The 112,688-nt window shown below is 31.3% G+C and overlaps 8 protein-coding genes and 2 non-coding genes across 21 annotated transcripts; 6 read left to right on the plus strand and 4 right to left on the minus strand.

Moving 5' to 3' along the window:
* The first annotated feature begins 5,077 nt into the window (after positions 1–5,077).
* On the plus strand, positions 5,078–7,747 carry LOC114190643 (calmodulin-binding protein 60 G-like). The gene is made up of 8 exons (XM_028079603.1): positions 5,078–5,394; positions 5,475–5,541; positions 5,713–5,759; positions 5,845–6,344; positions 6,433–6,593; positions 6,699–6,902; positions 6,989–7,139; positions 7,228–7,747. The coding sequence occupies exons 1-8, from the start codon at positions 5,126–5,128 to the stop codon at positions 7,443–7,445; spliced, it is 1,617 nt and encodes a 538-aa protein (XP_027935404.1). The 5' UTR covers positions 5,078–5,125; the 3' UTR covers positions 7,446–7,747.
* Positions 7,748–11,878: 4,131 nt separating this feature from the next.
* Positions 11,879–16,895, plus strand: LOC114191614 (importin subunit alpha-2-like). Of its 2 annotated transcripts, none has more exons than XM_028080903.1 (11): positions 11,879–12,268; positions 12,422–12,518; positions 12,601–12,692; positions 12,780–12,911; positions 13,269–13,454; positions 14,503–14,666; positions 14,749–14,827; positions 15,381–15,509; positions 15,605–15,732; positions 15,832–16,229; positions 16,358–16,895. In XM_028080903.1, the coding sequence occupies exons 1-10, from the start codon at positions 12,053–12,055 to the stop codon at positions 16,205–16,207; spliced, it is 1,599 nt and encodes a 532-aa protein (XP_027936704.1). In that variant the 5' UTR covers positions 11,879–12,052; the 3' UTR covers positions 16,208–16,229; positions 16,358–16,895. The 2 variants fall into 2 exon arrangements, with proteins under 2 accessions (XP_027936704.1, XP_027936703.1); XM_028080902.1 differs by having other exon boundaries at positions 16,375–16,875.
* Positions 16,896–22,146: 5,251 nt separating this feature from the next.
* Positions 22,147–23,593, plus strand: LOC114191333 (exonuclease DPD1, chloroplastic/mitochondrial-like). Its single transcript, XM_028080502.1, has 3 exons — positions 22,147–22,721; positions 22,944–23,146; positions 23,223–23,593. Exons 1-3 carry the CDS (start codon positions 22,147–22,149, stop codon positions 23,441–23,443), a joined length of 999 nt encoding a protein of 332 aa, XP_027936303.1. The 3' UTR covers positions 23,444–23,593.
* A 1,117-nt stretch (positions 23,594–24,710) lies between these two features.
* On the minus strand, positions 24,711–24,784 carry TRNAT-AGU. Its single transcript has one exon. It is a non-coding gene; the product is annotated as a tRNA-Thr (tRNA).
* A 1,004-nt stretch (positions 24,785–25,788) lies between these two features.
* On the minus strand, positions 25,789–31,078 carry LOC114189767 (syntaxin-43-like). The gene is made up of 8 exons (XM_028078448.1): positions 30,762–31,078; positions 30,009–30,291; positions 28,149–28,238; positions 26,972–27,049; positions 26,679–26,756; positions 26,528–26,593; positions 26,366–26,446; positions 25,789–26,273 (listed from the first exon to the last, which is right to left on the minus strand). The coding sequence occupies exons 1-8, from the start codon at positions 30,962–30,964 to the stop codon at positions 26,166–26,168; spliced, it is 987 nt and encodes a 328-aa protein (XP_027934249.1). The 5' UTR covers positions 30,965–31,078; the 3' UTR covers positions 25,789–26,165.
* A 4,405-nt stretch (positions 31,079–35,483) lies between these two features.
* On the plus strand, positions 35,484–65,220 carry LOC114191663 (methylmalonate-semialdehyde dehydrogenase [acylating], mitochondrial-like). 9 transcript variants are annotated; one of them, XM_028080990.1, is made up of 21 exons: positions 35,484–35,841; positions 36,082–36,155; positions 37,221–37,776; positions 38,267–38,361; positions 38,483–38,557; positions 38,650–38,811; positions 38,890–38,968; positions 39,058–39,212; positions 47,361–47,424; positions 48,128–48,207; positions 50,476–50,541; positions 50,830–50,874; positions 50,997–51,136; positions 63,068–63,158; positions 63,308–63,388; positions 63,509–63,586; positions 63,687–63,722; positions 63,809–63,852; positions 64,077–64,155; positions 64,345–64,408; positions 64,504–65,220. In XM_028080990.1, exons 3-21 carry the CDS (start codon positions 37,242–37,244, stop codon positions 65,130–65,132), a joined length of 2,598 nt encoding a protein of 865 aa, XP_027936791.1. In that variant the 5' UTR covers positions 35,484–35,841; positions 36,082–36,155; positions 37,221–37,241; the 3' UTR covers positions 65,133–65,220. The 9 variants fall into 9 exon arrangements, with proteins under 9 accessions (XP_027936791.1, XP_027936789.1, XP_027936790.1 ...); XM_028080988.1 differs by having other exon boundaries at positions 35,485–35,841; positions 39,061–39,212; positions 64,345–64,423; XM_028080989.1 differs by having other exon boundaries at positions 35,485–35,841; positions 38,890–38,962; positions 64,345–64,423.
* Positions 54,243–55,653, minus strand: LOC114191665. Its single transcript, XM_028080997.1, has 2 exons — positions 54,676–55,653; positions 54,243–54,439 (listed from the first exon to the last, which is right to left on the minus strand). The coding sequence occupies exons 1-2, from the start codon at positions 55,283–55,285 to the stop codon at positions 54,402–54,404; spliced, it is 648 nt and encodes a 215-aa protein (XP_027936798.1). The 5' UTR covers positions 55,286–55,653; the 3' UTR covers positions 54,243–54,401.
* Positions 65,221–73,412: 8,192 nt separating the features above from the next.
* Positions 73,413–76,094, plus strand: LOC114191998 (protein DEHYDRATION-INDUCED 19 homolog 3-like). The gene is made up of 5 exons (XM_028081495.1): positions 73,413–73,683; positions 74,257–74,399; positions 74,656–74,733; positions 74,978–75,231; positions 75,751–76,094. Exons 1-5 carry the CDS (start codon positions 73,605–73,607, stop codon positions 75,857–75,859), a joined length of 663 nt encoding a protein of 220 aa, XP_027937296.1. The 5' UTR covers positions 73,413–73,604; the 3' UTR covers positions 75,860–76,094.
* Positions 76,095–76,512: 418 nt separating this feature from the next.
* LOC114191996 lies at positions 76,513–80,560 on the minus strand. Of its 3 annotated transcripts, none has more exons than XM_028081494.1 (4): positions 80,381–80,560; positions 78,251–79,738; positions 77,285–78,170; positions 76,513–76,979 (listed from the first exon to the last, which is right to left on the minus strand). In XM_028081494.1, exons 2-4 carry the CDS (start codon positions 79,736–79,738, stop codon positions 76,723–76,725), a joined length of 2,631 nt encoding a protein of 876 aa, XP_027937295.1. In that variant the 5' UTR covers positions 80,381–80,560; the 3' UTR covers positions 76,513–76,722. The 3 variants fall into 3 exon arrangements, with proteins under 3 accessions (XP_027937295.1, XP_027937294.1, XP_027937293.1); XM_028081493.1 differs by lacking the exon at positions 80,381–80,560 and adding an exon at positions 80,139–80,319; XM_028081492.1 differs by lacking the exon at positions 80,381–80,560 and adding an exon at positions 79,967–80,079.
* Positions 80,561–91,670: 11,110 nt separating this feature from the next.
* On the plus strand, positions 91,671–91,750 carry TRNAL-UAG. Its single transcript has one exon. It is a non-coding gene; the product is annotated as a tRNA-Leu (tRNA).
* The last annotated feature ends 20,938 nt before the right edge of the window (positions 91,751–112,688 follow it).

Consider the following 112,688-nt stretch of genomic DNA (forward strand, 5'->3'; position numbering starts at 1 on the left):
AAAATAATTCTTCCTAATTTTTCCATTAACCAAAAAAATTAATTTTTCATATCAATAGAATTATTTATCTCAAAATATTTTCAAACGCACTTTAAATTTATTTTCAACAGGTGTCCACTTTTTTGCTATCGTAGGTGCCTTCTTCCTTTCATCTCTCCTCTCTGCTCCACACAACGACCATCGTTTTCATCTTCTTCGCACAACAACCCCCATACGCGTCGTCGTTCCGATCATTCTTCAATTTCACTTTCACTCTAGATTTTAATTACTTTCGTTTTCATAAGAAAGAGTAACAACAACAATTTGACTTTTTCTTTTTTTCTGTTTTTTAAAGATTCTACCTTTGCCCCTTTTATTGCACACCCTCTTTCCTTTTTTATGGTTTGATTGAGAAGATAATCCCAACTGGTTATCTCTACTTTTTTTGGGGGGCTTTTCTTCTCTGGGTTCATGAATTTGGATATCTTTTTTACTGATTTTTTTCTTCTTTTGTGGAAAGTTCAAGCGTATCTTTCTTTTGAAAGTAAAAGTAATTAAATCATGAAGTGAAAGTGGACTTGGACAATGATGGAGGGAATGAAGGTTGCTCTATGGAGAAGATGAGAATGGTGTTTGCCATGTGGAGTGGAGGGGAAGACGGAGAGGGAAGAAAAAGGGAACCTACGACAGAAAAAAGTACACATTTTTTTGAAAATTTGTAATGTAAGTTACAAAAATAATTTTTGCTACGCCAAACAAAATTTAACGTGGTGGAATGGAAGAAAATAAATTTATTGTTTTAAGTTAAAAAATAAAACACAATCAAAGTTTTAAGTAGGAATTAATTTCAAAATTATATTATAATTGACGGATAAAATATATTTAATAATTTTAAAAAATATAAGTTAAGTGGAGACTATATAAAACTTACTTAAAAGGTTACTAAAAAATATTATATTATTAATAGAATTTATCAACGAAAAATAATCGTTAACAAAATAATATTTATCGATGAAAATAAATTATTCATAAAATATAATTTATTGATGAATTTTATCGACTAAATTTTGAATTTAATTACAAATAGATATATCTGTCAATAATAGAATCGTGGGTAACATATAATTTTTATTATCAATTGATATTTTTGTTGGTAAATTTTACCGGTAAAATGTATGTCAAAGTTTTCGTTTTAATTTTGACCATATGATGATAAAATATGTTTTTTAAATTTGTTAATAATCAATCTTTTAAATTCATTGGTATATCCGTTAGTAATTATTATTTTTAAATCATGTTGTAAATTTGTTGATAGTTGATTTTTCAAAAATTTGTATGTAAATCCATTGGTAATTGTTTTTTTTTTTCAAATCTGTCAATAATGGAAGGAGGAGAAGGAAATTGAGAAAGAAGAGGATGAGAAATAGGAGAAGGAAGAGTTAAAGATGATAAACCTAATAAAGACGATGGAGTCCCTGAGGAATGATAGTAACGATGACAATGAAAGAAGAAAAATGAGGAGGAAGATGAAAAAAAAATTAAGAATAGGGGAAGGAGGTAGAAGAATGTGGATTTACGATATTTGCTGACGAAAAACAAATTGTCAACAATTACCAATAAATATTTACCAACAAATAATTATCGACAAATTTAGGCTGTCGCTTATTACCGACAAATTTTTGATCATCAATAATTACCAACATTTTTTAATTTGTTAGTAAAACTTATCCGCAACCATCTTCATTACTGATTTTTGATTGTTGGTAATTTGGCAATAATTTTACTTTACCAACAAAGTTTTGTGTTTACTAATAGATTTTTTCTTGTTTTTTTTTTTTTTTTTGTAGTGGACAACACAATTTTAGATGAAATGTTTAATTATGTTTTTCTCCTAACTTTTGTACGAAAATGTCAAATTGACCCCTATTTTTTTGTCTAAAAATGTTAAACATGTGTCACACGTCACTTTTTTTTTTTAATTAATTGTCACGTGTTAAGTCAGTATTGTGCTACGTGGCAAACAATATGATGTGACAATAGTAGAGTCATGTGTCACTCTAAGCGAGGTGTCATTGTCTTAATCTCAACTTGGTTATTGTATTTATTGTTATAATTCAATTCAATTCCATATTTTTTTTAAATTGAGCAAATTCATTATTTTCCAAATTGAAACCAAATTTAATTTTATTATAAATATTATATTGATATTTTATTAAATATTTTTTACACAAATAAATTTATTTAAATTTATATTTTACATTGAACTTTATTTTACAATTTTAAATTTTTTTGTATTGAAATTTTATTACAACATACTTTAATATTATTGTTTTTATTTAAAATTGTATTTGAAAAAATTATATATAAAATTGTGAAAAAGCTTCCATTATTTGTACACTCCATAAACTTTTACAATCACTTCATATCCACTCTTTTTACCCCTTATTTCTCTCTTCTTCTTTACAATCACGAAAGATGTTACCTTTTCAAATGATCATATTACCCTCAAAAGTGACTATCAAGTATCGGGTGAAAAAAAAAAAATCCCTTTTTAGTAATAATATACTCCATGTTCCACAATGCTTCACTTTAAGATTATACACATATTGTATAATATTGAAATGAGTTTCCATCGGTGTATCTTGGAGACACAATAGAGAAACAACATAGAAAAATCCGTAGAGAATCCAAATTCATTAAAAAAATAATAAATTAATACTTTGTGATTGAAGATCCCATGAATAAGGTTCATATGGATAAAACTAAGTCTCTTGTTAGTTTTGATAACACTAAATTGATTTTAAATCAATTATGCTTATTCTTATGGTGTGTGTGAAAATGCTAGAGACTGTATTATTGAGAGGTTAAACTTTGTGATTAAAATTTCTCTATGGTGTAAGATTTTTAGCTGAAACAAAGTTGCTGATGATTTTCATATCTCTTATGGGTGATGTATGATTTGTAGCATACACATGATGAAATCACTTATATAAGTGTTGAGTGTGACGTTGTTGTGGACGCGTGGAGCTTTAACTGCTCTTCATTTCGTAAAAGGTGAGCTTCATCAACAAAACATTTGATTTCATCTTCTGCATGTCAAGGCCTCTGAGATCTTCTCCACCTAACTTAATTATGTTGTAATTTTTCCGCTTGAGTTTTTTTTGGCTATGTGTGATAGGTTTGTAACCCCATCCATCACCTATAAATAGGTGTTCTTATGCCCATCCAGTGTCATCTTATGCTTCAATTTCTCTAACCTTTTTCTTATTTTTTATTTTAATATCACGGGTTTAATTTTGTACTCTTTTTTTTAGTTATTTGCTAATTATGAAATTCTTGGAAAATTTGAGAAATTCTTGTTGTATATTGAAAAATTAGCGTGACACACTGTTAATAAATCCTTAAGATAGTAAATCTACACATCTCACGAAGTTCCTGGTTCATGTTTTCATTTGCTTTTACAACAAAAAATTCAATCATTTTAGAATTTTTTTTATATAATTAAAAATGTAGTTATTTTTGGAATGAATGGAAATTTATATTTATCTCTCTCTTCTTCTTCTTTTTTTTTTTTTTTACTTTAAGAATGTGTATGGATTATTTTATTTGTTCCTTAGATATATTTAAGTGTGTGGAATAGTGCTGGCATATGTAGATTTGTAATTCATGGGTTGTACTTGGTTTATTCATGTCTCAGATTTATGGTAGGTTTTGTTTGTTTTTATTTGATTTTGCCAGAAAACAAGACAAAGGAAAAAAAGATGATGACAATTTTTTTTTATACATATTAATATATAATTTTAAATATATCTTTTCTTTTTTGAATTTTAATATATTTTATATAAATGAGTTTAGATCTTATTTATTAATTGATTATGTAAAGTTGAATTAAAAGTCTACTTTTCAAGTACTAAAAAAGTTAAATAAATATATGCAAATATTTTAATATCCTTGTTGAAAATACGTTATTGTCTACATCATCCATAATAACTAATAGTTATCACAACTATCATAATTTTTGTTATACAACATATTGTTAATAAAAATAATAAAAGTCACTCATTATATATTAATCACATTAATTATTGTGTCATATTATGTTAGGTCCAAGAGAAGAAGGTTCACGGAGAAGATACAAACATTAATAAAATTTGAACTCAACTATATAAGATATTGATATTATTTGAATATTTAAATTTGATTAATATTATTTTATAAGTTTGAATTTTAAAATAAAGCTTTATATTAAAAGAAAAATTCAATTATATGTGTTAATTTTTTAGTTATAAATAATTTAAATATCATTTTTTTTTAAATTATTGAAATACAGGGTTAGGGTTTTTGAACATGGAAGTTCATACAAATTTCTCATCTCAGACAGGAACTTTCTGTGAAATAGTTCAGGTAATTATGGTCACTAGTTACCTGCTTCCAACACCTTCAACCGTATTTTCCTTCCACGTTGCCTCTTGACTTATAACATCCAGTTCTAGACTCGTTGAAATTGACTATATCAACCAACCACCGCCCAGCGCAAGCGTTTTTCTTTTCTAATATAAAATAACTTCATTCATCTCTCAAGCTATTTCTTTGACTCCTTTTTTTCCAACCCATTAAAAAAAATGGAGAGTTTTCAGAATTATACATACTCCATTCCATAGGTAGAGATTTATGCATCGGCTTCATAGTTCTCAGTACAAGTGCGGCTGCGTGTGTTTTATTCCGCGTTGTTCAGTGTTTCCTTTGTTAGCGCGTAGTTGGAGAAAAACATTGTCACTATTAGTCTCCTTAGTAACGGGTTTCACCAACTTAAAAGCGCGTTTGCATGTTCTTTGGTCCTGTCGTATGATCGTACACAAATTACGATTTCACAGTAATCATTGTCTATATCCATCACTTTCTAGTTCCCAAGGCGTAAGTTAGCCACACAATGGTTTTTGGAAGGTCTAGGTCTTCTAAAACGACGCGGATAGTTAGTATTTATTTTGATTTCAACAACAAAGAATGGTTATAATGGTTCCTTTCTATTGTTAAAATAAACTGATATATAGTCGCTTTTATGTTTTCAATGTTTCATAAGTGTCCAAAAATGTTTGTTCTTTTGGTTGATAAAAGACAAAAATAGTTTATACTAAATGCTTCTTAAATGTCTCTTTACGCATGTCTAGTTTGCGCACTGCTTAACGAGCCTTCCTTACATCTTCCTCACATTTATATATATGCCATTAAGGCTTTATATTTTCTCCTCTTACCTCTTACCACTTACTTTGCGTTATATATCATTTCAAATCCTTGGATGGTATCAAATAATAAGCAAACTTTCGAGGGGAATGAAAGTGGTGAGCGCAGAGGTAATAGAATTCCAGTTATGCAATCTACACAGAGACATAATGATCCAAAACAAACACCTCTTAGGTACTTGCTATTTGTTCTAACACTTGTTATGGTGCCACTTGATGCAAACTCTAATTTTTTCTGTTGTGTTGTGGCCTTAGAAATGTGACAAAAGGGGTGTGGACCAAGGACTACGAGTTGTACTTTGAACATTTTTTTCGCAAAGTGGTAAGAAATTAACGAGTCTCTTATACTGTGATGTAAATGTGTACTGTTTCTAACTATTTCCGGTTGCTAAATTGCATCTCCTTCTTCTCGTCTTGGTTCAGTACCAAGTATTTGAATATGCACGTTTTTTTTTAACCTTTCACTGATGTGTATTTTAAATGTACGAGGTAGGTACGCGAGGAGGTGGAACGTAGAATCCAAGATTACTTACCTGCAAGGTTCGTTTCTCTAGCTCAATTGTGTTCATATATTCCTTACCTGTTCAATGTTTCGTATGTGATATTCTTTTCAAATTTGTTACAGGGCATGGTTTGATGAGATTGGCGGTGATAGGTCCAGAGCATCGCCCTTTGAGTTGCGTTTCACTAATAAATTGTCTGATATAATTTTTACCCACTCTAACGTGATATCGGAGGATAAAACACCCATTCAAATTGCTCTCTTTGATATCAGAGACCAGTCAGTGGTTAATGTTGGTCCCCTTTCCTCTTTAAAGGTAGAAATCTGTGCTCTCAATGGCGAGTTCGGTTTCAACGGAAGTGAGGATTGGACTGAAGGTGAATTCAATGTCAATATCTTGCGTGAGAGAGATGGCCGAAGACCGTTGTTGAATGGAGATAGAGTTATAACATTGAAAAACGGCGTAGGTTGTATTAATAAGGTTATGTTCACGGATAACTCGAGGTGGATACGGAGCAGAAAGTTTAGGTTGGGAGCCAAAGTTATCCAAACAGCTTCTATTGAAGCTAACGTTAGGGAAGGTAGAAGCGAACCTTTTGTGGTCAAAGATTACAGAGGAGAATGTAAGTATTCTTTTCACGTCGTGTCTATTGTTTTTGTCTTTGTCTATTAGGGAAACTATTGCAATGAACTGAAATTTTGTCGTTTCAGCGTACAAGAAACACCACCCTCCTTCCCTGAATGATGATGTTTGGCGATTAGAGCAAATTGCCAAAGATGGGAAAATTCACGAGAGGTTGTCCCTCCATGGAATTCACACAGTGAAGGACCTCTTGCGGTTATACACAACAAATCCATCTTCATTACTTGAGGTGAAATTCCGTTTTCCTTTTCTTTTAACCCTCCATGTAAATAATTATTGAGATTCATACATAGAATACGCATATTCATGCTGATTTATTGGTCTGGATATGTAGAAGGTTGGCAACATTCCAAAGAGATCATGGATGTCAATTATTGAACATGTCAAGACTTGTGTGATAGATGACGACGAGACTTTCGTATACCACACAGCAGAACAATCGACTAGCTTGATTTTCAATTCCATCTATGTCCTTGTGGGTGTGAGTTTTGATGGGAAAAATTATGTATCCCCTGATACTCTTACCTCCGATGAGAAGGTAAACACTTCTGCACAAATTTCAGGATTTTTGTTGTATTTATACCTGTGGGTTAGAAGTGATTGGATCCTTTCTTCCAATGGCAGCGTGTTGTGGAAATACTGAAGCACCACGCTTACCAAAATATGGATAATCTCAAATCAATTCACAAGACACCATTGGAATGTGTAGGAATGGGACAGTCTGATGCTACAGAGCAAGGTCTTCAACGGTTAAATATCTCTACACAACAAGAAGGTATACCATTTGATTTTACGTTAGTATTTGATCTGCTTACATTGTTTCAGGCGTCTTATTAGTATGCTTTTAACCTTTTCTTATGCAGATCATCAAGGAACATGGGCTGGTCATGATTACCCGTATGCCTCAACTTCATATAGGGATGAAGGCGTTCATGATCACAATATGTTGTACTCTGATCCAAATTCAGTGCCAGACATAACAGACATGCCACTCAACAATCCTTATGTCATCAATTCACACACAAAGGAATTTCTCTTTGGATTGTGTGTTGAAGAGGATGGTTGGGTCTCTTTTGGATAACATTTGCAACTTGTGCAAGGAGGTTATTCAACCAAACAGATCACATCACAAACTCTGTTGTCGTCCTCCCTGTAAAACATGGGGGCAACAAAATGGCTTTAACTTTGCTCCTTGCGGTGGAACAAATTCTGTCACCGTCATTTCTTCAGTTCTAGTGTTATTATGTCAAGCAGTAGAAAACCAAGATTCAAATTGTACTCAAGTGACTCATGTCAGACAAAAGGGTGGCAGCAACCAAAAAGAATGTGAAGCTTTAGAATTATGAAACTTATACTATGTAGTCTCTGGTTGGTTTCCTTACACAAAATGTGTCTATATTTATGTTTATGTTTGTGGTAGTTACTAGACTTGATTGCGAGTGCAGTGAAGTTCTCAAGATGGGTCCTCGCTCTCCCACAGTATAACAAGTCACATGTACAATTTGTGGTAAAATTAATTTCGTACGCGAAGGTGAAAGGTCCAATTACCCAATCATCAACTTAGAACTTATCCTATTGCTTTTTCTTATTAAAAAACAAAGAATGTAAATAGGGTCCTGTGAGGAATAGGTCTACTTAAAAGTAAATATGATAGGTATTGCACGGTACAATTGATGGACAATAAATAACCTCAACTCTGCTTATCTCGTACATTTTCGTTGCGTGCTTCCTATGGTGCTGATTTAAAGATGGGGATCATTGAAAATCTGATACGTGGCACACAAACTTCACGCGTTCGCATATTTTATTTTTTAAAAAAATTCATAGCATGTACCTTAGAACATTTGCGAAAATTATGAAGTTTAAAGATATCATCTCTTTCGATCCCAAGTCTTTTAAGTGACCTCATTTAAGGATTAGAGAAGTTTTGGTTATCACAGACGATATTAATGTTTTTATTTCAAATCTATCAAGTGACATAGTTACGATAGGTCAAGCACGGTATCAAGATATTATGTATATTGGAATCTAAAATATTTGTCAATATTTTGTATTTGAAAGGCATCTCGAACACCATTAGGTATATAAAACATAATGTATATTTAAAAAAAATTGTTCTAAAATATATTTCATACAAAAGGTAAAATATCAGTTTAAAAGTTATGGGATAGTACTTAAAAATTACAGGATTGCAAGAAAAAAAAGAGACAATCAATAATAAAATATGAAATGAGTCGAGTTTGATTTGTTTGGGCAAGTGTGTTTTTGTGCTCATAAATAATCAAATAGTATTTCGGGTGGTTCTTCTTACAGCTCCCTATTTTTCTTCCCGCATTTCCATAAAAGTGGTACTCCTCAAATTATGCCTCTGAAAAATATAACAAAAATTCCTTCACATTTTTATTTTTAATATTTTTCACATTGGCTATTCTGATGGTGTTTTTAGATCAAAAATGCCTTCCGTAATAAGCAATGCAAAATATATAAAAAAAAATTTAGGATTAATGTTCCGAAAGATATTTTTGGATCCAAAATTACTTTCAGAGCACTTGTTTCAGATTTTTTTTTTTATATTTTGGAAATTCCGGAATACAAAAAAACATTTATGGAATATGTATTATGGAATGTATTTCCATATCCATAAATGACTTTCGAAATATTTGTTTCGAAAACTTTTTATTTTTACTTTGAAGGATATTTTCAAGTTTAAACTATATTTTTGGATTTGGAAATCCCTTCCGGAACAACCATTCAAGAATATAAACAAATTTGCATAACAAGCATTTCAGAAGACATTTTCAAATCTGGAGATAATTTTCGGAATACTTGTTCATAATTTTTTTATATTTCTGATAAAAAAATATCTCTTGAAACACCTAATCTGAAAAATGAAAATGAAAGTGTTTTTGTGTGGTCATTCCCAATGCTTTTGTTTATCTTGTACTTGTTTTTAAATTGTCGTACAATCACAACTTTCATATATTAAAACCTGACAAACTCCAACCAAACCACATAAAAGATGTAAACAAAGTGCAAAAAAGCAATATGATGGAAACTTTGGTTTTGTTTCTAAACAAAGATTAGGGAACTATTAACTCACATTGACCAATTTAGAAAGCATAGACAAATAACCACACTCATGCTTTCCATCTTGAATAAGACAAATCCTTTCGTAGGCTTCCCTGAAAGCATTCTTCCAAATATATAGAGACAAGTTACTTTGTTCTTCATCACATGAGCCAGAAACGCATACTTAATCGTTCCCATAATGTTTACATAACTCAATTTTTTGTACAACACATCTTAAAAGCAATACAAACATGATGGACAAAGCATTTATATACATACATAGTGTTCCTATTTCCCAATAATAACTTGTAAATGAATACCATGCACTACCCCCTTTAATTTTAGAGAATCTTAGCGAGCTTTCTTAAAAAATAATAAAAAAAGTTAAGAGCAAGAGTGTATACCAATATTGAATTCATAAAATGCACTTGCTGCGCTGCCAAAAGCAAAACCAATATGAAATGTTCAAACCTTAAAAACAAAGATAAAAAATTTCGCATACCCACATACATACAAAAGAAAAAAAAATGGGTGAGAATAATTCTCCACAGAGAAACTATCATTGATGAGAGGTGAAACGATCTTGTGACAATTCTCCTAAATCAAAGGAATGAATTTGGCAAGAGAGAAAGAGTAAAAGAATAACAGTTATTGGAAAGAAATATACCACGCGGTTTGAAACGGGTCATGCACAATGATATTTAATCGTCAACAATGGGATTTTGTGACATTTAATCATTAGCAAATATATACCATTAAGTGAAAAACGGGCCAATATACTGGCCTACTACGTCTAGTTTTGAACTCGTACAAGTTATAAATTATGTAAATCAGGTTTTAAAGGCCACCCATATTTTTACTAATGGACTTCTGAATCGTCTGATTCGTCCGTTTTGTTACACATAAATCCTATGAAAGTAATATTTAGAGATGATAAATAAATCCATTCCCATTTAAATCATTAAAATATTTATATTTAATTAAGTAATTTTATATATATATATATATATATTCTATTATTTATTTTTTCTAATTATTTGGTTTGTCATGAAATTTATTCGTATCTTTAATATATTTTTCATCTTATCATAACCTTTATGTAATTATGTTAAAATGATGTATGCCAGTTAAAATTTTGTTATGTCTCACATTTGAATATTTCTATTATTTTTTAATGTTTTTATTTATCATATATTTTTCTTTTTACATGAGAATGTTTAATACTTTCAATTTAAGTGTTTAATAGCATTAATCTTTCATTTACTAGGTAATATAAAAAAGTATTTACTTAATATTATTCATTTTTGTTTCATTTGAAGAGTTATTTTGATTCACTAAAACAATTTTCGTTATTTCTCGATCATTAAGCATATATGTTGATATTTAAAAAGTTTGATTAGATCTCTAAGGTATTTTTCATCTTATCATATAATTAATTATACATTTGTTTTTCTTCGTACGATTTCTTTCAATAGTCTCTCAAATTGTTTCTAAGACATATTTGTTAATTTTTTTAATATTTTTATTTGTTGTATATTTTCATCATGTAGGATATTATTTCGATATATGTTATCTAATTATTTTTTACTTTTTAACTCATCATTAATCATATTGTAATTTTTTTACTATAATTGTACAAATAACTTTTATTTACTACAATATAAAAATTTAATGTAATTGCCATAAAATTTTTGTTATCACCATCCAACATATGTTGGAGTTGAAAAGATACAATATTTATGTCAAAATAATTTTATTATTATTATTGTGTTTATTATTTGTTTTTTGTGTCATTTTGATCAGTGATGTATTATCACTTTTATAACTTTTATTAGTGTATAAAAAAGAGAGATTCCTTAGCATCTAAAAAATTGAAGTGAACAAACATTTAAAATATATTTTAATTTGAATATTTGTTTTCCTTCTATATTTTTTAAAAAATGTTTTTAAATTTTATCCACTAGGTGTCATTAATGTTTGCAAATTTAATAAATATTTTGGTTTTCATGAAATTTGATTTGTTATTTTAATCTAAAATGTAAACAATTATAATTTATGTCAAAGTAGTTGATATTGAAGAAACAACCATCATCCTAATATTGAATATCTGATAATATCATGTTTCCTCTACCATATTTTTTTATTATTTTGTAGAATTAATATTGAAGTAGTAAGAAAATTAATATGAATATAGATACGAGATTATACCTATTATTCAATAAAGATGAAAATAAAACAAAAATTTCATACCAGTCGAATTTAGTTACGTAAACAAAGATGAATTTTCTATACAATAATGAATATGAAACAGCGAAACCCCTCGCCAGAGTAACCTTTTCCCTCATCTTCATCCAATTCAAATCAGTGGCATTTTCGAAAATGTGAGCAGATCCAGGTCCACTTTCATCACAACTTCTGCTTCCACTTCAACCCTCGTATATAAACCTTTCACTTTCCACTTCCCCTATTCAAACTCACATAGAAAACCCAAAATTCTCTCTTTACTTTCCCGTATCCAGTTATCCCAAACCCTACCGTTAGGTTCCCCAATTCAACACTCCCAAGGAACGGTGCGCTGCTTCTTAGTTCGTACAGTTTCTGTCGATTCTCTCCGAAACGATGTCGTATCGCCCAAGCGGGAACTCCAGGACCGAGGTCCGCCGGAACCGGTACAAGGTGGCGGTGGATGCCGAGGAAGGTCGGAGACGGCGAGAAGACACCATGGTGGAGATCCGGAAGAACCGGAGAGAAGAGAGTTTGCAGAAGAAGAGGCGTGAAGGGCTCCAACCCCAACAGATTCCTGCTTCCGTTCACTCCACTTTGGTAGAGAAGAAGGTCAATTATCGAATTGCTTTCGTTTTTATCTTTTGATGGTGTATTAGTCTCACTCTGATTGTTCAACTGATTTGCGTAATTCGTTATAGTTGCGTTTGCTTTATTTAATTTTTGAATTAAAGTTGTGTGGTTGGATGCTGTATGTTGATGCAGTTGGAACACCTACCATCAATGGTTGCTGGTGTTTGGTCTGACGACAAGAACCTGCAGCTCGAGGCAACGACTCAGTTTAGGAAGCTGCTTTCGATTGGTTGGGATTGTCTCTGTGTTTAATGTTGTTTAGTGAATTTAATGAAGGTTTAGTTGATATGTTTTTTTTTTCTTTTTACCAGAACGAAGTCCTCCGATTGAGGAGGTTATTCAGACTGGTGTAGTTTCTCGATTTGTAGAATTTCTGATGAGGGAAGACTATCCGCAGTTGCAGGTTTTTGCTTGTCTGCTTTTTTTATTTGTTTTTGAATTAGTAATTTGAATATTGCTTATGTTGTTGTTTGTCTGTTGCGTGTTGCAGTTTGAGGCCGCTTGGGCTTTGACAAATATAGCTTCTGGAACGTCTGAAAACACCAAGGTGGTGATTGACCATGGGGCTGTACCAATATTCGTGAAGCTACTTGCTTCCCCCAGTGATGATGTCCGTGAACAGGTATATATTATTCATATCTTAACATACCTTCATTTGCCTGTGAAATCCAAAAACATTTGAGTTTGAGATCAGAATTTTTGTGTTAATGAAATTAAAAGGGTTGCACTTTTCTGTTTTTGATTTGGATTTTTGTGGGTTTGGTGTTCTTATGTACGTGCTTGCACATGCAATAGAAAGTGAATGGGGTTTGAGCGGTCAGCTTTGTACTTGTGCTGGGTATTTTGTTTATCAACTATTAATACATAGGTAACAACAGAAGAAAGACAACAATACCTTGTAGTTGAATACATGCCTTGTATCATGCTATCATTTTGTAGTAGCTTAACAATTTCGCTGTTGGTGTTTGGGTATTCATAGGCGGTGTGGGCATTAGGAAATGTTGCTGGGGATTCTCCTAGATGCCGTGACCTTGTTCTCGGTCATGGGGCATTGATTCCTTTGTTAGCTCAATTGAACGAACAGGCGAAGCTTTCTATGCTTAGAAATGCTACTTGGACACTTTCCAACTTCTGTAGGGGCAAGCCACAGCCTCCTTTTGATCAGGTATAGAAATATCTATTGCTTAATCTCTATAAATAATTAAGTGTTGGTGAAAAATACATATTTTTAGCCCTTACTTTTTGTATAGATATTGTATTCTCTGTCAATATGATGAAATGCTCACCCTTGGTTGGTGAAATATTATTTATGTAGTTATCAACTTTGAAATTTGCATGTCTGTCACATGATTAAAGGGAAAGCAGTTATATATAACTCAATTTATTATTTTGAATGTTCTTGTTAATCAAGTCTCTGTGTCTAGTATCTACCACCTTATAGATTAGAGTTTTATATGATTATGCATTTTATTGATACCTTATTGTTGTTGGTTCTTTTATCTGATGAACATTCTTCAGTTTTTTCTTCATTTTATATCAGCAAAATCTTTCCTCTCCTATTATGATGTTGCAAATATGCTTTTAGGCTCTGAAACTAATGTCTATGCTAGGAGAAATAAGGAATAGAAGGGCTGTGAGGGGGGGCTCAGATTGATGTGTGAACCGTGAGCGTAATAGAATTGATAGCTCGCAGGGTGTGAATTGCCTGGGTCCTGGAAGGGAAAAGGTATATGTTTATAAGAGGGTGGGTCGGGAGAGGGGAATTTGGAAAGTTAAGGTTGCTCTGGACACGGGGAGTAGTGTGCACTATCTTATAGTGCTCTTTCTTATTTTCTTTAGTTTTTTTTTTTCAATTTCAGTCGTAATTTTTTTTATTTTTTTATTTTTGTATTTGGCATCATTTTATATTTCGTGAGATATCTCACTTGTTAGGAGCCATGCTTCAGTCTGTCCAGTTGAATATATTTTCACTTGCGTACATCTTGAGTAGGCCATTGTGATCAAATTATGCTGTTAACTGTTGTCCTTACAATCGTGCAAGCAAACCGGTAATATTGAACTTATAACAAAAAAAAAGAACTTTTAGGGTTACCAATTGGCTATGTCACTGAATAATTGTTTTTCTGATCTTGTCATGATTTTACTGATTGATTATTAGCTGCTATTTTTATTTCACCGATCATACATTTTACTTTACTATTTTTTTCCTTAAGGTTAAACCTGCACTGCCTGCTCTTGCACGTCTTATCCATTCAAATGATGAAGAAGTCTTGACTGATGCATGTTGGGCATTGTCATATCTTTCTGATGGTACAAATGATAAAATTCAAGCTGTGATTGAAGCTGGTGTTTGTCCCCGACTTGTTGAGCTTCTAATGTGAGTACTCCCTTCTCAAAAATGATTATGCTAAGACATGCACTCTCATATATCATTTTAACGCTGTCCCACACTTCTTCAGGCATCCATCCCCTTCGGTACTAATTCCTGCTCTTCGAACTGTTGGAAATATTGTCACTGGAGATGATATGCAAACACAGGTATTATGTTCAAGAATGTCCCTTGTAGTTGTTGTGTACAGTGTGACTTTACCTTTTTACATTACACTATTACAGAATAAGGAAAACAGTGATAGCATTACTCGCAATTAGCCTTTTGAATTTTCTTATTTTCATTTTTTCTTTTTTACTGTTTGGAGTTGTTATCATTGATGCGAAGTGCCCTATAGTATGACTTTTTATATATTGATTTATCATTTAGTGTGTTTATCATCTGGAAGTTTGTCCATCAATTTTTTTTTTTTTTTATGGTTACTACATGTTTGTGGTTTCCTTTCCCCCTTAGACTAACATACATCAAAGTGAAATGCTATTTACTTGAGGCATATGCCAATCCTTTCTCTCGGCTGGATTCTTTCTGTAAATATAAGGATTTTCTCTGGAATGTCATATTCAGATGATTCCAATCTGTAGTTTGGTTCTTAAGGTGTAACTTAATAGGTTACTGCCAAGATCACCTAATCAAACTCTTATCTGATGATTTTGTTTTTTCTAGTTCATGTTTTGTTTAACCTATTGTTTTTTTTCTCAATAGGTTATCATCAATCATCAGGCTCTTCCTTGCCTTCTGAATCTGTTGACCAATAATTATAAAAAAAGCATTAAGAAGGAAGCTTGTTGGACTATATCAAACATTACAGCTGGGAATAAACAGCAGATTCAGGTTTAGTTACTTCTTCATTTTATGATAATTAAAACTTTTTATTCATTTTAAGTTCTTGTTGCAATAATATGTTGGTTTGTTCCTGATAATAATAGGCTGTGATTGAGGCTAATTTAATTACTCCTCTGGTCAACTTACTTCAAAATGCCGAGTTTGATATCAAGAAAGAGGCTGCTTGGGCCATCTCAAATGCTACATCTGGTGGTTCCCATGAACAAATCAAGTATGGAAAAGCAATGATTTTTAATATTCTTTGGGAGGTTAATATGATATCATGATTTTATTTCTTGCAAGATATGAATTATTTATCTATGGTTTACAGGTTCCTAGTAAGTCAAGGGTGTATTAAGCCCCTGTGTGATCTTCTCATCTGTCCCGACCCTAGGATTGTAACAGTTTGCTTGGAAGGCCTTGAAAACATCTTAAAGGTGGGAGAAGCTGATAAAAGTATTGGCAACACTGGTGATGTGAATCTATATGCCCAAATGATTGATGACGCGGAGGGGCTGGAGAAAATTGAGAACCTCCAGAGTCATGATAATACAGAGATTTATGAAAAGGCAGTGAAGATTCTTGAGACGTATTGGTTGGAGGAGGAAGACGAGACTATGCCTCCTGGGGATGCATCTCAGTCAGGGTTCAACTTTGGTAACAATGATGCTCCTGCTGTACCTTCCGGTGGATTCAACTTTAATTAGAAGATGCTCATACTCTACTGGGGTATCATTTTATATTTGGCTTTACTCTTGCTTATCTTATCTGTATATTATTTAATGAAATTAATCAATTATGTTTTTGGCAGTTTGCATGTGTTTTATGCTTTCTTCAATTGTTAAATGATTATTCAGAATTTGATCAATTGCAGGAGTTTTGGTTGGTCTATTAGTGTAAAGTCCTCCATTATGACGGGACAGCAGTTGGGGGACAAGTCAAAGTCTTGTCATTGTCATTGGGTCTTACAAGGTCCATCAAGTAAATACATGGTTGCTGGACCGGCTTGGGTTTTTGCAGTGCCTGGTATTTCATATCTCATGGTGTAAAATGCTTTGTGGCTATATTTTTTTGCCACCGTAGAGTCTTCTTTCTGCCAAGTGATCATTCCATAGAATTAATGAATGCTCAGTCTTGTGATTTTTTTTTATCTTGTTATATATGTCATAGATTGCAGTTAAAGTTACGATTGGTTTTTTGGCAAATGCCAAATGCTAAATGCTACTACCCATTAGTTACAAGGACCGTTGGACTCTTTCTTTTATCCCCTTCCTTTGTAAGCTTTATTTTACCCTCCATAGTTCCATTATTATCACGTTATGTAGGTCCTGGTTAATTATGGTGCAATTATTGTGTAACCCCAACTTTATATTTATATTCTGGGCTATTATTAGTCTATTGCATCTAATCCAGGCTCGTTATGTGCACTCCCTCGACGTGTTCAGAGGTGGGAAAGGCAGTGTCGTGCTAAGGAACTTGAAACATTTTACTGTTAGTTGAGCTGGAGCAAAAGGGTCTTTTACAGTCAAAACGTCTTCTACTTTGCTAAGAATCTAGATGCATATGTAGAGTGAGCAAATAACCTTCAGTGAGGTTTTAGGTTCCCATTAAATGAATAGGTTTTACTTGTGATTTATGTTACAGGATATATTACCTAAGTTTATATTAATAATCTGCTGTATTATTATTTTGAAAAGATTTTTTTTTTAACTTTGTTTTACTAATTGTGCTTCATTTATACTTCATTTAGATAAACTAAATGGACTTTCGTAGTATGTGATGGTTCATGTTACAAATAGTATGAAAAAGATGAGTACAGGTAAAATGTGATTTTTTAAGGCATCAAAACTTAAGAAAGTTGATAAATAATAATTTATAGGGGAATTCAAAGGTTAGAATAATATTATGTTAATGCTAACTTATTTAACTTAATTTATCGGAAGTTCACTCTTTTATCTTTTGTTTTAAAAGTGAGTTAAAAATTGAAATTTCATTATTTTCTTCAAAATATTTCTACGAAGTTCACTCTTTTGTATATTTTTTTTCGAGTGTCAGGAGGTAATCATTATATTTAAAGGAGGGATAATTGTTTATGCAATAATTGAATTATAATTATATGTTGTTTTATACTTGTGTTAAATTTGAATAATAAAAGTATAATAAAATAGTTTTATATATATATATATATATATATATATATATATATAATTCATTGTTCTAACCAATTTGGTTAAACTTTCGGTTTGGATCTCCGGTCCATACTGGTTTAACTCAATTGACTTTGGCAATTTCTTGTTCTACCTCTAATATTTCTTCTACACTTTCAAAGATTTGTGTGTTCCATTTATGTCTTTTGAAAAAATAAATTAAAAATAAATAAGGTAAGAGCAATAGTTAAGCAATGATGAAGATTCTGAGAAGGTTGATGATTGGTTGAACAAACGAATTAAATGATAGTAAATGTTATATTATAACTCTACACTCCTAAATCTTCGGTCCTATCACGTTTAACTTTTGGAAACTATTCTACTTCTCACTTTTAAAAATATCAAACATAAAAAGTGAAAAAATTAATAGAAAAAAAAAAAACTAAAACTAAAAGAAACAGTTTCCACTTACGGAACTTTCGGAAAGAGAAATAAGTACGAATTAAAATAATTACAAAATAAAATAATTACAAATTCAAATTATTACAACAAAATTATAAAAGATTCAAATTAATTACAATTTGAAATAAAAACATAAAAATACTAAAATTAATTAACATAAAAACTAAAAAAAACATATATAAAAGATTATTTGAAAAAGTATTAAAAGAAAACTGAAAATCGACTTCCAAACATTCACTTAACCGAAAGTCAATTGGAACTTACCAATTTCACTTGTCCCACATCCAGAAAATGCTCCACTTCCATAAATGCCTCATTCACCAAATTATTTTTGTTTTATATTTATTTGTTGTTACAGGAATATTTTAATTTTTTTATATTTTTAATTTAGGAAAAGTGGTATTAACAAATTTAAAAACATATTAAAATTATAATTAATTAAAATTAAACTTATTCAAACAATATAATTAATTAAAATTTTCTAAAATTATAAATAATTATAATTATAATTTTTCAAAATTATAATTATTATTATTCAAAATTATAATTAATTATTATTATTATTATTATTATTCCAAATTATAATTAATTATAAATAAAATTAACAAAAATTTAATTTAATTAATATTAAAATTAATTTAAAATAAGTTTATTCATAATTAAAAATATTTAAAATTATAATTAATTAAAGTTATATTTACTCAATATAATTAATTAAAATTAAAATTATTTCAAATCATAAATGATTAATATTATAGTTATTATAAATTATAATTAATTAATATTAAAACTTATTTACATTAAAATTAAGTACAAACAAAAAAATCATAGGGTAACCTAAAAAATTACATAACAACAATGATAAAATAATAAATGTTAAAAAATTTAAATTGAAAAAAGAAAAGCAATCGGAAGTCAACAACATCCAATTTCGAATAACTCCGAAAGTCAACATTCGAGGAGTTAAGCCAACGTTGCGCAATTCCATTTACCAGTGATATTTTCCACACACCTACGGAAGTCATTTTTGGGCACAACATTTAAAAAAGTCACCCCCCTCTTTTACGGAAGTCATCCATTTCTTACGGAAATCACTCATATTCTACAGAAGTCACCTTTAACTACGAAAGTCACCTACGGAAGTCAGTTTAAATTGGAAGTTGACTTCCCGTAGTGTCATTTTCATGTTGTTCATAGTGGTCTATGGAATTTCATTTCCAAAATTTATCTTGGTTTATGGAAGTCCACTTCTGTCATCTTGTGGCTTACAGAAGTTGACTTTCGAAATTAAATCACTTGCGACTTCCGATTTGTGGTTTACGTTCCAGGCATTGATACCTACAAATCTATGCTCTAATAAACTAAATGATGTTTATATTTATAGATGCATGGCAAATATGACAGCAACAACACAAAAAATGAAAAACTACGAAGGGATATCATTATATGTGTTAATGTAGAGGAATTACAAAGGGGAAAAGGAGAGACCAAAGAACAAAACCAATGAAGACTTGAGGGGTGAACTTAGAAAGTGAGGAGAGTGAGGCAAAGGGAGGGTTTGGGGGTGAGAATAACTGCTAGATTAAAAGAAAGTGAGGGAGTAATTTTCATTAAATAAGAGAGAGAAATGATTAATTTAAAATTTCAAACTGGTCAAGGCAATTTTGAATTTTAAAAAAAAAAATGGAGGTATAGAAGAAATATGGGGGTGCAAGAAAAAAACCCCATTGACTTAAGTCCATCAACCCAAATGGACTTGATTTAATTCTTTTGACTTTTAGTTGACTTTGCATATTTGTTAAAACGGACTTGGCTTTAAGGATGGTAATAATGGGACAAGTTGGGTATTGGGTACGATATTTATTATACCATCTTATCTTGATATAAAAGTTTATCTCATTTATATATCTAATGAATATAAATTTTTATTTTACCGGATAAAGAGTATATGTGTATTTTGATTCATACATAATTAGTTTTTGATGTTTATATCAATTAATTACTTCCTTATAAATATACGGAAACATAATTATAAATTATAAAGTATTTAATAATAAAAAACATATTTTTATTTATTTAATATTATAAACAAACAGAAACATAATTATAAATCATAAAGTATTTAATATTAAAAAACATATTTTTATTTATTTAATATTAAATATTTAAAAACAAATTATAATTATAATGAAATAATTATATAAAATATTATATGGACACACATAAATGAACAAATTAATAAAATAAATTTTAAAAAAATTATAAAATAAAATAAATATTTATGTTTAAAAATATTTAAAATGTTTATTAAATTTATGATAATAACTATTAGATTATTATATTATAGTAAATAAAATATTTTTATATCATTGTAATAATAAAATTATAATAATGAATTAAAATATAACAATAATTACATAAAAATATCAAAATGATATTTATATTATAATAAATAATAAATAAAAATATTAAAAGTAAGTTAAATGATGATTGTATATTTAAAAGTAATTTGATATAATGGAGAAAAAATATGTTAATTAAGAATAAGATAAGATAAAAAGTAGATCGAAAATAATAAAAATTATTTTAACAATTGAAGTTGATATGTATATAATGTGTTGGACCAAATTAATTAATATCTTTAAGATTGATCAATGTTAGTATAATAACTATAAAAGAAACTTAAAAAAAAAAGTGGAAATTTGTAAAGAGGATTTATTAAAATCAAGGGCCCACCAGGGGGAATTTATTTTAGAAGTTTGTGAAAACGATTTCTGTAAACAATAAAAAAAGTTCAAAAATATGATTATAAAAAATGAAGTATTTAGTTTAAACTCCACCTCCCACACAACATATGTACGAACATATGTGAGCACTGTCAGAATGAAAAAAAATATAAATAGTAGAAGAGTTATAAAGTAAGCTGCTTGTAATTAATTTATAAGTAAAATAAAGTTTTAAAAAATAAGTTACAAAATAAAGATGCTTAATTAATTTTAAAAAACATGTAGAAATACTGTGGTTGTAGAAATAAGACAACAAGTGAATCAATGTGAAAAGGAAAACGGAACCTTGTTGAGTCGCCTTTACTCCGTTTCTAGATATTCACATTGTTAGCCTCTGCAGTTCTTACAAATGCTTTTTGTTTTGTGTCTAGCTACATTCAAAACCTCCTCTTCCTTGCACTTGCATTGTCAGAGAATTTTTGAACTGGTTAGTCTTCAAGTTTCATTCTTCTAAGCCACCCTAATGCTGCACCCTTCATTTCTTTCTTCACTTTCACACCATAAAATGGTCACCGAGTCGATCATCTCACCTTTCTCTGTGTTTTTTCTTTTTCTGTTAACTCATTTTAAGTTCAAGTTGCGATTTTTTTCATACATTGAAAAAAAAAATGGTCTTTTTTCTTCTTAAATAGTTGACCCTTAGTATTTTCTTGTTCATTATGTCACAGACCTATCATTTTATACTGTATTGTAATATGGTAAAGTTTTCACCTTTTTTATTTTTTCACCTCTTTGAAACTGCAATTTATTTGACACAATGCACTATGAATTATTGTTATACTGTAACACATAGCTTGTTGTTTGCCTATTATCTATTATGCATGCATGTTCATATTTTGTATTGATGCAGAGATGATATGGACCAAAATAATGCTAAATTTCATTTTTTAGATTGTTTAAATAGGATACAAGAAATGGAACCTAAGGGGATGATGTCTCATCCAATTCCATTCTGTTGGAATACTCTGAGTGAAAACTTGTCTCTATTTCTCAGAAGATTTTGTTGTTAACACGATTTTAATTCAACATTGAGTTCATTCTGAGTTCTTAGACAATGGATTTTGGCAATGTTGTGTTCTGCTTAGAGGAAAAGTTATGATTTTTTTTTTTCTTGGTACACAGGATATGATATGTGAGTGTATCAGATGAATCCTTCTATCCAACCCCACTTTTCTTTTTTATTTGACACTTTATTCATTTTTCATTAATTTATTTCTATTTCTTTGATAACTCAGCATTTATTGAATTCAGATGAGGACAGGGTCTTCTACTTTCTCCCTATTGCAAGCACCCAGATGCAGCATTATGCGGTTTTATCAAGATGAAGCATTATGCGGTTTTATCAAGATTTATGGAAAGAACTCTAGCATCAAACTACTTGGTTCTAGAATTTATGTGCCTGAGAGAGGATTCCCTACTAAGTGGATTAAAAGACTTGTAACTACAAGAGCAGAAGGAAGTAAACAAAATTGGAACACCAAATCAAGAAGTACTAAGCATGAAAGTTTTAGAGAGGAGATTTTACCAAGTGCTACAGTGAATGTAAACACGACAGAGCTAGATCGGTTGCAGAAAATTCAATGGCCTGAAGTGCAAGAAATTGCTCAGTATAAAAACTTATCTGACATACTCACGGTTATTGTTTTTGATCTTGAGACCACTGGGTACAGCAGAGTAAATGATCGGATCATTGAGATTGCACTTCGAGATCTCCAAGGTGGTCACCACAGCACTTTCCAAACTCTTGTAAATCCACAATGCCATGTTCCTAATTCTCACATTCATGGAATTGCTACTCATATGGTGAACCGAACTGATGTGCCAAGGTAATAAATCTACTGTATTGGCTTTTTCACATAATGTGTTGTGTTCCTTGTTTATGCTTGCTTCTTAAAGTAAAACCATTTTCTCTATTTTTTTACTCATCAACTTAGTAAAGAGACGTCAAAAATCCAAGTGAGTTTAAGTTTTACATAGAATAAAAATAGAAAGTTGAACAATATATAAGGTAGAAGACCATAAACTCATTGTCTCTTAACTTGTTTTAGGATGGAAGAGCTGGTACCGATCTTGTTGCAGTACATTAGAAACCGTGAGAAACATGGTGGATATGTATTATGGGTTGCACATAATGCTCGCACTTTTGATGCACCTTTCCTCATCCACGAGTTCATTCGATGTTCCAGGGAGATTCCTCGAAATTGGCTGCTTCTGGACACTCTTCCTCTGGCACGTGAACTGATAAAGTCTGGTATGATATTCTCTCTATTTTGTCATATCATAGAACAAAAACACTTGATGTTGACTTTGCATATGTTTGTGTGTAGGAACAAACCTTTCTTCAGCGTCACTGGTTGCCCTTCGTGAGTTTTACAGAGTTGAAGTGGATGGATCAGCCCACAGAGCCATGGTAGATGTGAACACATTGTCCCAGGTACTTCCCATGTTGACCTCTGATCTGAAGTTGACTTTATCCAGCCTTGTCAAAAAATCTTTCAATTTCTCACATTTGATGATAAGGGCTAAGAAAACGAAAAATTCACACTAGTAACAAAATGTCAGTGTGGAAATGGGGCAAGATTGATGTAGGGAGATAGTGGTTGAAATGGCTGGACATTGTGTGCAAATGTTAACTTGGATTTCAAAATTCATAGTTGTATTGTATACAAAGGACAAAATGCTTTGGTTGAGTCTTGAACTCAAGACACCACTTCTGCTTACTAAACGGGTGTCCAGACCAGCTGAGCTACAAATAAAAAATCTTAGACATAAATCTGTATTGATTATAAATCTCAACTATTGAGAATTACAAATTGACATAGCAAGGAATTATAGAATCTTTTATACCAAAATTTACTATTCCTCTCAAAATTACAACTTAAATAAGTAGTATTTTAATAAGACCAATAAAGAGAAAGAATGTTATAACTATAACCGAGAGTAAAAATTCGAAATAACTAGTGATAGTGGACATATTGAGAATTGTAAATGTCTTATACCAAAATTTATTATTACTCTCAAAATTTTCATATTTAGTTTAGTGAGAGTCAATAAATATAGACAAGGTTAACCATAACCGATAGTAAAAACTTGAAATAACTAGTGCTTAGTGCTCAAAAAAATAAAAAACCTTAAACATAAATTTGTATTGATCATAAATCTTTAACGATCGAGAATTGTAAATTGACATAGTAAGGAATTATAAAATATTTCATACCAAAATTTACTATTCCTCTCAAAATTACAACTTAAATAAGTAGTATTTTAATAAGACCAATAAATAGAGAGAATGTTATAACTATAACTGATAGTAACAACTCGAAATAACTAGTGATAATGGATATATTAAGAATTGTAAATGTCTTATACCAAAATTTATTTATTACTCTCGAAATTTTCATATTTAGTTTAGCGAGAGTCGATAAATAGAGACAAGGTTAACTATAACCGATAGTAAAAACTCGAAATAACTAGTGCTTAGTGCTAAAAAAAATAAAAAACCTTAAACATAAATCTGAATTGATTATAAATCTCAAGGATCGAGAATTGTAAATTGACATAGCAAGGAATTATAGAATGTTTCATACCAAAATTTACTATTCCTCTCAAAATTACAACTTAAATCAGTAGTATTTTAATAAGACGAATAAATAGAGAGAAGGTTATAGCTATAACCGATAGTAAAAACTCGAATAACTAGTGATAATGGACATATTGAGAATTGTAAATGTCTTAAACCAAAATTTATTATTACTATCGATAAATAGAGACAAAGTTAACTATAACTATCGGACTAGCTAAAAACAAAATAAATATGCTTTCATTGAGAGTTGAACTCAAGACCTCCCGCTTACTAAACGGGTGCTCTAACCAACTGAGCTATAAAAGCTATTTTGTTGAATGAAATAAAAGTTAATTTTTATATATGAACAATTTGAAAAACTAAAATGGAAAAATTGTTTTTGTTAAGAGTTGAACTCTGCTCTAACAAATTGAGAGGTAGGAAAGGTGTATCTTGAATTGGATGAAAGTTGAATTTCATGGTTAAATTTTATATATGGACACTTTAAATAACTAAAATGAGTTGTAAGCTTTTATTGTTTTATAGTTTTAGGTGCTCTATCCTACTTAGCTAAAAAACTACAATAGCTTATTTTACTGTAGAGGATACAAGATAATTCAATATAGATACGTAATTAATTTAGTTTTTCTTAGCTCAAAATGGATTTAATAACTTGATAAGTCCATACAACTCACTTTAAAAATTTGATTGTAAAGATCTGGTTTTATTGATAAGCATCTTGAACTTTGTTGTATTCGTATTTAACAAATTTTTTACTAATCGAGATATTATTATTATTATTATTATTATACTAAAGTATATTATTATTGTTATTATTTTTAAATGTATTATCAATTTGTTATACATTTCAAATAGGTTGTGAAAGCATTATTGTTTATATATAGCGATGTGGTGTTGCATCGATGGAATTGTATAAGACTCTAACACTCGTAAAATGTGTACTAGTCATAATGCATAAGACTCAACTATTTGTCAGAAATAAGTTGGAAGGTTCGTTCTTTAGTTTTGTAGAAATTGTTACACTTTTTGTAAACTAACATTACTCAATGCAATCATATTTTCAGTTTTATATTTTTCTATCAATTTTTATCTGAGTAGTGTTTTCTAACAAATTACCATTTACGATAAATATTAGATAATTTAAGCTTATGCATGCAGTTCCATTTGGTACTATTTTTACTTTTCACCAATGAATTCAGAATTCTTTCATTAATCAAGGGAACATATATGAAAAGGAGGTGAGAACCGACTTCCGCAGGTTTCATCAATCAATAAATTCAGAATTCTTTTCTCAATCAAAGAAAAAAAAATTGTATGAAAAGGAACTATGCATTCCGCAGGTAAAAAAAATGGCCAGGTAGAGGTTCATACAACCGCTCTATACATTTTTCTGTTCTTCTGTATCCTTTGCTACTATACCACACCAACTTCTAAAAGTTCGTGTGCTTCTACACACCTAATCCACCCTACCTTCCCACTCAGTGGTAAAAAAAAAAAAAAAATCCAAGAGAATTAATATGGTCTCTACATACAAAAAAAATATGGCTCGTCTACTCCAAAACTGCTTGGTCTTCACTTAAGACAAGTTGCGTTACTATCCGAGTAGACAATGGATATGGTGTCAAATGAAAGGTCGCACAAATGAGGGGTGACCAGATATTAGAAATAAATTGAATATCACCACTGATCACAAAACAATTTCCTTAATGATTAAGAGAACCAACATTACGAAGCACATGATGACAAGCACAGTAGCACACATTACCATACCCCCCTTTTTCTGAGTTCTTTCTGCCTGCAGGTCCCATAAACCAAATAATTATCATAGGGGAAAAGTGATAAGAGAATGAATGCTGCCAAATTAAAATAGTAGAACAGAAGTAGAACCTTCTGCAGCTGTTTAAGCCCATCCTCAACTTTGGTTGCAACATTCTGAATGTTGTAGTCTATTCTATCGACGATGGTTCCCTATGTATAGAAGATGTTAATGATTAAAAAGTGTGGAATAAAGAAATTTGTCAACTTCCTCACAGGAGGGTATCTACTGACCTGGTCTATGACTAGTACTGATAAATCCTTCATGATCTGAGCAAGCTCGTTCACAGATTCCACAACCTACAAAAGAAAACAACGAAAAGGCTCTAAGTCCATCTAGAACACAAAATAAGTCATTAGTTTCATCAATGCAACTTTTACTTACCTGCTGGATCTCTTTTTCTCTTTCTACTGTGAATGTTTCACTTCTCTTCAGCTTGGCCATTTGATGCTCATTAAATACCTACATTTGAATAATTTGATAACATTAGCAATCAAATAGCATATATCAAACTACGGCAGGGGTATGATAACCATATGGACAATATAATTTGTCAATTAATCTTCCAGCAAATAAATCGCCAATAATCGAGTATGGAAAAAATTATTGGGCCCACCTATTCTGTACTCAACAAAGAAACAAGCGAACTATAAACAATGAAAAAGAAAAATAAGTACCATATTATCTAAATCATCATCTTCAAATCTTGATTTACCTCCATTCAAGTTGATCTCTAGATCAACTCCATCTTGACCCTGCAACATAATAAAATGATAATCAAAAAGCTTTCAACAAACTTCATCAATTATCTAGTGATGTGTATAACATGAAAATTGAGATCATCTCCAGACAAGAGACAGAGGGAATAAGGTATTGCAGTACAGTTTCCTTCATTATAAAATATTCCTTCAAAACTTCTAAAAAGGAATTTTAAACTTAATCCAATCATACAAAATCAGTTTGTAAAATAAAATTTGCACCTACTTGTATACTGTTATTTTCCATATATCTAATTAATGTGAATCTCCAAAACATTCTTTCATACTGAAAATTGAACATCTTGAGTGAGGGGTTAGATATTTGTGAGTGGCCTGATATAATAAGAGTGATTCAATATGTTCAACAAACCTTGTTATAATAGACTTTAATGTCGGTTTATAGAATGAATCATAAGTCTAACTCCACTTTACAAAACTCACAAAATTAAATACAAGATGAGTTTTATGCCCAATTATATATTTTAATTTAATCATATCTTCACTCGGTGTGGGATCTCCAACATAGATAAAATATCAAGTATACTTTATTACTTGTTATCCAATGGAAAGAAATATCAAGTAATCATTTGGTCACAAAAACAACTAAGTCTTGTTTCACTAGGCGAGGGGGGTGTGGGATCTCCAACATAGATAAAATATCAAGTATACTTTATTACTTGTTATCCAATGGAAAGAAATATCAAGTAATCATTTGGTCACAAAAACAACTAAGTCTTGTTTCACTAGGCGAGGTTAGTTAAATAGACTAAATGATGCCGTTTGACTTGGTTAAAGACCAAAACTTCAAAAATACTATTTACCATGAGATCATTTGGCCACAACAGAGAAAAATAAATTGACGGTGTGGTAAGAAGTTTTCATATAGTACTTTAGATAAGAATTGGAGATTTAATTTACTGAGCTAAATAAAGTGAATCAAATTGATTTGCATGCTTGTGTTGTTTTTTGGGTTTTTTGAATTGTCACTATAAAATCAACTGTGCTAGTTAACAAAAAAACGCCCAGAAAAAAGATGGTACTTTATTTTCTTTGTTAGTCAAGGAAAGAACGGTACAACAACAGGCTTTTCTCTCACCTCTTTCTGTAGTCTGAGGCGCTTTAAATAAGTTGATTGTTTCTTGCGTAGCTCAACAGAGAGGTTTTGAAGGTCAGTAGCAAGAGCTCGCTGCATGCAGTACACAAAATAAGAAAATGTTCAACATGGTACAAGTAGCAAGTTCATAGAATAAGGCAGAAAATGTTTAAAACTTAAGTTCAGACATAAAGATTACACAGTCAAAAGTCAAGCAGACTGAATTTCATGCATAAGTGTTCCAATCATCTTTCTGGTTAAGGAAATTTTAATAAAGTGAACTTTAAGCATCAAACTTAACTCTACAAACCTAAGGTGAGGTTTGAATTCACTTGTATATTAATATTTGGTATTGTCTCTAACTTATATGGACTCTTTAACATCTCGAGCAAACTAAGAAACCCAATATCGGGTGACACAAGACTTGACAAACTTGATTAGAATAAACTCTGACCGACTTTGATGCCATTTTAAGAAAGTGAAATTTAAATGTACCTCAGTTCTATAAAATTAGTTTAATCAAGCAAAATAGTTTATTTGGTTTGAATTCAGTTACATGCGTTCGGGAATGATTTTGCCAAATATTCATGGAAGCTACTACACAGAACTTTAACTTAATGCACATATTAGAGTCACATAACCAAACACCTATTAAACTTTTGGATGACTTCATGCAAACTGTGCAATCGTTAACCACAAGAATACAGTATAAAAGTAATGGTCATCATAGGCCTTTTTCTCATCCCCTCCTTGCTTCGTTCTCATTATAATACTTGACTGCCAGAATAATCTCAACTAAACTTGAAACAGTGATCTGTTAGCTTAGATTGGCACATGATTAATTCCAAATTCGGCAGAATTGTATACAGGAACATGGTATATAGCTACAGTGCATATAACTTTTTCTGCTGCGTTCTAACTTGAGTCCTTTTGGAATAAATTTTTTGGTGCTATTGAAGAATATTGGGTCTATCCTTTCGCCTTTGAACAATTGTACATGACATAATTCAAAGGGTTGATAAAAAAAAGGAGGGAAAGGATTGCGATGGTGTGATTATTTGGTCGAAGCAAATGTACATGCATCTTTAAGGATGTTTGCATGCCCATGGATATTATTGGACGGTATTGTGATTGTCACTAAGCCTTCTGTCTGCACATTCTTAAGGTATAGGCCCATTGATATATGGGTGTGTTCACACATATCTGATAATAGAGAAGCTGGAACTCTGTTGAACATTGTAGTCTTTTAATTCCAACCTCCCCGCACTGGTTGTAATTCTTTCTTGTTTCTCCAACGATGCACAATAAAGCAATATGCATATATATCCAATACAATGATACGATCATTACAAAAATAGAGGATGTGATATATGCAATATAGATATGTACAAAATCTTCTTAAAAAGAATAAACATACAATTGCAATTCTAAAAATTCAAAGCAAGAGGATGCTTCTTAGACACAACCAAAAAGAAAATATAAATTATAAATCATTGTCATCACTCATCACTGTATATTTCCTAAAGACAAGAATAGTGTCAATCGTATTTCCTATTAAGCATCATCCATAAAAAGGATGAAGTATTGGCCAAGTATCCAAGTATGACGGATACTGAATATGTATTAGATAAAATACCTTTAGTAGATGCAAGCATCGGTTCTTCATAGTTTTACCGGATAAACTTCCTTTCATTACCCCTAAAATATAAAAGCAGCATACCATACCAGTGATACTGTGACATGCTTGGTTAACGAAGAGCCCAAAAGATTTCAAGTTGAATCAAACAAATTCATTGTTTTGGGGCAAAAGCAAAATCCCATCATCTATCCTATTACTATTTTGTACGAGTTCTGCAATTGTACCTGCACGTTTTTCCTGACATTGGAATCCTCAGAAGGCCCAGAAGCAGAAAGTCTCCGGAGTCTCTTCTCCGACCTCTTTATTAAGTCAGTTATCTCGTATGTTAGAGTCTCGATAGCATGTTGGTCTTCTTTCCCATCTCCGAATGACGGCATCAAAGCCTTTGCATGAGCCTTGGCCAACTCTGCCATTTTTGTGCGTGCACGTTGCACATTTGCTGATATTTCTTCCGATAAATCCACCCACGCAGGAGGTAGCCCCAAATTGACTGCATTTGGACCCCGACTGTATCCATTGAAAGAATGAACAATCCATCATTTTCAAGTCTTATCTAATAACTTGAAACATGCACGTGTGGAAAGCAGAAGGAAGTGAGATATGCATAATAACTTTATAAGACAAGTTTCCAATTTTAGAAGAAACTATCCATTTCCACTCTAATTCTATTTACCAGCAAAAATTAAGAGTGCACCACATACAAATCATCGGTTAATCCACAAGACTCTCGATAATGCCAGAGATATACTTTACTAATACTAATCTAAAATTCCTTCCGGGTATGGCTTCGTGTTTTGAGTGCCGAGCTTAAGAGCAAATGCGAACACTCGTAGTCCTATATATATAGTTCCTCGCCGTATTCATGTATCAATTAAAAAGCTACGGATCTGATAAATAAAAAACTATTCGGACAATTGATCCACGATAACAACTAAAATCGATGGAATGTGAGATCGTAAGATCTGTATGAAGCGCACCTCGAATTGCCAGGATCATCGGTACTAAGCGGAGCGTAAGAGCGATTAGGATTGAGAAGCGAGGTGCTGACCAATTCGATGACGGGGCCACCGCCACCGCCGCGGGAGGAGGTGGACTGCGGCAGAGAGATGGAGGGAATGCGAACAGTCTTCAACGCATCTCTGTGTTTTCTGAAAAGCAGAGTGCGATTTCTCGTCGCCATTCAGATTCAGAACAAATCAAATGAAATGCTTCGTCGTCACAGTCAAACCAGAAACAAAGATCGATCGATCGATCTCCTCTCACGTGATCAAACTTCACCATCTAACGGCCGCTCACGTGCCATCGAAGTTCTTCAATAAACACATAATACACGCTCTCTAAAAAAAGTTATATTTCTTTTTTACAAAACTACAAATATTTGTTTTATTCTTTTAAATAATTTAATTTGTTTTTCTTAGCTAATAACAAAATATATTAATTTTAAATTTTTATAATTATTTTGGCACTTTGAATTATTCTTTTATCTTAGGAATTGAACATATATAAAAGGATTTACAATCTTAAATAACTTAGATCCATGTTTAAGCTTTTTAGATTTCAAAAAAGAATAAAATAAAATATAATTAATTTATATAAATTTCAATAAATTACTTTAATTTATTATTTTATGTTTATCTATATAATTTTAACAGATTTATCTTTAATCTTTCTAAAACATGTTTATTTAACATTCTTATATTTGATAACTAACTGCATCAGTCATGTATTTAATATGTATCTATACTTTATATAAAGGCACTCATCATCTTCTCGCTATCCACATTTTATTTTATAGTTTTCATCTTTAATAAATAACTATTTTTTTAAATTAACATAATTAGTTTATTAACTTTTCCTTTTCTATAACCGTTTTTTATTTTACCATTTTTTTATAATTTAATTATTTTTTAAATTAAAATAATTATTTATAATAAAAAGATTACTTATAAAATAAATAAAATCTATCTTTTATTGTAAAAGTAATTTATATTTACTTTCACAATTATAACTTTGTTATTTTTTTATTACAAAAAAATTAACAAATATACTATTTGATAATATAAACATAAGCATTATATATATGAAACATCAAATTTTAACTCCATTTAGAATTATCTTCTTAACTTTTACCATTCCATATATATGTATTTATGTATAAGATACAATTAAAAAAAAACAAGAAATATGAAAATGATGAGTAATTGAGAATTAATATCAATATATATATATTCTCTCTTTTGTCCACATTTCATAATGTCAATTCTACCCTTTACAATATATTTATTTATTAAATATTTTAAAATTAATGGTTACTTTTATCTATTTTCTATAAATCTGTGTATCATTTTTTTTATTCATCATCAACAATTAATTCCTCTATCCATTTCACTTTATTTATAATAAATATAAATTTATTTTATATATTAACTTAATAACATTACATTATTATCACCTACTAACATACTAATCACTTATCTTATTTCACTGGTTTGGATTGAGTGGGAATTGGTTCTAAGTTGTGGTCCAACTGATTTTCCTCATGCTTTTAGATGCTAGGAATAAATTTAAGGCTCTAGCTGGTTATAGAGTTTTGATCTTAATGCAGATGTTTAATTCAAGCAATCACTGAGGAATCATACTGAAGTTTGATAATCTTAGGCTCTAAGTATTAGGAATGGACCTACACTTACATCTAAAGAGAACTCCTAGGACATGAATGATTGTGTCTTTATAAATAATGATGGAAGCAATACAAGAGAGGAAAAAAGTGATGAAATCTAGCTTCAATACGTCTTTATTATCTTGAAGTATATCTGCTCCTCAAAATTGTTTTAGCATATCCTTACTCCATTAAATCTACACATTTTATACACTGAATCTGATTTTTCACTTCTCGCTCACCACAAGCACTATTTCATTCAAAACAAACTCGTCTAAACTTTGTGTGTTCTACCAAATCCCTATGGATACGACATTTGTTGTACTACAAACCACCCAATATACTTGTTGGAATTTTTTTTTTGCATTGAAGCATCAACAATAACATGTTATTTTCTAGAAGTATCTCCTTCAACAACTCTAACAATTATGTGAAATTTTTATTAGTCCATCCATTTCTTGCTTTAAAATTGAATAATTTCAAAATTGCCAACAATCACATAAAGTTAGCGCATCTTGGGTACAATTGCTCCTCTAAATACCACATATTTTATTGCTCGTGACGTTGTAGCGTTGTCTAATACTTCTCTACACTAAGTTCAAATTGTATAAATCCTTACTATACTGAAGATGAACATGTGATCACATATTTTGCCTAAATCTTGGCGTATTTGATTCAAACTAAGAACACAAGGACAATAATATTTCTTGTTCACAAAGATAGCGTGCTCTTGAACATATTGCAAGAACTCATAAACTCCCTTTTCAAACTTTTCACTAACAAAACGTGCATTCATCTGACTTCAATTTACACTCCATTGGTACCAAACTCCATAATTCGCAAGTTTTAATTCTCACAAGGTCAGACCTTACCCATTTGAAAAAAATATTTTTCATATTTGCTAACAGGTATACGAAGAAGTTTATCATCATAAATTTGATAAAATTTCAGTAACATTTCACATAGATCTGTAAAGCACATGTAATGAAAGTGGTAACTCATGACAACAATCAAGAATGCATCCGGAGAACAACACAAAATTGTCTGAACCGAAATTTTATCAAATTAATGTATAAACTTACAATGCACATGTTTTAACAAATTATGAATTTTTTTTCAAAATATACAATCAGACAATTCAAGATTTAATACAAACGATCAAAGTTTAATCATTTGTATTAAACTCAAACGAAAACTAAGGTTCACTCGATCTCTACATCTAAAATTTTAATAAATCCTAATGTAAACTAACAATGCACCTTTTACATAAACTAATAATAAATTGATTTATAATTCCCAATAATAATTTATAATTTAATAAATTATAAATTAATCAAACATCTAATCAATCCAAAATTATATAAATGTAAAACATCTAATAAATCTAAAATTAATCAAATACCTAATATCAACTTAAAATAACAAAGCTCACACTAAACACGATCAAAGAGAACATTCATGGAAACTGAGTTCCAAAAATTCACTTATTGGTAGACTTTTTTTGTTAATACAAGCATTCAACAAATAAAATTGATTAAAAAATAGAAAATTATCTTTTGACAATTTTTTAATAAATTTGACAAAAATTTCCATAAATAAAATTAAAATAGATTAATTTTTTATTTTTTAACTAAAATAAAATAATAAAATAGTACCTTTTTACCTAAATAAATAATTTATTAAGTTAAAAAAAATTGTTAACCTATTATTTTCCTAAAAAAGATAACAATATTTGACTTATTGACAATGATTACACTAATCTGTTAACCTATTATTTTCTCCTTGGTCCATTCAAACAAAAGTTTAATTGGAAAATGATAAAGTTGTACGATCAAAGGAAAATAAATATTTTATATCAATATTTGTCACATATGCCTTTTGCATCCAAATTGAATAAAAACTTTCATAGTGTTCACAATTATTAAAAAAGGATTTGAAGTCTCTTCTAAAGAAAAACATCGTTTTTGTTTACCATTAATAAAGATTGGAAATAAATTTTATTCGAAGATAGAATAATTGAAGATCACTCTTTTATTGTAAAAATTGATAGAAATGATTTTGGAATGAAAGATCGGGTCCATAAGCTTGATGCCATAAAATTTATGTAAGATGAATTTCATGTTACAAACCTTGACATACATTACCTTAAGACAAGAGGAGCTAAACTCAATAATTATAGTAACAACAATTCAAATGAAGAAATTGATAGAAATTGTTACTAAAATGTTTCTGACACAAAGTTCTAAGTTCATAAAGTTAAAACTCAATATTTCCATGACAAATCTCAAAGAGAAATGATAAATTTACTAGACTTTCGTGTACTAGAATTTTGAATATTTAAGTAATGATTTTATTATGGTTGGAAGTTATCTTATATGATTTGTTTTAGTTAATTAGTTTAAGTTTTAAGTTTATCTAATGATAGATTATTTGTTCAAAGACTTCAAATTGGTTGTAAGTCTCTTTCTATATATATAATTTTTTTTTTCATTTATTAATTTAGATGATTATAGTCCTATTTTTAGTATTTCTATTTTCTCTTTTCAGCGTCCATTATTTGCATCATATTTTAGATAGATTGGATATTACTAAACACTGCACACATGGTAAGAGTCTTGCAGCTGAACTTAAATTCATAGAAAGATACCCAATAGTGTTGATAATTGTCTACTTATTATGAAGCAGCATGATACTTCAACTTTAGTACCGTAGTCGTATTCAATATTTTAAAATATTTTATATATATTTATTAATGAAGTAGTTTATATTTAAAAGTTTTCTAATACTTTATGTTAATAATAATTTATTTTTTTTTTGACAATTTTAATATATATAGTTTTAATTTAATTCAATTATATATTTATTATATTGTTAAAAATTATTCTAATTTTTTAATATTTATATATTACGTATTTATGTCATGTATTATTATTTTTAAAATAAATATATGAACATATCATGTAATTATCTTATCCGATGCGAATATGGTATCGGTAGATCATATGTGAATACCGAATGTCGTCTTCTTTAATTGATAAAAGGGAAAACTCATCTAAACATTCAACCCAAAATACAACCTCTCCTTCTGTTCTTAACCCTCACTACATGCGCTTCAATACGCGTGTGTCAGAACCACTTTAAAACGAAGTCACTTAGCTGCAATATTTTCAATTATAGCGCGAAGTCACTCACACTCACGCGCGTGGTGCTTCGGGAACGAAACCCTTAACCAAAGAGTGAAAGGTGACAGAGACTAAGTGGTTCTTAGGTTGCCGATCATCAAAACTAGTGGGCGTCCCGATTCATTTTGTTTAACACCTTCAAAATTTTTCCCTCACTTTCTATCCGTACGCACATTTTCTTATCAGTCAAAAACTAACCAAGTTCCTCGCTCAAAGGTATGCCACTTGTCGTGTCACAAAGAAATGATTAGTAACATTCTTTTATTGGATTAAATTATATAATTCTAAGTGATTATTATACCCTTTTGATGTGTTAAAGAAGGAACTTACTTGGAGCTCTGTTAATCTGTTTATGGGATTTGATGATTGATTTCCCGTTAAACATTTGGTTCTGATTAATGGATGCTTAATTTTTTATTTTCTTTATTTCTTCTTTGTATTTGATTCTCTTCGAAGGCATAGTTCTTGTGTTGGGGCTTTGAGGAACAATCTTAGGGTGGAACGTTCGAGTTGGTCTCTTTGATGATCAGGTGAGAAATATCAATCTTTTTTGGCTATCACACTCTTAATGTTGGTCTTTCAACTCTGCGGAGTATTGGGTTAACCTTAATCATCATGGCCCTGTGTGTCTGAGAGAGAATCTGTTCTTCTACTGTTTTTGGTTTTGGTGTGGAGGGAAAGTATTTGAATTTTTCGTTAGTGTCCGGAGTCTTCTTGCCAAAATGCTACAGTTTCAGTCAACAATGGTATTGGGTATTCACAACATTGTTCTGCACACTGATTGATGGAAAATTGAGCAAGTTCGTTAGTTCTTCATTATCTGAGAATAATTTGGAAATATCAAGTGAGAAATGCCAGTTAGGTACTCATTTGTGTAGGCTCTTAAATGTTTGGTGAAATTTATTAGACCACAAAATTCTAGGGGATTCACTTCTTACTCATTATTTTGTGGTTATTAATAAATTTTTAACCAATAGTTAACAGTATGCCAGAAGCAGTGTGTTGCTAGCATTCTTCAACATCAAGTTACTGCAAATAATTTGAATCAATTGTATGTCTCGAAAGTTTTGGGTATAATTGCACCATGAAAAAGGCTGTAGGTGATATTCTATAATTACCCAATAGAATATTATTATGGATAAATAAAGCTGAATATCAAATAGTTTGTTGTTCCCGGTTTTTGTGTAGGATATTTGATGACATTGAATTGAACATAAGGAATCATCTCTTAGGAAAATTGGGGTTTTATTATAGATGTGACAATTGAACTCATAAAAATTAAATAGTGCTCAGCACGTCAAAACTAACAACCAACACGGTGGTGCTCTGTAGGATGTGCTCAAAACATTTCAGAAAGTCTTCTTTGATTGCCATTTTCGTTCTTGTTCTCCTAGAGCTTCCCTGTTTCACACTTAACCAAAAACATGAGTTTAATCAACATAGTAAAAGGAAAAGAAGCATTTTATGACAGAATTTTACTTTACAGCTTTAGCTAAAACAACAGATTTTGTATTTCTCTGGTTGCTTTTTTTAATCAACACATTTCCCTAATTGATGATTTATATTTTCCTTTTAATTTGTTAATTTTGACCTAGGATATTGTTTTTGACATATTAATGGAGACTCTTAATCAATCAGAGCCTATAGGACTAAGAAGGATGCTTCCTCCAACGCACGGAAGTTTCCAAGACCGTGAAGACCTTATTAAACATGTTCGTGACTTTGGTGCTAATCAAGGATATGTTGTGACCATCAAGAAGTCCAGAAAGGATAGAAGAGTCATCCTTGGCTGTGACAGAGGGGGTGTCTATCGTAATAGGCGGAAAATTGATGAAAGTAAGCGCAAAAGGAAAGCAACTTCACGGCTTATAAACTGTCCTTTTGAAGCCATTGGTAAAAAGGAGGAAGAAGCATGGGTACTTACCATAAAAAATGGAGATCACAACCATGAACCATTGAAAGACATTTCAGAACATCCTTATAGTCGACGTTTCACTGAGGAAGAAGTGAGACAAATCAAACAAATGACTGAAGCTGGTATAAAACCTCGTCAAGTGCTTAAAGCTCTCAAGCAAAGTAATCCAGATATGCAATCAACACCAAGACATTTGTACAACCTCAAAGCAAAGATTCGTCAGGGAAATCTATCAGGTTTTACTTCTTTCATATATGTTTGGTTGCAATTGTTTGTATTGACAATAATTTGTTATTATTGTTCATTTATTAGCCCATTCAGAATGATGCAACTTTGTGGTTTTATCACATTTTAGTTGTTATGCTCATGCGTACATTTTTGCAAAACAAGACACAGGAAGAATTATAACCGAAGAAGAATCACGTTGGTGCTCCACTATACAAGTGGAAATCAGCCATGTCTAAAAATTGATTGATATGGGATATGTAGAAGTGGTTTGGTTTTAGTAACTGACATATAATGATTTCTTTGAGCTGCGAAGAGGTTTATTTGGTTTTCCCATTTTTTTGTTCATGGGTGATAAGGCAAAGTTCTCCTTTTACAAAGAGTATTTGATACTTGAGTGCAATGAGGCTAATTGTACTGGCCCTAGTCCTTGCTACATTTTCAAAATGGTTGTAGAAAAACTATTCCTTCAACATAACTACGGTTAACTATATCTTGCAGAAAAAACTTTTAAGTCATGGAGACCAAATAGATCTATCCTGGTCGACACAAACAATTCTCCATCTGGTGGTTCATTAAACCAAAACTTCCAGCTGGTAGGGTTGAAAGTTGAAGGACAACACTTTTACCTGTATATGGTTTCTAGATTTCACTCTTCCCTTTCTTGTTAATTGTTATGATCAAACAATGAATTTATGACCTTTTATTGGTATGTAGCTGAAGGTCCCAAATTTTATTGGGGGGAACTTTGTAGATTCTCTGGGTTCTGTAATCATTGATGTTATAAATCCTGTAAGACATGATTCTTCAATGATATTTACTTGTAACTTTCTTACATTGGTGGTTTTTATCAAAAGTAATTTTAAATATTTATCTTTACACAGGCAACACAAGAAGTTGTATCTCAAGTTCATTTAACTACATATGAAGAATTTAAAGCTGCAGTTAGTGCAGCCAAGCAGGCTTTTCCTTCATGGAAAAACACTCCTATCACTACTCGTATACGTATTATGTTTAAGCTTCAGGAGCTTATCCGCAGAGATATTGTAAGGATGTTGGTATCAAACAGAAATAGTTTTTATCAAACTTTGATTTCATGACAGGAATAATTTTTCTTATTTAAGGATAAGCTTGCCATGAACATCACCATAGAACAGGGCAAGCCATCAAAAGGTGCCGAAAGAGATGTGCTTCATGGTATAGGTTAGTTTATTTTCGTTTTTTACTGGGTAAAGTTCATGTTTCTTTGTTTTTTTAGTTATTTCAAAATGTTTTTCATGTCTTTTATTCAGAAGTGGTGGAGCATGCTTGTGGGATGGTAAACCTGCAAATGGGGGAATTTGTCCCCAATGCCTATAATGGGATTGATACATACTGCATCCGAGAGCCCCTTGGAGTTTGTGCTGGAATATGCCCCTTGAACTTTTCAGCAACTATGCCATTGTGGGTACGTCTTTCATGATGGACCTTCTGACTTTTAGTTATTTTCAAGATTCGTTTCACTCAATTATTTTGTAAATGGAGGAGATAACTTTGTTGCGCGTATAGACATGTTCCTTGGTGTAGGTATGGATTCAGAAATTAAGTGATTGGGAGAGGAGATTTGGCTGTGTTTACATTTTTTTCAAAAGCCAAGTTATTGAACAATTAGATGAATGTCGTAAACTATTATGATATAAGGAGAAGTGATAATTAGTTAGTTATTAAAGAGCTTAATTAGATATAAATAGGAGAAGAAGAATGGTAGGATTCCTTTAGATGTGCCGTTATTTGTAAATTGAGCAGTAGCTCTTTGTAAGGGAAAACCCTTAGAGGAGAGATTTCTCTCCTATTACTTGCTCTTTTATTCATCTAATTCAATAAAATATTTCCTTTCTTCTGCATATTCGTTGCCGAGAAAGAAATGGAGACTTCCAGAGTGTTGTTGACCGACAGGATTAACAATTTATTTGAGCTTAAAGCACATGCAGTGGTGAGTGAAGAAACAAGAAACCAAGCTAGCGCTATATGGGTCATGGAAGGAGATATATGTGCATCATTCTTACAAGATCAATATTTTCAATGCTAAAATAATGCTCCACAAGATATTTTTTAATAAGGAGGCTGATCCCCATTCGATTGAGGACAAGAACAAAATGGAAGGAAGTGGATCAGAATGTGCTGAAATATAGGCTAGTTCTCGGACAAGAAAGGTGGAGTTACCCACCTTTGATTAGAGGATGCCAGAAAAACTGTTATAATATTATTCATAGGGGAGCAATTGCTCTTAAATATACAAAGACATAATAACTAAAATCTAATTTATGATGTAGTACAATTCAAGAGCAGTGATCCTGTACAACAAAAATAAAATACATTGTCAGCCTATTAATCCTCTTAGACATGGAATGTGATAATTCCTAATTATGTAATTAAAACTGTACCAGAAAATGTTAACCGAAGCACAAATCATGAGATTCTGACAGGATAGAAAGGGAACTTAACTCAAAGATCGGAAGCTCCCACATCGCAACCTGTACCTTTGGGTGCAATTTATGTATGTGTTGGAAAACTTGACTTAGTGCCAATTGGTTTTAAGATGGAATCTAATGGAAGGGTAGTAGTTTTGAGTGTGATGGTGCACCATAAAGTTGAACTTTAGAGTGGGGGTGTTGGAGGGTTCCACATTGTTTGCCTCAATTACTTGAGTGCACCTTATATGTCTATTGGACAACTCCACTTAATGTTAGTTGGTTTTAAGATGAAATCTAAGAGAAGGGTAGTAGTTTTGAGAGTTTTGTAGTAGCAAAAATCCAATCCATGGAGAGAAAGGGGGAAACACAAGGAATATTGATGCAGACCGCTACAAACAAATAATATAAAGATAGAAAAAAAACTAGATAAAGGTGGAATAGATACGGTAATAGTATTATTTATCGTTGAAATCGACAAAAAAGAAGATGTACTAGAAAGGATACGTCTTTCTAATACCCCAGAGCACAACTCCTTACAGAGTAGCGTAACAACTACTCGGTCCAACCATAACACGTTTCTCTACCCCCCCACTACTCTCGTACCTCCTTCATAAAAGGGATTCTATTCTCTCTCTATAACTAATTCTTTTTTCCAGCTCATTTTTTTCCTTTTCTTTTGTAAACAATCCACTCTTTGGGCTTTGTGGCTGCTTCTTGGACAATCCTTTCTTCCGGCCCAATGCTTACTACTCGATCCCCATCATTGCCCCCTCCATTAATAGTAATCTTGTCCTCAAGATTCAAATGAGGAAATTGGCTACGTATGTCCACAACATCTTCCCAAGTGGCTTCTTCAATTGGTTTTGCAGCCCACTGTATCAACCACTGTTTTACTTGTTCACCCTTTTTAACCACTACTCGCGAAGCCAACACTGTGATTGGAACCCATGTGTCAACACAATCCCCTCCCAAGCCTGTGGGTAATTCAAACTGCACTTGGTGACACATGAAACACATGGTGAATTCTAGCTGTCTCCGGTAACTTCAAGCGGTAAGCTACAGTTCCCACGCGACCAATGATTTCAAAAGGCCCATAATACCTTGCAGACAATTTGGCATTAATTCTGGATAGGACAGATTTTTGTCTGTGAGGTCTCAATTTCAAAAACACCCAATCTCCTATGTTGAAATTGCGTTCTTTCCTTTTAAGGTCAGCCTAATTTTTCATACGCTCCTGGGCCCTCTGTAATTGGTGTTTGAGCTGTTTCAAAGCCTCATATCTGTCTAAAATCTCCCGTTGAACAACTTCCACTCGTATTTCCCCTTGAGATCCCCGTATTAACGATGGGGGCTTCCTGCCATACATCACTTCAAAAAGAGTGGTTTGTGTGGACTCATGGAATGTAGTATTGTACCAATACTCCACCCAAGGTAGCCAATGACACCATTCTTTAGGTTGATCAGTCACAAAACAACGCAGGTATGTCTCGAGACAGCGATTGATGACTTCCGTTTGACCATCCGATTGTGGGTGATAAGCTGTTCCCATGTTTAGAGTCGTGCCCTGCAACCTGAAAAACTCTTTCTAGAATTGACTCATAAAAATGGGATCTCTGTCGCTCACAATTGAGATAGGAACACCGTGTAACCTCACTATTTCTTTCACAAACACCTCAGCCAAAGGTTTTTTGCAGTATAAGGGTGTTTTAACGGAATAAAATGAGCATATTTAGATAGTCTGTCCACTATGACAAATATAGCTTCATACCCTTTAAATTTTGCCAGCCCTGTGATGAAATCCATCGAAATATCATCCCATACTCGCGCCGGAATGGGTAGTGGCTGCAAGAGCCCTCCCGGGGACGTCGCAAGATACTTCTGCCTCTGGCACGAATCACAAGAGCGCACATACTCTTGAACTCTTCTTTTCATGCCTCTCCAGTACATTAGCTGCCATCCTTCGGTATGTTCTATAATACCCCGAATGTCCGCCTTGAGGGGTTGAATGGTATTCTTCCAACAACTTTGGGATCCAAGCATAATTTTCGGAAAGCACCAGTCTGCCCTTGTAGAAAAGAGCCCCTTGTCTATACTCAAATCCCGCCGCCTCCTTTTCTCCCCTATTGATCTGGTCAATAACTTCCTTAAGCTTAATATCATTATGGACTTTCGAAAGGACAATATGGCAATCCAACCTCATTGGAAAATGTGTTAACACTCGCAATTCTCCCTCATCTATCTTCCGAGATAAAGCATCCGCCCCTTTGTTTTCACTTCCTGGTTTATAAACAATGTCCAAGTTGTATCCTAACAATTTAGCAATCCAATTTTGTTGACTCCCTGTGATGACCTTTTGCTGCAATAATTGTTTTAAACTTTTATGATCTGTAGTGACCAAAAATTTTCTGCCCAACAAGTAAGGACGCCAATGATTTATAGCCAAAGCAATTGCCATCAACTCTTTCTCATAAGCTGATTTGCTCAGATTTCTTGTTCCCAAAGCCTTGCTGAAAAAAGCTATTGGGTGTTTATTTTGCATGAGTATGGCTCCGATCCCCAACCCCGATGCATCACACTCCACCACGAATTCTTCTGCAAAGTTAGGCAAGGCCAATACCGGAGCTGAGGTTACCCTCTTCTTGAGTTCTTCAAAAGTTATTTGGGCCTCCCCGGTCCACTTAAAAGCATCCCTTTTTGTAAGGTCTGTTAAAGGTTTCGCCACCTTCCCATAATCTTGAATAAATTTCCTATAATATCCAGTCAGCCCAAGGAACCCCCTAACTCCTTTAACACTCTTAGGAACCGGCCAATCAACAACTCCCTGCACCTTTGCTGGATCGACTGCCACTCCTTCTCCAGAGACAATATGGCCAAGGTGTTCCACACATCTTTGAGCAAACCAACATTTTTTCTGATTTGCAAAAAACGTATGTTGCTCCAACACCGACAACACCTCTTGTAAGTGTTTCAAGTGATCAATCCAGTTTGGACTATAGACTAAAATATCGTCAAAAAAGACCAACGCATACCGTCTAAGCTTCCCCCAGAACACCTCATTCATCAAAGCCTGAAATGTCGATGGGGCATTCATTAGGCCAAAAGGCATTACAAGATACTCATAATGTCCTTCATGGGTCCGAAAAGCGGACTTGTGGATATCCTCTTCTCGCATCCGCACTTGATGGTACCCCGATTTCAAGTCTAATTTCGTAAAGAATTTGGCCCCATGGAGCTCATCCAATAATTCTTCTATCACTGGAATTGGGAATTTATCAGGTATAGTTGCTTTATTCAGTGCCCTATAATCAACACACATGCGCCAAGATTGATCCTTCTTGCGAACAAGAATGACCAGGCTGGAAAAAGCACTATTGCTATGCCTTATAACTCCATTATCCAATAAGTCCTTGACCTGCCTTTCTATCTCATCCTTCTGGTAGTGTGCATAACGATAAGGACGAACATTCACTGGACCTTGTCCTTGAAACAAGTTTATACAATGTGACTTGGCGCGTATGGGTGGAAGCCCCTTTTTCTCTTGGAACACTTGCGCAAATATATCCAAGATGCATCGATTTCTTCTCGCTGTTGATCATTAAGATGGCTTAATCGATCTTCTTCTTCCTTTGGGTGACAAATATCAAGGCGCATCATGAGCCCATCCACCTGCCTTGAATTGCTACCAACCAAGCCATGCAGTGTTGTTTGAGAGGTCCAATGTTCCCCAATTCTGCGTAGAAGTACTGCAGTACCTTGAACATTTATTTTCATGGTCTGTAGCTTCCAATCCACCACCATTTCTCCTAGAGAAGTCAACCACGCAATCCCCAACACCATATCAATGTCTTGTAGATCAAATGAAAAAGCATCTAAGACACACTGCAACCTACCCAACTCCATCGGGAGATTACGACATATGCCGCTTGTGTCAGCACGATGGCCGTCGCCCATCAAAATGCGCATGCTAGGCGTGGGCTCCTTCTTCCACCCCATTGACTCCACTAATTTTCTTGAGATAAAGTTGTGTGTTGCGCCGCTATCCACCAAAACGCAGACTCGAATCCCGTGAATCCTTCCCTCGAGTTTCATGGTTTGTGGTTGTTCCCCCTGCCACTGCGAAAGGCATTGTAAACTGAGGGTACTGCATTCACCATCGTACGGGTCTGCGACAACATCTTTGCCCTTCTGCAACTCTGGGTCATCCTCACTATCGTCCAACTCATCTGCTAACATAATCTTTAAATGTTTGTCAGGGCAAATATATTGTGGACTGTACACACCGCCGCACTTAAAACACAAGCCTTTTTGTCTTCGTTCTAACAAGTCCCCATAGGATAAATGCTTGACCCCTCTATCGCGTGGGCCATTCTTGGGTCGGTCAAATGTTTCGTTTTTTGAGTTGGGCCCAGGTCCACTTATATCTCCAACGGACCCATAATGGTTGACACCTCTATCACTGGTATGTGAAGGTTTGTTAGGAAATGTGAAATTAGACCTCATAGTAGCGTGGGCCCCACCACGTGAGGCAATTCTCCCATGTGTAGGGTTGACATTGTCCTTGCCCTGCAATTCTGCTTCCACCGCCCTCGTTACATTCATGAGACGAGCCCTCGACAACGTGCCCAAAGCATGTAAACTGCGTACCTTCCTCCTTATGTCTTCCTTTAATCCATGCAGAAAATAGGCAAAATATTGTTGTTCAGGAACTTTGGGTATTTGAGCTGTCAAGAATTCAAAATCCTGAATATATTGTTCAACGTCATTTGTTTGTCGTAATGCCGTGAGCTGGTCATAAGCATTCCCTTCACCTAATCCGCCATATCTATCCAACAAGGCTTGTTTGAATTGGTCCCACGATAAATCTTCTTCCTCATTTATCAATGAATTAAAGAAGTGGATGGTTCCTCCCTCCATATATAGCTGCGCCAAATGGATGCGAACTTCATCGGTAGTCTCTTGCACTTGAAAGTAAACTTCCGCTCTAGTTATCGACCACCGCTACCCATTGTGTGCATCGATGATTTGGTTCCACCGTCTGGGGTTTTGTCCATCTTCGGGATAAGGTTCCCCGAATTCTCGCTGTCAGTTCGCCATGACCCACCCACATTTTTGGAAAGGATTTCCAACAACCTTGACTGATTGTCAGCATTCTCTGCCCGTAAAGTCTCCATTGCCTTGTGATTCTTGAGCGCCTGAAGACGCATAGCATCCATGGAATATTTCAGGTTGGTCATTTCTTTTTCCAACATATCTAAACGTGAATCCATGGCTATTCCCGTTTCCGGTGGCACCGACGTTGAATCGTGTCGTCTACGGTCTGTTTCCTGCCGGTCTTCTTCCTCGGGGGCATCCACAGGGCAGGTCGAACCACTGATGCAGACCGCCACAAACAAATAATATAAAGATAGAAAAAAAACTAGATAAAGGTGGAATAGATACGGTAATAGTATTATTTATCGCTGAAATCGACAAAAAAGAAGATGTACTAGAAAGGATACGTCTTTCTAATACCCCAGAGCACAGCTCCTTACAGAGTAGCGTAACAACTACTCGGTCCAACCATAACACGTTTCTCTACCCCCCCCACTACTCTCGTACTTCCTTCATAAAAGGGATTCTATTCTCTCTCTATAACTAATTCTTTTTGCCAGCTCATTTTTTTCCTTTTCTTTTGTAAACAATCCACTCTTTGGGCTTTGTGGCTGCTTCTTGGACAATCCTTTCTTCCGGCCCAATCCATGGAGAGAAAGGGGAAACACAAGGAATATAGAGTATGGATAATGTATGTGGAAAAAACCAATTCTAGAATAACCAATAAGTAAAGGACATCGAGATGAAAGTTGAAAGTAGAGATGCAACCAAGGCTTATCGTTTTCAACACCCAGATTCCAGGTAAAAATTGTTAAAATTACACAAAAGTCATTGTTGGACCTAGATTTGACATAAAGGTGAGATGAACGTTGTCACTCTTGGAATTTGTATTTGCTGGGTGAGCCTTAATGGTTGAACTTTCGATGTTTTAATGGCTGATATCATGACAATGGAGCCAAGGGAGAAGTAAGGCATACATTTGGGTCCAAAATAGTTCAAAAGTCCCTCCCTTGAGCAAGAAAGGTGGAACTACCCACCTTTGGAGGGACCAATTCATTGGGTTTGCTATGCCAAAAACGTTTGGAACTTAACTTGATGAAACCTTCGGAGAAAATGTAGCAAGACACATACAACACGTAAACAAAGTATGATCCAGTGATAAAGATGGTTATGGTCAAGATTGTGGTGGAGGAGATCAAGACAAAATATGAGTATGGAGATACAACTATTGTCAGATTTTGTAATGCAATTTCTGTTGAGTTGATGATAGTGGTCGGTGGAGGACATAACAGTCATAAAAGCATATCAAACTCAAAATGGGTGGATAAATTCGAATGTTTCTCCATTATTAGAATTTCTTTTAAATAGTATTAAATATTGATATGATATCTAGGCTTCAACTTACGAACTGCTAACCTTCTATTTGGATAACTAATTATGAGCATGATTATATATTACAGCTGTGCAGTCATACACTCTTACCAAATTTTGTAGAGATGTCTCCAAGGTGGAGTATGATTCGAGAACTGAGCTATTGTCTCTCCTTATCAGAGAGCTCCAAATTCCAAAGAAAAATAGAGGAAGATCTATCTGCAAAAGACTTTCTGACACTCAAATTAATAAGAGTTTAAAGATTTGTATAATGTATAATAGTAAATGAGAGATATGAGTATGAGAGTTGAGTCTCATATTTTAGTGTATGAATTAGTCTGTACACCCTGTGATGGGATATTGTATTTATAAGCTTCCTAGATGAGTAAACAAATATATTAAACAAATTGTTACTTTGAAGATAGCCAAATACTATATCTCGAAGATATTATATAATCAATTATTATATCATAATATATCGGAGATATTAGGAACCAAAAGAAAATTCAGCCCATATTTTGAAGACCAAAAACATATCTAACTGATAATTAAAGAACAAAGTATAGCGCATTTTTTTTTAACAATGTTGAAGTTTTCATATTTATGGACTGTATTTAATTAAATTTTGTTGATGCAGAGCTTTTGCATTTTCTAATAAATTATTTCCATGTATTTTTCAGATGTTCCCTATTGCAGTTACATGTGGCAACACTTACATTCTCAATTCATGTGAGAAAAATCCAGGTATAACTTAAAATGGAAATTAAGAATGGATTATTTTTTTTATCATCCTAATTGTACAATGAATGCCATTGTTAACAGTTATATGTACTTATATTCTAAATCTCATTCCAAAAAGGATTCCGGAAGAATTGGGTAGTTAAGATCAAAATCTGATTATTTAGATAGATTTTATGAAGATGGATGGAAAGCTTTATGAGTTGTTTGATTTCTATTGGAGATCCCATACCGATTAGAGATATGGTCAAATTATAGCATACAAATAGGTGTAAAACTCACCTTATAGTTGGTTTTATGAGATTGGGTTTAAAGTCCTCTTTCTAAGATGGTATTAGAAAAGTACGAAGGTGTTTACAAGAGGGAAGAGTTTGTAACAACTTTTTAGTCTTTTAAGTAGTCACACGTATGATTTTTTAAAAAGGTACATGATATTTTTGAGTAGTCATATAACATTAAATCTTCACGGTCCGTGTATGGTTTGCATGACTCATTTTACTTTTCTCACACTGATAAAATTTGTTGACAAACACCCAATCTACTCAATTTCAATTAAATTATCTACATTAGATAGTTGATGGCAGAAGGAATGAAATTTTGGCTGTGAAATTTTTATCTCCTTTTCTTTATCAACTAGATTTTCTGTCTTTTCTTTCATTATTCCCTTATTCTCTTGAATAGGTGTTGATAGCTTGCCATTAAATTTCAGGCGTTTCAATGATACTTGCAGCACTAGCAAAGGAAGCTGGTTTGCCAGATGGTGTATTAAATATTATTCATGGTACCAATGTACGGTATACTGCTCAAGTGTTAGGACTTTTCTTAAAAATTATTCGGATTGTAATTGTAGCTTCTTGTAAATCATATGGCTTGAAATTTGGCTGGGTTTGCAATGTTTAAGAGTGTCTTGTCTCTACTTACTCCTGTAGGTTCCCATGTTCAGATATTGAGGATTTAGAGGCTTAGTTTGGTCCTTCGTTTAGCTCAACGAAGATTAGGTGAGACATGTTTTGACACTTATCATGGTACTTTTCTTACAGATGTAGAACAGTTGAAGACATAACATGCCAACAACTAGCAAAGTAGGAGCTTAAACAAGGAGAATGAAAAACATTATTTTCTAGGTGGATGGCATGACTTTGGTACCTTGTTAGAAATGGACTAGGCATAACTCAACCCGAAAAACTAATTCAAGGAGAAAGGATTTTAAATCGGATAAGAAATACCGTTATGATCAATGTTGTTAGTTGGATACTAAATGCAATACTGAAAGTTGTTAGTTGGATATTAAATGTATTAGTAGAAGTTGTTAGGAGTTGTTAGAAGGTTCTAGATATATCATGTAATTATCACTTTAGGGTTTGAGTTCCCTATATATAGAAGTTGACGTACTGTTTCAAATGAATAAATTGAATAAAATCTGTTTTCTTTCACATTAATTGTTTAAAGTATCAATTCTAGTATTATAAATTAACATGAAACTCAAAGAACATAGATAAGAGAGGAGGAACGTAATGCGAGAAAGGGTTCTGAAAAAGTTACTTGATTTTATTTGGGGAATCACTTAAGTGTTTACAAGATAAGAAAACTGAGTGTGCATCAGTTCGTTCATTGACTACTTATAGGTACTAACTAACCAACTATTGTATCCCACTCCTTGCCATACATTTTATTTCATATCAAATACTTTGGCTATATGCTTAATTAGGATGTCTGTGTGTCATATAGGTCATGACCTAAATTTTGTGACCCATGGCCTGCCAAAATTGAGAACATGTCCCTAATTCTGAAGTCAGTCATTAATCTTTTTCTGACCAAAAATATACAATTTTATATTGTCTTTGTAAAGTTTCAAATTTCATTGTAGTCGTAGGAGATGAGAGGGTCCTTGCAATCTTGAGCATACTAACTTTGGTTATTCCATGGAATGTCATAAACCACGGAAGTGTCAGTTTGCAACTAAAGGAAAAACATTACTCATAAAAGACAATATTACTGAGTTCGTAAAGAATGGTCTAATCTTAAAGTCGGACATTGCTATCCATCCACCTACAGACAGCAGTGTGTACTATGAGGAAGGCAACCTTCATCCAGAGATGTGCATCTAGGAATCCTCAATTCCATTTGTAGACTCTTCTTAATTGATTTGCTAGCCTTTTGAAATTACCTAACTGATTAGCAGTGTCCTTCTGATCAATTAAAAACCTTTAAACCCATTTTTCGTCCTTGTAAATCAATTGGCAAGGTTCGGATCTTCAAAATTGCAATTCCTAAAGATTTCAAACCTCTAATTTTTTTTAATATTTATTCAAAACTTAAATATCATGAATTTAAAACATGTTTGAGACCTAATTTTTCATATTTCCTCACCAAAATTCTTAAGATCAAAATTTCGCTTGAGATTTTAAATTACTAATTGAACATTCAACATGATGGGTACAATGTTGGACATCTTAGCAATGGCCACTAGTGTCGATAAAGTGATAAATTTTGTATGTTTTCACAATTTTTTAAAGAGATCATTGGATAATTTTTCTTTTGTAACAAACATGGAAGATACGACCTATGTGACTGGCATGAAAGCAGGTGTTGGAACTTAGAAATATATATCATGTTTAGGTTTTATAATTTTTTTTTTTTTGAAAAGAATGTTTAGGTTTTACAATGTGCGACATCAAAAAATTGCCACTAGTTTTCTCTGAAATTTTAGTCCTTGGATCATTGATCTTTGTAAACAAACATGGAGGATGCAACCTATGTAAATCAGCATGAAAGTGGGTGTTAGAAGTTAGACACCTATATTATTATGTCTAGGTTCAGTGTATAATATATGCATACACGCACACATACACTCATACGGTAATTAGGAAAGTGACATCTTTGTATTTATCATATTTGTTCATAATTTTATATTCCTATATAGTTCAAGGTGTAGTTCCGACATGGTTTTCTATGGCTGATGCCTCTCTTCTCTCCGTCAATTTAGGCAGACAATTAAAACCCTTCAGGTGTAGATTATTAAAAACTGACTTATGTTTTTGGGATTTATTTGATCAGGATATCGTTAATTACGTATGTGATGATGAAGACATAAAAGCTGTATTGTTTCTTGGTCCAATTACAGTAAGTTTGGTGCTTTAATTTTTCTGTTGTCTGATTTTTTCAAATTTTTCCTTGTGGACTGACAGCTATAATAGGTTAATTTAGGGATATATTCAGATTAGAGTCACTTTCTTAGGGATAAAAATCTGTTAGACATAATCATTATTCTTTCCAAATCCCTCAAATTAAGAAAAAAAGGAGGCTTAGACCTTTGGGTAAATTGTAACATTTTGTAGTTTGTGCAAACACTGCACTTCTATTGAAATACTACTTTTATATTTACTGAACACCTTTGCTTGCACTTTTAAGGCTGGAATATATGCCACGGCTGTTGGTAGAGGGAAACGTGTTCAGGTTATTTGCTATTATGTTTATGTGTCTTGGTTTTTTCTTCACTCTAAGCGTATTTTCTGACTATTGGGTTGGAAATTATGTGTTTACTGGCTGGCTGACTGGTTATTATCTACAAACATTAGGCAAATGCTGGCTGCACAAATCATATACTTGTGATGCCCGATGCTAGTTTGGATGCTACTTTAGATGCCCTTGTTCCTGCTTGTTTCGATGCCACAGGAGAAAGGTGCATAGCTATTTTTGTTGGAGGTTCAATGCAGTGGTATTCCCTCTAATTAAGCGTTACTTCATTACTTATTCAGTTCTGTTCGATTTTTCCTTGTTTTATTATCAATAACTATTCTGTTTTTTTCATGGGTGTCTTCTGTAGTTAATAAAGGAGGTGAACCTGTACCTAGCATAGCATTACAAATATGTTAAATAGTGAAATTTGTAATGATGAGTTTTTCAGATCGTAAGTTTAATTTCAACAAAGTTGTTAAGGACTTGATTGGAGAAGTATTAAAAGTTAGTAGAAAGTGGATTGTTTGCAGATTTATATAGAAAGTAGTTTTTTCGTGTTTCTTTCATCTTTTTCCTTTCCACTGTTAAACCTATTGTTTAAAAAATTCTATTGTGGTAAAAATATTCTCAATGTCTCCGTAGTTATTAGAAAAAAATATCTTGAAAATCTCCCTATTCATTTTAGCCTCTCTTTTTTTTTTCCTAATTTTAAAGATTTTGATTATTACAAATAGAGATGATGACAATGTAATTGATGTGATTGTTATCAAAATTTTCTTACGTAGTGCAAGTTGATATTAGAGCTCCTGGTTTTAGGAGTCTTGTTTCCACTAACTAACTCGTTAGCTGTTGTCATTGCTGTGACTCATTACCGGTTGTCATCGCCATTGTTTCCATCGTCGTTGAGGTTATTAGTGGGCATGAAAGGTGTGCCCCAACTGTCACTACCCAAGACAATTTCGTCGGGACTTCTTGAGCCCATTCAAAGGGTGGTGATGCCTCATTTGACTCTGATTTGAGTTTATGTGAATTTTTTTATGTTCTTATGCCAAACATGTTCTCTTTGTTACGAATCAAACAACAAGGTTTGAGTCTTTATTATCTTTTTCTCGTGTGTTTTTTTTTTTTTTTTTTTATTTCAAAGTCTGGTATTAGTGCTTTTATAAAGGAACTTTATCATAGTGCTTTTTTTTTTCTCGTGTTTTTTTCTTCAAGTTTACCATTTTAAAAAAGAAAAAAGAAAAAATAGGCAGAATACAAAGAGTCATCAGTCCTAACCCTAACCCTAAAGAAGGGATCCCATACATGATAATAAAAACATTACATTTCAACACTTCCCCTCAAGCTGGAGCATATAGATCATATGCTCCAAGCTTGGAACATATAAATTGAATTCTAGGCCCTCTTAAAGATTTAGTTAGAATGTCTGCAAGTTGTTCATTAGAGCCGACAAACTCAATAACAAGATCCTTGGATAGTAATTTCTCTCTAACAAAATGACAATCAATTTCTATATGCTTTGTTCTCTCATGAAACACCGGATTGGAGACAATGTGAAGGGCTGCTTGATTGTCACAACATAACTTCATCTGCTCATTTTCACAAAATTTCAACTCTTGAAGGAGTTGTTTAATCCACACTAGTTCACATGTAGCAAGAGCCATAGATCGATATTCCGCCTCTGCACTAGATCGAGCAACAACACTTTGTTTCTTACTTTTCCAAGAAACAAGGTTCCCTCCAAGGAATACACAATACCCTGTGGTAGATCTTCTATCAATTGGACAACCAGCCCAATCTGCATCACAATACGCTACAACTTGAGTACTTCCCTTGTTCTCATACAACAATCCTTGTCCTGGGTTCCCTTTTACATATTTGAGAATGCGAATCACAGCATTCCAATGATCAATGTAGGGATTTTGCATAAATTGACTTACAACTCCCACTGGATAAGAAAGATCAGGTTTTGTTATAGTAAGGTAGATGAGTTTTCCAACCAACCTTCTATATCTCTCTGGATCTGAGAAAAGTTCACCTTGATCTCTTGTTAACTTTTGACTTGAGTCCATAGGGCTATCAATGAGCTTGCAATTTGTCAGGCCTGTTTCCTCCAAAATATCAAGAGCATATTTTCTCTGTGCAATGATGACACCTTCTTTTGATTGTGCCACTTCAATGCCAAGGAAATATTTAAGACGACCCAGGTCTTTGGTCTGAAAGTGGCTAAACAAATGGTTCTTCAATTGAGCAATTCTAGTGATATCATTTCCTGTGATAACAATATCATCAACAAAAACCATAAGATAAACACATTTGTCAGGAGAAGTATGACCATAAAATACTGAATGATCTGCTTCACAAGGTTTCAATCCAAAATTCTGCACAACACGACTAAATTTACCAAACCAAGCTCGAGGAGATTGCTTCAAGCCATAGAGAGAATGATGTAACTTACAAACTAACCCAGACTCCCCCTGAGCAACAAACCCAGGAGGTTGCTCCATGTATATCTCCTCTTCCAGATCACCATGAAGAAAGGCATTTTTAATGTGCAACTGATACAGAGGCCATTGGCGAATGGCAGCCATAGCAAGGAAAAGACGAACAAAACTGGTTTTAGCCACAGGAGAAAAAGTATCACAGTAGTCAAGGCCATAAACCTGAGTATACCCCTTAGCTACGAGATGGGCTTTGAGTCGATCTACAGCACCAGTAGGACCAACCTTAATAGCCTTTGCAGAAAGTTTATCAAGACCTGGAGAGACATTATGAACAAAACAAGTACATCCAAACACATGTGGAGAGACACGATACAAAGGATCATTTGGAAAAATTATCGAGTGAGGAACTTTATTTTCAATAAAAGAAGGTATCCTATTGATTAGAAAACAAGTAGTGAGGACTGCATCTCCCCAATGATGAACAGGAACATTAGTATTCAACATTAGAGAGCGTGCAGTTTCGATAAGGTGTCTATTCTTTCTTTCGGCTATGCTATTTTGTTGCGGAGTGTGAGGACATGTTGACTGATGTAAAATTCCATGGGAAGATAAAAATGAGGAAAACGCAGCAGAAAAATATTCCTTAGCATTATCACTTCTGAGAATTTTAATTGTCTTGCCAAATTGGTTCTTAATTTCATTAAAGGACATAAATATGGATAAAAGTTCAGATATTTCTTTCATTAGATAAACCCAAGTACAACGAGAGAATTCATCAATGAACGTTACAAAATAGTTAAAACCAAAAGAAGTGACACGACTTGGTCCCCAAACATCAGAATCAATAGTAGAAAAAGCAAAATTACATCGTGCTCAGACTTTTTAGGGAAGGAAGATCTAACATGCTTTCCTAACTGACACGATTCACAATGTAAGGCTTGAATGTGTTTGAGACTTGGAACCATCATCTTCAACTTGGACAAACTTGGGTGACCCAAACGATCATGCAAAAGTTTTGGGGATGAAGTTGCAAAACAGGATACCGAGGAGCTTGGTTTTAGGAAATAAAGTCCCCGTGACTCATGTCCTTCTCCAATCAGACGACCCGTACCATGTTCCTGTATAGTAAAGGAATTAGCAGTAAAGGTTACAAAACAATTTAAGGAACGAGTCAATTGACTCAAGGAGATTAAATTGTAAGGACAATGAGGAATGTACAAAACAAAGTTTAAATTTAGTGAAGGAGATACAGAAACTTTGCCAATTCCTTGAGATGCCACTTTGGATCCACTTGCAACAATAATAAAATGAGGAATTTTGGGAGAGGAAATGGAGGAAAATGAGGAAATGTTACCAGAGACATGATCGGAGGCACCTGAATCAAGAATCCATGGACTAAGACCTTCCACAGATTGAGAAATGCATGCAGTTGACATTGAAGAGGATGGGCCAGGATTGTTGGATTTCTCAGATTTGTACCTCAAAAATTCTTGGTACTCTTCATCAGAAAATCTAGATTCTGAATGATCAGACTTGGACACATGAGCAGCTTTATCAGGAAAACCATGTAAGGAATAACACTTGTCTTGGGTATGGCCCATTCTATTACAATATGAGCATTGAGGACGCCCACTTCGACCACCACGTCCTCCACGGTTGCTCCGACCTCCTCTTCTTCCTCGTGGTGCTACCATTGCTGATGTCTCAAAAACATCAGTTGAACTTTCATCTTTGACCAATGTAGGTACACGAAGAAGTCTAGTAACTAAGTTGTCCATTGAAGGAATTTGATCACCAGCTAAAACTTGATCACACACATGATCAAAAGTCGAGTGCAGGCTCCTCAAAATTAAGACCATGTAAAACTTATCAAGTTTTTTGTTGATATTGTCTAATGAATCAGCCACAAAAAAACTCTTCAATTCTTCTACTGCAGCCCTAGCCTTTCCTATATGAGAAACCATATCATGATTGATTTGCTTGAGTGAGGCTACTCTTTGAGTTGCATCAAAGAGGCGCGGAATGTCGTTAGCAAAAATGTCTTGTGCCCTTTTCCAAAAAGAGAAGCATGTCTTGTAAGGTCTCAAAATGTCTAAGACCCCTTGCTCAACCGATTGCCATAAAACATCACACAACTGAAAATCTAATTTCTACCACTTAGGTTTCTCTTCCTCTGAAATAGTAGAGACCTCTTTTTCAAGATGATCATGATAGCCTTGACCAAGAAACCACAACTCCACCGAAGCTGACCAAGAGGAGTAATTTTTCCAGTTCAGTTTTGCAGAAGTAATAATAGGAGTAGCTGACAGAGAGGGAGCCATTCCAGCCGTAGAAGCCATTAAAAAAAAAACTTAACTTTTGAGGAGAAACCCTAGGTACAAGCTATGGCCACCGAAACAGAGAAACAAGAGCACAAATAGACCCAGGAGGCTCCGGTGAGTCAAACGACAGTGGCGCGGCACGATTCCGGCGCCGGGAAGGCGGCGCGTGGTGAACACACGCTTGAAGGCCGCTGGAGAGTGGCGGCGCGTGGCGGCGCGTGCGGAGGATTCCGGGGACGTGACTTGCGGGGATGGGTTGCGCTCCTCGAGGCGCACCTAACCCTGACTTCGTCGGAGTAGACACGCCGGCGGTGACGGCGGACGGTGGCGGAAGACGGCGAACAAGTGGCGGACAGCGACAATCATTGTGACAAACAGTGAAGAGGAACCAGAGAAGATGTTCTGGCTCTTGATACAAACTTGAAGAGGTTTTAGAGAAATGAAACAATGAAAAAACTATCACTGTTATTGTTTTACCATTGTTTATATAAGAAAAAATAGGCAGAATACAAAGAGTCATCAGTCCTAACCCTAACCCTAAAGAAGGGATCCCATACATGATAATAAAAACATTACATTTCAACAAAAACATTACATTTCAACAAAAACAATGACTCATACCCTACCCATGAAAGGTAAGAGTATATTGGCCCTTTCTGTCAGGGTGTTTTGATTCTCTATTTGAGAGCAACTGATCACATGACTCCTTTCTCTACGTTCTTCAATTTGTATGTTAAGATGACTAATGAACAACTCATTAGAGATGCAAATGGTAATAGTTTACCCATATGCAGATATGGAAATACAACTTTAGACCCATCTATTGTATTAAAATATGGTATATATGTGCCGTAACTGATCAATAATCTTATCTCTATAAAAAAGCTTACAAAATATTTGAATTGTTCAGTAGCATTCTTTTTCTATTGTTATTGTGTATATTAGGACCTTGCCTTGAGGATGACGATTTAAATTGGTAAGAGTAGTGGGTTGTATTTGTTGAAATCCAAGGAACCAAACAAACAAAGTTCATAAGCCAACACGCAACATTAGAAACATGTGCATGTCCGTAAATATGGCTTCATCATAAATGACTTGGGCATTCCTCCTTCAACCTTATAAAATCTTGTTCCCTCTTTTGTTCACTAAAGAGTCTGTTGTGTCTTTTAAATGTGATATTTGTCAACTGTTAAAACATCATTGTGCATCTATCTCTGGTAAAACGAGTAATTTCACCTATGAATTGTCTCACTTTAATGCTCGGGAACCTGTTTTAAAATTTATTTTTGGAGCAAAATGATTTGTTGTTTTTATTGATGGTTGTACTCGGGTCACACGGACATACATTATGAAAAGTAAATTTGAGGTCTTTTAAATTTTTGTTAATTTTTTCCCTCTTGACCAAAATCAATTTGGAAAAAAACTCCAAAGAATTAACTTTCACAATGGTACTAAATATGTGAACCATGAACTCTCCAAATTTGTCTCATAATAGTATTGTTCATGAACTAATATGTTTTAACACTGCACAACAAAACATAGTTGCAGAAAGGAAGAATCATCATATTTTAAAAGTATCTAGAGCTTTCCTTTTCTAGATGTTTGTTCCCAAAACTTATTGAAGAGAAGTTGTGTTAACTATGGCCTACCTCATCAATGGGTTATCTTAAATATTGTAATTATTAAGTCTTTTTTGTCTTTTGTTTCTTCTACACACCTAGTTTCAAGTTTACCTTGTCAAGTCTTTGGATGTTCTGTTTTTCTTCACTCTCATAGTTTTAATTGTAGAAAATTAGATCTTGGAACTCTTAAATATTTATTTATTTGTTATCCCCTTACAAAAGGGTAGAAATATTATCTTCCTGAGAGTTATCGTGTCTTTATCATCATGGATGCCACCTTTCATGAAGTGAAGGATTTCTCCTTCATATCATTGTCGAGTCTATCTTTGTAGGATGTGTCCTTCCTATCATTACCGTATCTATCTTTACAGGATGCTCAAGATCTAATTGGTGAAGCCACCACAAATGGGATTAAACCAACTCACATTGAGGAAGAAGGCAAAATTCTTTGGCAAAAACTATAGAAGAAAACAACCCACTTTGACTTCGGATCAAGAAGAGTTGTCTGACTCAAAGGTGAGGGGCCTTGAAGGTAATAGTAAGGATGTAAGTGTTGTGAGAATTTGCCCATTGCATTGAGAAAGGGAAAAAGATAAAAGATCGTGTGTTAAATATCATATTTTTCGAAATGTTTGTCAAAACAAGTTTGTTCAATTAAAACAAAGTTTAATTGATTAGAATTTGATTATAATGTGTTTGAAACAAAAGAATCCATGCATTAGAAACTAAAAACAACCAATTCAATCAACGGAAATGATAAGGAGTTCATTAATGGTGATTAGAATGGTTCAATCATTGATATAGAATACAAGAACAAGAAGAACAACAAAATACAAAAGATGGAGAGGTTAGAGATTAGGAACATGCCACTTCCTCAAGAGAAAAATCACCACTTGAATTTGGAAATCTCAATATAAGATTCATGAAAAGAGGTGCATACCTCTAAAGAACTCTCAACAATGACAAAATTCCTCTTCTAGCTTCTATTACAGTTCATGAGTTATCCTACAAAATAAGAGGATACATGCATGTGTAGACTAGCTAAGGAATAGGTAGAGTCTAGGACTTATTTGGTTGGTGCATACACCTTTCCAAACAAAGCCCTTGAATGGAATATGAAAAGTTTAGGGATTGCTTGGTTGGTACACTTACCTTTGCAAACAAGACCCTTGTTTTTAAAGACTATCCTTACAAATTAACAAGTGCCTTAATATTCTATTTTAAAAAAAATCAAATATATTTTCTATATTTTTATTTACAAAAGATTTAAGGAAATATTGAGAGAAATATTTTTAATATTCTCTTCTAATCTTCTATTAATTCCTTTTTTCAATCTTCCTCCATATTCTTGATGTTTTCTTTTAGGCTCTTCTTTAACTCTCCTCCCTTTTACTCTTCTAGTAACTCCACCATATTAAAAAATTGGTCTTACTTGATCCAAGATCTCATCAATTGATACTACATAAGTTCCTTCCTCGATCAAAGAAGTCATGAGAAGTGAACATTGAAATCAAGCCATGAGAAAGGAGATGGATGTACTAGAAAGAAACTTGTTGAGAATAAAAAAAATAGGGTTTGAGATTAATCTCCCTTGTGTATAAATCACACATAGGGTGATTTATTTATAATAGGGAAAGGTACAATTAAAAAGAATAACTGAAAATAAAGAGTGAATAGAAGATATTGTTTGATATTGTGATTAACAATATCTAACAATATCTAAACAATATCTAACACTCCCCTCAAGCTGGAGCATACGAATCGTATGTGTCAAGCTTGTTACAAATATAATCAATTCTAGGCCTCCATAAAGACTTAATAAAAATATATGCTAACTGATCACTTGAGTTAACAAACTTAGTCTTGATGTCTCCAGACATGATCTTTTCTCGAATGAAATGATAGTTAATTTCAATGTGTTTGGTCCTCTCATGAAAGACAGGATTAGAGCTAATATGAAGAACATCCTGATTGTCACACACAAGTGTCATTTGAGTAAAATGTCTAAATTGTAACTCTCTAAGCAATTGCTTGAGCCAAACAAGTTCACAAGCAGCTGAGGCCATAGCTCTATATTCTGGTTCTGCACTGGATCTTGTTGCTTCTGCACTGGATCTTGCTACAACACTTTGTTTCTTACTTTTCCATGAAATCAGGTTACCACCAATGGAGACACAATACCTAGATGTAGATCTTCTATCAGAAGGAGATACTGCTCAATCAACATCTGAATAACAAACAACTCTTGTATAGTTATTAGAACCATATAACAATCCTTTTCTAGGAGATATTTTAATATACTTCAAGATACGAATGACTGGATTCCAATAATCTTCACATGGGGAATTAAGAAATTGGCTTACCACATGTCAGGACTTGTAACGGTAAGGTAATTCAATTTCCCAACCAATCTTCTATTCTGCTCAGGATTAGATATAGGCTCCCCCTGATTTGGTAAAAGTTTAGTATTGGGATCCATGGGTGTATCAACAAACTTTGAATTCACCAACCCAGTTTCCTCCAGAATATCAATGGCATACTTCCTCTGAGATATAATGATACCATCATTGGACTGTGCCACCTCAATACCCAAGAAATATCTGAGTTTGGCAAGATCTTTGGTCTGAAAATGGTGACAGAGATGTTGTTTCAATTGAGAGATGCCATGGTTGTTACTCCCTTGAAGAACGATGTCATCAACATATACTATCTAGTAAACACATCCAGCACTCGAGTGTTGATAAAAGACAGAATGATCTGCTTCACATCGAGTCATACCAAATTGTTGAACAACATTGCTAAACTTTCCAAATCAGACCCTAGGAGATTGTTTTAGGCCATATAGGAATTTGCGGAGACGACATACCATCCCAGAAGACTCCTCCTGAGCAACAAACCCAAGAGGTTGCTCCATATAGATTTCTTCTTGCAAATCACCATTGAGGAAAACATTTTTAACACCGAGTTGATAAAGAGACCATTGTTGAAGAGCAACCATGGCGATAAATAAAGGAAGAGAAGCCATCTTTGCCACAAGAGAAAAGGTATCTCCATAATCCAACCCAAAAATTTGAGTGTAATCTTTGACCACAAGACGAACTTTGAGGCGATCAATAGTACCATCAGGTCCAACTTTGATAGCAAACACCCACCTGCAACCAACAACAGATTTCCCAAATGGTAATGGACCAGTTCCCAAGTTCCATTATTATGAAGAGCACTTAGTTCATCTATTATGGCCTGATGCCAACCAGGATGGGCTAAAGCTTCACTTTTAGAATAGTCAGAGAAGAAAGAGAGGAAAGACATGTATAAAAAGGTATTGACAATCGATGATAACTCAACAATATAATGGGGAGAGGGATTATGGATAGGATGCATACCTTTTCGGAGGGCAATAGGAAGGTCAAATTCAGGGTGTTAGAGCCGAAGGAGACAAAGTAGTTGGCACTTGAGTGGAGTCACATGGTAGGGGTTGTGATCGGTTTCGGCGACTATAAACTTGAAGGGGTGGTGGAGGAGAAGCTGACTATGGAGCAGGAACTGATGGTGAAGAAGACACAGTAAGAGGGTCACAAACAATAAGAACATTAAAGATACTAGGAGTGTTGAATCGTAAACTCATAAGAGTTTACTTCACATGAAAAAAAAATTAATTTATATAAATAATATCCTAATTCAAACAAGTCCATAAAGTTATATAGCTTAAAAGTATTTGAAATAAATAAGTTCATACAAATACTATAAACCATAAATTCAAATATTTATGTCTAATCCTCTAATGATATCATCATCTTCATACAACTCCCTGATGAAACATGTGCATTTCCAGACATAATGGTCTAAATTTTCACTAAAAAATTAACAAATAAAAAAATATCATTCAATGGTGCAGTGCAATTGTGTACTGTATTCGACCCAAAGCTGAAATAAATTTAAACATTGAAACAGTGCAATGCAATTTGGAATAAGTGAATAACATCTGCCAATAGAACGACCCAAACCTACGAACCACACTCGTGAACCTCGATCTATTGAGAACGCACAACAGCGGGATGGTTGTCGACGGTCACCGTGATGGCAGAGCGAGCAAGGATGACGACAGGAGGGTGGTCGATGGGGAGCACGAAGGCTGCAGAACTGCTCGCGATGGCCACAGAACGGGTTGTGATGTCCACGGAACGGGTCGCGACGGCCATGAGAGGGGTTGCGATGGGCATAGAACGACCCGCGACAGCCACATAACAACTCGCGAAGGTAACTCGACCTCATTTCGATTTCCAATTTTTTCCCATTTCGAACTCGCGAAATCGCTGAAAACTCGCAAATTTAAACGATTCCTGTGAGTTCATCTACAAGTCCACCGATTCTGCTTCAAAACCGGGTTCGCTTGCGAGTTAACTCGTTGGGCATGACCAGACACGCAAACTCGTCCGAGTTAATGAGTTAATTCGCGAGTTTGATAACCATGGTTGACAGGATTGGATGGAGACAAAGGTGAAGATTGACTCTTAAAATAAAGGGAGAACTCATCAAAGGTGACATCTGCAGATACAAAATAATGGTTAAGAAAAGGAGAAAAACATTTGTATTCTTTTTGTGATCTCTTAAACCCTAAGAAAACACACTTATGTGATCTAGGAGAAAGCTTATCAAGACCAGGACTAAAATTATGAACAAAACATGTAGACCCGAAAACTCTTAGAGGTAAGGGATGAAGAGTTTCATGAGGGAATAAAATGAAATGAGGCATGTTATTCTTTAAAATCAAACAAGGCATGCGATTAATGGTAGTAAGAATAGCATCACCCCAAAAATGTTCAGGAACCTCTCCATGAATTAAAAGAGTGCGAGTTGTTTCAATAAGATGTCTATTTTTACGTTCAGCTACACCATTTTGTTGAGGGGTATAAGCATAAGAAGTTTGATGCAAAATACCGTGATAAGCCATAAATTGTTTAAAAGAATGAGAAAGATATTCATGGCAATTATCATTACGCAAAACTCTAATAGAGATATCGAACTGAGTTTTACTTTCATTAAAAAAAGATTGAAAGGTATGAAATAATTCCGAATGATTTTTCATTAAAAATAATCAAGTACATCTGGAATAATCATCAATGAAAGTAACAAAGTATTGAAAACCTAAAGTAGACTTAACGCGGCTAGAATAAGGTATAACTCTTAAAATAAGGCCCTATGGTCTTAAACAATCTCCTTGAGAATGGTTTGAGAGATTTACAAAACAATGGTTTCATGAGGACAGAAGTGTAAAGCCAGCAAGATCATACTTTATTCATAAAACACTCTATTACCAGTAAATTTACAGTATTCTCAGTTGGTCTTTGTGAATGACATGATTATGGCAGGAGATGATGAAACAAAGAAATTGGCTTTAAAGCAAAATTTGGCGGTCCAATTTGAAATGAAAAACTTGGGAAATATTCTCAATATCTCTATAGTTATTAGGAAATAATATATTCACAATCTTTTTTTTTCATTTCAGCCTATTTGCATTTCCATATCTTAAAGGATTTGATTATTATAAACAGAGATAACGAGAACGTATGATTGTTATAGATAAAATAATTCTTTATTTTCTTACATAGTTCAAGTCCCCTCCATTTTTACAATTCTTACATCAACTAATTATTGATTATTATCTATGTTCTATCAGTCGTGTTTCAGTTAAAGAAGTACAAACCTCCTTCTCATTTAGCAATAGTTATGTCTTAATGAACTTAGGCGTCAAAGAACAATAGTGCTTTTTGTGATCATGTCTGTTGCATTTATCTATTTCCAGGGAAGAAAAACTAGTGCAGCGTGCCAAACTACTTAAAGTGAATGCAGGAACAGATCCTTGTGCTGATATTGGTCCAGTTATCAGCAAAGAGGTGAAAACACTTATCTCAGTTTTCCCGAGGTGTTATTGTTTAAATGCCACTCATTGATTATATTCTGATATTACATCCTGATAATGAACTGGGAAACAATTCGTTAAGGTTTTGTTATTTTTATTCTTGATCATCTTCTTGATCAACAGGCCAAGGAGAGGATAAGTGGACTAGTTCAGAGGAGTGTTGAAAATGGGGCTAGACTTGTACTTGATGGAAGAGATATTGTGGTACAAATTTGTTTCACAAATTGCATTGATGTTCACGATTCCAAGATGAAACATTTCCCTTTAAAAGTGTTAAATTTCCTTTTGAAAAAGGACACTGAGTTTTCAGAGCTTGCTTTACAGATACCGGGATATGAGAGTGGGAACTTTGTTGGTCCTACTATCTTATGTGATGTTACAACCAGCATAGAATGTTACAGGGTATATATTATTTCAGAGTTTGAATATTCTCTCTCTCTGATTGACAGGAATTTTAATGGTATTTTGAGTAAAAGTGACCTTGCTGTCTTTTGTTTCACAGGAAGAAATTTTTGGACCAGTGCTACTTTGCATGCAGGTGCTCTTTAGTCAATACTAGTCTTGTTTTTAACCTTTTTGCCTTTCTGAAAATAAAGTTACAATGTTATTGTTTATTGTTGTTAGGCTGATAACATTGATGAGGCTATAGCAGTAATAAATAAAAACAGGTATTTGTTTTATTTCGTGCTCCTTTATTGCAATGATTCTTCGTATTGTGTATCTATATATTAATATTTACCACTGTCGCAGTTTCTCACAAAACTGTTACAAGAACTTTTATTCATTTGAAATCTACATTTTGCATATGTTGAAACTCATGAATTTTTCTTCAACATTTTCTTGACTTTTGAAAAAATGTCTTCAAGCATAATGTAGGACTTCATTTCTACAGATATGGAAATGGAGCTTCTATATTCACCACATCCAGTATAGCTGCTAGGAGGTTCCAGACTGAGGTTGAGGCTGGATTGGTAAGCATTATTTATTCTATATGTAAGCACTATTTTATTCTATTTTCTAACGACTGGTTGTAATTGTGTGAGTAAATACACCAGTATTTTTATTTTCATTTAGAACAAAGGGGATCAATCATCAGACAATAGATGCACTACAGGCAATTTTTGTTCTGAAGGTTAATCTGTATCAAATTTTCTGCACAGGTTGGGATCAACGTGCCTGTTCCATTACCATTTTCCTCCAATGGTTCAAAAGCATCTCTTGCTGGTGATAGCTTTTGGGGTATAGTTTGGGCCCTCTTTTTATTTGTACCCTTAGTCTGGTAAGTTTTTTAACATTACCTGTCCTTTGTTGAAATGCAGGAAAAGCAGGCATACAGTTTTATACCCAAATCAAAACAGTGGCACACCGATGGAATGATTACCCTGGAATTGGAGTATTCCCGACCACATCTCCATCTAAGAGAGATTTTCCTAGGCAATTATCACAAGCCATGCCAATGGAATCTGAAAGTGATTCACCAACCTATGAAGTACAAGTAACCATCACTGATGCAGATATACCAAACACAACCATGTCGTCCGCATCTACATCAACTGAGAAGGATCACACAAGCCAGGATGTTTCCCTAGTGCTGCCTTCAACTTCTAAGAGGGACATGTCACTAGCATTATCATCTGCATTGCAAAGGGATTTACCTAGCCAAGGAGTGTCTGTTGCAACACCACAGGCATCAGAGAGGATGTATGTTTCTGAAACATCTCAGTGGAATGAAATTTCCCCAGAAACATCACAAAGGAGTGAAATTGTTCCACCAACTTGTGAGAGGAGTCATGTTTCTGTATCGCAGATGAATGGAAACTTATTTACCCCCAATAGGACTGATTCTGTTGCAGCTTTGAAACCAGAGGGGATATACTTGTCCACGTTTGGAAGTACTGACCCCATGTTTCCAACTTCTGAGAAATTATACACGCCTTCAATACTTTAGAGTTTGTATCCAGAATTTTGCATCCTTGAGTGATTTGATTTAGAACATAGGCCAGCAAGTATTTTTCAATGACAATCCATTTTCAAGTTCATGGTATAAGAATTTCACTTATGCTAAGCATTGAAGAACAATATTAAATTACAAGTAGAGGATTGAAACTGAATAAATATACTACAAAATAAAAAAATAAAAAAAAAAGTTTAACAAATTACATTCAATCTCAATAATGAAGATCCTTCACTCCAATTCTTGAGATGTAAGTCAATTCTATTTCTCTCAATTTTTTGGATACATGTCCTACAAATTATTTAATTTGGTGTTAGGGCCAAACTCAATAGATAGCATTTGGCCAATAAAATCGTTTTATTTTCTCCCCAAAATTTTTGAGCTTTAGCCAGCAGTATAACATCACAAGCATAGCCATCTGCAGCAGTGGAAAAATACACAGACCGAAATGCAATGTGCTTCCATTTTATATCCTCACACATTAAGCCAAGTCTTTCGGTCACTCCACCGCCCCAACAGAGGAGAAGGGCCCCAACAGCAACGAGAAGGAGAAGGAGAACCTCGAGAAGAAGGAACGACTGATGCAATAAATAATATTTATTTTCCCGCTCCTTTTTTTCGCATTTTCTTCATTCCCCCTTCTCGCACTTCCAGTTCCATTCTTTTTTTTTTTTCGAACTGCGTATCCACCAACTCTCAAACCCTCTCATTTCAAATCATCTTTTTCAATATCGTTCCAAACCCTTTCATTCCCTCTTACCCATTCTTATTCCAAACTCTTTCATTTCAAAACAGTCACGTAGACCAACTCATTCTGGATTTACTCTCGCATTTTGGTGACTGATATTCAGTTTACTCACTCTCCTTCCTAATTGTCATAGTTGGAACCGATTCTTCAATGATTCAAGATTCAAGGTATTTTTCTTTCGTGTTCTTCATTGTTTCAATGTAAGTTTAATAAAAACAATTATGATTTTTTTTTTAGAAACTCTGTGATCGAAAATGTTAACGACATCTTTGTGATAAGATGATGCTAATTTTCTGCATTTGAATTTTAATAAACCAGATGACTCCTCGTATTACAATTGTAGTCCATTGGAAACCCCTTTCTTGTTCTTCTTTGATTCATCTTTCGCTTTCTATCTCTACATAGCTGTCTTTGACTCTCACACTCCTTCACTGTTCCTCTAATGTCAAATTCACTTTCGAGCCTGCCTTAGAACCTGGGTGTTTGAAGCGCACCCGCGGCTCCCTGAATCGGGTCAAGAAGCCTGCTTTACAGAGCTTGCTTTACAGATACCGGGATATGAGAGTGGGAACTTTGTTGGTCCTACTATCTTATGTGATGTTACAACCAGCATAGAATATTACAGGGTATATATTATTTCAGAGTTTGAATATTCTCTCTCTCATTGACAGAAATTTTAATGGTATTTTGAGTAAGAGTGACCTTGCTGTCTTTTGTTTCACAGGAAGAAATTTTTGGACCGGTGCTACTTTGCATGCAGGTGCTCTTTAGTCACAAATCTCACACTAAACGCGATCAAAAGGATATTCATGCAAACTGAGTTCCAAAAATCCATTTATTGGTAGACTTTTTTGTGTTAGTACAAGCAACAATTCATTCAACAAATAAAATTGATTAAAAAATAGAAAATTATCTTTTGACAATTTTTTAATAAATTTGACAAAAATTTCCATAAATAAAATTAAAATAGATTAATTTTTTATTTTTTAACTAAAATAAAATAATAAAATAGTACCTTTTTACCTAAATAAATAATTTATTAAGTTAAAAAAAATTGTTAACCTATTATTTTCCTAAAAAAGATAACAATATTTGACTTATTGACAATGATTACACTAATCTGTTAACCTATTATTTTCTCCTTGGTCCATTCAAACAAAAGTTTAATTGGAAAATGATAAAGTTGTACGATCAAAGGAAAATAAATATTTTATATCAATATTTGTCACATATGCCTTTTGCATCCAAATTGAATAAAAACTTTCATAGTGTTCACAATTATTAAAAAAGGATTTGAAGTCTCTTCTAAAGAAAAACATCGTTTTTGTTTACCATTAATAAAGATTGGAAATAAATTTTATTCGAAGATAGAATAATTGAAGATCACTCTTTTATTGTAAAAATTGATAGAAATGATTTTGGAATGAAAGATCGGGTCCATAAGCTTGATGCCATAAAATTTATGTAAGATGAATTTCATGTTACAAACCTTGACATACATTACCTTAAGACAAGAGGAGCTAAACTAAATAATTATAGTAACAACAATTCAAATGAAGAAATTGATAGAAATTGTTACTAAAATGTTTCTGACACAAAGTTCTAAGTTCATAAAGTTAAAACTCAATATTTCCATGACAAATCTCAAAGAGAAATGATTTTATTATGGTTGGAAGTTATCTTATATGATTTGTTTTAGTTAATTAGTTTAAGTTTTAAGTTTATCTAATGATAGATTATGTGTTCAAAGACTTCAAATTGGTTGTAAGTCTCTTTCTATATATATAAATTTTTTTCATTTATTAATTTAGATGATTATAGTCCTATTTTTAGTATTTCTATTTTCTCTATTCAGCTTCCATTATTTGCATCATATTTTAGATAGATTAGATAATACTAAACACCGCACACACGGTAAGATTCTTGCTGCTGAACTTAAATTCATAGAAAGATACCTGGTAGTGTTGATAATGGTCTTCATTGATACTTCAATTATAGACACGTAGTCGTGTTCGACACGTATACGTATTTGATATTTTAGGATATTTTGTACATACTTATTAATGAAGTAGGTTATAAATAATACACTACAAAATATTTTAATAATGATCAATTTTAGTGACAATAAATAATATGTCATTATATAGTGATCAATTTAGGTACCAACTTAAAAACTAAATTATTGGCATATAAGATAGTTTCAAAATATTATAATTGATCTCTAAATTGATAATTAAAATAGTTTTTATTATGAATTGACTTTTAAATTATTAATCATTAACATTAGCTACCAATGTTTTTACTACCAAAATAATTTGTTATGAATTGACTTTTAAATTATTAGTCACTAACATTAGCTACCAATGTTTTTATTACCAAAATATTTGTTTCTAAATTAGTCACTAACATTAACTACCAAGATTTTGGCTACCAAAATACTTGATCTCTAGATTGCTTTCTACTTAGAAAATTGGTCTTTAACATATTTATAGTTATTAAAATTGGTCATTATTTAAGAGTTTTCTAATAATAGTACTTTTATGCTAACTAACAATAATTCATATTTTTTATGTTGACAACTTTAATATATAGTTTTAATTTAAATTCACACAGTAATAATTATATATTTATTATGTTGTTAAGAATTATTCTATATTTTTTAATATTCATATATCACATATCTATCATATATTATTATTTTTAAAATAAATATATCAACATACCATATACTTATCTTATCCGATGCGAATATCATCGTCAAATACAAACAGATTGGGTGAGCTTACAATTACATAAACACACACACACACACACACACACACACACACACATATATATATATATATATATACACACACACACACACATCATATAAACCATACAAGTACACCAAAGGAGTTTTTTATCCTTTGATTCCACACCACATGGCTACCACCATGTTACCCGTGTTCTACGTCTTCTGATGAGTACCTCGAGATGTCTTGTTGTCACACCTACCAGCCACAACTAGTAGAACACGTGCGGGAAACCATGCTACAGACAACACTCCATAACGCATGTGAAGTTCCCAATATGAATATCATTTGTAACGTCCCAAGACTACCAAACTCGTTGGGCTCATACCAAGGAGGGCAATCTATATGGACCTGTCGTACGAGCCACAACTCACATACTCACACCGACAACACTCACCAACCCGAGCCACAACTCAAGAGTTCCTCGTGTTCATCCGCCATCTTGAGCCACAACTCAAGAGATGTCATTTCGAGCCACAACTCAAGGAATGCCACGTGATTAACCCCTATCCCGAGCCACAACTCAAGGGATACGTTTTGAGCCAACTCAAGGAACACCAGCAAGCCATCCTTCGACTTGAATTCCACTTTAACACATATTTTCCTTATTCCATTCCACTTGAATTCCTAAGTGTCCCCTTCAACTCGAGCCACATTGCTCCAGCCACCAAAATCACTTACCTCATTATTGCCTAGCGGCAAGCTACAAGCCGCCAGGCGGTGCATCCTTTTCTGGGCAATCCCAGATTTGGTCATGCACATTGTGCGAATTATAATCACCAATAGCTTATACCAGTGTACCAATTTTCCACTCAATCCACTTTCATTATACGCTTATGATTACTAATCATATGTTCGGCCTCCAATACACAAAATTACATTATTTTTGTCTACGTAATTTACTCCAAGTCGCCAACCCCAAATGTTTAAACCTTAATATACATATCTATCATTTTCCTCCAATTAATCCCAAATCCCCACCCAATTCACCAATTATTTACCATCAGAATTCCAATATCTCGAAAAATAATCATTTCCTACAATCTGAATCAGCCCAAAACTCACAAAAACACAAAATCGTGCCAAACTAGTTCGCGTCACCTGATGGGTGTTCATCACCGCCAGGTCGTGCATACAAATCCAGAAAACTAGGTTGGAGCACATGCGTTGCCTGGCGGTCGGGATCGTGCCGCCAGATGGTTCCTCTTCAGGAACCCAGAATTACTCAAAAAAATGCATGTGTCACCTAGTGGGCGATGAACTGCCGCTAGGCGGTTTCTGAAAAAATCCTAAAAACTTAAAACTTAAGCAAGACAAGGAATATTTATGCACAATCATACGAGATAACAAGCATTTGAATGTAAAAATACAAGACCACGAGTTACAACTCCCCTAACCTAGAACCCTTGCTCCAAAAGTTTGCAAACCTTTGCAAACCTTTGAGTCCTTGATCCTAATTAACCTTAGCTTGTGATTCCTCCTTCAAGACTCCTTCTCACGCATTTGAATGTAAAAATATAAGACCACGAGTTACAACTCCCCTAACCTAGAACCCTTGCTCCAAAAGTTTGCAAACCTTTGCAAACCTTTGAGTCCTTGATCCTAATTAACCTTAGCTTGTGATTCCTCCTTCAAGACTCCTTCTCACTCTCACTTCTCTCTTTGCACTATGATTCACTCTCTCAATATGCACCAATGTTTCATGATAATTCCTATAAATATAGGATTATATTATCACTGCATACATAGGACTTGAACCTAAGTCCTTTTATACAATCAAATGCTCTCAATCACTTGAGCTAATATTTTTCCACATCACAATAGTCAATATTTAATACCATAAAGGCTTCCACTACCCGCATTAATTAATTAATTAATTATTTAATTAATTAAATTTTGTGGATCGTACACCATAACATAAAGGAATTCTCATTCACAACGTATTGCTTCAACCTAGTAGAAACATGCATTAAACTATAAGCAGTGTAATTTGTAATTTATTCAACCAAGTTTTGATTCACACCGTTCACAAAAATGAATAAGGGCTAACCTTCTGCTATTGCCATTGTCACGAGAATGCTTTGATGTACCTTTTTGTTTCAAACCCTCACCCTCTAAATTTGATGGTATAATGTAGAAGAGAGTATATTTGATGACCCAAAGTAGAGTACCTGTGAAATATATAAGGTTCTCTGATAATCAGAGAGTACATGCCATAATAAATTATTGTCAATTATAATAGTTGTCATAGTACATTGTTGTCAATTATATGATATTACAGTATCAAAATTTATGAAATAATTATAAAATTGATTAATAAATGGATCACATCTATCAAAATAATTGACCTTTTGTGAATATCTCATATATCACATATTTAAAAAAATTTCAACCATACAGTAATTCACAACAATTGGATTTACATTATTTGTCAGATGAATTTCCAAAACAAACATCATTGCACAACATCAAAACAATATCACTTATTCTATGTAAACAACAATCCAATATACAACTAATACAATGAACACAAACATTACACATGTTAGCATCTTTAACATGTTTATCCCTTTCACTGAATTAGTTGTCATAACAAAAAAATCAACTCTCCATATCTTTTTTTCCATTTTCTTGGTTCCATGATCTCGTCAATTTGTTTTGCTTTTATGATATCCTATATATTGTCATCATTTTGTCAAATTTTTTCTAAAAAATGTGTCAATTATTTAGGTGATCTTTCGACATAATACAAGTTTCAAAATTACAACATTTATATTGTGAATAATCACAATTTTCAGAATTTTAAAAAATAAAATTTAACTATCAAATACTCTTAAAGAGGAACATGTGTAAAACATTTTCTTAATATTCTTTTATGTTTTTTATACCTTTATCACGTACATATTACAACGATTATCGTTTACGTGTTTCAATCTGAAAAATAATTAAATCCTTATAACCAACCAAAATACTCTCATGCATCATAAGATTAAACATCCTACTATCATTCTTCATCCTACATAGACTAAGGTTTGGTTGAAAAAGAAAAAATAAATCAACTAAGAACATTAACAATTAGATAAAAAGAACATAAAACTAAAAACAAATTATTTGTTCATCTTATAAAATGACGCTAACAATAGTTGTTAATCATCAACCCTTTAAATTTTGATCGGAGTAAACAACTTTTTCCATGGAAAAGATGAAACTCTAAACCTGAAGAGGAAAAAAAATTAGAAAAGTAATGTCACATTGATGTTCAATAAATGCATTTAAGTCAATCGCTTAATATTTTCATAAAATTACATACAAATAAAAATGTGTATGTATGACCCTTAAATATTGATGTGGAATTCTATTAGAAGTTCACTAAAAAACTCAAATGAAAATAAATAATTTTTCCATGATCCAATTCCCTCTTATTTTTCTTAACAATCAACTAGTGAAGTCAACATATACATACTGAAAAGTCAAATTAAAAATTTCTTTTTTACTAACTTTGATCCTTTTTACTAACTCTGAAGTTTCTAATAAAACTCATTGAGCAAACCTATTTTATGTTTATAATTATTTATCAATCATAGTTTATATTTAAATTATTTCAATAACAAATCTATAATTAAAGTATAGTATGATATAATTAATAAGACTATTCATCATAAATTATAAAAATAGTTTATGTATTAGAAAACAATTCTATATAATTTCAAGTTATTAACTGTGTATTTAAAAATATTTATCATAAATGTTAACCATATAAATAACAACATAACTACACACGTTTTCATATATGCGAATTGAGGTAACAACTAACTACTCCCGCTAGAGTACATGCCATTTTTTTTCGACCCTTAGCTGTTCATTCAGTCTTTGGTTTTTCCGATTAACCACATTTTTTTTTTCTGGGTTCAATGTTATGAATGAGAATTAAAAATAGAAAACAAAGAGATGTGTAAAAACTAAAAAATCGTTTTATTACTTGTAAGTTATTAGATGTGAGAAAAACATCGCTAATTATATTTCTCTTAAACAGATTTACAGGGTTTATAGTTAGTGTAAATTTTGTATACGTTGAATGTTTAAAAAAAAAATGCTTTATGGTGTAATTCTCATTATATAACTGTTATTATTGGTATTATTTAAAACAAGAAAAAAAAAACAAAAACGACATTTAATGAATGCATTGATTTAATATCTTCAAACATTTTAATTTAAAATAAATAAATAAATTATAAAAGAATATTGTCATATATGATAAATATAAGCACATATGAATCTAATTAATTCGCTACTGAATAATAGCATTCGTAATACGTTTTCAATTTTGGTTTTATTTTCAATGATTTTTATTCATAACATGAAGTTTTGATGAAACATGTTTTAAAAATACGTTGCACAATTTATTTTATCAAGATTAAGTAAATGATTACATTTATAAGCTGTTTTGAAAAATAAATAGTAAAAAGAAATGAATTAGATGATTTAAGAAGAGAAGAAATATAGTTAAACTAATTTTGATGATTAATTAGTGTATTTTACATATTATTTAGCCACACTTAAGATTCAGGCATGTTAGTGCATTCCAATAAAGAGTTTGCTGGAGTTTGAAGTCTGTTGTACATGTGTACATAGGACCTTCTTCTTGTTGTTATTGCTGACGTGGGAAGTTGAGAAAAAAAAAAAGTGAAATTGAAAAAAAAGAAAAAAAGAAAATGAAAAAAAAAGGATATAAATGAAAGGAGGAAAATGCAGTAAGATTTCTCTTTGCTCCTTCTGTCCTCTCCTCAGCGGCATCGTTGTGTTGTTCCTTCACATCTCTCTTTCCCTCTCTCTCTTGTCTCACTGTCTCACTTTCTCTTCCTCCGCCAAAACCCTAATCCTAATCGAGATCGCAATCGGAACATACACAAACAGAGCCAAGCCATGGACGGTGATTCCTCTTGGAGTGCTCGTCTCTCTTCCGCCTCCAGGCGCTACCAATCGGCTCTCCAATCTCGATCAGGTTCGCCTTCTCTGCTTCCCGCAATTCAATTCATTTCCCCTTTTTCGTCGCTTTCACCTTGTTCTACGGGGTTTCTGTCAAACAGAATTTTAAATTGTTACAACTTTCAGGGGTATGGGTGTGGGGGTTGGATTTTCGATTCTGGATGTATATACGAGGAGGGAAAATTGGGGCATAACGTAAAAAATTGATTTTTCTGAAAATTATTCAGCTGGTTGTTGTTGTTGTTGTTGATTTTAATGGTTGTTTGATGGGTTTGGATTATTGGTACTGGGCTGGAAATGGGAATTTCATGAAATTGGAAGCGTAATTAAAATAATTTTATCTGTAAAGCGCAGCTCAAGCTGCTATTCGGTGCCTCGTTTTCTGTGGCGCGGGGGTGATTATGATGGCAGGGATAATTTGGATTTGTGATGTGAAGATATTGGTTAGCTATGCTATTACCTGAGATTGGAATTTAGCATATTATGGTTTTAAATTGTGTGGATTTTCTGTATAGGGGGTTTTGGGATTGTTTCTAGTTTTGGTGTTTGTTTATTTTCGAGTATCTAATATTGATTTTTGTGAATATAGACATGTTCATGGGTTTCGATGAAAATGATGGGGACGATGATATAAGGGAGGAGTTTCTCTGCCCATTTTGTTCCGAGTACTTTGATATTGTTGGATTATGCTGCCACATTGATGAAGAACATCCAATGGAAGCAAAAAATGGAGTATGATTACTACTTTCTTTTGCCTTCTGCCAATTTTCTGTACAATTTTGAAGCATTTATAGTATTTTCTGTCTGATCGATGCATAAATAGCGAATAGCCTAGAGTTTTTGTTCATTTCTATATACCTTTTCCCCTCTATTTCGTATGGGTAAAGTCAAATTTTATTTGGAGACTGATATTATTAGAAACAAAGTGGCACCTTTTCATGATCAAGTAGATCAATAGTTTTTCTGATTCTATCATTTGTTTCTGCAGGTATGTCCAGTTTGTGCATTGAGGGTGGGGGTTGATATGGTAGCACATATAACCCTACAACATGGGAGTATATTTAAGATATCCTTTTTTTAAGAAGTTAAATTGGTTGTATTAATTCTTAAATGGTTATTAGCACAATTTTTTTTACTTAAATGCAGGTTAATTGAGCATCCACCTAATTAACCTTTTTTACATTATGGAACATTTTGCCAAAATGTTTACTTCAAAAGGATCTTCAAGTAAATTTGAAGACAACCCAGCAAATTTACATTTAAACCCAACCCTTTTTTTTACTTGATTGATTTTCTTAACCAGTGAATACATGCAGCGAAAAAGGAAATCACGGAAAGGTGGATCTTATTCAACACTATCATTATTGAGGAAGGAGCTACGAGAAGGAAATTTGCAGTCCCTTTTTGGTGGATCTTCATGTATAGTGTCCTCGTCTAATGCAGCTGATCCACTGTTGTCATCATTTATACTGCCTTTAGCTAATGAACATACCAGCTCTCAGCCTCACTTGCACACTGAGGCAAGATCATCTAAAAAAGGCTCAGATGAGAGTGTGTCAACAAGGTATATCTATTTCAGTTATATTTCTTTTTCAAAAAACTTCTACTTCCTCTTCATGGAATTTTGCTCAGTATTGCAAAGGTGTTCCTGGTAGGGTTGGTTGCCTACTGTTTCCATTTATTGTACTTATATTAGAGTGTAGAAACTGTTCGGTATCACTCTAATATTATGACATTTTTGGCTAAGATTTTTTTCACTGAGATGATTTTCGACCACCCTGTCTATTCTCCCTGCCAACCATGTGATACTGCCATGTTTCATTTGCTTGAGTATATTGATAGCTGCATTGCCTAATTCAGTGGAACAACCTATTTGCTTAATCTGATTTCTTTTGTAGATTATTTTCGAATTAATACGCCTGCTTTCCATGACCTTTAACCGTCCCAACCAATCAATTTGGTGCTTTGTTGCAAAACAATGTTTGCGAAGGACATAATATGCCAGCAAAAACAAACTAAATGGCACGTTTGATTGTCTTAATTGCATCTTCTGGTTTCTAATGTATGTATTCTTTCTGTTTAGAAATGTGGAGACATCAACCTTGTCAGTTAAGGATAAGGAGGAGAAGGCAAAAAGATGCGAGTTTGTTCAAGGGCTGTTGCTGTCCACCATACTTGATGACAATTTATGAAGGAAATTCATGGAGGTGACTGCTTCAGTAGTGGGTAATTCACATGCGATACCTGGAATGTATGGTTTGCCTGGTGAAATTGTCTATGTATTTGATCAGAGTGGGAATAAGTAGTAGAAAATGAATGTAATTTATGTTTTATATGTGAACTGATGTTTTTAGTTCAAGAGTTTTATCATCTCCTTTAATCTCAGATCATAAAGCTTAAATGAAAAGGATCCTTTCCTACCGGTAATCGCTTTGTGCTTGGAACTTTTATATTTTATGATGATTCATCAAAATCACAATAAACAACGGGGCATCTCAACATAGTACGTACCACGAGCAAATCACGTGTTTCCATAAGAAAAACAAAAAATGTTTCCTTCTATAAGAAAAGCAAAAACAAAATAGATGAAGATTAGAATTTCATTCTGAAAATAATGAGGCACAAATTTTTGGCTTGTGTAAAGATATAAAGAGCTGTCGCGAATGTTTGTATCAAGGAAAGGAAAAATAATCCATTTATGGAGACGAGACAAACAGCGTGGCTACCGACAGAGCATAAACCCAATGTCTGACACTATGTAAAAAATCGTCGATATCGCCTTTACATAAGCTGTGAATAAAATAAGACGAATTACAAACTTTTTATAACTGGATTCAAATTGAAATACCCGAGAATCTTCGGCATTTATATTTAACCAAATACGAGTATCTGTATAAGCGCCAAGTTAAACAAAATAAAATGTTAGAAGCAGCAGCCTTTCTGTTCAGAGTAAATCATATTCATGTGATATCTATAAACAAGTAAATGAAATGTTCTTTTGTCTTTCTGAACTAACAAAAAAGGTGTCTTTGGACACATTGCAATAATTTTATGCCTATAGACCTAATCGTAACCACTGGGATGAAACTCTTGTGTCCAAAACCCTCTTCACCACATCTCCTACAAAAGAATCAAAGCACGATGAGCAGCAACCTTTAATCAGACTAGTTGGCCCGCCAGCCATTAGTTCCATGTGCGGACAGGCAGACGGAGGAGGCACATTGCAAACTTCACTGTTCTTGTGCTCAAGATCACAAGCTGCTAGTATGGTGTGCATAGAACTCCTTGCAACATCCTTGAAAGTACTGTGGCCTGAAACAAAGGGATAAAAGCAATTTTTGATTTTTCTATGAATGGAATGAAATGAGCAAAAAGCACTTCAATGGAACCATGATGCAACTGCCCTGTTATTAGATATCATAAAGGTTCTCTTCACAGACATAAAAGTATGTCCTAAATTTCATAATGATCCGGGCCCTGAGGTTTGATAGACGGGAAGGCCCCAATATGAATTCGAGTACCAAATGTAGAAAAAAATCCCCCTCCCTTCCCATAGGATGAACGATAAAAATGGGGCAGAAAAAAAAATCTGTAACTGAAGAAAAAGCAATACTAACCTAAATCAATATTTTGGGACAAACTCTTCAGGTGACTTTTAACCATCGACTGCAACTGCTCCTTCGCAGTGTGAAAGTTCGTCTCTTCTCTGACAGCAGTGGATAAGCCATCATCAGGGACAATGTTTGATCTACTGAACTGATGAACTTGTTCACAATCTGGTACTGGGGGTGTCGCCATGAGTCCAGGCCATAATGGCCCATTCTGCATTAGCGGAGAGGTATTGTTACATAATCTGTCATCAAAAAATGTGTGGTATGACGTTCCCACATCCTGCGTCCTTGCATGAAGAGTGGCGGTTCCCCTGCTTTGATCAATTTGAGTGCTATACAAGTTACTAGTTGAACTGGTAGCTGAAAAACCATTGGTGGTTCTGCCAGGTGTAGCAGCCATCCTATCTATTGAAAGTAATTGTTGAATTTGACGGTGTATCCAGCGTCTCTCTGATAACGTTGGCGCTCCACCAGATACAGGTGAAGATCCCTCAACACTTCTGCCACTAAATCTAGAAGATGGGAGATGCCCAAAACCTTGATTAAAAGCTGCACGGGGTGAGGAAATCAAGTTGAGGTCTATACTTTCTCGTACATGTAGAGCAGGAGGTGGCCTAACAGGAAGGTTCTGGATTGTCAACCTTGGATCAGCCACACCTTCTTGAACTTGGGAGCTTGATGATCCCAGAGCGACTGGTCTACAGCCCTCACAATACCAATTACCTTCAGGAACTTCCCGCCCCAAACCAACACAATATGTGTGTGCAGGGGAATCACAGATATCGCATAGTAGCATGAGGCCATCATCTCCACCTTGATGACACTCTGAACAAATAACATATTCATATGGATCAATATAGCTCCTGAGTTCTTCTTCAGAGGGCTGATAAACCTGCAAATGAAATCAAGACATATCTATTAGAAGCAATAAATTTAAGAAAATATAAAAGCTATGAGGAAGAATTCAGATACCTGGTCACGTTCGGGGACTTGTATCACCACTTCTCTTAAATCAATCCCTGTGGTTGACCGAGCAGGCTTGCTGATTGTTTTGAATCTCTGCTTACACAAAGGGCAACGAGATTCCACCTTTGCCCACTCCATAATGCAAGCAAAACAAAAGAAGTGAGTACAGCAATTTAGTACTCCCCTAACTCTTCTTTTATCTTCTTCGGACAGACAAATCCCACACACTTGCTTACCCATCTCACTTTTTACCTCCACCTTTTCCTTACCCTTTCTTCCTTGAGGTTCTTCTATCTTTTCCTTACCCTTCCGAGCTGGCGGTTTTCGCAACTGAACTTGTTCCTCATGGGCACCAACCTCTTCATTGTTTATTAGATGGGATGAACTCCTCAAGTTATTTCTCAAATTTCCACACAATTTTTTGGCTTCTCGCACCTGTTCTCTCTCTTCTTCAGATATAGTAAACTCAAAATCAGACGATCCAGAAGATGCATATTCTGAATCTGAAAGAAGTACCCTTTTTCTCTTCTGGCCCCGTTTTTTCTTACTTGTTGTCATGGTTGGGCTATTATCTATAAAATCATCTTCATCTTCATCTTCACATCTTACTTTCTTCCTTAACCTCCCATTCTTTCTTCTTTTCTTTCTCAAGGGCTTCTTTGTTGCTCTAGAACTCTGCCTTTTTCTACCTCTAGTCGAAACTACAGAGGACCTTTTCTTCTGAAAAACCTTTTTGACCATTTTCATGCCATCATTGGTCTTCTTTTTCCCTCTCATTTCTTCTTCCTCATCTGAATAATCATCTTCCTCAGGGAAAAACTCATCATCCTCATCCTCATCCTCATAGTCAAAATCTTCATCCTCTCCATCTCTATCTCCCTCCTCTTCTTCGTCATTTCCATCTCTATCCACCTTCTCCTTCTCTTCCTCCTCCTCCTCCTCTAGTTTGACCTCTTCCTCCTCCTCTTCCAGTTGTTCTGTGTGTATTTTCCTTCCCCTCTTTGAGGAGATTTTTCCTGCACTTCTTTTCTTACTGCATACACCATTTTTTGCCTTTGGTCTACTGAAATTCCTCGCCTCTTGAATTTCCTCCTCCTCCTCCTCTTCCTCCACTTTGTATTCTTCTTCCTCCTCTTCCTCTTCCTCTTCTTCCAACTCCTCCTCGTCCTCTTCTTCCTCCTCTTCTGCATATTTAATCCTTTCCCTCTGGTGCGAGTTTTTACTGGCATTTTTCGGCCTAATAGCAGTGCTCTTTTTTGCCTTGGATCTATTGAAATTCCTCACTGTTTGAAATTCCTCATCCTCCTCTGCCAAAAAACTCCCAAAACTATCCTCTGATGCACATCCATCAAGGGAGGAGCAATAGTAGTCAGATACCTCTCTGCCATCATCTGAAACCACATAGTCCTCATCCGAATCATCGGATCCTCCCTCCTTTGACCGAACCTTTTTTCTGAAGTTGCGTTTGCCACTAAACCTTCCTCCCCTAACCATCTGCCCTAACACAACAAGATAGAAAAAAACATGCAAATATATAAGAACCCCTTTGAAGTCAAGGATAAAAAATTAAAACCTTCAAAAAATTAAATCATATATAAAATCATATATATTGTTATAAATGGCGTGATTCTTGAAAACAAGTTTCCCCTTTTAAACAAAACCCTAAATGAGGTAACAAGGTTATTGCTAACGGGTAGGGAAATAACAGCATTCATAAATTACCCCACCATGGATCTGATTTACCAATCTACAAAAAAAAAAGTAAGAGAGAAAATTAACTACAGAGATCCCAAAATCCATCTCCTAATAAATTTAAAGGGATTATGCCACACACAGAAAAGAGAACCGATCAATATCAACATGCAAAAATAATCAACAATTAGGCATCATTTACCATGAATTTTGAGTTTGGGAAAAAATCCTCCGGCGCAGAAAAGTAAAATTAAAGAGAGGTGGGGGGATAAGTCACACGAATCAAACCCTTAGCAATAATTGAAAAGATAAAGACCCAGTTCCGAATAAGATATTTGGTAAAATCAAAACGCGAGGAAACACAGCGTTGAAGTGGAATCTTCTAAAGAGAGAAAAACTAGGGACAAATAGAGAAAGGGACAGAGAAGATAAGGATTGAGTTACCTGCGAGAGGAGGAACAAAGCAACCGCAAACGATTAATTTGCTTCTCGAATTCCAGATTATGTTTCTTTCCGCAACTGAGGTTTTTGCCTTGTTTTTGTATCTTTGCTTTTCCCCATTTTTTAATTTAAATTGCATAAATAATATTTTATTTTATTTTTGCATTGAGATACAGTATTTTTCACTTGTAATGTAAGAACGTTCAAATGGCGTCCGCATCTCTGCGACCTGGCGGAGTTACGATCCAAATTACCAAAATACCATCCTAACTTTGGGACGTTAAAACTGTAACTACATTTTACGTCGTCATTCATATTTTTTCCCTCTCTTTCTATTCGTAAGTTACTCAATATCTAATCACTATACAATGAATTAATCAAATTTTGTTACTCATGTTTCTATTCACAATTAATAATATCTCTAGAACTTAACCAATCTAATCACAAATCCAACTTGATTTCCTTAATTAGCAATTATTATCGTAATAAAAATAAAATATATCAAAGCTACTTCTAATCCTAACTAATTAAACATTTTGAAATTTCATCGATAATATTATTTAAACTGAAATTTAGTAGATATCATATCAAATTTATTTTGTTCCCATTTGATATGATTTTTATTCGTATCATATAACTATAATTTATTAAACGTATACTAGAAATAATACAAATTAAATGTAATACGTCCGAAGTCATTATCATTCAATCTGGAAAATAATCCACTAAGATTGATTTAGTTGTAGAAGATTTGAATAATTAAAAAATATATATTGACGTTATTGTAGATATATATAATATAAAATGATAATATACAAATATTCAATAATTGTGTTAGAGATATATATCATAATACAGCATAGTAATATTTATATTTTGTGTGTTGATAAAGTATTGGACATTAAAGAGGGTTTTTACATTCTGACGAAATTGCCCTGCTCTCGGGAGCAGTTCAACTGCATCTGACTTTGGAAAACACATTGAATTGTATAGTTGTATAGTCCTCTGCACAACTCATCATCACCGTACACGTCACCAACCATGGTAGATGGGAAGAGAGGGTAATGCTGGAAACGGCGGCGTTTTAGTTGAAGAAAGAGAAACGCGTTGTTGCTGAAGATGATGGACACGTGTAGGTCAGATAATGAAAGAGGAACAGAAAGATAAAGAATAAAACGACCGTTTCGTTAACAACAACAACAACATTAGCATTATTATACCGCCCACCGCTTTGTGTAAACAGAGAGCCCTAGCGTGCGTGCGTTACTGCGCTAATGTTTTTTTTTTTTTTTCATTATTTTTTTCTTTTAGAGTCTACGAATTAGTGTCCGCAACCTAACTTAGAGTTTTGGCAGCGTGCCCTTATTCTTTATTCATAGGACTTTCTCTAAGATACTGCAAAATTATTTCAGCCTGCTTTTCATTAAAAACGCTGCTAATTCAAAACTTCGTTTATGGCGGAAAGTCGTGTCATGCTGGGTGAGATACTTCATACACGGATTATTTTTGCGTGCCATATACCAGGGTTGTATTTGATAAAGAATTTTAACATTTTTTATTGTCACAATAGTTTGATTTTTTTTTTCTTTTTAAATGTATTAAATACGTCTTAAGAAAATATTTTAAACATGGCAATTCAAATTTTATTGTTACAGGAAGGATAACAACCGGAAAGACATACAGATTCAAATTTTTTTTCGTATTATTCTAATTGATATATCTATATATTTTTATATAAAATAAAAAATTATAATATATAAAATACAACATATAAAACATTATCAAAGATAAGTATATAAAATATATAAAATAAATGGATTTAAATAATAAAATCTGGTTCAAATTGTCAGCAAAGTAAACTCGGTAGTAGACACTTGAATTTCTTTCTCCTTTTCAAGTATTTATTTTTTTCACGAACTTATAAAGTTTATTTTAAAAGTAATCATTAATAAAAATAATTAAAAAAAATGTTGTTCTTCTCAACTCGAGAGTAAAGCTTTTTATCCCTAAACTTAAATTATCTTTCTACAGCAAACTCAACTTTGAATTATGCTCCAATTAATCTATTATCCACACAAAAAATGACTAAAATGTAATCTAATTAATAATTTTGTAGAAAAAATTCAATTTTTTGTCAAGATACATGCAAAAAAAAAAAAAAAACTCTCGAGAAGCATGTAGATCTAAAAGTACTGAAAAACAAAATTGGACAAGATAAACGCATCTCTAATTAGGATGTCAACGACACAGGTAGGATACGGGTAGTGACTCCCTTGTACCCTATTCACAGGATAAATATTTATCTTGTACTCGTACCCATATCTGAAAGATATCTATTATGCGAGTACCCGCGTAATTTCTTAATATTCATAGATATCCACAAATACTCGCAAGTATTTACAAAAGAATATTTAATATTTAAAAACATATTTTAACCATAAATTTAAATAAAAATATAATGCATAATATTCATAAATTTCAAACAAAGTGCAAATAACCCATTTAAATAGTGTTGAATTAAAGTTTATAAAATAATGGATATTTTTTGAAACCAATTGATAAAAAAATAACTCATTCAAAATCAATGTGCTAATGTTTTAATCATGTTTTTTTTTTAATTTAAATTAGAGTATAGTGGTTACGGATATTCACGGGTACAAATACTATGATACTTGTACCAACCTCATTATTCGTACCCGTATCCGCGGATACGAAGTTTTTTGACATCCTTATCTCTAATTCTAATACAAATTCAACAAACAAAATAAAAACAACATTAATACAAATAGAAAGAAAAAACATATTAGTCATAATTGAGGATGAAAAAATTGGTACACACGGAGAACATGAGATGCAAGAAATATTATATGTCAAAACTCTAATCCTAAAAAAAGACTCTAGAATATAAGAAAGCAAGGAGAAACAACAAAAAGCACACAGGAATAAAGAAAGAAAATAAAATCAAGATTGATTACAAGAAAATAAAAATAACTAATTATTATCTTTTTCTAAACAAAATCATAATTTACTAAAAAAGATTTTAACTCGTTAAATATCATTTTTAATATCAATAAAAATTAAAAGAAACTAATAATAATTTAATTAAATTTTATTTTCACACATAAACTTATAATTAATTTAAGAAAATTTTATTAGTAATGAAATTTTATTTTTGAAGGTTTTTTTTCTTAAACAAAATTTTATAATTAATTTAATAAAGATATATTTTTACTAAAAAAAATTTTGCAGCCTTTTTTTAAATATAATATTATAATTAATTAATAAAAAAATATTAATAGTATAAATAATTTTTTTAAGACTTTTTTTCTTAGAAATTTAAAGTGAGTATTTCACTCATTTTACCCTAACCGATGTCTATATATATAAAGAAATAGAAAAAAGTATCTTTACTTTTGATATGTATTTCATATTTTCATTATATAAGTTGAATTTTCATATAATACCGATACTGTTATACTATATTGCTGTATATATTTTATTATTTTCATTATATTATATAATATTACATATACATTATATCGATGTATATTATACTATTTGAAATATAATATTACGAGATGTTTATATCCTTTAAGTGAGATTATTGTGTTTAAGAGGTTTTTTTCCTTCACTCATTAAACTTTTTTTTTATTAAATGGCCTTTTATTATTTAAGCAAAAAATATTTTAAATGAAGAAAGAACTAGTTTCACACTTCTTTATTTGTTATTTTAAATAACACAAATGAACATTATTTCTTTGTAGGTTGAATGTAGCTAAGATAGAATGAAATGACAAAAATATTCATGTATACAAATATTGATTGTCTGCATGTAACAAGCATTTAATTTTTTTGTTTATAAATAGTTCAGGTGGTGTGAGTATCATACTACCCTCATACTAGTCTCATACTACTTTTCCCGTACTCATAAATATTTGCTACATGAAAACAATTAAAATTAACATTTAATTTATATTTTATTAAGTTAAATTTTAATCAAAATTAAAATTTACTTTATATTTTATTAGGTTAAATCTAATTAAAATTTACTTTATATTTAATTTAATTTAATTTATATTTTATATTTTATATTTTATAATTTATTTAAATTTTATTTATAAAATATATATCTTTCTTAAATATCTACGGGTATGTCATTCACAAGTACCCGCAGACTTTAAAAAAATTCGCATATACTTTTTAAATGGGTACCCGACTCGTAAACAAACGGGTAGCAGATGAGTTTTTTTTTTCAGGTTGGGTAGCAAGTAGGCATTATCTATGTCCGACCCGATCCATCATCATCCCTGTTCATACACAATAATCTCTATTATATTGTCTAAACTTTTGTCAAATAAACTTTTTAAATATAGGAACTCATCTAAGTTGGTCATCAAACATTGGCTCTAATACCTCTAGTTGGTTTTTTGATGAAGAATTATCAAGAAGAGACATTTAATGAGACAGAATATCAAATCCACATAAGGAATTAACACCGCATGCAACAAAAAACCTTAAGATAATGAGTTTTTGAATCTTCTTCCTTATATAGTATTCAATTTTTTCATCTTTATTCAATATAAAACTTAAAACTACATTTGGATTCTCAACATGAATTCAAAAATGTAGATTTCGTAAAATAGTATATGCAAAATAACAAACTACAAGGCACATATCAAACACACATTTTCTATTTTTTATTTCTTCTTATTATTTGGTTTGTTATAAAATTCATTTGCATCTTCAATATATTTCTCGTCTTGTCCCAACTATATTTTATTACTTATTAACATTAAATATTATGTTTTATTCCATCAACTTCTGATATATATTATATATAATTTAAAAAATTAAAAATTCATAATATATATACATATCATATAAAGAATTTCAAAATTTAACGGGGACCATGACACCCCAACCTCTTAAAAGCTCCACCTCCGATAATATTAAAGAGAGTTTAAAAGATAAAATTATAGAAAGATGAAATTTATAAATTAAATATTATAATCTATATTTATATTTTTCATTTCTATTATCTATTGTAAAATTATATTTTTGAAAAAAAAAAATAGGTCTCATGTAGAGTTTCTGAAGGTGTTTAATTAATTCAAATTTCATAATATTTTAATTTTTTTTTATCGTATTCAATCAAGATTATAAGGAATTGTTATTTTTAGAGGATTCAATTGATTTTTTTAAAAAAACAAAATAGAATAATATGGTATTCAAAATTATGTATTCTTAATAGTTTACCTAATTTTATGTGACCTTTTATATATAAATGTTGTTTATAAAACAATTTTACATAAATATTCGAGCTGATAGATACTTTGAAGGTCAGTTTCCTAAGAAGGTATTATGTTGATAGGTATTTTGAGGTTGAATTTTTGGAGAAGATATATTCTCATTGAAATTTGGGCTCAATTCACATAAAAAAGTTCCAACTTAAATCTAAATATAATTATGAGTTTTATTTCTTATAAGGTATTCAAAATTTTCATTTTATCCGATGTAGGACATAAATTAAGGATGTGTTAACTTGTGAAATTGATTTGAGAGAGGTGATATATTTGAGTAGATTAGATGATGAAGTTTGTATTATTCACTTTAAGCCTTTGTTTGTTTCAAGTAGTGAATTTAAGGGAAAAGAGGAATCAAGTTGAGTTGTTTGAATTAAGAAAAAAAATGGTAAAATTTAAAAAGAAATGAGAGAAAAGTTTATGAGAATTAGTGAGTTATGTAATGAATGCGATAAATTAAAATAAATAGACCACCATCAACCCCTCTCAACATTTTAAAATAAATAATTCAATATTTAATAGTTAACCTCTACAACCACCAATGCATGCAGGAGGACAATTGTGTTTTCATAAATCTGATCAGAATAAATTAACATAAATAAAACATGAAATATTAAATATTTATAATAATTTTCAAACTTAAATCCCAATAATTTTTAAATATTTAACCGTCAACCTCTACCACCACCAATGCATGCAGGAGGACAACTGTGTTTTCAGAAATCTAGTAAAAAATAAATTGACATAAACAAAACAAGAAATATTAAAATATTTATCATAATTTTCAAACTTAAATCCCAATAATTTCTAAATATTTAACAATCAACCTCTACCACCACCAATGCATGCAGGAGGACAACTGTGATTTCAGAAATCTGGTCAAAAATAAATTGACATAAACAAAACAAGAAATATGAAATATTTACCACAATTTTCAAACTTAAATCCAAATAATTTCTAAATATTTAACAGTCAACCCCTACCACCACCAATGCATGTAGCAGGACACCTGTGTTTTTAGAAATTTAGTCAGAAATAAATTGACATAAACAAAACAAGAAATATTGAATATTTACCATAATTTTCAAACTTATATCCCAATAATTTCTTAATATTTAACAGTTAAACTCTACCACCACCAATGCATGCAGGAGGACAACTGTATTTTCAGAAGTTTGGTCAGAAATAAATTAACATAAACAAAACAAGAAATATTAAATATTTACCACAATTTTCAAACTTAAATCCCAATAATTTCTAAATATTTAACAATCAACCTCTACCACCACCAATGCATGCAAGAGGACAACTGTGTTTTTAAAAATTTGGTCAGAAATAAATTGACATAAACAAAACAAGAAATATTAAATATTTATCATAATTTTCAAACTTAAATCCCAATAATTTCTTAATACTTAACAGTTAACCTCTACCACCACCAATGCATGCAGGAGGACAACTGTGATTTCAGAAATCTGGGCAGAAATAAATTGACATAAACAAAACAAGAAATATGAAATATTTACCACAATTTTCAAACTTAAATCCCAATAATTTCTAAATATTTAACAATCAAGCTCTAGCATCACCAATGCATGCAGGAGGACAAATGTGTTTTCAGAAATCTGGTCAGAAATAAATTGACATAAACAAAACAAGAAATATGAAATATTTACCACAATTTTCAAACTTAAATCCCAATAATTTCTAAATCTTTAACAATCAACCTCTACCACCACCAATGCATGCAGGAGGACAACTGTGTTTTCAGAAATCTGGTCAAAAATAAATTGAAATAAACAAAACAAGAAATATTAAATATTTACCATAATTTTCAAACTTAAATCCCAATAATTTCTAAATATTTAACAATGAACCTCTTCTACCACCACCACTGCATGGAGAAGGACAACTGTGTTTTCATAAATCTGGTCAGAAATAAATTGACATAAACAAAACAAGAAATATGAAATATTTACCACAATTTTCAAACTTAAATCCCAATAATTTCTAAATATTTAACAGTCAACCTCTACCACCACCAATGCATGCAGGAGGACAACTGTGTTTTTAGAAATCTGGTCAGAAATAAATTGACATAAACAAAACAAGAAATATTAAATATTTACCATAATTTTCAAACTTAAATCCCAATAATTTCTTAATACTTAATAGTTAACCTCTACCACCACCAATGCATGCAGGAGGACAACTGTGATTTCAGAAATCTGGGCAGAAATAAATTGACATAAACAAAACAAGAAATATGAAATATTTACCACAATTTTCAAACTTAAATCCCAATAATTTCTAAATATTTAACAATCAACCTCTAGCATCACCAATGCATGCAGGAGGACAACTGTGTTTTCAGAAATCTGATCAGCAATAAATTGACATAAACAAAACAAGAAACATTAAATATTTACCATAATTCTCAAACTTAAATCCCAATAATTTCTAAATATTTAACAATCAACCTCTATTACTACCAATGCATGCAGGAGGACAACTGTGTTTTCAGAAATCTGATCAAAAATAAATTGAAATAAATAAAACAAGAAATATTAAATATTTACCATAATTTTCAAACTTAAATCCCAATAATTTCTAAATATTCAACAGTCAACCTCTACCACTACCAGTGCATGCAGGAGGACAACTTTGTTTTCAGAAATTTGGTCAGAAATAAATTAACATAAACAAAACAAGAAATATTAAATATTTACCACAATTTTCAAACTTAAATCCCAATAATTTCTAAATATTTAACAATGAACCTCTACTACCACCACCACTGCATGCAGGAGGACAATTGTGTTTTCATAAATCTAGTTAGAAATAAATTGACATAAACAAAACAAGAAATATGAAATATTTACCACAATTTTCAAACTTAAATCCCAATAATTTCTAAGTATTTAACAGTCAACCCTCTACCACCACGAATGCATGCAGGAGGACAATTGTGTTTTTAGAAATCTGGTCAGAAATAAATTGACATAAACAAAACAAGAAATATTAAATATTTATCATAATTTTCAAACTTAAATCCTAATAATTTCTTAATATTTAACAGTTAACCTCTACCACCACTAATGCATGCACGAGGATAATTGTGTTTTGAGAAATCTAGTCAGAAATAAATTGGCATAAACAAAATAAGAAATATGAAATCTTTACCACAATTTTCAAACTTAAATCTAAATAATTTCTAGATATTGAACAATCAACCTCTACCCCAACCAATGCATCCAAGAGGACAACTTTGTTTTCAGAAATCTGGTCAGATATAAATTGACATAAACAAAATAAGAAATATGAAATATTTACCACAATTTTCAAACTTAAATCCCAATAATTTCTAAATATTTAACAATCAACCTCTACCACCACCAATGCATGTAGGAGGACAACTGTGTTTTCAGAAATCTGGTCAGAAATAAATTTATATAAACAAAACAAGAAATACTAAATATTTACCATAATTTTCAAATTTAAATCCCAATAATTTCTAAATATTTAATAGTCAACTCTACCACCACCAATGCATGCAGGAGGACAACTGTGTTTTCAGAAATCTGGTCAGAAATAAATTGAAATAAACAAAACAAGAAATATTAAATATTTACCCTAATTTTCAAACTTAAATCCCAATAATTTCTTAATACTTAACAGTTAACCTATACCATCACCAATGCATGCAGGAGGACAACTGTGATTTCAAAAATCTGGGCAGAAACAAATTGACATAAACAAAACAAGAAATATGAAATATTTACCACAATTTTCAAACTTAAATCCCAATAATTTCTAAATATTTAACAATCAACCTCTAGCATCACCAATGCATGCAGGAGGACAACTGTGTTTTCAGAAATCTGATCAGCAATAAATTGACATAAACAAAACAAGAAACATTAAATATTTACCATAATTTTCAAACTTAAATCTCAATAATTTCTAAATATTTAACAATCACCCTCTACCACCACGAATGCATGCAGGAGGACAACTGTGTTTTTAGAAATCTGGTCAGAAATAACTTGACATAAACAAAACAAGAAATATTAAATATTTATCATAATTTTCAAACTTAAATCCTAATAATTTCTTAATATTTAACAGTTAACATCTACCACCACCAATGCATGCACGAGGATAATTGTGTTTTGAGAAATCTAGTCAGAAATAAATTGACATAAACAAAATAAGAAATATGAAATATTTACCACAATTTTCAAACTTAAATGCAAATAATTTCTTGATATTGAACAATCAACCTCTACCCCAACCAATGCATCCAGGAGGACAACTTTGTTTTCAGAAATCTGGTCAGATATAAATTGACATAAACAAAATAAGAAATATGAAATATTTACCACAATTTTCAAATTTAAATCCCAATGATTTCTAAATATTTAATAATCAACCTCTACCACCACGAATGCATGCAGGAGGACAACTGTGTTTTCAGAAATCTGGTCAGAAATAAATTTATATAAACAAAACAAGAAATATTAAATATTTACCATAATTTTCAAATTTAAATCCCAATAATTTCTAAATATTTAACAATCACCTTCTACCACCACGACTGCATGCAGGAGGACAATTATGTTTTTAGAAATCTGGTCAGAAATAAATTGACATAAACAAAACAAGAAATATTAAATATTTATCATAATTTTCAAACTTAAATCCTAATAATTTCTTAATATTTAACAGTTAACCTCTACCACCACCAATGCATGCACCAGGATAATTGTCTTTTCCGAGATCTGGTCAGAAATAAATTGACATAAACAAAACAAGGAATATGAGATATTTACCACAATTTTGAAACTTAAATCCAAATAATTTATAGATATTTAACAATCAACCTCTAGCATCACCAATGCATGGAGGAGGACAACTGTGTTTTCAGAAATCTGATCAGCAATAAATTGACATAAACAAAACAAGAAACATTAAATATTTACCATAATTTTCAAACTAAAATCCCAATAATTTCTGAGTTTTATATTAATTTTATTTACTTTTACCATAATTATCTAATACAATTTATAAATTTCAAATTTATAATAGTTTAATAAAAAGTGTTTAATTTTATTCATTCGCGATTAATATAATTTTTTTGTATTCTATCAAAAATTTAATCTAAATAAGATAGTAATTAATTTAATCTAATAATGTAACTTTTAATTAATTAAAATTGAATAATTTATAATTCAAAATAAAGTACTAATTAATTACATTTAAATAATTACAATTTTTTATGATAAATATCATTTTTCTCTAATGGCCTAAAAAAAATTAAAATTATAATCTTATTAATTACAACCTTTTATAATAAATATTATTTTAGTTAATGACGTAACAAAATTAAAACTTTTCCTATATTGGATTTAACAACGAAATTAAATTAAATATTTTCCTGTAATTACGTAACAAATTTAAAAATATTATTTTAAAAAGATATATTTGTAATTCTTTTTACCATAAATAATAATCATAATATTTAATAAATAAAAACATGCATTTTTAACAAAAAAATAGTTTTCCACTTTAAAAAATTAATATATTATACAATAAAAAGATCAAAACAATAAAAAGTATGATAATAAAATAGTAATTCTATAAGAACCTATATAACTTTCTGCTCAAATTTTTTTTATTATGGAGAAAATTACTTTTTCCACACTCCTTTAAATTTGTCCTTACAAATTATCTCAAATAAGTCGAAAGAAACACAATATATACCCTAAACCCTTCAATTTTTTTTAAATTTTTTTTAATTGCGTTTCAGCGAAAATTTATTATTTTAATTTTAAGTGGCATTTGAGTATTAAGCAACAGTTTGATCGAGTGGTTTAAGGCGTTATTTTTAGGCATTGGTTCGAAAGGGCAGGTGCGGGTTCAAATTAATATTTTTTTTCCCTTTTTCATGTTTAATGCCAAATTTATAATCCCAATCATTAATAGTCAAAGACAGTTTGGCCGAGTGGTCTAAGGCGCCAGATTTAGGCTCTGGTCCGAAAGGGCGTGGGTTCAAATCCCACAGCTGTCATGTTTTTTTTTTTAAATTTAATTTAATATTTTATTGCTTTTGCTTGCCAGCTCAACTTTATGATTCCAATTATATATATTTCTGTTATTTCTGTCTTTTTATCATATTACATAACTTACAAATCTATACTTTTTTCTTTAAATATATATTACATATCGATACACTTTTTAGCATTCATGAATCATTAAAATATTCTTTATGAAATATTTAAAAACTAACCGTATAGAGATACATTGACGGTGTGTTTGGACTAGTGGCAAATCTTCACAAATAATGTTGGAGAGCCAAAATAATATGTACAAAATTTATATATTTAATTATTGTCATTAATACAATAAAATTTAATACATAATTTAATATAACTGTATCTAAAAAATTGTATCTACAAAAGAAATTATATATTATAAATACGAGACTCTTCACTTGTAATTATTTTTTGAACCTTATGAAAAAACTCACCTAATCGAACAATTAAATTATTAGTATTTTGTTCCTAGTATGTATGTAAAGAAGTTGAATTTGTTTCTTTAAAAAATAAATCTATCATTTTTTTTTATCAATATATCTATTTTTTTTTAATTTTAAGATTAAAAAACAATTTATCATAATCAAATCAAATATTCAAAAACGTAATTACTAAAAGAAAACTTTATGATAATTGAGCAACAATTAAAAATCGGTTATGAAAGAACACATCATATTATTTTTTCTTTATATTCATAAAAAGTGAATGTACACATACTAAGACTCATGAGATTAAAAAGATAATAGTAACTATTAAACTAATATTTCACAAATTTTCTTTATTTCTTTTTTAATAATAGAAGAAAACATATAAAATATGAGAGTAAAAGTAATGAATATGTGTCTAACTTACTTATTTCTTCGTAAACAAAAAGGAAAACATGTGACACTGGTGGATGAGTACAATATGTGATAAATTTAAAATACAATAAAAATAAAAAATATCTTAATAAATATGTGTATTCTTGTTTTATTATTTATTAATATTAAATGTTGTGTTACAAAAAGAATAAAAAGATATCTAATTTAATTTTTACCAATTTTTAATGTATAAACTACATTATAATTTAAAAAATAAAAATTTTAAACTATATAAATATGTTAATTTTAAAAAAATTAAAAATTTTAGAGGGGGGAGTGGGGATTGTAGCCATTGACATGCGTTGAAAAAATCAATTTTAATTAAATCAATTTCATGGACGTGAAAGCTAATGCTATTTGCTTTTACGTGGAAATGAATCTTTTAGTTTTAAATTGATTTTAAAATCAAACAAACATAGATTTTATGTTGATAAACCAATTATATGTCAAAAGGACGTGCAATCAAATAGACACTGAATCCCTTTTTCAATTTCATATCAATATTTATTGTTCTTTGCTCCCATTTGTTTTAAAACATATTTTATATGCTCATTATAAGAAAATGTTTTATTAACAATTAATTTTAGTGACAAAAAAATGTTAGTCACTATAATTAGGTCTCTGAGAGTGAGTGGATGTATGAGTAAAATTTGTGAAAGTTTCTGAATAATTTAATGAATGAGATAAATTAAAAATTAGGTTTATGGGAAGAAAAACAAGATTATCAAATTGTCTTTGATTTTAAAAGTAATTTAAAATTATAATTATATGAGTTAGATTTATTTTAGAAAAAATATTAAAGTTAATAAATTAAAATAATATATTCTAATAAAAATATTTATAAAAAAATTTAATAAAAAAATTAAAATTAATAATTACTTTTTAAACTTTTTTATAACAATTTTGAAATTTTAGGTATTAATTAGTTTCTTAAACATAATTTTAAAAGTCATATTTTTAATTATTATCATAATTAAACTGAAAAATAAATTGAGGACATAAATGTAATTTGCTTGATATCCCCTCAAATCATGCATAAGAGAGAATAGTGGAAAATGGAGGAATCCCCATCCACGAAAGAGCATGTGGCGTGTGTTTGTTTCCTACGATTTACACCTAAATGGAAGCATGAAGTTCACGGTTGTAGGGAAAGAGGTCCCGCATCCAAGTGAATCCATATTCAAAAATAAACACACCCTTAAGGTTTTTGGTTTGAAGGTAGTGCCAATTTTTTGTGAAAGTTTGACTCAAGTTTCAATAGTATGATATTACTCTTGGAAATATTCATTAGTAATATTAAAGTCAATGATTTGTTTTGGTGACCGATTTAGACGATTACAATATGGGTGAAGAATCCTATATGTGATTGCTTGTATCAAACGTCTTTCTGACAAGGGTTTTAGACAAATGCGTCTCATTATTGTGAACTTGTGATAAAACGACACTATAAGAAAGTCATTATTGAGTTACTCGTGGTTGGAAATGTTTTTGCCCAATGAGAAGTGTACAAATGTAGAAGAGACTCACTCGGAAAGATTCTTAGGAATCCAAGTATTAGACCGTGTTCTCTTGCAAGAAATTACTATTCAAGGGTGATAGGAAACACTGATTTTGAGAGATTTTTCGTGTTTCTTTTAACTAAATGGAAAGCAAGGGAAGACAATGGTTTGGGAGATCTCTCTCCATATGTCACCCCTTTTCCAAGATGACATTTGAGAGTGATTATAACCATTTTACCAATATACCCTAATTATTTTATTACAAAATACAACAACACTGCACCCTCATATGTTCTCATGTGTACTTCTTTAGATATTATGTGATATTTTGGGTTGACTTTCTATTAATGGTGTGATTAAAAATTTTTATTTTTTTATTTAATATTGAAAATTAAAATATTTAATTTTTCTAATCAAATACATTATAATATTTTTTCAATTAATAAATATTATTAATAATTTTATTCATCATAAAAAAATTAAAGTTAATTACAACTTATCTAAATATCATTTTATAACATTTTTAACACTAAGAACAATTTGATAATTTTACTTTTTCATCTATTAAGTTTTATTTTTTATTAGTCACATTAGTCAAATCTTTTATCAACTTTAACAAAATTTACTATCTAATTAACTTTGTGAAGCCCACTTTCTGCATTTTTAAGTTTTGGGCCCAACTTGGTAAAAGGTTGTAGACCAACCCATTTGTTTCAACTTCAGGAAACCCCTTCAGCTTTTCCACTCAACACTTTACTATTTTTCTCATGCATCCAAAACAATTCCAACTCTTTCTCTCCTTTGAAGCAGAAGTTGAGCTAAGAACCTTACAAAACCCTCCTCCTAGCTAACTGAACAGTTCGTCCCTCCGTGTAAGTCGAACTCAAACCCTTTTTTGTTCCTTTTCTTTTCAGTTCCAAAGTTCTGGCCTGATGCGGCTTGTGGTCAAGTAACTGACTTTGTCTTTCGTGTTCTTGTTTTCTAGCTTCTTAAGCTGTAGACGTGCGGTATTTCTCCTCTGGTTGGTCTTGGTTTTGCCTGGGTTAGCATCTGTCAAGGTAAGGGAAGCTAGGGTTCAACGTTTTTTTTTTTTTAAGAATATTGCATGTTTGTTGGGTTATGAATCACGTTTATAATGTCTATTTATTGTTGTGATTGTATGGAAATGATAATGCATGCGTGAGAATGGAGGAATCTGTTATTTTCGCCCAAACGAGTGACTCTCACCTAAGCAAGAATAGTAGAAACTCACCCTTGTTTCTGCTCGAGTGGTCGCTCAGGCGAGGAATCTCAACTTTTGAGCGAGAGTAATCTCGCCCAGGCGAGAAGGTCTCACTTAAGTGAGAACTTGCAGAAACCTCACAGTGCCATTGTTCGAGCTCTCGCCTAGGCGAGAAGGGTTCACTTGATCAAGAGAATCCCTTTTCGCTTGAGCGAGGACCTCTAGCTTGAGCTAGACTCGTGCATGAAAACCGTAATTGTTGAATTTGTTCCATGATTGATTGATTTACTTTTTAAAGCACAAATAATGGTGCCATGTATGCTTTTTGTGATGTAATGAGACTGAAATTGTTGTGCTTGGTATGAAATGATAATGGATGCATGAGAATATGTATATGGTATGTGTTTGACGTAATTCCATGAGTCTCTTGGAGGGGCTTTATGGTGGTGTTATTGTAGTGTATGTAATGAAATAAGGATTCAAGCGAAGTTGCATTATGCCACTCTAACAAATTAGTCAGACTCACATAGAGTAAATTGGTTCAAGTGGTGAGAGTAGTGAGAGGTCCTAGTCTCTGGAAAGATAATCGCCTTAGATGATCATGGACTAACCTTTTTTGCGTGGTAAGGTGAAACTCATTGGCAATGGCTCTGCAGAGCATTAGAGACCACCACAAGTGCAAGCAACCTGAATCCGATCTCATTACATGTATCCAGATAATTGAGTTAGAGGGTCTATCATGGTTGCTATCACATGTTACTTGTGTTTAATAATTTTCTTGCTCACATATATGTTAAAATCATTTTCACTAGCTTACCCTTTCTTTCTCTTTGTGTCTATTTCTTGTTTGATTTTCCTTTTTGCAATGATCACCAAATGTTGGTGTGAGCAGATCTAGATACCCCTGGTGATCACCATGGTAATGGAGATGTTGCTGTTTAGTTAGGTGATCACCATACTGATTGTGAGTCTCTTTCGAAGAACAATTTTATTTTAAATTCTTTGCTCTGTGAGCAATCTTTGGCTATTTTGCTTTATGAACCACGTTTATGGCATTGTTTTGTGCCTTTCATCTTTCCTTCTTGTCAATATATTTTGGATAACTGTAATGATTGATTCTTCTATACTTATGTCGTGTGTTCTACTTTATATTATAATTTGTGATGTTTTATTTACTAGAATTTATCTATTAAATGGAATGTCACAAACTTCACTATCATCTCCAAATCCATTAAAAAGAACAATATAAACTTCATTTTCAATTTCATCCAAATCAATTATTTCCCTCTTTTTCAAATCATTCTTTCCGAAAGAATACACCTTAATGTTTGTAGGTAATTTATGTAGATTGGTTCAGATAGTATTTGATTTTGAGAATTCTGTTTTAAGTAAGGGGAATAAGACTGGTTATTGAAGGAAATGTGGAAAATAATAATACATGGGTTTTTAGACTTGGTTTGAGTTGCAAAAAAGAAAGAAAAAAAAAAAAAGGAAGCTGGGCAATGATTTCAGTGATGTTGCGGTACCATTAGAACATTAAGATGAGTTTTTTTTTCTTCTCTAAATACACCTCTTTCTCTCCCTTCAGACCATTTCCTTTAAACTTCTTCTTCTCCAATGTGACCCTTTGATCTTCAAACTAATTACATGAGAGTGCAAATCCACACACACCCACATATATCAACTGGAGTAATTGAATTCATTAAAACAAAAAACAAATACATAATAAATGTGCTTTATGATATCAATAAACAAAGATAATATTTAAAATATTGACGGTTACTTTAATATTTAAAAATGATAAATATTTATTTTTCTGAAATCCACACAAAAAATAATGAAGGATTAGTGGAATGAATTTCTGTTAATCTTATCTATCTATTTTATTTTAAATAAAATGTTTAAATTAATTAAATAATAAATATATTTACTTTTTTATAAAGAAATTATTAACATCTTTGTACATTGTTTTCCTTTTTCTTCATTAATAATTTTTTTTAATATAGAAAGTACATTTAAAATAAGATAAAAGGATAAGATGAAGAATAAGTAAATCCATTCGACTTTAGAGTAAATGAATTCCGGTTCCAAAACTATAATATAAATAAATACAATGAATATACATACCACTTTTTTTATGATAATAAAAGACAATAAAATTAAATATAAATAATTTTCACAATTTAATTATAGATAAATTTTATTTATTTTATAAATAATTTGTATTTATTTAGTAGATGACTTTTGTTTATTTAATTTAAAAAATAGTTAAATTTAAAATATTAATTAAATTTGAATAAAACAGTACTTTGAAGGATAAAAAATAGACACCGAAAAGGAAAATTCATATATATATGTTTGACTGTGAAGGCCACAATTTGAAACATATGTAATTTGTAAAACTCATTCATTTGTGAGTTTGTCCCAGTCCACGAGATTAACAATCCATCTCGTTTAAAGAAAACTTAGAAATTCAGAATGTGTGGGTGGTTCACAAACCCAAACCATTCTCTAATGATTTAGCTTCTATAATTAGATTGGATAACTTAACCTTAATTAAAATAATATGAAATAATAAAGATTATTTACTGAAAAAATATGTATAATATACACGTACTTGATGTATTCAAATTAAAATATGGATGTATTTTCGGATTTTTTTAATATAAATATTTCAAGAAAACAATTATCTATAAATTAAAATGAACTTATGTTAAAGTCAAAGTAAAATTTAGAAAAATTACAAAAAAATATCTTTATAAATTAGTTTATATATAAATTGATTTTAACTTATAAAAAAAATATTTTAATTTTATTTTCTATTTTTTTAGAGGAGTCTTTATGAAGAAAATTTATTCTAACCTAACTCCAATGTCCTATTTTAACACATTTTAGCATAAGAATATATTGAAGAAAAATTAAATAAACTTCTTTAGAAACTAAAGTTAAATTTAGCTTGTGCTAAGTTAATAAATAAATAAGTTATATGAGAGAATTTTATAAATTAATTTATGGATAATTTAATTTTAATATATAATTTTTATTATATGAGAATTGTCCATGACAAAAAAAAAATTGAATGTTGTGGCTATCTTAGCATAAATCTATTGAAAAGGTAGTAGAAATATTTAATATAAACAATTATAAGTTTGTTAGTATTTACTTACATGCCACTTCAAGTTTATCTTAAAGCGATGGTGTTCTACTACAAGTGAGAGAAAAAAATGTAGAAGATTTCGTATATATGAAGTTGGTAGTTTGATGTATGTTAAGATTTGTATAAGACTAGACTCATGTTGTCAGTCATTTCCTTGCTAATCCTAAAAATATTTATAGAATTTGTTTATGCTTTGGAAGTAGTAAGCATGTGTTAAATGGTTATGCAAAGGCAAAATATGTTGGTGATATGGATTATAGGCAATCTACTAGTGATGATATGATGACTTTTGTAAGAAGAGCAATGCTATGACAATCAAGACTATAAAAATGCGTTGCTCTATTTTCTACAGAGGTAGAATATATTGTTATAAGAGAAGTTGCTAAGGAGCTCTTGTAGATGCATAACTTTTTCCAAATTATAATCATCACAAGAAAAATATATTTTGTATTGTGATTATCAAAATGCAATTCATCTCAATAAGAACATGACCTTTTTTTTGGTTAAATATGTTTTTGATCTTTAACTTTTAGTGAAAATTGGAAATAGTCCATCATCGAAACTTTAGCCTAATTTAGTCCCTCAACTTTGGAAATGCATGTATTTAGTCCTTTTAACCAAATTTTTTTAAGTTTATTTGACGTTTTAAATGCATTTCATGATAGTATTTGAGTTATTTACATCGTTTAACTCATTTTCACTTCAATGTTTACTTAGAAACGTGTTTAAAACATCAAATAAACTTAACAAAATTTGGTTAAAAGGACTAAATTCACCCATTTATTAAAGATGGGGGATTAAATTGGTCTAAAGTCTTGAGGAGAGACTAATTCCAATTTTCACTAAAAGTTAAGGGACCAAAAACATATTTAACCCTTTTTTAATTTTATTCTTTTGATATTTTCCATCAAATTTTGTATAGTAGGGATCTCCCATTAAAATCACGTCCTTATGAATTCCAACCTTTAATCTCATAAATTATTATTCTATCTTCCCATTTCTGAAATTTTGTTCCTTTTTGTTGTTTGAATTGGCATATAGCCTTGGATAAATCTCCATGAGAAGTGCATTACCTAACCACTTGTCCTTTCAAAATTTGATCTTACGCTTCCTACCTCTCCATGATACACTATCCACAAACCAACTCCCTTGTTCTTCTTTCCCATTTGATTTCATCATGTTTCTCCACCACCATGATCAATTGTTATTATGAATGATGCTCGTTAAAATACTCCCCGATCCATACTTAGATTCAAAAACCTCTTTCCATAATCCTTCTTTTTCCATTCCTAACCTCTACCACCATTTTCCTAATAAGGCCCTATTAGATAGTGGATTTTCTTGATTTCTTTCCCCACACACATTGACATTTTGAAGAATCACAAGTAAAATAGTGCTAGTCTTGTTATTATAAATTTTACCAAACATGTTATTCCTACAAATGATAAATGTTCCCATTCCATCTTTTTATTTTGTTGTACATTCTTCCAAAAAGAGTGTTTTCTATGGTTTTTCCACTAGTGACATATCTAAATATCTAAATGGAAAACTCATAATGTTACAATTAGTATTTCAAAATATCTTTCAGTTGTATTCTTCTCTCACCCCTTCGATTTTGCTCTTGAAAAGGTTCATCTTAAGAACATAAGCAAGTTCAAAACCTCTTAAGATGCATTTTAAGACCATAATATTCTTTGTTTTCTGTCCACATAAAAATAACATGTCATATGCAAATTATAACATATTTATCTCAACATGTTTACTACTCATCTTTACTCCTTCTAGCATCATTTTTCTGATAGTTTGTCACATAATTCGCCTTAACCTTTCAGCTACAATTAAAAATAGAAATCGTGCAAGTGGATTGTCTTATCTAAGACCTTTGTCTGATTTAAATTCTTTAATTGAAATTTCATTATCTAGTATCGAGATAGATAATAATTCTAGTCAAATCTTCACTCACTAATCCATTTTGAATTAAAACCTAATTTATCCATCATATAATACAAAAAAACCTCACCTTATTAAATTTATTAAATTGTATGCTTTCATACTCAACCATGAAAACTATGCATCTTTTCTTCTTTGGTCTTATTTCCTCTAAAGTTTCATTGGCTACCTATACACTCTCAAGTAGCCCTCTACCTTCCAAAAATGTAAATTGTGCTTGGTCAATACTCTTTTCAATCTTTTAGAGAGTGCTTTAAATATTATCTTATAAACACATCCCACTAGCGGTATTAGTCTATTATTATTCATTATTTAGTGACTAACTCAAAGATAAATGCGTCAACAATAACCTAAGTTTCAATATCTATTTTTTTCTTCTAAATCCCATACACATACATTGAGCACATATTTTACTTAAGATAGAGAAGATCCTGGTCCATATTGAGCTACACTTTGGGATCCATCATACGTGAAAAGCCCAAAGTTTTTGCTAAACTATGCTTAATCCTAATGCCCTCTAAAATTGAAATGCATCCACTCTTTGATAAGCATATTTAAGATTTTAAAGTATGATCATAAGTTGATAACACTTCTTTTTTAAGTTAATTAACCTGCAAGCTACCCTAATCATATTTGTAATCCAAGTAGGTTTTGGCTTTCAAATTTTATAAGCAAAAGATGAGTTGAAAGTTGAAATGGACATGATTAGCTTTAGGCTGGAACTATAATCTGTTTCTCCTTTCTTCACGACAGCATGGAGATTGAATTTTGTTAATGTTGCGTTGCTCTTTTTTATTCTTGCAGCATGTTAGGTGAATGTTGAGTTGTCTAACTCAATAATTAGAGAATTCAATCTGCTACATATGGAATTCATACCCACATGCCTAATCTCTCCAACTACCAAAATCTTGGGACCATATTCTTGTTTTCAACAAGTGAAGTTCGAGGAAATTCATAAATAATCCATGCAATTATGATTTATGTTTGCCTCAAAACATGCTTCGGCTTAAGGACCAAACAAGTAAAGTTTTTGTTTTAGGCTTCAAAAGAAAATGTTTTGTTTCGATGGATCCGAGTCGGTCCGGCAGCATTGTTACGAACAACGATCACTTTTTTGAGATATTGTTAGTTTTAGATTGTGGATCTCTATCATGGTTTTGTTTTAAAAAACGTCTCGAAGGATGAAAGAAGGAACAAATATTTAAACTGAGTTTGACCTGGACTTCTAAACGAAGTGAAACTTATCGGGTGTTCGAAAATATATCTCAAAAACATTTTTTAGTACTCCAAAAAAGTTTCAAAAAAAGTATTTTAAATAAAATTGTGATATATGTTTTAAGCTTTCCACGTTTTTAAACGGCCAGTGTCAAAACATAACCTCTTGGGTATATTTCATGTCTTTAAACTCCAAAATTTTACTTAAGGATTGATCTACATTTAAAAAGGGAATGGCATGATGGTACCAAAGCTAGAATATATGAAGATCGATTCAAGACTTTCATGAATTGAGACCCACCAAGCTTTTTGTAGCATAATAGTTTACTAACAACAGGGAAATGAATGAACGGTGTGCCTGGTCAATCAAATGGGCAAATCTTTTCTACCAAATCCTATTTGCATTTAATTTATGAAAATTTTGTTCTTTGGGGCTTGGGGACCAATTAGAATGGTTTCAGAATATCTTCAATCTGTGGGTGCAAAGCAAACCCTAAAGGTAGGGCCTTTATTTTTAGGGTTTAGAGATTCGTGATTATTTGATTAATCCAAGAAATTAAATGAAATAATCAATGGTTCCAATTGCTTCTGATTTTGTGATAAAAAAAATGTATAGGTGGAGATTGGGTTTCTCAAGCCCTAGTAGTAAAAGCTTCACTCCTACTTACCCTACTTAACTAACTTGAAACTAGATGATGCAACAGCTTTTTATATCTACGAAATATAATCTATTTAGGTTAATATTTATCACATAAACATTATGATGTAACAGTACTATTATAGTTTTTTTTTCCTTTTAAATTCATAATAAATAAGCTTTATCCCAATTCTTTTATGAATTTAGAAATATTCCACAAAATATTTGTACAAAAATTGTTTAACGAAATATGAAAAATTCTATTTGTGAAAGGGTATTCGGTAAAAGAAATTTTGCTCATATCTCATAATTATATCATTGGAATTATGAATTTTAGAAAATGTAAATCTTAGAAATGACTAATTTGTATTTGGTATTGGAAACCAAAAAGCTTTAAGGGTTTGTTCTCATACGAAGAAATACTATAGTAGATGAATAGGGAAAGAAACAATTGTTCTTTTTTGGGGAAAAGAAGCGACGAAAAGGCGATTAATTGCGAGATTGCTGCATAGAGTCGATCTCTCTTTTTCGAAGAGAATTGTGAGATAAATATGGCAAATTATCACACTATCCTTATTATCTATGTTATTATATGTGAAAAAAATCAGGTCGTTGTTGCACTCATAAGCATGGACTCGAGGTTTGCGAACGAGATTCCTGATACACACATTTGTATCTAGTTCCAGCTGTCCACTTACCACACTTGTATCCGGTTACAAATGATTCAGTATCCAAATACACGTTACTTGTATCCGATTCCACACTACATTTGTATCCAATGTTTATTTTTTTTTTTAAATTAAATATTAAATTTTCTAAATCAAATTTATTTTAATATTTTTTTTTCAATTCATAAATATTTATAATATTTTTATTTATGATACTAATATATGAAAAACTAATTACAATTTATCTAAATATTATTTAATTATATTTTTTAACACTAAGGACAATTAGGTCATTCTACATTTTCATTTATTAAATTTAATTTTTTTTAGTCGCATAAGTTAATTTTTTCACAAACTTTCACAAAAATTACTCTTAAATCAATTCTACTATCACTCCCAAATCCATAAAAAAAAATATAAATATCACCTTCTAATCAACCCAAATCAACTATCTCCCTCAAATCATCACCCGTCTAAAAACACACCTAAAACTTTTATTTGAATAATTAATGTGTTACTACATTAACATTCAATAAAAGACATTATCAGAAACCTTTTTTAATGTGAATGCTACTTCTCCGTTACTTTTTATATATCGGTTGTTTAATAGAATAATTTTTTTCTTTTTATTTATTATTTTTTAAATTTTTACATAATATATATTTTTAAGCCTATATGGAAAGAAAAATGTAATAGGATATTAAAATAGGAAAACTGAAAAGAGTTATCATTTGATAACTTACTTAAATTATATAGAAATTGGAAAAAATAAATAAATTAAGGATGAAGAAAAATCTTAAACAACTATCGCAAAAGAAGACAAACTATCTTTTAAATTGTGAACTATAGAAACATTAATTTTCAAGTTTATGTTAAAAAAACCTGAACATTCTCATCATGTAACCTAATATCTGCAACATAATATATGGAAGGATTGTTATATTCCTATTTTATTCTTAATATATTTCAAAATAAAGATAATGAAAACAAAAATAAATTATTTAAATGTTAAAATATATTTACACACATTTTAATAATACTGATATTATGAAATAGAGTTTATATATTATTAATGTTATTTTCTTAGAAATATTAGGGAATGTTTCTCTCTCATTGTATCCGTAAATTGTTTTTGTTTTGGTAAATTATTAAATGACTGATAAAATACTTTATAACATAATATAAAAATATTAAACTCTATTTTTAATTATTCAAATTTTATAAATAAATGCGTACATAAATTTTACTTATTTAATGAGACACTTATTAAAATATTTGTAATTTAAATGCATCCCAAGTTCACTAATATAGATTTAAGGCTACATTACGGGTAAACAATTAAACGGGAGTATATATAACAATTCAGTTAGGATACATTTAGTGCTTGGAATATGAGTTCTAATTTTAGTTTGTCATAATTGAATAATTGAATTAAAATTAAAAGTTCTTATGATTCAAAAATAATAAGAGATTAAAAATTGAATTATAATTTTATTTTAATGTTTCTAATCAGGAAAAATTATAATTGGGGATTTGATTAGAAAAATCATCGATCACAAGGGGGAAGATAGATATGGTAGACAGCTAACGACAACTTATTATAAGCATTAAAAAATATAATAATAATAATAATAATAATAATAATAAATAGTGTTGAATAAATATAATGTGAAATTGTATATGGGTGTGAAAAAATATAGGGTAAAATGTGCTCATGTAAAACTTTAAATATATTAAATATATTTCCCAAAGTAGTTTTGTTCATGTAAAAATTTAAACCATTTTTTAATCCTTCTTTTCTTAGTATACAGATTAGTTTCAACATGTAAATTTACCATTAAAATTGGTTTTGGTTATATTTATAAATAAGCTGATAAGTTAGTTTTGATTTATAAAAAATCATATAAGTGGTTTAATAATTTTTTTTTTCATAATAGCTATAGTTGATTTATGTTTGGAAAGATGTAATTTTTATTATAAGTTTTGTGGTCTCCTCATACTTTATATATATATATATATATATATATATATATATATATATATATATATATATATATATATATTTTAATAAACTTTCCTATGATAACAAATTATTGATGAACTTTAGGATATTAATATAATTGAGATGTTAAAATTTATAATGATACTTAATATAGTCTTATTTTTATATATATAACTAACTTTATATTAAAATTCCACATAAAATTTGCATTTATATTATTAAATAGAATCTAAAAAGACATGTTTAAATTTTAGAGATATAAAAAATATACTTAAATCTTAAAGACACAAAAATAATACAAAGTTTTTTATAACATGTTTAATATGAGTGACCTTATTATTATTGAAATTAATTGAATTTAGATTCAAGTTTCAAAAATTTGAAAAAAATAATAAAGAAATTAAAGACATTAAATAAGTAAATAAGTAATTTTTCTATTGTAAATAAGGAAATAATCAAAGAAATTAAATAAAAAAATTTACTCTTTTAATTGTCGTCCGTCTTTCGGTTTTCAATAAATTTATTTTAACTATTTTTGAAAAAGTAATTACTTTAAATAAGTAAATAAACAAATAACTAAAATAAAAAATATAATAATGGTAATTAGTACTTTACTTAACAAATAAACAATGAAATATTAGTATTGATTAATATAATGTATAACCAAATATTTAAATTTGTATTTATATTTAAAACATTTGAATTAAAAAAATAAAAGAATAATTAAAGTTATTAAGTAAATAAAGGCTTAAGTAAATTTATAAAATATAGATAGTTTATAGTATTCCGATATAAATAATAACTAACACACACACACACACATATATATATATATATATATATATATATATATATAGTTTTACAATATCTAAATAATCTTTACTTTAAATTTTATTTTTTAGATTAATTAAATTTAAAAAAATAAATAATGTGCATTAATTCATAATAGGTTCATTAAATATTCTTCATTCTATCATTAAAAAACCTTAGAATTCATCATTTCAAGATTTTTAAAATAGTTTTATAATGCATTCAAGATTTTTAAAATAATGTTAAAATACATTGTATTATTTTTATGTAACATTTTATTAATATTCATAAAACTAAAATGATAATTTAAGAATATTGCATTTAAAACCATTTTTTTTTCAATTAATGTCCTTGGAAATAGAAATTGTAACATCCCAATTTCAGCAGCTTAAAACTAATAAAAATAGGGAGTTTCATCATAGTTCCAAAACAGATAATCCAGTGTACACAATATATTAATACAGTCTTACAAAAGATATGACTATAAAAATATATCGCTTATACACTTAAACTAAACTAATAAACTCTATACTTAAACTGACCACTGCTAAAGCTCCCACTGGAAACCTCCTTCTCAACACTTAAACGATGACTCTTCATCCTCCAGAAGCGCCTTTGACACTGTAACCACATCTGCTCCCACCGAATAGGTGATCATCGCAAAAGGAAACATACAACACGAGACAGACACACAGAAAGCAAGGGTAAGCTAATCTGATTAAATGAATCATACAGTTCAATTATAAACAGAAATCATGCAATCTTTCTCATTTTCACCAGAATCACATAAATCACCCCAAACACAATGCAGATATATTACTCTAGACTCGATATCCGGATTATGTAAGCGACATTGGATCTCTGGGTGGCTTGCACCTGTGACGGTTCCCAAACTCTGCAGAGTTTGGACACAAGGGGTTATCACCCAACCACTCCCAAGGTAAGTCCCCTTCGCGTCTGTGACTGAATCGGGTCCACAGACTAGGACCTCCTGCTACTCCTCACGACATAATCCATTACACTCTACATGAGCCTTAATGGTTATTAGAGCGTCAGGATACCAACCCATACGGAGTCCTCATGTCCTTACACACACTAACATACTCTTCTGAATTTCCCTTGAAATTCTAATTCAACCACTTCTTCTCATATTCCAACTTCATGCAATTTCACCACACATATTACCAGTCATAACAATTCATGCATATCATAACTAAGTTCACATTTTAACATTTAAACATAGTTTCATCCATTAGAAACAAGGGAAATAACACTCAACTGCAGAGGTTCTCGCCCAAGCTAGAATATCTCGCCCAGGCGAAAGGGCTCTCTCGCTTAGGCGAGTCATTCTCGCCTGAGCGAGGCTTGAAACAGAGAACAACCCAAACTCTGGGCGAATTCTCGCTCAGGCTAAGCTGTCTCGCTTAGACGAGAGTGACTCTCGCTCAAGCGAGACTGGCTCGCCTAGGCGAGATCTCACGCAGAGACAAGGGATGAGTTTCTGGTGTTTTCGCTCAGGCGAGAGCTGCTCGCTTAGGCGAAAATACCAGATTCCCAATCTGTTCTCACATACAACAGTAAAGAAATCTAGCACAATCCAAGCATACACTCAATTACACAGTTCAAGCACTCATACAACAATCAATCATGCAATTCAAAGTCATCAGAATGATTTCTATACGAAATTCAAGTAAAACAGTTAGCTTCCCTTACCTGTTATCCTGTTTAGACAGCTTTACAAACGTCAACGCCTTAAAAACGTCAACACCTCTAACTCCACAGGATGCTCTATCTACACATAGAAATATCACAAGAACGATCAGGACATACCGTTATGATCACTGATCAGCAGAGACTCATACTGATGATTAAAACGTCGCATGCAAGCGGAAGAGGGCTTGCATGCAACAGAAAACAGACAAAGACTAAAAAATAGAGCGGAAACTCAACTTACGCTAATGGAGAAACTGATCAGTCCAATTTGAAGAGCTCACCTAGAGGATTAATCCTATGGTCTCGGTTCTTCAATCAGACGACCAGATTGACAGAACCTCTAGAGAGAAGTCAGAGAACTCTAGAAAAGTGGTTTCTAGAGAGATAGTGTGTTTTAAAATAATGAAACTCGTTCATAATAATTCTATTTATACTAAAACCTTTTATTATTAAAATAATCGAGTCTCACTATTTTTAAACCACTATCACTTTTAAAACACAATTTTCTAGGGTCTCACAGAAATTTTCCATATGTATTCTTTCAAATGCCAAAAAAGATATGATTTATTATTTTTTGTATATCCTTATATTATTCAGATTAATATATAATTTATTTTTATTTTTATTTTTATTACATTATATTAATTTATATATATATATATATATATATATATATATATATATATATATATATATATATTCTTAACATTAGATTACATTATTTCTTAATATTATTCTCTTAATAGATGATCATAAGTTATTTACAGAAGTATTTTTAAAAACTAAACTAACATATAATGAGGATTTAAGGCATTTCAAAAATATCATTTATCAATCTTAAGCATATATAAAATATCCAAATTTTATATCATGATATTATTTTTTTAGAAATATCACCTGTTTTTTATTTATCATTAATCGTTAATATGTAATTTAATTATACAATAAAATATTTATATTAAATTTAATTATACTTTTATAATTTTAAAAATAAAGTTAAGTGAAAAGATATTTTACTTCACCATTGTGAATAAAAATTTAGAATTTTACTAAAAAATATGTTTGTATATAATGTGTCATTGTATTTAATAAGTCTTTATATATATAAAAAAAATAAATTCGAGTGAAAAATATTAGGTTTTATGTGAAAATATTATTAAACAGAACTCCCAGGACAATATTTTAAATTGCAATGTTTTTATAAATAATTACAACATATTAAAATATCTTAATTGCATAATAGACATATTTTATAATACATTATCATCCTTAAAATTTTACAATGTTCAAGAAATATTTTCATCTTCCATTACAGTGATCCGAAAATGATAATTTCATAATTAAAATTTTAAATTTCTTTTAATACTATAACCAGTTGCTCAAGTGTTTCAGAAATGTCATGATTTTCGTAACGTGGGAATCTCAAAAGGATAGTTTGATAATTTAAGTCTTTTATTTATTTATTTTACAAATTTCATTTATTTATTTATTTACATATTTATTTTTTAATTATTATTTTTATTTATTTATTATTGTATTAAATGTTGTATAATTATTGTTTTTGGATTTCTAAACCACTTTTTCATAATATTAAATAAACATTAACATAATTGAAATATTAACAAATGGCATACACATATTTGTTCAACGAACTAGTTGATCTTCTGTTGAATCTTTTGGATGTAGGAAATTCAAATGTCATTATTTTTTTATATTTACTGTTCATTTATTGATTCATTCATTTATTTGTTACTTATCATTTATATTAATATTTATGTTTATTTATAATCATTGTTTCAAATTTTTTAACAACTTTTCAGATTATAAATTTTTACTTCATCATTCAATCACACACGATAGATTGTATGTTTATTTTAATTTTTATATTTATATTTTAAATAAATAAGATAATTTAAATGATAAATCACACACATATATTTATTAAATATAATATTACCTATAACATATAAATTTCTGAACTTTCATTCATAAAAGTCGTTATTTATGGATTTGAATATCAATATCAAAATTATATTCAAAATTAAAATAAGATCATAAGCAAAATTAGAATTATATTGAATTTAAATATTCAAATATATACAACATTCACACATATAAATTCAAATTTATCAGTTTGTAATTTTTGAAGGTTCATTTTTACATAGTGAATTGGTAATATTCTTTGTATATTCATGCCATATTATAAATAAAAATATTAAAAATAAGAAATTTTAGAATATTTCATTTCAAGTTTCTAAATTGATGTTATAATGCATTATAAAGTATTTTTTGAAAATAAATTTCAAAATTAGTTAATTGAGAATCGAGATGTTCTCTGTTTTTTAACTCATAAAGTGAGAGATTTACTTTAGTATACAAAATAATAAAGTTTGGATTTAAAATTTAAAATCGTAAAAGACCGTAAACAAAATTAAATTTAACATTTAAAATATAAAACATATACAAAAATTTAAAGTTTTTTAATAAATATTTGTAATGTTTCGATAAAAAAAATATAGAAATTTAAAAGTTAAAAAGATTTTATCATTCATAACGATATAATAATATTTAATAACAATATAATTAGAAAATAACATAACAATATTAACATGACAATAATAATTAAAATATAATGTAAAAAATAAAAATTATACATATTTTAAACTTTTAAAGATAAGAAAATATTTATTATTTCAATTTCAATCTTATTTTAAGATTAAGATTCATTTGTAAAATTTAAAATTCGAAATAATAAAGTTTGAATTTTAAAGATAAATTTCAAAAAGTTATAAAAATATTTTGTTTGAATTTGAAATTCAAAATTCAAAAGAATTGTAAAAAAGTTAAGTCTTTTCAATGAATTATTTTAATGCATCCAAAGAACTCTAAGATATTTTTAATCTAAGAGAGAGTTCTTATTTAAGATATGAATAAAATATGAAGATGAAAATTTTTAAAAAAATACAATAGTGAATAATTACAATTAGAAATAATAAAATTAAATATATACTATAAAACAATACATAAATAATATAGTATTTAAAAATCTTAAAAATAAAAAATTCAAAAGCTTTGATGATTGTTAGTAATATAATAATATGTTATAATTCATAATAATACTCAATAATAAATAATAACATATTAGCACGAATAGTAATAATAGTAATATTAATTAAAATATGGCATAAAAATAATAAATAAATAATTGAATAATGACATTGTTGTTATATTAAAAATAAATATTTAATGTATTTAATGTAATTATATTTTCAACCAAAATCAATTATTAAGTTATTTATACAATTCCCAGAATTTTCAGTTTTTTATTTCAAATCAAAATTTGAAATATGAATTTGTGCTAACATATGACAACTTTACTGCTAGACTAATTACTTTTTATATTTTCTTTATAGTCTTTCATTTGTACTTTTAATTGTTTAATATTTATATTTTTGTGCACAGTCTAAATTTTTAGAAGAATTAATAATATTAATATTAAATTTGAATGTTGATTAACTTCTTTCACAAGTTTTAATAATAATATTAATATTAAAATTTTAGTTATAAATTTTTAAAATAGAAAAGAATTAATATTAAAATTTTCAAAATATTAATAATATGTAATTAAATATTTACACTTGAAACAAGCTTATGTAGATATGATGTAAAAGATATTAATATTAATAAATAATTTTTAAAATATTATTTGTACTTATTTATATTAATATTAATATTTAAATTGAATTAGATGGAGACCTCTGTTACAAATTTCAAAAACTTCTCTTACACTTAAACTCACATCAGAATCACATTCCAATACACTTTTCCTGTTCTTATGTATTAATTGGACATTTTTCATGTTCATTGCAAACCATCTTTTTAAGGAAGTTCTTTTTTATTGCTATCTCCCTAAACATTTGAAATTTTGTGCAAAGGATCTGATATGTTAAATTATTCTATTACTTTTTCAAATATGTTGACGAACTTTTGAAACTTCAATTCATCAGAAATAAAACTTTTTTATTGTGTTGAACAACTGTCATGTATTTTTCACATTTCAAAAAAAACTTAAATATTAATTAAAAAGAATTTTGATAATGTATACATAATTATATTATTACAAAGTGAAAATTATAATTTCTTAAAATTTTTAGGGATATAAAAATTACTAACAATTTTATTTTTTTTTCTAAAATTAAGATAGATATTGTTAAATTTGAAATTTGAAATAAATGATAATAAAATTTGAATTTCAAAATCATAAAAAACTATAAAAATATGGTAACAAAGTTTTAATTTGAAATTCAAAGTGAAAACAAAAATAAAATCCAAACTTTGCCAAGTAAATAAAAAGTATATCTAATTTAATATAGACATGAGTGTAAGATTATAAATTTTTAAAACTTTTAAAAATATAAAAATCACTAATGATTCCAATTTCAATATTTTTTTCTAAATTAAGATACATATTACAAAATTTGAAATTTGAAATATAAATTAATAAAGTTTGAATTTAAAATTCAAAATTGTAAAAAACTATAAAAATATGATAACAAAGTTTAAATTTGAAATTTAAAATCCAGAAGAAAAAAAAACTATGAAAGAAGGACTCAAATAGATGAGTTGACTAGATATCTAACTTTTGTATTTTTGTAAAGTATACTCTCTATATTTCTTTTGCATGGTCTACATTTTGTAGTTTTTGATCGTTTATTATTTATATTTTGTTTGCATCGTCTTACATTTGTATTTTCAAAAGCGTCTAATTTTTGTATTTTTATTAGGTCTACTCAACAATTTTTATATTATTCATTTTTATTAGAGAATCTACTATTACATTCTCCTACATTGTCTACTCAATAGATTATTTAAAATTAAATTTATTTCTTAATTTTAATTAACTCAATCTCAATATATTACTTAAAATAATTATATACAATACATTTTGTTAAAAAATATAAAATAACTTAAATACATTTTTATCATAAAATTAATTAAAAAATATTATTTAATTTTATAAAATAATTTTTATATTAAATTTGATTATCCTTTTATAATTTTAAATTAATTTAATAAATATAGTATAATTTTAAACTTTTGAAATCCCGGGTATAAATGCTAGTAGGTATATAAACGTAAGAACGGATATGAATGAATTATTTACTATATGTTTAAATGTA

The sequence above is a fragment of the Vigna unguiculata genome, chromosome 7, assembly GCF_004118075.2.
Source record: "Vigna unguiculata cultivar IT97K-499-35 chromosome 7, ASM411807v1, whole genome shotgun sequence".
Lineage (NCBI taxonomy): Eukaryota > Viridiplantae > Streptophyta > Magnoliopsida > Fabales > Fabaceae > Vigna > Vigna unguiculata.

Coding starts and splice junctions, on each gene's coding strand:
- LOC114191333 (XM_028080502.1), top strand. CDS start 22,147: ATGAGGACAGGGTCTTCTACTTTCTCCCTATTGCAAGCACCCAGATGC. Junction 22,722..22,943: donor AACCGAACTGATGTGCCAAG/GTAATAAATCTA, acceptor AACTTGTTTTAG/GATGGAAGAGCTGGTACCGA. Junction 23,147..23,222: donor ACGTGAACTGATAAAGTCTG/GTATGATATTCT, acceptor GTTTGTGTGTAG/GAACAAACCTTTCTTCAGCG.
- LOC114191614 (XM_028080903.1), top strand. CDS start 12,053: ATGTCGTATCGCCCAAGCGGGAACTCCAGGACCGAGGTCCGCCGGAAC. Junction 14,667..14,748: donor CGACTTGTTGAGCTTCTAAT/GTGAGTACTCCC, acceptor ACACTTCTTCAG/GCATCCATCCCCTTCGGTAC. Junction 15,510..15,604: donor GGAATAAACAGCAGATTCAG/GTTTAGTTACTT, acceptor TGATAATAATAG/GCTGTGATTGAGGCTAATTT.
- LOC114191998 (XM_028081495.1), top strand. CDS start 73,605: ATGGACGGTGATTCCTCTTGGAGTGCTCGTCTCTCTTCCGCCTCCAGG. Junction 74,400..74,655: donor CAATGGAAGCAAAAAATGGA/GTATGATTACTA, acceptor TTGTTTCTGCAG/GTATGTCCAGTTTGTGCATT. Junction 75,232..75,750: donor GATGAGAGTGTGTCAACAAG/GTATATCTATTT, acceptor CTTTCTGTTTAG/AAATGTGGAGACATCAACCT.
- LOC114191996 (XM_028081492.1), bottom strand. CDS start 80,044: ATGGATTTTGGGATCTCTGTAGTTAATTTTCTCTCTTACTTTTTTTTT. Junction 79,739..79,966: donor TAAATCAGATCCATGGTGGG/GTAATTTATGAA, acceptor GTGTTAGGGCAG/ATGGTTAGGGGAGGAAGGTT. Junction 76,980..77,284: donor GTCCCAAAATATTGATTTAG/GTTAGTATTGCT, acceptor CCTTTGTTTCAG/GCCACAGTACTTTCAAGGAT.
- LOC114191665 (XM_028080997.1), bottom strand. CDS start 55,285: ATGGTTTCTCATATAGGAAAGGCTAGGGCTGCAGTAGAAGAATTGAAG. Junction 54,440..54,675: donor TGCCTCCGATCATGTCTCTG/GTAACATTTCCT, acceptor TTTACTATACAG/GAACATGGTACGGGTCGTCT.
- LOC114189767 (XM_028078448.1), bottom strand. CDS start 30,964: ATGGCGACGAGAAATCGCACTCTGCTTTTCAGAAAACACAGAGATGCG. Junction 26,594..26,678: donor GAGAAAAAGAGATCCAGCAG/GTAAGTAAAAGT, acceptor TTTCTTTTGTAG/GTTGTGGAATCTGTGAACGA. Junction 26,447..26,527: donor CAGTACTAGTCATAGACCAG/GTCAGTAGATAC, acceptor TTCTATACATAG/GGAACCATCGTCGATAGAAT.
- LOC114190643 (XM_028079603.1), top strand. CDS start 5,126: ATGTCTCTTTACGCATGTCTAGTTTGCGCACTGCTTAACGAGCCTTCC. Junction 5,542..5,712: donor AACATTTTTTTCGCAAAGTG/GTAAGAAATTAA, acceptor TGTACGAGGTAG/GTACGCGAGGAGGTGGAACG. Junction 5,760..5,844: donor CAAGATTACTTACCTGCAAG/GTTCGTTTCTCT, acceptor AATTTGTTACAG/GGCATGGTTTGATGAGATTG.
- LOC114191663 (XM_028080987.1), top strand. CDS start 37,242: ATGGAGACTCTTAATCAATCAGAGCCTATAGGACTAAGAAGGATGCTT. Junction 63,723..63,808: donor CAGTGCTACTTTGCATGCAG/GTGCTCTTTAGT, acceptor TATTGTTGTTAG/GCTGATAACATTGATGAGGC. Junction 63,853..64,076: donor GCAGTAATAAATAAAAACAG/GTATTTGTTTTA, acceptor TCATTTCTACAG/ATATGGAAATGGAGCTTCTA.